The sequence below is a fragment of the Carassius carassius genome, unplaced genomic scaffold (assembly GCF_963082965.1).
Source record: "Carassius carassius unplaced genomic scaffold, fCarCar2.1 SCAFFOLD_62, whole genome shotgun sequence".
NCBI lineage: Eukaryota > Metazoa > Chordata > Actinopteri > Cypriniformes > Cyprinidae > Carassius > Carassius carassius.
Window position 1 is genome coordinate 199,998 of NW_026775179.1, and position 144,179 is coordinate 344,176.

The window sequence follows — 144,179 nt, forward strand, 5'->3', positions numbered from 1 at the left end:
ATTTTTGTCATTTCCATGCGTTGTATTTTAACGAATTCTCCTAGAGATTCATTCAGATCAACACCAAATTTGGTATGCCTAATCTAAAGGCCTTTGCGATGTTAAATTGCGAAGATTGAGTTTTCGTTAAAGGGCGTGTCCGTGGCGGCCTGGCGAATTTCGATGATTCGCCATGAAAAATTAGGTTGCTATAACTCAGACATACAATGTCCAATGTGCCCCAAACATCACATGTTTAATAAGACTCCTGACCTGAACATATTTACATGCCTATATTCAGTTGTAGTCATAGCACCACCTATAGGCAACAGGAAGTGACATTTAACACTGTGACACTACTCCTAGAAATTTTTTGACATCAATGTATTTTTTATGGTCAGTCTAATCTAAAGGCCTGTGCAATGTTAAATTGTGAAGATCTAGAGTTTTCGTTAAGGGGCGTGTCCATGGCGCCGTTACAAAGTTCAAAGTCTCGCCAAGGGTATAAAAGATGTTATAACTCAGGCATAAAATGTCTGATCCTCCCCAAACTTCACATGTTTGATAAGGGTCCTGGCCTGAACAGATCTGAAGGCCAATATTCCATAGGGTGTGGCAAAATGGCTCGATAGCGCCACCTATACACTTTCAACTGAGTGCATATACACTTTCAACGGAGTGCGCCTCAAGCTATGTTTCACGTACATGTACAAAAATCGGTACACACATGTAACACACCAATATCTACGAAAAAGTCTCTTGGTACGAAATCCTAATCCCAACAGGAAGTCGATTATTTTGAATTTTCCCTGCAAAATTGCTGTTGTTTTTGTCATTTTCAGGGGTTGTACTTTAACGAACTCCTCCTAGAGATTAATTCAGATGAACACCAAACTTGGTCAGTGTAATCTAAAGCCCTTTGCGATGTTAAATTTCGAAGGACTTGAGGTTTCGTTAAAGGGCGTGTCCATGGCGGCCTGACAAATTTCGATGTATCGCCATGAAAAAGGAAGTTGCTGTAACTCAGACATACAATGTCCAATCTGCCCCAAACTTCACATGTTGGATAAGAATCTTGACCTGAACAGATCTACATGCCAATATTCAGTTATAGTCATAGCGCCACCTATTGGCAACAGGAAGTGAAATATTTTACACTGCGACAAACTACTCCTAGAAATTTTATGACATCAATGTTATTTTTGTGGTCAGTCTAATCTAAAGACCTGTGTGATGTTTAGTTGTGAAGACCTTGAGTTTTCGTTAAAAGGCGTGTCCATGGCGCCGTGACGAAGTTCGATGTGACGCCATGGGAATAAAAGATGTTATAACTCAGGCATAAAATGTCCGATCTTGCCCAAACTTCACATGTGTGATAAGAGTCCTGGCCTGAACAGATCTGAAGGCCAATATTCCATTGGGTGTGGTAAAATGGCTCGATAGCGCCACCTATACACTTTCAACTGAGTGCATATACACTTTCAATGGAGTGCGCCTCAAGCTATGTTTCACGTACATGTACAAAAATCGGTACACACATGTAATACACCAATATCTATGAAAAAGTCTCTTGGTACGAAATCCGAATCCAAACAGGAAGTCAGTTATTTAGAATGTTCTCTGCAAAATTGGTGTTGTTTTTGGCATTTTCAGGGGTTGTACTTTAACGAACTCCTCCTAGAAATTAATTCAGATCAACACCAAGGTTGGTATGCCTAATCTAAAGGCCTTTGCGATGTTAAATTGCGAAGATTTTGAGTTTTCGTTAAAGGGCGTGTCCGTGGCGGCCTGGCAAATTTCGATGATTCGCCATGAAAAATGAAGTTGCTATAACTCAGACATACAATGTTCAATCTGCCCCAAACTTCACATGTTTGATGAGACTCCGAACCTGAACATATTTACATGCCCATATTCAGTTATAGTCATAGCGCCACCTATAGGCAACAGGAAGTGACATATTTTACACTGCGACTAACTACTCCTAGAAATGTTATGACATCAATGTCTTTTTTGTGGTCAGTCTAATCTAAAGGCCTGTGTGATGTTAAGTTGTGAAGATCTTGAGTTTTCGTTAAGGGGCGTGTCCATGGCGCCGTGACAAAATTCAAAGTCTCGCCATGGGAATAAAAGATGTTATAACTCAGGCATAAAATGTCCGATCTTCCCCAAACTTCACATGTTTGATAAAAGTCCTGGCCTGAACAGATCTGTAGGCCAATATTCCATCGGGTGTGGCAAAATGGCTCGATAGCGCCACCTATACACTTTCAACGGTGTGCGCCTCGAGCTACGTTTCATGTACATGTATGAAAATCAGTATACACATGTATCTCTCCAATATCTACAAAAAAGTATCTTGGAGCAAAATCCGAAACCCAACAGGAAGTCGGTTATTTTTAATTTTATGAGCAAATTTTGTGTCATTTTTGTCATTTCCATGCGTTGTATTTTAACGAACTCCTCCTAGAGATTCATTCAGATCAACACCAAAGTTGGTATGCCTAATCTAAAGGCCTTTGCGATGTTAAATTGCGAAGATTTTGAGTTTTCGTTAAAGGGCGTGTCCATGGCGGCCTGACAAATTTCGATGTTTCGCCATGAAAAAGGACGTTGCTGTAACTCAGACATACAATGTCCAATCTGCCCCAAACTTCACATGTTAGATAAGACTTCTGCCCTTAACAGATCTACATGCCCATATTCAGTTATAGTCATAGCGCCACCTGCTGGCAACAGGAAGTGACATGTTTTACGCTGCGACAAACTACTCCTTGAAATTTTATGACATCAATGTTATTTTTGTGGTCAGTCTAATCTAAAGACCTGTGTGATGTTTACTTGTGAAGATCTTGAGTTTTCGTTAAAAGGCGTGTCCATGGCGCCGTGACGAAGTTCGATGTGTCGCCATGGGAAATAAAAGATGTTATGTCCGATCTTGCCCAAACTTCACATGTGTGATAAGGGTCCTGGCCTGAACAGATCTGAAGGCCAATATTCCATTGGGTGTGGCAAAATGGCTCGATAGCGCCACCTATACACTTTCAACTGAGTGCATATACACTTTCAACGGAGTGCGCCTCAAGCTATGTATCACTTACATGTACAAAAATCGGTACACACATGTAACACACCAATACCTACAAAAAAGTCTCTTGGTATGAAATCCAAATCCCAACAGGAAGTCGGTTATTTAGAATTTTCTCTGCAAAATTGGCGTTGTCTTTGCCATTTTCAGGGGTTGTACTTTAACAAACTCCTCCTAGAGATTTATTCAGATCAACACCAAACTTGGTCAGTTAAATCTAAAGGCCTTTGCGATGTAAATTGCGAAGATCTTGAGGTTTCGTTAAAGGGCGTGTCCATGGCGGCCTGGCAAATTTCGATGTTTCGCCATGAAAAGGAAGTTGCTGTAACTCAGACATACAATGTCCAATCTGCCCCAAACTTCACATGTTAGATAAGACTTCTGCCCTAAACAGATCTACATGCCCATATTCAGTTATAGTCATAGTGCCACCTGCTGGCAACAGGAAGTGACATGTTTTACGCTGCGACAAACTACTCCTAGAAATCTTTTGACATTAATGTATTTTTTTGTGGTCAGTCTAATCTAAAGGCCTGTGCAATGTTAAATTGCGGAGATCTTCAGTTTTTGTTAAAGGGCGTGTCCATGGCGCCATGACAAAATTTGATGTCTCGCCACAGCAAGAGAAGTTGTTGTAACTCAGGCATAAAATGTTCGATCTTCCCCAGACTTCGCATGTTCGATAAGAGTCCTGGCCTGAACACATCTGAAGGCCAATTTTCCACTATAATGATAGCGCCACCTGCTGGCAACAGAAAGATTGGCACATATATGGAATAAACATTGATATATTCCACTTATATTTATGAGTTTAAATGCATATTTCTCACCGTTCACCCATTTACTAAAGCCACTCGCTGCCGGTGAGCCCGGGTGCGAGGGCCCGTTCATCGCTGCTTGCAGCTTTAATTAGGGCCCGAGCACCGATGGTGTGAGGACCCTCTTGGAATTGCTCCGTTTATTATTATTAGGGCCCGAGCACCGATGGTGTGAGGACCCTCTTGGAATTGCTCCGTTTATTATTATTATTATTAGGGCCCGAGCACCGATGGTGTGAGGACCCTCTTGGAATTGCTCCGTTTATTATTATTATTATTATTATTATTCTCTAAGATGAATCGCATTTTTGAGAGCCTAAACATGCTCGAAAAGTCATGAAACTTTGCACACACCTCAGAACTGGCAAAAATTTACGTCTGATATGGGTTTCATGAGTGGGTGTGGCAAAATGGCTCGACAGCGCCACCTATACACGTTCAACGGTGTGCGCCTCGAGCTACATTTCACGTACATGTATGAAAATTGGTATACACATGTATCTCTCCAATACCTACAAAAAAGTCTCTTGGAGCAAAATCCGAAACCCAACAGGAAGTCGGTTATTTTTAATTTTATGAGCAAATTTTGTGTCATTTTTGTCATTTCCATGCGTTGTATTTTAACAAACTCCTCCTAGAGATTAATTCAGATCAACACCAAAGTTGGTATGCCTAATCTAAAGGCCTTTGCGATGTTAAATTGCGAAGATTTTGAGTTTTCGTTAAAGGGCGTGTCCGTGGCGGCCTGGCGAATTTCGATGATTCGCCATGAAAAATGAAGTTGCTATAACTCAGTCATACAATGTCCAATCTGCCCCAAACTTCACATGTTTGATGAGACTCCGAACCTGAACAGATTGACATGCCCATATTCAGTTATAGTCATAGCGCCACCTATTGGCAACAGGAAGTGACATATTTTACACTGCGACTAACTACTCCTAGAAATTTTATGACATCAATGTCTTTTTTGTGGTCAGTCTAATCTAAAGGCCTGTGCGATGTTAAGTTGTGAAGATCTTGAGTTTTCGTTAAAAGGCGTGTCCATGGCGCCGTGACAAAATTCAAAGTCCCGCCATGGGAATAAAAGATGTTATAACTCAGGCATAAAATGTCCGACCTTCCCCAAACTTCACATGTTTGATAAAAGTCCTGGCCTGAACAGATCTGAAGGCCAATATTCCATCGGGTGTGGCAAAATGGCTCGATAGCGCCACCTATACACTTTCAACGGAGTGCGCCTCGATCTATGTTTCACGTACATGTACAAAAATTGGTACACACATGTAACACACCAATACCTACAAAAAAGTCTCTTGGTTCGAAATCCTAATCCCAACAGGAAGTCGATTATTTTGAATTTTCCCTGCAAAATTGGTGTTGTTTTTGCCATTTTCAGGGGTTGTACTTTAACGAACTCCTCCTAGAGATTTATTCAGATGAACACCAAACTTGGTCAGTGTAATCTAAAGCCATTTGCGATGTTAAAATGCGAAGGACTTGAGGTTTCGTTAAAGAGAGTGTCCATGGCGGCCTGACAAATTTCGATGTTTCGCCATGAAAAAGGAAGTTGCTGTAACTCAGACATACAATGTCCAATCTGCCCCAAACTTCACATGTTGGATAAGACTCTTGACCTGAACAGATCTACATGCCAATATTCAGTTATAGTCATAGCGCCACCTATTGGCAACAGGAAGTGAAATATTTTACACTGCGACAAACTACTCCTAGAAATTTTATGACATCGATGTTATTTTTGTGGTCAGTCTAATCTAAAGACCTGTGTGATGTTTAGTTGTGAAGATCTTGAGTTTTCGTTAAAAGGCATGTCCATGGCGCCGTGATGAAGTTTGATGTGTCGCCATGGGAATAAAAGATGTTATAACTCAGGCATAAAATGTCCGATCTTGCCCAAACTTCACATGTGTGATAAGGGTCCTGGCCTGAACAGATCTGAAGGCCAATATTCCATTGGGTGTGGCAAAATGGCTCGATAGCACCACCTATACACTTTCAACTGAGTGCATATACACTTTCAACGGAGTGCGCCTCAAGCTATGTTTCACGTACATGTACAAAAATCGGTACACACATGTAACACACCAATATCTACGAAAAAGTCTCTTGGTACGAAATCCGAATCCAAACAGGAAGTCAGTTATTTAGAATGTTCTCTGCAAAATTGGTGTTGTTTTTGGCATTTTCAGGGGTTGTACTTTAACGAACTCCTCCTAAAGATTTATTCAGATCAACATCAAACTTGGTCAGTTAAATCTAAAGGCCTTTGCGAAGTTAAATTGGGAAGATCTTGAGATTTCGTTAAAGGGAGTGTCCATGGCGGCCTGACAAATTTTGATGTTTCGCCATGAAAAAGGAAGTCATCAGTATACACATGTATCTCTCCAATACCTACAAAAAAGTCTCTTGGAGCAAAATCCGAAACCCAACAGGAAGTCGGTTATTTTTAATTTTATGAGCAAATTTTGTGTCATTTTTGTCATTTCCATGCGTTGTATTTTAACGAACTCCTCCTAGAGATTCATTCAGATCAACACCAAAGTTGGTATGCCTAATCTAAAGGCCTTTGCGATGTTAAATTGCGAAGATTTTGAGTTTTCGTTAAAGGGCGTGTCCGTGGCGGCCTGGCGAATTTCGATGATTCGCCATGAAAAATGAAGTTGCTATAACTCAGACATACAATTTCCAATCTGCCCCTAACTTCACATGTTTGATGAGACTCCGAACCTGAACAGATTGACATGCCCATATTCAGTTATAGTCATAGCGCCGACTATTGGCAACAGGAAGTGACATATTTTACACTGCGACTAACTACTCCTAGAAATTTTATGACATCAATGTCTTTTTTGTGGTCAGTCTAATCTAAAGGCCTGTGCGATGTTAAGTTGTGAAGATCTTGAGTTTTCGTTAAAAGGCGTGTCCATGGCGCCGTGACAAAATTCAAAGTCCCGCCATGGGAATAAAAGATGTTATAACTCAGGCATAAAATGTCCGATCTTCCCCAAACTTCACATGTTTGATAAAAGTCCTGGCCTGAACAGATCTGAAGGCCAATATTCCATCGGGTGTGGCAAAATGGCTCGATAGCGCCACCTATACACTTTCAACGGAGTGCGCCTCGATCTATGTTTCACGTACATGTACAAAAATTGGTACACACATGTAACACACCAATACCTACAAAAAAGTCTCTTGGTACGAAATCCTAATCCCAAAAGGAAGTCGATTATTTTGAATTTTCCCTGCAAAATTGGTGTAGTTTTTGCCATTTTCAGGGGTTGTATTTTAACGAACTCCTCCTAGAGATTTATTCAGATGAACACCAAACTTGGTCAGTGTAATCTAAAGCCATTTGCGATGTTAAATTGCGAAGGACTTGAGGTTTCGTTAAAGGGAGTGTCCATGGCGGCCTGACAAATTTCGATGTTTCGCCATGAAAAAGGAAGTTGCTGTAACTCAGACATACAATGTCCAATCTGCCCCAAACTTCACATGTTGGATAAGACTCTTGACCTGAACAGATCTACATGCCAATATTCAGTTATAGTCATAGCGCCACCTATTGGCAACAGGAAAGTGAAATATTTTACACTGCGACAAACTACTCCTAGAAATTTTATGACATCGATGTTATTTTTGTGGTCAGTCTAATCTAAAGACCTGTGTGATGTTTAGTTGTGAAGATCTTGAGTTTTCGTTAAAAGGCGTGTCCATGGCGCCGTGATGAAGTTTGATGTGTCGCCATGGGAATAAAAGATGTTATAACTCAGGCATAAAATGTCCGATCTTGTCCAAACTTCCCTATTGTGATAAGGGTCCTGGCCTGAACAGATCTGAAGGCCAATATTCCATTGGGTGTGGCAAAATGGCTCGATAGCGCCACCTATACACTTTCAACTGAGTGCATATACACTTTCAACGGAGTGCGCCTCAAGCTATGTTTCACGTACATGTACAAAAATCGGTACACACATGTAACACACCAATATCTACGAAAAAGTCTCTTGGTACGAAATCCGAATCCAAACAGGAAGTCAGTTATTTAGAATGTTCTCTGCAAAATTGGTGTTGTTTTTGGCATTTTCAGGGGTTGTACTTTAACGAACTCCTCCTAGAGATTTATTCAGATCAACATCAAACTTGGTCAGTTAAATCTAAAGGCCTTTGCGAAGTTAAATTGGGAAGATCTTGAGATTTCGTTAAAGGGAGTGTCCATGGCGGCCTGACAAATTTTGATGTTTCGCCATGAAAAAGTAAGTTGCTGTAACTCAGACATACAATGTCCAATCTGCCCCAAACTTCGCATGTTAGATAAGACTTCTGCCCTTAACAGATCTACATGCCCATATTCAATTATAGTCATAGTGCCACCTGCTGGCAACAGGAAGTGACATTTTACACTGAGACAAACTACTCCTAGAGATATTTTGACATTAATGTATTTTTGTGGTCAGTCTAATCTAAAGGCCTGTGTACTGTTAAATTGTGGCAATCTTGAGTTTTTGTTAAAGAGCGTGTCCATGGCAAAAATGACAAAATTTGATGTCTCGCCACAGCAAGAGAAGTTGTTGTAACTCAGGCATAAAATGTTTGATCTTCCCCAAACTTCACATGTTCGATAAGAGTGCAGCCCTGAACACATCTGAAGGCCAACATTCCATTATAATGATAGCGCCACCTGCTGGCAACAGAAAGATTGGCACATATATGGAATAAACTTTGATATATTCCACTTATATTTATGAGTTTAAATGCATATTTCTCACCGTTCACCTATTTACTAAAGCCACTCGCTGCCGGTGAGCCCGGGTGCGAGGGCCCGTTCATCGCTGCTTGCAGCTTTAATTATTATTATTAGAGCCCGAGCACCGATGGTGTGAGGACCCTCTTGGAATTGCTCCGTTTATTATTATTATTATTATTAGGGCCCGAGCACCGATGGTGTGAGGACCCTCTTGGAATTGCTCCGTTTATTATTAGGGCCCGAGCACCGATGGTGTGAGGACCCTCTTGGAATTGCTCCGTTTATTATTATTATTATTATTATTATTATTATTAGGGGCAGAGCACCGATGGTGTGAGGACCCTCTTGGAATTGCTCCATTTATTAGGGCCCAAGCACCGATGGTGTGAGGACCCTCTTGGAATTGCTCCGTTTATTATTATTATTATTATTATTCTTCTTCTCTAAGATGAATCGCATTTTTGAGAGCCTAAACATGCTCGAAAAGTCATGAAACTTTGCACACACCTCAGAACTGGCGAAAATTTACGTCTGATATGGGTTTCAGAAGTGGGTGTGGCAAAATGGCTCGACAGCGCCACCTATACACGTTCAACGGTGTGCGCCTTGAGCTACGTTTCACGTACATGTATGAAAATTGGTATACACATGTATCTCTCCAATACCTACAAAAAAGTCTCTTGGAGCAAAATCCGAAACCCAACAGGAAGTCGGTTATTTTTAATTTTATGAGCAAATTTTGTGTCTTTTTTGTCATTTCCATGCGTTGTATTTTAACGAACTCCTCCTAGAGATTAATTCAGATCAACACCAAAGTTGGTATGCCTAATCTAAAGGCCTTTGCGATGTTAAATTGCGAAGATTTTGAGTTTTCGTTAAAGGGCGTGTCCGTGGCGGCCTGGCGAATTTCGATGATTCGCCATGAAAAATGAAGTTGCTATAACTCAGACATACAATGTCCAATGTGTCCAAAACTTCACATGTTTAATAAGACTCCTGACCTGAACAGATTGACATGCCCATATTCAGTTATAGTCATAGCGCCACCTATAGGCAACAGGAAGTGACATATTTTACACTTCGATAGACTACTCCTAGAAATTTTATGACATCAATGTCTTTTTTGTGGTCAGTCTAATCTAAAGGCCTGTGCGATGTTAAATTGTGAAGATCTTGAGTTTTCGTTAAGGGGCGTGTCCATGGCGCCATGACAAAATTCAAAGTCTCGCCATGGGAATAAAAGATGTTATAACTCAGGCATAAAATGTCCGATCTTCCCCAAACTTCACATGTGTGATAGAAGTCCTGGCCTGAACAGATCTGTAGGCCAATATTCCATCGGGTGTGGCAAAATGGCTCGATAGCGCCACCTATACACTTTCAACATAGCGCGCCTCGAGCTCTGTTTCAAGTACATGTACAAAAATCGGTACACACATGTAACACACCAGTACCTACAAAAAAGTCTCTTGGTACGAAATCCTAATCCCAACAGGAAGTCGGTTATTTTTAAATTTCCCTGCAAAATTGGCGTTGTTTTTGCCATTTTCAGGGGTTGTACTTTAACGAACTCCTCCTAGAGATTTATTCGGATGAACACCAAACTTGGTCAGTGTAATCTAAAGCCATTTGCGATGTTAAATTGCGAAGGACTTGAGGTTTCGTTAAAGGGCGTGTCCATGGCGGCCTGACAAATTTCGATGTTTCGGCATGAAAAAGGAAGTTGCTGTAACTCAGACATACAATGTCCAATCTGCCCCAAACTTCACATGTTGGATAAGACTCTTGACCTGAACAGATCTACATGGCAATATTCAGTTATAGTCATAGCGCCACCTATTGGCAACAGGAAGTGAAATATTTTACACTGCGACAAACTACTCCTAGAAATTTTATGACATCAACGTTATTTTTGTGGTCAGTCTAATCTAAAGACCTGTGTGATGTTTAGTTGTGAAGATCTTGAGTTTTCGTTAAAAGGCGTGTCCATGGCGCCGTGACGAAGTTTGATGTGTCGCCATGGGAATAAAAGATGTTATAACTCAGGCATAAAATGTCCGATCTTGCCCAAACTTCACATGTGTGATAAGGGTCCTGGCCTGAACAGATGTGAAGGCCAATATTCCATTGGGTGTGGCAAAATGGCTCGATAGCGCCACCTATACATTTTCAACAGAGTGCATATACACTTTTAACGGAGTGCGCCTCAAGCTATGTTTCACGTACATGTACAAAAATCGGTACACACATGTAACAGCAATATCTACGAAAAAGTCTCTTGGTACAAAATCCGAATCCAAACAGGAAGTCAGTTATTTAGAATGTTCTCTGCAAAATAGGTGTTGTTTTTGGCATTTTCAGGGGTTGTACTTTAACGAACTCCTCCTAGAGAGATTTATTCAGATCAACACCAAACTTGGTCAGTTAAATCTAAAGGCCTTTGCGATGTTAAATTGCGAAGATCTTGAGGTTTCGTTAAAGGGCGTGTCAATGGCAGCCTGACAAATTTCGATGTTTCGCAATGAAAAAGGAAGTTGCTGTAACTCAGACATACAATGTCCAATCTGCCCCAAACTTCACATGTTAGATAAGACTTCTGCTCTTAAAAGATCTACATGCCCATATTCAGTTATAGTCATAACGCCACCTGCTGGCAACAGGAAGTGACATGTTTTACGCTGCGACAAACTACTCCTAGAAATCTTTTGACAATAATGTATTTTTGTTGTCAGTTCTAATCTAAAGGCCTGTGCAATGTTAAATTGTGGAGATCTTCAGTTTTTGTTAAAGGGCGTGTCCATGGCGCCATGACAAAATTTGATGTCTCGCCACAGCAAGAGTTGTTGTTGTAACTCAGGCATAAAATGTTCAATCTTCCCCAAACTCCACATGTTCGTTAAGAGTGCAGCCCTGAACACATCTGAAGGCCAATATTCCATTATAATGATAGCGTCACCTGCTGGCAACAGGAAGACTGGCACATATAAATGATTTTGACATATTCTACTTATATTTACGACTTTAAATGCATATATCTCACCGTTCGCCAATTTACTAAAGCCTCTCGCTGGCGGTGAGCCCGGGTGCGAGGGCCCGTTCATCGCTGCTTGCAGCTTTAATTAGGGCCCGAGCACCGATGGTGTAAGGACCCTCTTGGAATTGCTCCGTTTATTATTATTATTATTATTATTATTATTATTATTATTATTATTCTTCTCTAAGATGAATCGCATTTTTGAGAGCCTAAACATGCTCGAAAAGTCATGAAACTTTGCACACACCTCAGAACTGGCGAAAATGTACGTCTGATATGGGTTTCAGAAGTGGGTGTGGCAAAATGGCTCGACAGCGCCACCTATACACGTTCAACGGTGTGCGCCTCGAGCTACGTTTCACGTACATATATGAAAATTGGTATACACATGTATCTCTCCAATACCTACAAAAAAGTCTCTTGGAGCAAAATCCGAAACCCAACAGGAAGTCGGTTATTTTTAATTTTATGAGCAAATTTTGTGTCATTTTTGTCATTTCCATGCGTTGTATTTTAACGAACTCCTCCTAGAGATTAATTCAGATCAACACCAAAGTTGGTATGCCTAATCTAAAGGCCTTTGCGATGTTAAATTGCGAAGATTTTGAGTTTTCGTTAAAGGGCGTGTCCGTGGCGGCCTGGCGAATTTCGATGATTCGCCATGAAAAATGAAGTTGCTATAACTCAGACATACAATGTCCAATGTGTCCAAAACTTCACATGTTTAATAAGACTCCTGACCTGAACAGATTGACATGCCCATATTCAGTTATAGTCATAGCGCCACCTATAGGCAACAGGAAGTGACATATTTTACACTGCGACTAACTACTCCTAGACATTTTATGACATCATTGTCTTTTATGTGGTCAGTCTAATCTAAAGGCCTGTGCGATGTTAAATTGTGAAGATCTTGAGTTTTCGTTAAAAGGCGTGTCCATGGCGCCATGACGAAGTTCGATGTCTCGCCAAGGGAATAAAATATGTTATAACTCAGGCATAAAATGTCCGATCTTCCCCAAACTTCACATGTGTGATAATAGTCCTGGCCTGAACACATCTGTAGGCCAATATTCCATCGGGTGTGGCAAAATGGCTCGATAGCGCCACCTATACACTTTCAACATAGCGCACCTCGAGCTCCGTTTCAAGTACATGTACAAAAATCGGTACACACATGTAACACACCAGTACCTACAAAAAAGTCTCTTGGCGGGTGTCGCTGTTGGACAGTGTTTTCTCTACTTCCTGTTGGCCTTCTGTAGCAAATTGTAGCTCCGTGTAGCTGTTTTTATTTTATTATTTTCTCTAGAATCTTTATCTTACTATCACTCTCTGTTTTTTAAAGTGGTAAAATATAACTTAATTCACACCATATTTCTGATATTATCGATCAATCTTATCAGATTAACTTTGATCGTTCACTTTTATTTTATTTCCGTGAGTGCAGTACACCTGCAAAGCGTTAGCACTCGTTAGCTTGTCATTAGCGTCTTCATTCGAACCTATCGCTGTTTTCTTTTCTCCTCTCCCTCGCTCCAGTTTTTCACAAGTTCATCAAACAACCGCAGTAAGAATTTTCATCAAGCACGGTGAGTAATGGCTTCTCCTATCATTGTTTCTTGCACCTCTTGCCACATGTACAGTTTATCTATCTCTGTCGCTGATGAGGGATTCACATGTGATAAATGCAGGGAAATAGTTAGGCTGACAGAGAAGATTTCAGAATTAGAGACACGCATCCAAACTTTAATTGAGGACAGTAAGAATGTTAGGGCTCTAGATACGGCTTTGGATGCGTCTAGCTCAGGGATTCCTATACATTGTTCGGTTCCGGAAACAGAGCCCCAGCAGCAGGGCAACTGGGTGACGGTGAGGCAGCGTAGTCGTGGGTCAAAACACAGCTCTTCTGTTCCGATCAAAACATTAAACAGGTTCTCCCCACTCAGTGATGCACCCACTGAGAAACCTGATGAAAGTGCTCTAGTTATTGGTGATTCTATTGTACGGAACGTGAATATAGAGACACCAGCCACCATAGTCAAATGTTTACCGGGAGCCAGAGCGCCTGACATCTTGGCAAATTTAAAAGTGCTGGCTAATGCTAAACGTAAATACAGTAAGATTGTTATTCATGCCGGCGCTAATGATGTTCGACTTCGCCAGTCGGAGATCACTAAAAATAACATTAAAGAGGTGTGTGAACTTGCAAGCACGATGTCAGACACTGTAATATGCTCTGGTCCCCTCCCTGCTTACCGTGGTGATGAGATGCATAGCAGATTGTCATCACTCAATGGCTGGATGTCTAAGTGGTGCCCACAGAATAACATAGGTTTCATAGACAATTGGACAAGCTTTTGGGGCAGACCTGACCTGTTTAAAAGAGATGGTCTTCATCCCTCCTGGGGTGGCGCCACTCTTCTCTCTAGAAATATGGCAAATAGTCTTAGTGTTTATACTTGACTAACTGGGGCCCAGGTCAGGAAGCAGTCAGACTGGCTAAACCGACCGTCTGCTAGCTGCCTCCCGTCACAGAGGTCAGTTAATTCTCAGCACATAGAGACTCTTTCACCTAGATATCACACTATAGAGACTGTGTCTGTTCCCCGAACTAGAAAAAACAAAAAACGTCCAAACCAGGTTAAGATTAACAATTTAATTGAGGTTCAACAAATAAAAAACAGAAGCAATATGGATAAACAAATGATAAAGCTTGGCTTATTGAATATCAGATCCCTTTCTACGAAAACACTTTTTGTAAATAATATGATCACTGATCATAATATAGATGTACTCTGTTTGACAGAAACCTGGCTAAAACCTGATGATTACATTATTTTAAATGAGTCCACCCCCCAAGATTACTGTTATAAACATGAGCCACGTCTAAAAGGCAAAGGTGGAGGTGTTGCTTCAATTTATAACAACGTTTTTCAGGATTTCTCAGAGGGTAGGCTACAAGTATAACTCGTTTGAAGTAATGGTACTTCATATAACATTATCCAAAGAAACAAATGTTAATGATAAATCCCCTGTTATGTTTGTACTGGCTACTGTATACAGGCCACCAGGGCACCATACAGACTTTATTAAAGAGTTTGGTGATTTTACATCTGAGTTAGTTCTGGCTGCAGATAAAGTTTTAATAGTTGGTGATTTTAATATCCATGTTGATAATGAAAACGATGCATTGGGATCAGCATTTATAGACATTCTGAACTCTATTGGTGTTAGACAACACGTTTCAGGACCTACTCATTGTCGAAATCATACTCTAGATTTAATACTGTCACATGGAATTGATGTTGATGGTGTTGAAATTATTCAGCCAAGTGATGATATCTCAGATCATTATTTAGTTCTTTGCAAAATTCATATAGCCAAAATTGTAAATTCTACTTCTTGTTACAAGTATGGAAGAACCATCACTTCTAACACAAAAGACTGCTTTTTAAGTTATCTTCCTGATGTATCCAAATTCCTTAGCATATCCAAAACCTCAGAACAACTTGATGATGTAACAGAAACTATGGACTCTCTCTTTTCTAGCACTTTAAATAAAGTTGCTCCTTTACGCTTAAGGAAGGTTAAGGAAAACAGTTTGACACCATGGTATAATGAGCATACTCGCACCCTAAAGAGAGCAGCCCGAAAAATGGAGCGCAGCTGGAGGAAAACAAAACTAGAGGTATTTCGTATTGCTTGGCGGGAAAGTAACATATCCTACAGAAAAGCATTAAAAACTGCTAGATCCGATTACTTCTCTTCTCTTTTAGAAGAAAACAAACATAACCCCAGGTATTTATTCAATACAGTGGCTAAATTAACGAAAAATAAAGCATCAACAAGTGTTGACATTTCCCAACACCACAGCAGTAATGAGTTTATGAACTACTTTACTTCTAAAATCGATACTATTAGAGATAAAATTGCAACCATTCAGCCGTCAGCTACAGTATCACATCAGACAGTGCACTATAGACCCCCTGAGGAACAGTTCCACTCATTCTCTACCATAGGAGAGGAAGAATTGTATAAACTTGTTAAATCATCTAAACCAACAACATGTATGTTAGACCCTATACCATCTAAGCTCCTGAAAGAGGTGCTTCCAGAAGTCATAGATCCTCTTCTGACTATTATTAATTCCTCATTGTCATTAGGACATGTCCCCAAAACCTTCAAACTGGCTGTTATTAAGCCTCTCATCAAAAAACCACAACTTGACCCCAAAGAACTAGTTAATTATAGACCAATCTCGAATCTCCCTTTTCTGTCCAAGATACTAGAAAAGGTGGTATCCACACAATTATATTCCTTCTTAGAGAAAAATGGTATATGTGAGGATTTCCAGTCAGGATTTAGACCGTATCATAGTACTGAGACTGCTCTTCTTAGAGTTACAAATGATCTGCTCTTATCATCTGATCGTGGGTGTATCTCTCTATTAGTTTTATTGGATCTTAGTGCTGCGTTTGACACAATTGACCACAACATTCTTTTGCATAGACTTGAATACTTTGTTGGCATCAGTGGAAGTGCATTAGCATGGTTTAAATCGTACTTATATGACCGCCATCAGTTCGTAGCAGTGAATGAAGATGTATCCTATCGATCACAAGTGCAGTATGGAGTACCTCAAGGCTCAGTACTAGGGCCGCTACTCTTCACGCTTTATATGTTACCCTTGGGAGATATCATCAGGAAACATGGTGTTAGCTTTCACTGTTATGCTGATGATACTCAGCTCTATATTTCTTCGCAGCCCGGTGAAACACACCAATTTGAAAAACTAATGGATTGCATAGTCGATATAAAAAACTGGATGACGAGTAATTTCTTACTGCTAAATTCTGAAAAAACAGAGGTGTTAATTATAGGACCTAAAAACTCTGCTTGTAATAACCTAGAACACTGTCTAAGACTTGATGGTTGCTCTGTCAATTCTTCGTCATCAGTTAGGAACCTAGGTGTGCTACTTGATCGCAATCTTTCCTTAGAAAGCCACGTTTCTAGCATTTGTAAAACTGCATTTTTCCATCTCAAAAATATATCTAAATTATGGCCTATGCTCTCAATGTCAAATGCAGAAATGTTAATCCATGCATTTATGACCTCAAGGTTAGATTATTGTAATGCTTTATTGGGTGGTTGTTCTGCACGCTTAGTAAACAAACTACAGCTAGTCCAAAATGCAGCAGCAAGAGTTCTTACTAGAACCAGGAAGTATGACCATATTAGCCCGGTCCTGTCAACACTGCACTGGCTCCCTATCAAGCATCGCATAGATTTTAAAATATTGCTTATTACTTATAAAGCCCTGAATGGTTTAGCACCTCAGTATTTGAATGAGCTCCTTTTACATTATAATCCTCTACGTCCGCTACGTTCTCAAAACTCAGGCAATTTGATAATACCTAGAATATCAAAATCAACTGCAGGCGGCAGATCCTTTTCCTATTTGGCGCCCAAACTCTGGAATAACCTACCTAACATTGTTCGGGAGGCAGACACACTCTTGCAGTTTAAATCTAGATTAAAGACCCATCTCTTTAACCTGGCATACACATAACATACTAATATGCTTTTATTATCCAAATCCGTTAAAGGATTTTTAGGCTGCATTAATTAGGTAAACCGGAACCGGAAACACTTCCCATAACAACCTATGTACTTGCTACATCATTAGAAGAATGGCATCTACGCTAATATTTGTCTGTTTCTCTCTTGTTCCGAGGTCACCGTGGCCCCCAGATCCAGTCTGTGTCCAGATCAGAGGGTCACTGCAGTCACCCGGATCCAGTACGTATCCAGACCAGATGCTGGATCAGCACCTAGAAAGGACCTCTACATCCCTGAAAGACAGCGGAGACCAGGACAACTAGAGCCCCAGATACAGATCCCCTGTAAAGACCTTGTCTCAGAGGAGCACCAGGACAAGACCACAGTAAACAGATGATTCTTCTGCACAATCTGACTTTGCTGCAGCCTGGAATTGAACTGCTGGTTTCGTCTGGTCAGAGGAGAACTGGCCCCCCAACTGAGCCTGGTTTCTCCCAAGGTTTTTTTCTCCATTCTGTCACCGATGGAGTTTCGGTTCCTTGCCGCTGTCGCCTCTGGCTTGCTTAGTTGGGGACACTTCATCTACAGCGATATCGTTGACTTGATTGCAAATAAATGCACAGACACTATTTAACTGAACAGAGATGACATAACTGAATGATGAACTGCCTTTAACTATCATTTTTGCATTATTGACACTGTTGTCCTAATGAATGTTGTTCAGTTGCTTTGACGCAATGTATTTTGTTTAAAGCGCTATATAAATAAAGGTGACATTGACATTGGTACGAAATCCTAATCCCAACAGGAAGTCGGTTATTTTGAAATTTCCCTGCAAAATTGGCGTTGTTTTTGCTATTTTCAGGGGTTGTACTTTAACGAACTCCTCCTAGAGATTTATTCGGATGAACACCAAACTTGGTCAGTGTAATCTAAAGCCATTTGCGATGTTAAATTGCGAAGGACTTGAGGTTTCGTTAAAGGGCGTGTCCATGGCGGCCTGACAAATTTCGATGTTTCGCCATGAAAAAGGAAGTTGCTGTAACTCAGACATACAATGTCCAATCTGCCCCAAACTTCACATGTTGGATAAGACTCTTGACCTGAACAGATCTACATGCCAAAATTCAGTTATAGTCATAGCGCCACCTATTGGCAACAGGAAGTGAAATATTTTACACTGCGACAAACTACTCCTGGAAATTTTATGACATCAATGTTATTTTTGTGGTCAGTCTAATCTAAAGACCTGTGTGATGTTTAGTTGTGAAGATCTTGAGTTTTCGTTAAAAGGCGTGTCCATGGCGCCGTGGCGAAGTTTGATGTGTCGCCATGGGAATAAAAGATGTTATAACTCAGGCATAAAATGTCCGATCTTACCCAAACTTCACATGTGTGATAAGGGTCCTGGCCTGAACAGATCTGAAGGCCAATATTCCATTGGGTGTGGCAAAATGGCTCAATAGCGCCACCTATACACTTTCAACTGAGTGCATATACACTTTCAATGGAGTGCGCCTCAAGCTATGTTTCACGTACATGTACAAAAATCGGTACACACATGTAACACACCAATATCTACGAAAAAGTCTCTTGGTACGAAATCCGAATCCAAACAGGAAGTCAGTTATTTAGAATGTTCTCTGCAAAATTGGTGTTGTTTTTGGCATTTTCAGGGGTTGTACTTTAACGAACTCCTCCTAGAGATTTATTCAGATCAACATCAAACTTGGTCAGTTAAATCTAAAGGCCTTTGCAAAGTTAAATTGGGAAGATCTTGAGATTTCGTTAAAGGGCGTGTCCATGGCGGCCTGACAAATTTCGATGTTTCGCCATGAAAAAGGAAGTTGCTGTAACTCAGACATACAATGTCCAATCTGCCCCAAACTTCACATGTTAGATAAGACTTCTGCCCTTAACATATCCACATGCCCATATTCAATTATAGTCATAGCGCCACCTGCTGGCAACAGGAAGTGACATGTTTTACGCTGCGACAAACTACTCCTAGAAATCTTTTGACATTAATGTATTTTTTGTGGTCAGTCTAATCTAAAGGCCTGTGCAATGTTAAATTGTGGAGATCTTCAGTTTTTGTTAAAGGGCGTGTCCATGGCGCCATGACAAAATTTGATGTCTCGCCACAGCAAGAGAAGTTGTTGTAACTCAGGCATAAAATGTTCAATCTTCCCCAGACTCCGCATGTTCGATAAGAGTCCTGGCCTGAACACATCTGAAGGCCAATATTCCATTATAATGATAGCGCCACCTGCTGGCAACAGAAAGATTGGCACATATATGGAATAAACATTGATATATTCCACTTATATTTATGAGTTTAAATGCATATTTCTCACCGTTCGCCTATTTACTAAAGCCACTCGCTGCCGGTGAGCCCGGGTGCGAGGGCCCGTTTATCGCTGCTTGCAGCTTTAATTATTATTATTATTATTATTATTATTCTTCTCTAAGATGAATCGCATTTTTGAGAGCCTAAACATGCTCGAAAAGTCATGAAACTTTGCACACACCTCAGAACTGGCGAAAATTTACGTCTGATATGGGTTTCAGAAGTGGGTGTGGCAAAATGGCACGACAGCGCCACCTATACACGTTCAACGGTGTGCGCCTCGAGCTACGTTTCACGTACATGTATGAAAATTGGTATACACATGTATCTCTCCAATACCTACAAAAAAGTCTCTTGGAGCAAAATCCGAAACCCAACAGGAAGTCGGTTATTTTTAATTTTATGAGCAAATTTTGTGTCATTTTTGTCATTTCCATGTGTTGTATTTTAACGAACTCCTCCTAGAGATTAATTCAGATCAACACCAAAGTTGGTATGCCTAATCTAAAGGCCTTTGCGATGTTAAATTGCGAAGATTTTGAGTTTTCGTTAAAGGGCGTGTCCGTGGCGGCCTGGCGAATTTCGATGATTCGCTATGAAAAATGAAGTTGCTATAACTCAGACATACAATTTCCAATCTGCCCCAAACTTCACATGTTTGATGAGACTCCTAACCTGAACATATTTACATGCCCATATTCAGTTATAGTCATAGCGCCACCTATAGGCAACAGGAAGTGACATATTTTACACTTCGACACACTACTCCTAGAGATTTTTTGACATCAATGTCTTTTTTGTGGTCAGTCTAATCTAAAGGCCTGTGCGATGTTAAGTTGTGAAGATCTTGAGTTTTCGTTAAGGGGCGTGTCCATGGCGCCGTGACAAAATTCAAAGTCTCGCCATGGGAATAAAAGATGTTATAACTCAGGCATAAAATGTCCGATCTTCCCCAAACTTCACATGTTTGATAAAAGTCCTGGCCTGAACAGATCTGTAGGCCAATATTCCATCGGGTGTGGCAAAATGGCTCGATAGCGCCACCTATACACATTCAACGGTGTGCGCCTCGAGCTACGTTTCATGTACATGTATGAAAATCAGTATACACATGTATCTCTCCAATACCTACAAAAAAGTCTCTTGGAGCAAAATCCGAAACCCAACAGGAAGTCGGTTATTTTTAATTTTATGAGCAAATTTTGTGTCATTTTTGTCATTTCCATGCGTTGTATTTTAACGAACTCCTCCTAGAGATTCATTCAGATCAACACCAAAGTTGGTATGCCTAATCTAACGGCCTTTGTGATGTTAAATTGCGAAGGACTTGAGGTTTCGTTAAAGGGCGTGTCCGTGGCGGCCTGACAAATTTCGATGTTTCGCCGTGAAAAATGAAGTTGCTATAACTCAGACATACAATGTCCAATGTGTCCAAAACTTCACATGTTTAATAAGACTCCTGACCTGAACAGATTGACATGCCCATATTCAGTTATAGTCATAGCGCCACCTATTGGCAACAGGAAGTGAAATATTTTACACTGCGACAAACTACTCCTAGAAATTTTATGACATCAATGTTATTTTTGTGGTCAGTCTAATCTAAAGACCTGTGTGATGTTTAGTTGTGAAGATCTTGAGGTTTCGTTAAAAGGCGTGTCCATGGCGCCGTGACGAAGTTTGATGTGTCGCCAAGGGAATAAAAGATGTTATAACTCAGGCTTAAAATGTCAGATCTTGCCCAAACTTCACATGTGTGATAAGGGTCCTGGCCTGAACAGATCTGAAGGCCAATATTCCATTGGGTGTGGCAAAATGGCTCGATAGCGCCACCTATACATTTTCAACAGAGTGCATATACACTTTTAACGGAGTGCGCCTCAAGCTATGTTTCACGTACATGTACAAAAATTGGTACACACATGTAACACACCAATACCTAAAAAAAGTCTCTTGGTACGAAATCCTAATCCCAACAGGAAGTCGGTTATTTTGAATTTTCCCTGCAAAATTGGTGTTGTTTTTGCCATTTTCAGGGGTTGTTCTTTAACGAACTCCTCCTAGAGATTTATTCAGATGAACACCAAACTTGGTCAGTATAATCTAAAGCCATTTGTGATGTTAAATTGCGAAGGACTTGAGGTTTCGTTAAAGGGCGTGTCCATGGCGGCCTGACAAATTTCGATGTTTCGCCATGAAAAAGGAAGTTGCTGTAACTCAGACATACAATGTCCAATCTGCCCCAAACTTCGCATGTTAGATAAGACTTCTGCCCTTAACAGATCTACATGCCCATATTCAATAGTCATAGCGCTACCTGCTGGCAACAGGAAGTGACATTTTACGCTGAGACAAACTACACCTAGAGATTTTTTGACATTAATGTATTTTTGTGGTCAGTCTAATCTAAAGGCCTGTGTAATGTTAAATTGTGGCAATCTTGAGTTTTTGTTAAAGAGCGTGTCCATGGCAAAAATGACAAAATTTGATGTCTCGCCACAGCAAGAGAAGTTGTTGTAACTCAGGCATAAAATGTTTGATCTTCCCCAAACTTCACATGTTCGATAAGAGTGCAGCCCTGAACACATCTGAAGGCCAATATTCCATTATAATGATAGCGCAACCTGCTAGCAACCGGAAGATTGGCACATATGGAATAAATATTGATATATTCTACTTAAATTTATGAGTTTAAACGCATATTTCTCACCGTTCACCTATTTACTAAAGCCACTCGCTGCCGGTGAGCCCGGGTGCGAGGGCCTGTTCATCGCTGCTTGCAGCTTTAATTCTTCTTCTTCTTCTCCGTAATGAAGCGCATTTTTGAGAGCCTAAACATGCTCGAAAAGTCATGAAACTTTGCACACATCTCAGAACTGGCGAAAATTTACGTCTGATATGGGTTTCAGAAGTGGGTGTGGCAAAATGGCTCGACAGCACCACCTATACACGTTCAACGGTGTGCGCCTCGAGCTACGTTTCAAGTACATATATGAAAATCGTTATACACATGTATCTCTCTAATACCTACAAAAAAAGTCTCTTGGAGCAAAATCCGAAACCCAACAGGAAGTCGGTTATTTTTAATTTTATGAGCAAATTTTGTGTCATTTTTGTCATTTCCATGCGTTAAATTTTAACGAACTCCTCCTAGAGATTCATTCAGATCAACACCAAAGTTAATATACCTAATCTAAAGGCCTTTGCGATGTTAAATTGCGAAGATTTTGAGTTTTCGTTAAAGGGCGTGTCCGTGGCGGCCTGGCGAATTTCGATAATTCGCCATGAAAAATGAAGTTGCTATAACTCAGACATACAATGTCCAATGTGCCCAAAACTTCACAAGTTTAATAAGACTCCTGACCTGAACATATTTACATGCCCATATTCAGTTATAGTCATAGCGCCACCTATAGGCAACAGGAAGTGACATATTTTACACTTTGACAGACTACTCCTAGAAATTTTTTGACATCAATGTCTTTTTTATGGTCAGTCTTATCTAAAGGCCTGTGCAATGTTAAATTGTGAAGATCTTGAGTTTTCGTTAAGGGGCGTGTCCATGGCGCCGTGACAAAATTCAAAGTCTCGCCATGGGAATAAAAGATGTTATAACTCAGCCATAAAATGTCCGATCTTCCCCAAACTTCACATGTGTGATAAAAGTCCTGGCCTGAACAGATCTGAAGGCCAATATTCCATCGGGTGTGGCAAAATGGCTCGATAGCGCCACCTATACACTTTCAACGGAGTGCGCCTCGAGCTATGTTTCACGTACATGTACAAAAATTGGTACACACATGTAACACCACAATACCTACAAAAAAGTCTCCTAGTACAAATCCGAATCCAAACAGGAAGTCAGTTATTTAGAACGTTCTCTGCAAAATTGGTGTTTTTGGCATTTTCAGGGGTTGTACTTTAACGAACTCCTCCTAGAGATTTATTCAGATCAACATCAAACTTGGTCAGTTAAATCTAAAGGCCTTTGCTTAATTAAATTGGGAAGATCTTGAGATTTCGTTAAAGGGCGTGTCCATGGCAGCCTGACAAATTTCGATGTTTTGCCATGAAAAATGAAGTTGCTGTAACTCAGACATACAATGTCCAATCTGCCCCAAACTTCGCATGTTAGATAAGAGTTCTGCCCTTAAGAGATCCACATGCCCATATTCACTTATAGTCATAGCGCCACCTGCTGGCAACAGGAAGTGGCATGTTTTACGCTGTGACATCGTACTCCTAGAAATCTTTTGACATTAATGTATTTTTTGTGGTCAGTCTAATCTTAAGGCCTGTGCAATGTTAAATTATGGAGATCTTGAGTTTTTGTTAAAGGGTGTGTCCATGGCACCATGACAAAATTTGATGTCTCGCCACAGGAAAAGAAGTTGTTGTAACTCAGGCATAAAATGTACCAATCTTCCCCAAACTTCACATTTGTGATAAGAGTCCTGGCCTGAACACATCTGAAGGCCAATATTCCATTATAATGATAGCGCCACCTGCTGGCAACAGGAAGACTGGCACATATAAATGATTTTGACATATTCCACTTATATTTACGACTTTAAATGCATATATCTCGCCGTTCACCAATTTACTAAAGCCTCTCGCTGGCGGTGAGCCCGGGTGCGAGGGCCCGTTCATCGCTGCTTGCAGCTTTAATTCTTCTTCTTCTTCTCCGTAATGAAGCGCATTTTTGAGGGCCTAAACATGCTCAAAAAGTCACAAAACTTTGCACACACCTCAGAACTGGCGAAAATTTACGTCTGATATGGGTTTCAGAAGTGGGTGTGGCAAAATGCCTCGACAGCGCCTCCTATAGACGTTCAACGGTGTGCACATCGAGCTATGTTTCACGTACATGCACGAAAATTGGCACACACATGTAACACACCAATACCTACAAAAAAGACTCCTGGAGCAAAATTCTAAACCCAACAGGAAGTCGGTTATTTTTAATATTATGAGCAAATTTTGTGTAATTTTTGTCATTTCCATGCGTTGTATTTTAACCAACTCCTCCTAGAGATTTATTCAGATCAACACCAAATTTCGTATGCTTAATCTAAAGGCCTTTGCGATGTTAAATTGCGAAGAGATTGAGTTTTCGTCGAAGGGCGTGTCCGTGGCGGCCTGGCGAATTTCGATGATTCGCCATGAAAAATAAAGTTGCTATAACTCAGACATACAATGTCTAATCTGCCCCAAACTACAAATGTTTAATAAGACTCCGAACCTGAAAAGATGGACATGCCCACATTCAGTTATAGTCACAGTGCCACCTATTGGCAACAGGAAGTGACATATTTTGCACTGCGACGAACTACTCATAGAAATTTTATGACATCAATGTCTTTTTTGTGGTCAGTCAAATCTAAAGGCCTGTGCGATGTTCAGTTTTGAAGATCTGAGTTTTCTTTAAAAGGCGTGTCCATGGCAGCGTGACGAAATTCGATGTCTCGCCATGGGAATAAAAGATGTTATAACTCGGGCATTAAATGTCCGATCTTCCCCAAACTTCACATGTGTGATAAGAGTCCTGGCCTGAACAGATCTGAAGGCCAATAGTCCATCGGGTGTGGCAAAATGGCTCGATAGCGCCACCTATACACTTTCAACAGAGTGCACCTTGAGCTGTGTTTCACGTACATGTACAATAATCGGTACACGCATGTAACACACCAATACCTACAATAAAGTCTCTTGGTACGAAATCCGAATCCCAACAGGAAGTCGGTTATTTAGAATTTTCTCTGCAAAATTGTTGTTTTTGCCATTTCCAGGGGTTGTACTTTAACAAACTCCTCCTAGAGATTTATTTAGATCAACACCAAACTTGGTCAGTTAAATCTAAAGGCCTTTGCGATGTTAAATTGCGAAGATCTTGAGGTTTTGTTAAAGGGCGTGTCCATGGCGGCCTGACAAATTTCATTGTTTCGCCTTGAAAAAGGAAGTTGCTGATACTCAGACATACAAAGTCCGATCTTCCCCAAACTTCACATGTTTGATAAGAGTCCTGGCCTGAATACATCTGAAGGCCAATATTCCATTATAATGATAGCACCACCTGCTGGCAACAGGAAGATTGGCACATATGGAATACATTTTGATATATTCCACTTATATTTATGAGTTTAAATGCATATTTCTCAGCGTTCACTTATTTACTAAAGCCACTCGTTGGCGGTGAGCCCGGGTGCGAGGGCCCGTTCATCGCTGCTTGCAGCTTTAATTCTTCTTCTTCTTCTCCGTAATGAAGCGCATTTTTGAGGGCCTAAACAAGCTCCAAAACTCACGAAACTTTGCACACGCATCAGGACTGGCGAAAATTTACATCTGATATAGGTTTCAGAAGTGGGTGTGGCAAAATGGCTCGATAGCGCCACCTGTTAAATTCAACGGAGTGCGTCTCGAGCTGTGTTTCACGTACATTCATGAAAATCGGTACACACATGTAACACACCATTAGAGAGGTGAGGTGTCTGACTTGCAAACACCAGACCACCGATTCGTCAAACCTGCTTTCCTGCATTCTGTGTTCTTCTGACTATTTTGTAGTAAGTAACGAATATACTTGGGGAAATGTATCGGAGTAAATGTATTAATTAAAAGTTTTAATTAGGAAACAAAACGTTAGTGGAGTAAAAAAAAGTTGGCTGTAATATTAAAAACAAGTACAAATACTCCCAAAAAAATACTTAAGTACTGTAACAAAGTATTTTTACTTTGTTACATTACACCACTGAAATCTTTTTGGTACTCCAGTATTGACCCAATTACGAACTGTATTAAAATATGTAAGGCTGCTATTCATCGACTATAGCTCAGCTTTCAGTACTATAGTCCCCATCAAGCTAGCTTCTAAACTCATGGATCTCGGCCTAAATTCTTCACTCTGCAACTGGATTCTTGATTTCCTCACCGGCAGACCTCAAGTGGTGAAAGTAGGCCAGTGCACCTCCAACTCAATCACCCTGAACATAGGAGCCCCACAGGGCTGTGTCCTGAGTTCCCTGGTCTACTCTTCTCTACACACATGACTGTGTGCCTTCCCACAGCTCCACATCTATTATAAAATTTGCTGATGATACTGTTGTACTGGGCCTCATTTCCAACAACAGTGAAGCTGCATACCTGGATAAGGTAGAGAAACTCACATCATGATGCCAGGACAATCGTCTCTCTCTATGAATGAGTAAAACTAAAGAGCTGACTGTGGACTTCATGAAGAGACAGCAGCAGCAGCCTTTCACTCCTCTTATGATCAGCGTAACCCCTGTGGACAGAGTGAGCAGCTTGAAGTACCTTTGTGTAAACATCTGACCTGAGGACCTGACTTGGTCTACCCACATTCACACTCCAGGCAGACTGTACCATCTGCGTCAGCTGAGAAAATGCAGGGTCTCACCAGCAATCCTGAAAACGTTCTATTCAGGGGCCATAGAAAGTGACTCAGCTGAGCTGATATCAGGGTCTGCTATCCCCTTTCTGCAGGACATCCTCAAACGCTGCAAAAGCAAAGCTGTTAAAATAATTAAGGACACAAATCACCTTGGTAACTCTTTTCATTGTGCTGCCATCTGGTTCGCATGCTCTTCCGTAGCTTGATGTCAAAAACCGAGAGACTTAGGAGCTTCTTCCCCCAGGCCATCAGGCTCTTAAACTCAAAACCAGCCTCTTAACAACTACATGACTACACTTATTGCACTGTCCATGGAGCAGACCTGATTTACATTTCACTGCTGGTCATATGCTCTCCATCTAACCATGTGTGTGACAAAAAAAAATCTTGAATCTTGAATTAGCATTTTATTTATATTTTAATTTCTGTAGTCTAATCTCTAATTGTCATACCATTCGACTTTTGGAATATTGGCTGGTTATACTTTCAAATTTATTTCGGATCATTTTTAACCAAAAAAAAGTTATGGACTGCAGCTTTAATCAGTGAAATTATATATGATTAGTGGATTAATGGTTTTAATAATCTTTAGATTAATTGATCATCAAAATAATCATTTGTTGCAGCCCTAGTTTGTACAGACAAGAATAAAACACATTGTGCATGATACACTGCAAAACTTTATTTCAGTAATTTCATGATACATTTCATAACAGGCAGAAAACAGGGCATATTTTATTAAAAATACTCTGTGAAAGTAGTCTAAAAGAGCTCAATTACTTGTATGGCGTACATGCCAAAATCTTCAGACTGTTTGGAATTTTTAAGCACTTGAAGACTTCCCTCAATTTTGCCCAGTTCAGCATACAGTTTTACCTGAAAAGGGTTGCAAGAAATTTTTCATTCATGCTTTATAAAATAAAAAGCACAATTTAAATTTTCCATCAACAATAAGAAACATGCCCTACCTGTGATCTCACGAATTTGTGAAGATCAAAGACCAATCTTTTGGCTTCTGGTGCCACAGCCAAGACGGTGAAATGAGAATCTAGTAGTAAGCAAACCCAGTCTATGATCTTAAAAAAAAACAACAAAAAAAAACAAACACAAACCTTACAATATGCAATACGAAAATAGTTTAAAATAATACACGCAGTTTGGTGACTGACCTGAGAAATACTTGGGGTCCGTAAAGCTCTAATTTGTTTGTGGGCATCATGGGAATATTTAAAATAAAGGAACCTCAGATACTGTAAAAAGACCTTGAAAAATGATTTGAGAGAACAGATCAAAGATTATATTTTTCCCATCGGTCCTGTATCAAACAAAGTTAGAAAGGTACAAAGTAACCTCTGTACCACAATTTGGGGGAATAAATAAGTGTATACCCAACATAAGCTAGATGTGTTGGTGTGTCAGATACTTACTATGACCTGTGGAACCGTGAGATCTTTTAGATGTGGCAGCAGGGATCTGTCACTGTATGCTGTATGCAGAACCTCATTTCTATCAGTCAGGTTAAAGGAAACATGCAACCAGAACAACACAAAAAAAGGCATACGTTGTTTTTTTTTTTCTCTTAATTTTTCTATATACCAGTAAGGACAAAGGATACAGAAGGGCACCCTTGTGTAACCCCACAGGACAGCTCATATCCAGTGATAAGGGATCTCTTTGTAGCTTGTTGCTGGGGGTATCAGAGACATCACTCTCTAGTGCTGGGGGGCAGAATCCGTTCAGCTGTCCACCTTCCTCATCTGATCGACTGTGTGCCTGAGTCAGCTCTTTCATGAAAATTACACTGTCTTTGTCAAGATTCACAGCCTCCATCTCAAAGTCTGGAGTACTATAGTCAGACAAAGGATTAAAAAAAGTTTTCATCAGTTCATTTCAAAAGGCATTTTTGTAAAAAAAAAAAAAAAAAAAAAAAATATATATATATATATACATATATATATATATATATATATATATATATATATATATATATATATATATATATACACACACACACACACACACACACACACACACACACACACACACACACGCACACATACATCCATACAACCCCTGGCAAAAAGTATGGAATCACCCCTCTCAGAAGTTCATTCAAATGTTTAATTGTGTAGAGCAAAAACCAAGCACATATATGCCACAAAACAATTTTCACTCAACAAAACAATATTCTGGCTGTATAAAACACTTAAAAAGATAGCTAACTATAGTCAATTACAACTGTTTTTACAGATCAAACAGAGGAAAAAAATATGGAATCACACAAATCTGAGGAAAATTATATGGAATCACCAAATAAAAACACTACTAGTACTTTGTTTCACCACCTCTGGCTTTTATAACAGCTTGAATTTTCTGAGGCATGGATTTAACTAATGACAAACGGTTTACTTCATCAATCTGTCTCCAGCTTTGTCTTATTGCAGTTGCCAGATCAGCTTTGCAGGTTGGAGCCTTGTCGTGGACCATTTTCTTTCATTTCCACCACAGATTTTCAATTGGATTGAGGTCCGGACTATTTGCAGGCCATGCCATTGACATTATATGTCTTTCCTGTAGAAATGTTTTCACAGATTTTGCCCTATGGCACGATGCATTATCATCCTGAAAAATGATGCTACCATCACCAAACATCCTTTCAATTGATGGAATAAAAAAAGTGTCCAAAATCTCAACATAAACTTGTGCATTTTTAGAAGATGTAATGACTGTCATCTCTCCCATACCTTTACCTGACATACAACCCCATATCATTAATGATTGTGGAAATTTGCATGTTTTCTTCAGGCAGTTGTCTTTATAAATTTCATTGGAACGGCACCAAACAAAAGTTCCAACATCATCACCCTGCCCAATGCAGATTAGTCATTCATCACTGAATATAACTCTCATCCAGTCATCCACAGTCCAAGATTGTCTTTCTTTAGCCCACTGAAACCTTGTTTTTTTTTCTGTTTAGATGTTAATGATGGTTTTCGTTTGGCTTTTCTGTAAGTAAATCCCATTTCTTTTAGGCGATTTCTTACAGTCTGGTCACAGACTTGAACTCCACTTTCTGCCCATTTGTTCCTCATTTGTTTTGTTGTGCATTTTCTGTTTTCAAGGCATATTGCTTTAAGTTTTCTGTCTTGGCGCTTTGATGTCTTTCTTGGTCTACCAGTACGCTTCCCTTTTACAACCTTTCCATTTGATTTGTACTTGGTCCAGATTTTAGACACAGCTGACTGGGAACAACCAACATCTTTTGCAACATTCCGTGAAGATTTACCTTCTTTGAGAAGTTTGATAATCCTCTCCTTTGTTTCAACTGACATCTCTCGTGTTGGAGCCATGAGTTATGTCAATCATCTTGGTTCAACACATCACTAATGTGTGCAAGCACTCGTTTTTAACTGCAGACTAATTAGCAGTTGTAATCAGATACAGGTGTTTGTTTTAGAAATGCAAAGTGCATGGTGATTCCATATAATTTTCCTCAGATTTGTGTGATTCCATATTTTTTTCCTCTGTTTGATCTGTAAAAACAGTTATAATTGACTATAGTTATCTTTTTTTGTTGTTTTTTTTAAGTGTTTTATACAGCCAGAATATTGTTTTGTTGAGTGAAAATTGTTTTGTGGCATATATGTGCTTGGTTTTTGCTCTACACAATTAAACATTTGAATGAACATCTTCTGAGAGGGGTGTTTCCATACTTTTTGCCAGGGGTTTTGTGTGTGTGTGTGTGTGTGTGTGTGTGTGTGTGTGTGTGTGTGTGTGTGTGTGTATATATATATATATATATATATATATATATATATATATATATATATATATATATATATATTAGGGGTGTAACGGTACGCAAAAATCACGGTTCGGTACATACCTTGGTTTTAAAGTCACGGTTCGGTTCATTTTCGGTACAGTAATATGGGATTTAAATGCTGCCATGATTCAAAACTGAAAATAAAGTTCTGAAAGGTATGTTGTTTTTGAGATTTCCTTCTTCAGAACTGCTACATTTTTTTTTTACAATGTTGCGCAAAGAATTGTTCCGAGTTTCAAATTTGTCACGGTTCTCCCACTGTATTAGATTGTTTTCCAGGTTTGAAACCTTGTAAATGGTGATCTGAAAAATGGTGTTCGAATGTGTGAAAAAAAGTTTTGAAACTCTGAAAACAGAGTTTTGCAGGCTTGCAAAGTGGTAAAAAAAATTGAATCTCTTCAAACAATTTTGTTTTTGAGTTTTCCTTCTTCAGAAGTGCAACACTCTTTAATGGTTTTGTGCAATCATTTTTTCAGAGTTTCGAATTTGTCACTGTTCTCCCAGTGTATAGTTTGTTTTCAAGATTTGAAACCTTGTAAATAGTGATCTGAAAACTGGTGTGCCAATAGGTGAAAAAAAAGTTTTGAAACTCTGAAAACTGAGGTTCGAAAGGGCAAAACTTATTACATTACATTAGCACTCCTATTGCAGACAATTTCTTCAGAGCCGAGTTTACAACACCCACTTTGCGGAGATACGCCCACACAGTTGCGAGCTTGCGACTCACGTGATTTGTGGCAGCGTTGTCATGCAGCTCTGCTCTGAAACTCTGAAACTCAGACTGAGCGAAAATGAAGCTTCAAAACCTCGCAACTAAAAAAAAGCCTGGAGGGAGGGCCTTCTGCTCTTGGCCAATGCTTTGCTGTCTGCTGACGTACAGACACACTGGCATATTGCACCTGTCAAACATAGTCTATTTTGCCGTCAATACTGTTGACGGTGTCCTTTATCAGTAGGCTTTATATTTATGCTCAACATGAAGTATAGATGTTGTCGTGAAGACAAGATCCTGGTCTGTTGGCGGCATTCCTCTATGTCACCTACAGCACCGCGCCATCGCCGCGTCAGGCACGATTCTGGTGTGTAAAGACACAGAAAACGCGAAGCAGCCGTCACGCAACTGACACGCAGCACAAACACCACGCTCACGCCACGCAGCCAGTGTGTCGCCGGCCTTAGAATCAGCTTCAGGGCAGGATTTGCACTGAACGCGGAGACTTCCGCCACTTAATATGTTTGTTTGGACACACGAAAATGTACCTATGTTCCGCGCACAAAATATTGCATTCATTCATTCAGTACACACATGCACCGTACCGAAAGCCCTGTACCGAAATGGTCCGGTACGAATACACATACCGTTACACCCCATATATATATATATATATATATACATATATACACACACACACACACAGAGTTGCAATCAAAATTACTCAACCCCTCAGAGACTGCAGTACTTTACAATTACAAGCTTTTCTGAAGATCCAGGATTAAATAAAAATGGCATCTATAACAGTTCACTGGCATATTGTCAATATATAATGTAAAATATTTGAGTTATAAGTTTTTTAATAATGTCAACAGATTTCACAAAAGCTAAAGAGAATAAATATTGTATTACTTTAGAAAGGCTAAGGCTATATGAACATTTCCAAGACATTGCAAGTTCCTAGAGACACAGCTCTCAGCCTTATTCCTTAGCTTAAAGTGTGTTTTACCAGAAATCCTTTGAGGGTTTTGAAAAAAAAAAAAGCAAAATATCATAAAATGTTTAATCAGAGCAACTGAGAGAAACCTGCAATGTACAGCCAAAGACTTGCAAGATGACCCCGATAAAAGGAGGAAAACCATTTCAATGCAGTGTGTAAGAAGAACACGAGACAAGTATGGCCTTCATGTTGAGACATCTTGCAGAATACCACTCTTGATCAAAAAGAACAAAAGGCCAACTTGAACTTGATAAAATTAATTTGTGTAGACCTGTGGAGCTCTGGAGGCATGTTTTATGGAGTGATGTGACCAAACTAGAACTTTTTGGACCCATGGATCAGCGGTATGTCTGCTGCAAAAAAGGCAAAGCTCATAAGCAGAACAACATCTCCATCGTCAAACTTGGAGGTGGATCAGTCCTGTTATGGGGTTTCTTTACTGTAGAAGGAAGTGGAAATCCTGACTGTATGAAGGACATCATGGATTCTTTGAAGTATCAGGCCATTTTGACAAATATTGTGATGCCTTTGGTGCAAAGACTGAAGCTGATGATCAATGTACTTTCTTGCAGGACAGTCATCCCAAAGTACACATCCAAATCTACTACTGCTTGGTTCAAGGATCAGTCATAGAATGTACTTGAGTGACCTGTTCAGTCTCCAGGCTTAATTCTTTCTGCAAATATCTGGTTTAATTTAAAGAAAGCAGTGGCAATGTGAAAACCAAAGATTATCAGTGATCTGGAAGCTTTTTTAGGCGAGGAATGGGCCAAGACTGTAGTAGAGAGGTGACAGAAGCTTCTAAACACTTAAAGACAGCGTTTATTGGTGATTTTAAAGAATAAAAGATTCTGCACAAAGGGGGTTGAATCATTTTGAACATGAATGTTTAGAGCTAATTAGAATTTTATCATGATTTATCAATGTTCTAATCTCAGAATCACTCAAGTGTATTAAACTTCCTCTAATACTTTACGGATGCCTTTGTTGAATTGATTTCATAAAATGTTGTTCTCCGCAGCAGAAGGGGTTGAATCATTTTGATTGCAACTGTACAGTTGTGGCCAAAAGTTTTGAGAATTACATAAATATTCGTTTTCAAAAAGTTTACTGCTAAACTGCTTTTAGATCTTTGTTTCAGTTGTTTCTGTGATGTACTGAAATATAATTACAAGCACTTCATACATTTCAAAGGCTTTTATCGGCAATTACATGACATTTATGCAAAGAGTCAGTATTTGCAGTGTTGGCCCTTCTTTTTCAGGACCTCTGCAATTCGACTGGGCATGCGCTCAATCAACTCCTGGGCCAAATCCTGACTGATAGCAACCCATTCTTTCATAATCACTTCTTGGAGTTTGTCAGAATTAGTGGGTTTTTGTTTGTCCACCCGCCTCTTGAGGATTGACCACAAGTTTTCAATGGGATTAAGATCTGGGGAGTTTCCAGGCCATGGACCCAAAATTTCAACATTCTGGTCCCCGAGCCACTTAGTTATCACTTTTGCCTTATGGCACTCCATAGTGCTGGAAAATGCATTGTTCTTCACCAAACTGTTGTTGGATTGTTGGAAGAAGTTGCTGTTGGAGGGTGTTTTGGTACCATTCTTTATTCATGGCTGTGTTTTTGGGCAGAATTGTGAGTGAGCCCACTCCCTTGGATGAGAAGCAACCCCACACATGAATGGTGTCAGGATGCTTTACTGTTGGCATGAAAACAGGACTGATGGTAGCGCTCACCTTTTCTTCTCCGGACAAGCCTTTTTCCAGATGCCCCAAACAATCGGAAAGGGGCTTCAACGGAGAATATGACTTTGCCCCAGTCCTCAGCAGTCCATTCACTATACTTTCTGCAGAAGATCAATCTGTCCCTGATGTTTTTTTTTTGAGAGAAGTGGCTTCTTTGCTGCCCTTCTTGACACCAGGCCATCTTCCAAAAGTCTTCGCCTCACTGTGCGTGTGCAATGCGCTCACACCTGCCTGCTGCCATTCCTGAGCAAGCGCTGCACTGGTGGCACTCCGATCCCGCAGCTGAATCCTCTTTAGGAGACGGTCCTGGCGCTTGCTGGACTTTCTTGGACGCCCTGAAGCCTTCTTTACAAGAATTGAACCTCTTTCCTTGAAGTTCTTGATGATCCTATAAATTGTTGATTTAGGTGCAATCTTAGTAGCCACAATATCCTTGCCTGTGAAGCCATTTTTATGCAACACGATGGCTGCACGCGTTTCTTTGCAGGTCACCATGGTTAACAATGGAAGAACAATGATTAAGCATCACCCTCCTTTTAACATGTCAAGTCTGCCATTCTAACCCAATCAGCCTGACAATGATCTCCAGCCTTGTGCTCGTCAACATTCTCACCTGAGTTAACAAGACGATTACTGAAATGATCTCAGCAGGTCCTTTAATGACAGCAATGAAATGCAGTGGAAAGGTTTTTTTGGGATTAAGTTCATTTTCATGGCAAAGAAGGACTATGCAATTCATTTGATCACTCTTCATAACATTCTGGAGTATATGCAAATTCCTATTATAAAAACTTAAGCAGCAACTTTTCCAATTTCCAATATTTATGTAATTCTCAAAACTTTTGGCCACGACTGTATATTTCTGGGTTACTATTTTCTGGAAATAAAAGTTGCACCTTAGTATAATTTTCACCAGGACAAAAGGTACAATTGACAGTGTAAGCTCTCTTTTATACAGTTGCTCCCTCGGACAAACAGAGTTGCTCACTGTGTCTCACAATGAAAACCTTGTCCCACAATGTTTTTGCACAATTTTGGGCACAGAAGGGCCACCATTCAAGTGGGAATTAAATATTACATGGAGGGATATATAAAAGATTTTAAAATAAACACTGTGGGTAACTCGAAGCGAGGGTTTACAGATCACAATGCAAGCAAGAGAAGTCTCAAGTTACAGTCATGGATGACAACATCCTGGATCAACACTGTTCATATATCGCAGGGTACGATTACATAATGTACATTTAACATTTAGCCAGTTTAATTTGGAGAGGCACTGAAATGTAGACCTTTGTTTATGCGTTTTTGACCTACACTGTACAACAGTTCTCTATTTAGGTTTGTAATAGCACTCACTACCTTAAATGTTTGCTAGTTTTAGCCAGAGATACATTGCTGAAGCACAAGATGACATTGCTTAAGCAGATGAAAAAAAATGTTTTTTTGACTTAATTGGAATTGGGGTCAAATGCTTAGGGACATTTTGCTATGTTTTGTTTAGGTTTAAGAATTGTATAAAATAAATTATATTGCCCATCCTCTCAGGATACCTGGAATCAGTGTTACAAGTACCACAGGCACAAATTTTTTCAGCATAAAAACCATCAAATCAATGTTTCTTTATGGCACTGAAACCTAAACAACCCTAAACTGTGTGTACGGTACTGTGGAACTGAAGATGAACACAGAGCCGAGACAGACAATGACTTGCGTTGGTTTTCAGATCACCAGTAGTTCTTTCGGACAGTTTGATTCAATAAACCAGTTGAAGAAAACGGTTCACCGGTTCTTTTGCGCTCGACGTAATGGCGTCATTGGCGATGATTGCCCTTGATTCAAGCCTTCAGTTTACCTGGGCTCATAACATTAGCACAGAATCAGTTCAGAATTAATCACCAAAAGAATCAGTTCGGTTCAGATGCTCTGTGTTTCGGTCTGCTTCACGCGGAATCACACATGCGCAGTATCATCAGCTACTCTGTTCTCGAATCGGACACATCTGACAGAAACGGTTCTTGACTCATGAACGAGTCATTATCTGGCTAGGCTCGGTGTTCATCTTCAGTTCTCTCTCCACAGCAGTTCAGTCAGTGTACTGTTTGAGTAAATGAATTACTCCGGGATATTGGTTTGTTTGCACTCAGAGGGAGTATCAGCCACATTAAAAAAAGTTAACAGATTAAGTCATTTGTGGATTAATGCGTATTGGAGACGCGAACCATTTAAAACGATTCAGTTTCGATTAGGTGAACTGGTTCAAAAAGATCCGGTTACATCGAATGATTCGTTCGCGAACTGGATATGACAAACTGCTTGAGGGTGAGTTATTAATAAAATAATTATGATTTTTGGGGGAACTATCACTTTAAATCTTTGCTTATTAGTCAATCAAGGATTATATAATAGTATTATGATAATAAAGCACAATTTAATGATAGAACTTTAATGATTAGAACTAAAACTTGGAAAGGAATGTATAAATGCATTTTTGTCATTTTAACAACTTAAGACTGGTGGTGATCCTTAAGATTATTGTTAGTTCTTCAAGGCTTCTGTAAATGAAAAAAAAAATAGATAAATTATTAAAAGATAATACTACTACTAATTCTACTAACAATATACAATGCACTACAGATTGATGAGCTGCAGGGTTCATGAATATTGATCACATTGTCTGCGTTCGGTCGAAACTGATTTGCTGAAATCAAAACAGGGATGTATAAGATCCGCGCCAGCCAATGAAATTGCCATTTGCGCATTAGCTCCGCCTGCTACCGGAGAAACCACACACACTGGCAAGTAAAATCTAAGAATTTATTAGCCAATGGCTAATGATAGACATCATTTAGTTGTCCAGAGTAAAATTGTCGCATATGTGAGTGATTTACTCGCAATGTAGAGGGTTGCTAAAGATGTCCGAGTTCCACTCCTCGTGCAACTGACACTCGACTGCCATTGGCTCCTCTGCATTCGAGGGGAGGGGCATAAGTAAACTGCACAATGTTCAGGGAAAAAACAAAAACAAAAGTTGCATAGGTGTACAAGTCGCATGAAACGTTAATACAAATATAAGTAGGGGTGTAATGGTAAATTGATTTCTATTCTCTTCTCGTGGATATATTTAACATATAAGATGCATTTGGTTTTGAGTCAAGCACTTCATTGTAGTACTACGGTGATCTCTCTTCAGCGCACAGCGCGAGCAGGTCAAACTACAATGCAGAATATTAATAACTGATGGGACTGTAATATACATACTATTATAATAAGACCATTATACTAAAACGCTATGAATTTTTTGAGTTTAGCTGCCGTGTTTCTGCACATTGTTTCGTGAAGAATGCGTCCACAAAAAGGAGTTCGCATTCAGAGCCCCACAGATATGTTTTCTATGTTTTCAGATATCTTTTACTTTAGTTTCATGTGCAGATATGTTCATGTACATTCAGCACTTTTTGCAAATAGTCTATAAGTCTTAATATTAATGTTATATTGTATAAATAACGAAGCGTATTCTATATGAAATTATGAGTTGAATCCCATTGATTAAAAACTTGCTATCAAATGCCTCCCTATACTGCCTCATGCCTCACCTTCAGCACGCGCAGCTCAAAACAGAAAGGCAGAACATTAACTGCTAACATTTTAGGCTAACGTTATAATGGGAGCACTATTGTAAAACAAATAATAATAATAAAATTGTGACGTTAAGTGTTAGCTATCTGTTCATCAAAACAAAACATTTACCCCGTTTATATCTGCCAAGGTGTTCGTTACACATTTTCCCTGTGTGTTAACATTAGTATTTATGTTAGTCGAATGTCTGACTTGACTCTTGTTAACCCTCTGGGGTTCTTCATTTATGAGTCACACTCAGGACCTTCGGGTCAAAAATGACCCGGAGGGTGGGATTCAGGTATACTTTTTTTCAGTAAAATCAATCAAATGCATTTTTGTTCAATAATATTTTTTCTTTCTTTTTTGGTGTTTTGAGAGAATTTTATGATAATGAATTTTATGCAATAATTATGATAATTTTTTTCCCATTGAATATAATAGAAAATTTATATATATATGTTTTTATTAATGCTGTATTTTATTTTAAAGTACAGCCAAGGCATATAGAAAACAATTTTTGAAATTAGATTGGTGCCATCTGGTGGACAAATTAAGCATTTTTATCATGCAATAGCAAATTTTTACCATTTTAAATTGTGGTTGTGGATTTTAATATATAAATCACAGATTCTCAGACTATTTGTGTCTTTTTTTGTTTTTTTTGGTTGGTTTAAATGGTAATTTCAAGTGCCAGTTTTACTTTATAATACAGTCAAACCTGAAATTTTGCACTAGAAAGAGAACAAATGGAAAGCATTTTGTTACCCATTGTTTTAATCCTAACTTAATTAAAAAAGTTACATTATTTCAATCATAACATTTTTATTAACCTTTTATTAGAGAGAGACATAGTATGTGACTTTTGAATTTTGGACCCAATGTCTCCCCTTTATTTTATTCATTGATTTTATTTCACATATTCTCATATTTCTCTGTTACAGGCTCACCAGTCTAGTATATCCTTGTGTGTGTGTCAACAGATGCTGTGATTGGCTTCTTGATTTTATAAACAGGTGGTGCAATAGGCCTGGAGGTTACTAGGGAAGAATTCCATCCTTTGACCTTACTCTGTTTGTGCGTGTGTGCATGCGTGCTTGTGTGTGTGTTTGTGTGTGTGTTCAAGAGAGAGACATGGTGTGTAACTTTTGCATTTTGGATCCAGTGTCTCCCCTTTATTTGATTCACTGATTTTATTTCACATATTCTCACATTTCTCTGTTACAGTTTCACCAGTCTCATATTTCCCTATATGTGTGTGTGTGTGTATGAGTGTGTCTATTTTGCAACCTTGATACTTACAGCCTCATGCTTTCATTGCTGTGCACTTTATTTCTTACATTGATGAATTGCTTTTATTTCACACATTTCCCAAAATTAGCTTTTGCATTGACACACTTTCATTTGTGTGTGCGTGTGTTTGTGTGTATAAGTGTGTGTGTTTGTGTGAATTTTTTGTCTGTTTTGCACTCTTGATGTTTTAGAGATTCACCCCTTCACGGTTGTGTGCTTTTTTTCTGCATCGTGGCTGATTTGTAGATTGTACAAACAAAAAAACTCAGTGTTCTCATATTTTTGCCAATTTCCCATTTATTTCCTATGGCGGGTCATTTTTGACCCGAAGACCCTGAGTGTGACTTTTTTTTTTACGACCACTTAGACTTTTCAAATCCTGTCCCCAATTTTTTTGGGTGTTCATATACCAAGTACCAATAAAGTCACCAAGTTTCGGACCATTCAGATGAAGCTACGATTTTTAACATTTAAAAGATATATATATATTTCGGGTCATAAATGGCCGAAGAACCCCAGAGGGTTAATGTATTTTGCTCCGCTCCAAACATATGATTAGACTATCAGTCGAATATCGGCAAGATTCGAAAATTCCGATTCCACTATGAAAATCCTTAGTTGGGGACACTCCTAATTTTTAGTAATGCCATTCTATTTAGCCCAGTCAATATAGTAAAAGTACCTAGTAGTATAGACGAAACCAACATTTTCTTTTAGCCAAACCCATTTCAAACAAGGTTATCTTAGTATATTATTGTTACTTTATAGACTCAAGAATACATCCATTCCAGACACTTTAGACTTCGATTTAAACTTACATTTATTTTATCAACCTAACATGTTAGAGGTACACACACAAATGTAAATAAAATAAATAAAAAATCTGCCCATTTTACTCCCAAAGACAAACCCCAGCTGTACTGACCATAGCGATCTCCTTTCTGTGTCAAAGCTGATTTATACTCGACGCGTCCGCAAGTTTGCTTGGGTAAACGCGGAACATATGACATCATTGCGGTGTTGCCGGATGTTCGCTTTGAGTGCACGCAAACTCATACAATCAACTTCTGAACATGCATGTCTGTGCCGGTGTTGTGTGAAATAGAAGCAGTTTAACGTGAAGCTCTAACTCCATCAGGTGCTTTTTGATGAAAAAGGTTTTATGTAAACTTTTTTTTTTGCATAGTTTGTCCAAGGCTTCTTACTTGAAGTACATTTAATTTTTTATTGTATAAAAAATAGAATTAAAATTAATTTAGATATGAATTATAAACTATTTGCTTAAAGTTGTCTTGTGTTTGATGCGAAATACAGCCAATAGTTTAAGATTGTTTTAAGTTTGTACATAAAGAAATTATTAATTCATCAACTCATTCATCACAAGACTTGTACTGGCCATACTGGCAAATTACTTCAAAAACAGTTGGAAATCACCGGGGAGAAGATAACGTTAACATTTTGTTTCGCCTCGTTTTGATCAATGAAAATGAAGAGACATTTTAGCATAGTTTTTTTTGTAAACCACATTTAGTCTAATTTTTATTTGTCAACAATTGATTTTACGTTTTGATTTTACAATTGATTTTAAATTTTTTACGTAATTGATTTTACATTTACGTTGTGTCTCATCTTGTTTTCGTCACATGATAAAGTTTTTTTGACGACGATATCTAGTCACAATTTTCGTTGACTAAAGCAACACTAGTGTGTGCACGTATTTGCTTATAAAAAAAAATACTGTGACATTCTGGAAAACAGTTTTATGGCTAAGTTATTGAGGGTGTAAAGGTCTTAATGTCAGCACAAGACTCACCTGAGAATAGTTTTGAGATAAGCGCAGGTGACAGCCTCAGGAATGTCAGAAAATATTTGAAAAGCAATCTGACAGAGATGGAAATCTTTCTTCACCATTGCCAGTGAGAGTAGTCCAGGGCACACACTACATTTCCAAAAAAATAAACAAACAAGACAATGAACATATTTACACAAACACACTAGGAGATGGGAAACAGGGTCTGAGCAGTTGAGTTCAAACCTGTAGCAGAGGTACCGAGTCTCCATCAGCTGTAGAAATGCACACTGAGGGTAGAAGTTGCCATCTTTCTGGGATCTTGAAACTAGCTCTAATGCCACCCTGCCTGCTGCCAGCTGGAGGTCAGCCTGAGGAGTCCGACGAATAAACTCACCCACCTCTGCTTGTACATCTTCTACCGCACTAGTCTAGCAAAAAGCACAGACTGCATGATCACAATCTAATGAACAATCCATCAGCAAAGGTTCTTAAATATTTTTAAGAATTCAGTAAAATCCAAAAAAAGCTTTACATTTTTGTTTTCCATAAATTAAAACAAGAAGCAGCCTAGACTTTCTGCTCGCCTACATGCAATTGGCATGCTGAAGGGAGGAATGAGGACTGCATATGTGGCCAGAACAAACTAACCAATAAGCTGCAATGTTCGTAAAAGTAAAGACACCTAAGACTGGGCAGTCCATGAGGATGAGAGTACTGTAATTAAATCAGATTGTTGCTACACCAGATAATGACTGTTACTTTAGATTACAGTGTTTCTAATGATGGTTTGCAGACTATGCTCTGGCTGTTAACGTCTCGGAGTGTGGCTTTGGAGAGATATCTGAAGAGTAGATGGGCCCTCTTATATGCTGCCAAAGCGAACTTGCTATTGCTAACCTCTTGAATGCATTAATTAAAATATCAAAAACAAAAACAAAAAAAGACTGAGGCAGCCTTATACCTTAACATGTTCAATAAGTTGATCCACAGTCAATGCAGACTTGACATTCTGCAAAAACAGTAAATAATAAATAAATCATAAGTGACAATAACAGATAGAACCAAAGCACATCTATATGTACAGTACAATCAGAAAATATTAAAATCAATTACATTTTTTTTTGTAAATATATATAATGTATAAAACTATGAGCTCTCCAACGTGTGCAAATGAGAAGTCTTTCAACTAAAAGTACTAACACACATGCTTGAATCATAAACTGATCATGAAGTACAGTTGGATGTTTCCTATTAAAAAAAGACAACAAAAAGTTCAATATACACCTTTTACATTAATGAAAAGTTTTTTTTTTTTTGCCACAAGGGTCTGCAGCTTTTGGCATAGTGCTTTTTTTCTATTTATAAACTAGGCAATAGTCCCAAAGTATATTTGTGTATATGTTATTTAATTTGGGGGTGGGGGAGGGGGTTCATGCTTTACATTTTGCCCTTCGGAGATATCATCAGGAAGTAGTGCTGTGTTGAAAATATCGATACAACAATTTATCATCACAGAGATTAGACAATCGAATATCGATTGGACAGTGCTTAATTTGGATACAAGAACACAGTTTAAAATTGAGTGAAAAAGTGCAGGTTTTTAAAAAGTAATGAATAAAGCATAATATATAGGTTACAACAAGGTTTGATCTGGCTGTTGAGGAACACAACCTGGGTTGCCTGATATAAAGAGAGGTTATCACCGAAACATTGCACAATATGGAAATATCTGTTAAGCATGTTACTTAGTCAACCTGGCAACCTTGTGCACACCTCTCTTTCCACTATAAACACACTTGCTTTCTTAAAACAACCATTAGCTTGCAGTTTAGCAATCTCCTCTTCAATATTCTATTCTCATTGTAATTCATCAAGTTAATTTACAAGAGAGAGAGAAAGAGTACATTACAATATAAATTTATTAGAATGACTATTATTTATGGGCTTAAAAACAAAATGCAAACAATCAGAATGTTGTACCTAGTGGAGAGTGCCCAATGTAAACATTAAACATATGCCATTACCTATATTGTACTGTGGTACAGTTATGGAGGCCTTTGATATTGAAGAGGTCAAATGCTTATAGTAAGCACTGACTCTAAAGTATGCAGTGTTTCATAAACCGCTGTTTTACTAAATTCTACTGAGGTTCAGTGCAGTCTTGTATCGTAATAACGTATTGTAGCCTCTGTATCATGATGCGTATCATATCATGACTTTGCTGGTGATACACAGACCTATTAGGAAGCATGGTGTTAGCTTTACGGTTATGCTGATGATGCTCCGATCTATATTTCTTAGAGGCCTGGAGAAACATACGAATTTGAAAACTTAACGGAATGTAGAGTCAATATAAAAACCTGGAGGAGTAATTACTGCGAAATTCTGAAAAAAAAACAGAGGTGTTAAAGGGTTAGTTCACCCAGATAGCAAAATTATTTATTTAATAACTTACCCTCATGTTGTTTCAAACCCCTAAGACCTCCGTTTATCTTTGGAACACAGTTTAAGATATTTTAGATTTAGTCTGAGAGCTCTCAGTTCCTCCATTGAAGCTGTGTGTACGGTATACTGTCCATGTTCAGAAAGGTAAGAAAAACATCAAAGTAGTCCATGTGACATCAGAGGGTCAGTTAGAATTTTTTGGATCATCGAAAATACATTTTGGTCCAAAAATAGCACAAACGACGACTTTATTCAGCATTGTCTTCTCTTCCGTGTCTGTTGTGAGAGAGAGTTCAAAATAAAGCAGTCTGGATATCCGATTCGCGAACAAATCATTCAGTTCACCAAATCGAACCGAATCGTTTTAGATTGTTCGCATCTCTAATTAATCCACAAATGACTTAAGCTGTTAACTTTTTTAATGTGGCTGACACTCCCTCTGAGTTCAAACAAACCAATATACCGGAGTAATTCATGTACTCAAACAGTACACTGACTGAACTGCTGTGAAGAGAGAACTGAAGTTGAACACCGAGCCGAGCCAGATAACGAAGAACAGACTGACTCGTTCTCGAGTCAGGAACAGTTTCTGTCAGACGCGTCCGATTCGAGAACCGAAGAGCTGATGATACTGCGCATGTGTGATTCAGTGTGAAGCAGACTGACACACAGAAAGCCTGAACCGAACTGATTCTCTTGTTTATATAAACCGAAGGCTTGAATCAAGGGCAATCATCACAAATGACGCCATTACATCGAGCGCAAAAGTACCGTTGAATCGTTTTCTTCAACCAGTTTATTGAATCGAACTCTCCGAAAGAACTACTGGTGATCCGAAAACCGATGCAACCGGTTTTTGACTCGTGAACGAGTCAGTCTATTGTTCGTTATCTGGCTCGGCTCGCATCTTCAGTTCTCTCTTCACAGCAGTTCAGTCAGTGTACTGTTTGAGTACATGAATTACTCCGGGATATTGGTTTGTTTGACTCAGAGGGAGTGTCAGCCACATTAAAAAAGTTAACAGTTTAAGTCATTTGTGGATTAATGCGTATTAAAGATGTGAACCGTTAAAAACGATTCAGTTCGATTTGGTGAACTGAATGATTCGTTTGCGAACCGGATATCCAGATTGCTTTGTTTTGAACTCTCTCTCACAACAGACACGGAAGAGAAGACAATGCTGAATAAAGTCATAGTTTTTGCTATTTTTGGACCAAAATGTATTTTCGATGATCCAAAAAATTCTAACTGACCCTCTGATGTCACATGGACTACTTTGATGATGTTTTTCTTACCTTTCTGGACATGGACAGTATACCGTACACACAGCTTCAATGGAGGGACTCTCGGACTAAATCTAAAATATCTTAAACTCTGGTCCAAAGATAAACGGGTCTTACGGGTTTGAAACAACATGAGGGTAAGTTATTAATTACATAATTTTGCTATCTGGGTGAACTAACCCTTTAATTATAGGACCTAATGCATGTAATAACTAAGAATGTTGTCTAGGACTTGATGGCTGCTCTGTCAATTCTTCATCATTAGATAGGAACCTAGGATTGCAACCCTCTACGGACACCTTGGCAATTGATTTGCCATTGGCTAGTAAATTTTGTAGTTTACTTGCCAGACAGATACACACATACACATACATAACCACATATACACTAGGGCTGTCACTTTTAGTTCGAAAATCGATTGCACAATCGATCGGACCAACCAAAAAAAGTTTCGAAAATGAAAATAGGGAATCGATTTTAACCAAATATGTACACTTTTAATTTTAAAATTATTAAACAAATAAAAAATATACATGTAACAAAATTCACAAACAAGCAGAAAAAGAAAATAAAGAATTCCGAGAGTGCAGTATGCCTTGCAAAAGCTAGACAAAAAATACGCGCCTATAAGACCCAGTGATGTCGAAAGCGACCTCTTATGCTGCATTCACAGCAAACGCGAATAGAGTGTCTGGCGCGAATGATTTCAATGTTAAGTCAATGTAAAGACGCGTTTATGCGCGTCTGGAGGTCTCGCGGCGTGGTAGACGCGAATTCGCCTCATTCGCGCATCTAGTTAAAGGAGATTCTGAGTTATGAAAAGGAGCATTGTAGGCTGACAGTGACCGGCTTTTGTGGTGGAAAATTGGCAGTAATACCCCCACCTTGCGCAGCTGTAGCTGAGTGTCCCTGGGACATCAGTGCCGTCCGAGCACGTCTTCTCAACAGCTGGACATATAGTGAATAAAAAACGCTCTGCTCTGGACCCCGAAAATGTTGATCGACTTGTTTTCCTGTCCAATAAATTTGTAATGGCCCTAGCCTTTTTGCACATGCCTACCTAGTGCCGCCTAGCCTAAGTGTCGGTTACATTCAATAAAAAAAAAAAAACACACACACATGGCCTGTTCTCGTTTCCAGCACTCTCTTTACGTTCGATCATTATTTGACGTTGAAAAAGGAAACGTCTTTTTTTTAGACATGGAAAATCGATTTTACAATCGATTCAATGAACACTTATGTCTTAAAAATTGCTAATGATTTTTTCACAAAAGTGACAGCCCTAGTATACACACACACATATACACACACACACACATACATATACATATATACACATATATACACATATATATATATATACACACACACACATATATACACATACTGTATTTTTCGGACCATAAGTCGCACCTGAGTATAAGTCGCATCAGTCCAAAAATACGTCATGATGAGGAAAAAACATAAGTCGCACTGGACTATAAGTCGCATTTATTTAAAACCAAGAACCAAGAGAAAACATTACCATCTACAGCCGCGAGAGGGCGCTCTATGTTTTCAGTGGTAGGCTACAGGAGCACTGAGCAGCATAGAGCGCCATTTCGCGCCTGTAGACGGTAATGTTTTCTCTTGGTTCATGTCTCAGTTCATTTCTTTTGGTTCATGTCAAATTAATTTTGATAAATAAGTCGCACCTGACTATAAGTCGCAGGACCAGCCAAACTATGAAAAAAAAGTGCGACTTATAGTCCGGAAAATACGGTAGGTATATATATATATATATATATATATATATATATATATATATATATATATATATATATATATATATATACACACACACACAGCCGTTTGGCTCTCCTGGTTGTTAAAAGTTTTATACTGTTTTTATTAAATATCATCAGGACCACTGACTCTCTGCGGACGTATGATCGTATAGAGCTCTTAAATATCAAAGTTTTGGTGGATTTGTGCGCTGAATATAACAAGGGATCTTCAAAGTCGGCCCCTTTTTATCTGGCTGATATACCAAAGCACCTGCTCCACCTGAAGGCTGAGCCGGGTAGTTTCGGCAGCTAGCCGCGTCCAGGCTTCAACTAGGTGTGCGCTTGTAAATGCAAGATCTGTGATGAATAAGTTGTTTTTTCTGAAGGATTTCTTCATTACCCAATCATTGGATTTATTTTTTTATTACGGAAACATGGATTAATCTGGGTGAGTCCATTGCCTTTTCGGAACTGTTACCTCCCGAGTGTACTTTTATAAACAGACCCCGTACGACTGGACGTGGAGGAATTGCCACACATTGTCCATGGCTTTTACTTCATTTGAAGCTGTTTTGAACTGGGTGCGTGAAATCATGTTCTGTGTGTGGTGATATATCGGCCGCCAAAGCATAAGGACTTTAATGATTTTTCTGATTTTATTGCTGTTATAAGGACTAATTCTGATAAGATTCTAATTGTTGGTGATTTTAATGTACATGTCTGTTGCCCTTCAAAGGCTATGGCGAAATAGTTTTTAGATTTGATTGATGGTTTTAATTTAATTCAACATGTTGCAGGATCTACACAAATACATGGCCATTTATTGGATCTTGTATTGTCCTATGGGTTGCCTATTGATAATGTATTAGTGTCTGATGCTGTTTTTTTGGATCATTGTCCTGTCATGTTTGATTGAGTTTAAGGATTTAGCAAAACCACCTGCTCCTGTACGTCATGGCCGCACTTTTAAGCCCGACACCTTGTGTTTTTCTTCCTTTTTCGCTGCTCATGTGCAAGCAAACAGTAGTTCCGCTGCCTATGATACAGAGCAATTAACAAATGTTTTTTTTTGTCAACCTGTTCTGAGGTCCTGGACACTGTAGCTCCAATAAGAGCAATTAGCCCTAGACCAAAGCCTGAGCCATGGCACTGTGAAGCCACACGCGCAGCCAGGCGAGAGTGTAGAAGGGCAGAGCATCGGTGGAAAAAGGATAGGCTGCAGGTGTTCTATCGGATTTTACAGGACAGCTGGAGAAACTATAAAAAAATTGTTAAAGCTCTTTTTAAAACTATTGGGTCTGTGTTGAACCCTCCACAATGCACTTCTATTGAATTTTCACCTGATATGTGAAAAGTTGTTGGCCTTTTTTAACAGTAAAGTTTCGAATATCAGAGACAATATATTGCCCCTTTCTTTAAACTTTTCCTTAAACATGCAATGTTCAGCTATTTTTTGTCAGTTTCAGCCAGTTTCATTGTTATCTCTTACAAAGATTATCAAATTAAACCCTCCCCATCCTCTACGGACCCTGTCCCTCCACACTTTAAGGATGTGTGGGAAAAGATTGGCTCTCATGTTGAGGAAATTATAAATAGTAGCCTGTCTTCTGGAGTTGTGCCTGCATTTTGTAAAAAAGCAGTGATTGAGCCACTGATTAAGAGAGTCAACAAATGTTTCAAATTATCGTTCTATTTCAAAGCTTCCTTTATCCAAAAATTTGGAAAAATTTGTATTTTTGCAGCTACAGTTTTTTTCTGGAGGTACATGGCATCCTAGATACTTTTCAGTCAGGTTTTAAAGTATATCATAGCACGGAGTCTGTACTTTTAAAGGTTTTTAATGACCTGTTTTAATGACAGATTCTGGTGATTCAACCATTTTAGTGCTTTTAGATCTCACTGCTGCTTTTACAGTTGACCACAAAATTCTTTTATCTCGTCTGGAAAACTGTGTGGGAGTTAGGGGGACTGCCCTAAAGTGGTTTCAGTCATATCTTTCAGGGAGATGCTTATTTGTTAAAATGGGGGACTCTACTTCATCAACTGCGCCTTTAAACTGTGGGGTCCTCCAGGGATCAATTCTTGGTCCTATTCTTTTTGCATTGTACCTCCTTCCACTTATATAATATAGAATAATTTTTAAAAAGCATGGCATCTCCTATCCTCTGTATGCTGATGATTGTCCAATTTATATGCCAATCAGAAAGCATAAAGGCAGCCCCCTGACACCCCTTCTTGAATGTTTAAATGACATCAAAGCGTGGTTGGTCCAAAATTTTTTTTAAACTAAATGAATAAAACAGATTATGCAGTTTGGCCCCACTAACCCCATGATAGGTTTGGGCTCCCTCAATGATTTTGTGCATCCTGTTGTAACTAACCTTGGAGTAAAAATAGACAGTGATTTTAAACTAAAACAAATAAATGCAGTAGTGAAATCTAGTTTTTATCATCTTCGCCTTTTAGCCAAAGTTAAACCGTTTTTGTCTTTTAACAGTTTTTAACAAGTTACACATGCCTTTATTTATTCTCGTTTAGACTACTGAAATGCAATTTATATTGGTATAAATCAAAACACACTTTCACGCTTACAGTTTGTCCAAAATTCTGCAGCACGTCTTTTAACAGGAACCAAAAAGCGCGCTCATAACTCCAATTCTTGCCTCATTGCACTGGCTTCCTGTTCGTTTTAGGATTGATCTTAACATTTTATTTTTAAGTTTGTTTTTAAAGCCGTGAATGGACCGGCCCCAACATATATTCCGGACCTCATCCAAATTTATACACCAGCGCAGACACTGAGGTCAGAGGGCCAGCTACAGCTTGCAGTCCTTAAGTAAAGACTTAAAACTCGGGGGGGTACAGGGCATTTTCTGTGGTTGGACCTAAACTATGGAATGCTCTGCCCCTCCATGTCCAAACTGCCCCTACAGTTGAGTGTTTTAAGGCTCGTCTAAAAACTCATTTTTATTCTTTGGCTTTTAACTGCGCGTGAGTTGTGTGGTCCTTTGTGGTATTTATTATTTTTATCTTTTGTATTCTATATAATTTAATTGCTTAGTATGTTTCTGAGTCTTTTGTGCAGCACTTTGGAAACTTTGTTTGTAAAATGTGCTACAGAAATAAAGTGGATTGGATATATATATACACACACACACACACATAATGTATATATATATATACACACACACACATATACATATTAGGGCTGTCACTTTTGAGAAAAATAAAATTCAAACGGATATCGAATATCATGCAATGTATTCAAATATCTAAGGGGGAACTAATTTGCTGAAATCAAAACAGGGACGATAATAAATGAGCACCAGCCAATGAGACTGCCGTTTGCGCATTAGTGCCGCCCACTTTGCGCATGAGAGAGAAAGCAATGCGAGTCGTGCGCCTTCACACTAGAGTTTAAATGGTTAGTTCAGCCAAAAATGAAAATTGTGTCATTAATGACTCACCCTCACATCGTTCCAAACCTGTAAGACCTCTGTTCATCTTCGGAACACAGTTTAAGATATTTTATATTTAATCTGAGAGCTTTCTGTCCCTTCATTGAAAATGTATGGACGGTATACTGTCCATGTCCAGAAAGGTAATAAAAACATCAAAGTAGTCCATGTGACATCAGAGGGTCAGTTAGAATTTGTTGAAGCATCGTAAATTCAGCACTGTCTTCTCTTCCGTGTCTGTTGTGATCGCGTTCATCTGTTGTAACGGACCCTCTGATGTCACATGGACTACTTTGATGATGTTTTTATTACCTTTCTGGACATGGACAGTAGGGCTGAAGCTATCGAATATTTTAGTAATCGAGTATTCTACCAAAAATTTCATCGATTATTCAGATAAAATGTGTTTTTGCTTAATTAAGTTGCAATATTAATTATGCAAGAGAAAAGACCCCTCCTGGGTCTCTTAAAATGAACAACTAAGCTTCCTTTTTTTTTTTTTAATGCATAGAATGCAATGCATACATCAAAAATAAACATTTAATTATTACCCATTGTTTCTGTCTGTACTTGTACTGTGAACAATGACAAAGTTGACAGATGAATTAAGTGCATTTAAGTGCCATTCAGTTGGGGTTTTAAATCAAGTATTCTCTGAGATGCACATTAAACATTAAACACATAAAACATTAAATTTAATTTATCTTTTAATTATTGAAAATTAAGCAAACTTAACTTTTTGGTACTAAACCGCAATAACTAAACTAAACCAGACTTTTATTATGACGGGTTGACGTACCTTTACAGTTCTGTGTATGTGACGCTAGTTTTACTCAAATCAAACGGTCAAATTGCTCATGAAGTGACTGTCAGAGCAGTTCTGGAGATGTTGTTCATGTGTTCACGTCTTATTTAGTGAGACAGCATTAATGATCCGCGCTGACGCTCTCTAGACGCGGAGAAACTCCGCCTTTGTTCATAACCCCTCCTCTAGCCCCAACTGGCCCGCTTTGGCCCAAGGTTTTCGTCGGGCAAAAAAACCCTGGCCGTTGGCCCCGAGGAAGCCCCGGCGAGGCACCATCAAGCCCCGGAAGTGACAGTGGAAACGCGACTGGCCCTGGCACGCACTAGCATGCCCGGTTTAAGCTCGCTAGTGGAAACACGGCTATTGATGCTACGGTACATAAGAAGATGTGGTTTGACAGAGATCTGAGTTTACGTATGACAGATAGTCTCTGTTGGCAGCGCCTGTGAATGTCTGTGGTGTGATGGTGAAAACTCAATTTATCATCCAAAATAAAGCCAAAGTACCTGAAGATGTCCACAATATCCACTGACTGGCCCTTGATGGAGATATGGCAGTGAGCAGAGGAGGATTTTTGGCACGTGTCCAGGATAAGTTCCTTTGTTTTAATAATGTTAACAAGGAGATGACTATCTGTACACCATTGGGTGAAATTGGCAACAGATTGATGATATGCTGTGACTGATTCTGTACTGGTGAGGAGGCCGAGTATGGCTGTGTAATCCGAGAATTTGAAATACTTTGTGATGTCAGAAGAACTACGGCAGTCGTCAGTATATAATGTGTAAAGGAACGGACTGAGGACACAGCCTTGGGGGGCTCCAGTGTTGACAGTAATGGTGGAGGATGTAATACTACCCACCCTTACTGCCTGTGGTCTGTCACTGAGAAAATTATAAATCCAGTGGATAAAAAGAGTTGGCACGTGAAGTTGTTGGAGTTTAGTTATCATGAGGTGACATTGTATCGTATTAAAGGCGGAACTGAAGCCTATGAAAATAATCCTGGCATAATGGCCAGGAGAATCCAGATGCTGGAGGAGAGTATGAAGAAGGCATGCAACAGCATCCTCTGTTCCTCTTTTGGCCCTGTAGGCAAACTGGTAAGGATCCAGCTGTGGTCCGACAACCGGAAGGATATTGTTTAATACCAGTTTCTCAAGACATTTTGCTATTATAGAGGTAAGTGCTACTGGTCTGTAATGATTCAGTTCACAGGGACGAGATCTTTTGGGTACAGGAATAATAGTGGCAGTTTTCCAGAGGGCGGGGACAGCTGCTATCAGTAGTGACTTTAAAAAGTGAATGAAAGACAGAAGTTAACTCCAAGGCACAGTTCTTGAACAGCCTCCCGGTGATTCCATCTGGGCCAGGGGCCTTTCCAGTGTGGCACCTCTTGAGCTGCTGATGGACATCTCCCACTGTTAACTGGACACAATGTGGCTCTTCAGGAGTGGGTAGGCTCCTGAGCATTCTTTCACATTCAGTGGTGCAATTTAGAGTATCAAACCTGGCATAGAATTTGTTCAAGTCTTTGGCAAACGAGCTGAGATCAGTAGATGTAGGAATGCTGGCATTTGAAGTGGTTCCAGTGAGTGTCTTCAGCTTCTGAAAAGTCTGCCTGGTGTTCATACTACTGAAATCCTTTTCTAATTTGTCCTTATATGCAAGTTTTGCCTTTTTGATTACATTTTTCACAGAGCGATTAATGTCTCTCAGTGAAAGCCACTCTTTGCAATTAAATGCTTGTTGTTTCTCTTTGAGTTTGAGTTTTATTTGGCCGGTCATCCATGGTCTCGAGTTGGGATATCTTTTAACAGTTTTGACTGGAATACTAGTTGCCATGCAAAACTTGATGTAGTCAGTTATTATCTCAGTTTTTTTATCTAGGTCGCCGTCAAAAATACTCCAGTCTGTACATGCAAATGATCCTTGAAGTTATGCAATGGTATCCTCTGTCCACTGGGTGATGCTATATGTAACTGGCTTTTCTCTCTTCAACAATTGTCTATATTGCGGGAGCAAAAAGACGATGTTGTGATCCGCGGAGCCTAATAGAGGCTGCACGCGAACAGTATAAGCATTGTTTATGTTCCCGTAGTACAGATCTAACACATTTTTTTCTAGTGGGGGAATCAACATAATGCTCAAAGGATGGGATGGACACGGTCAAGTTTGCAGCTATTAAAATCCCCCATAATAAACACTGGAGCCGGTGGGTATTTATTCAGCATAACATGAACATTCTGGGCTGCTAGCTCAGCTGCCGCATTGCTATTAGCACCAGGAGGAATAGAAATACAGCTGATAACCATCCTGGAAAATTCCTGAGGGAGATAGTAGGGACGAAGCCATCATGACTGAGGGAAGGGGGGGTTTAAAAGGACGCCTCCGAAGCGAAGCCCCTCCTCCCCTTCCTCGTTTCCTCGGCTTGCATAGGATGTCAGCTGGAATTACATCCAATGGTGTTAAGCCATGAGTGGCAGAGCCTCGGAGAACGAGGAGATCTTGACGGGAGTAAGTGATTTTATTGCTGCTTTGCCAGTGTTGGGGAGTAACTAGTTACATGTAACGGCGTTACGTAATTTAATTACAAAATAAATGTAACAGTAATCAGTTACAGTTACTAAGAAAAAATGAGTAATTAAATTACAGTTACTTATGAAAATTGTAACGATTACAAAGAGGATTACATTTGAATATTTACACACATCCACATACAGCTTATTTCTTTCCCAAATTGCACTAAGACATATGACCCATAATCTCCGAGACGCGGAAAACACATTCGTAGAATCCAGTCATAAAAATGGAATTCAGCCTATAACGCGGACGCAATATGCCACATTTAGGACGAATAAATCAAAAGTAGGTCAGTACACTTGAATCAAAACCCGATATGGACTGATGTCTGTGAATGTTAATCCGCAAAAAGACTGAATATGAATCCTGCACGTTCTGCGTGTCTGTGGAAATCAGGCGCTGACTGGACACCGGGAGAACCGGGACTATTCCCGGTGGCCTGGCAGACGATTTGGCCTTCTACTTTAATATTGTTATTGTATAATTGCAGGCCGAATATACTAAAGCGATTATTTCCGAATCCGCCATTCGATAATTAAATCTCTAATAAATCATGAATCGGTTAGTCGTGACTGGCAATGGTTGGGCTCGCGCGCTCTCTGCGCCTCCGCCGAACGGTTTGGATCAGACTCCGAGTAATCAATGCGAGTGAGAGAGACCGGAGTGAACTGTGTAAGCGCACAGCTGGAGCAGAGAAGCGACACTTCTGTTCAGGGTTTCAGGTGCAGGTCAGTTTCATCTGTAAATATGCTCATGTAGTTTTGTCTTTGTTTACTTAGTCAAGCAGCAGCAGCACATTGCTCGCAATCACTCAAAATACTGTATAAACGACGTCATTATTATCTTTTGTAATGTTACAGTAGTAAGTTAGCAGATAAATCATCATATTTTATCGTAGGTTTAGGGGGAGCTAGTGGATACAAAAACACAACCCTTAGGAAAATTAATATAGCCTATGGTATGGCACTAACCGTGGTTTAACTATGGAATTTGTAGTAAAAATAAATACAAGTGGTAATTCATTTGCCAAAAAAACAAAATTGCACTTACAAAACATGGTAAAAGTCAAATAAAAATCTTCAGTATTAAAGTCATGAGAGAGATGGATGGATAATGGAAGTGAAGGTGGAGTTCAGGAGAGAACTCTTAATTACGTTGCAAGTCCCCCAACCTAAGGATTCACATTTTTTCATGTCAGGTCCAAAAAAATAATAATAGGGTTGTCCATGTTTCAGAATGGGTTGTGGGTGTATGAGTGGGAGATTTCCCAGCCTATTTTTTTCCCAGTCCGCCCCTCATGGAAATTAATCTCTAGAACAGTCACTTCATGAGCATTTTTTACTTATTTTGAGAAACTATCATCATATCATATACAAAGAGACAGCAGTGTTTCAAAAAGACACCAATGTTTCAGGAGTTTAGTACACAAAATAGGACACATGCTTATTAGATAACCGTATTTGAGTTGATGTATATGCTTTTATTTTTTTATTAACTATTTTTCCCCAAACCATTGTTAGATGCAGTTAGATGCCTGTAGTTATGCAAAGATTTGGTTTAAAAACAGTATCTATAAACTATTTCTTTTGATTTTAAATCTGCTTTGAACTTCAGATCAATCTCTAAGTAAAAGGCAGTAGCCTACTAAAGTCTGATTGTGTGGTGGATGTGTTCAAATGTGATCATCTTAATTCAGGTGATGAAGAATGATGAAAGTCTGACAGTATTGAGCACTACTGTAAGGTTAAACCTGCATGGTGTAAAATGGTTGAAGATGATTAACAGTTGCAAATTAACATTCATTATAAATTTATAAAAGTAATCAAAATGTACTCAAAAGTAATTAGTTACATTACTTTATTAAAGTAATTAAAAAAGTTACACTACTATTACATTTTAAATAGGGTAACTTGTAATCTGTAACCTATTACATTTCCAAAGTAACCTTCCCAACACTGTGCTTTGCGTATCCAGGTGAAACGCTGCACCTCTGAGATTGCAAGTGATCAATAGAAAGATCACAATGATCCCTAGCATTTTTCCGACATAGATCATGTTATCCATGTTCTGGACTCACGCAGTACAAAACAAAGTACTTAAACAAAAAGATAAAACAAACAAAAACTTAAACAGACAAGTGACAATGCGGCACGAAGGGTACAGACTGTTGTCGCAGCAGAGCATGCACCTCCATTTTATGACTGGATTCCACGATTCTCTCTGCGTTTTCTGCATCGCGGAAATCATAGGGCCCTAGTTGTGCTATGCCAGCGCTATCTTGCAATGGACACACGCCACGACGTTCCCTTTACGTTTGCACGCGCCCTCAAATCAAAAAACTGCTGACTCCTTGCAGTATGCGATTTCGGACGCAGCGCTGGTCTCCTTCCGCTTTGTGGGTGACGCAAGCGCGTTGTCACATTAAAAAAATCATTGCGAAAGAGCCTGACGTGAGATTCAAAATAAGTTAAGAGGCTTCGAGGCCTCGATAATTTTTTGTAATCTAGTTACTCGAGGAATCGTTTCAGCCCTAATGGACAGTATACCGTACATTTTCAATAGAGGGACAGAAAGCTCTCGGAAATTTAGAATATCTTAGACTGTTTTCTAAAGACGAACAGAGGTCTTACGGGATTGGAACAACATGAGGGTGAGTCATTAATGACAATTGTAATTTTTTTGGGGGTGAACTAAAGCTTTAAAGGTACACCAAATACACAAAGACGGGTGCACTATGCATCCATTGAAATGAACTGAAAAATATCACAGATCGCTTTACAGAGAGTGAAACTCTGAAACGCTCGTCAAAGAGTGTTCGGCGAGTGAAAATATATCTGTGCTAAACTTATACTTAGCCACCAACTCAAACACTGGCAAGTAAAATCTGATAATTAATTTGCCATTGGCTAATATTAGACCTCATTTAGTCGCCAGAGTGAAGATTTAGTCGCATATGTGAGTGATTTACTCGCAATGTATAGGGTTGGACCCCTCCTTGAACTGCCACCTTAACGTGGTGGAGGGGTTTGAGTACCCGAATGACCCTAGGAGCTATGTTGTCCGGGGCTATATGCCCCGGTAGGGTCTCCCAAGGCAAACAGGTCCTAGGCGACGGGTCAGACTAAGAGCGGTTCAAAACCCCTTATGAGAAGAATAAATCAAAGGACCGTGACGTCGCCCGGTATGGCGCAGCCGGGGCCCCACCCTGGAGCCAGGCCCGGGGTTGGGGCTCGTATGCGAGCGCCTGGTGGCCGGGCCTCCCCCCACGGGGTCCGGCCGGGCTCAGCCCGAAGGAGCGACGTGGGGCCGCCTTCCCGTGGGCTCACCACCTACAGGAGGGACCGTAAGGGGCCGGTGCTTAGACAATCGGGTGGCAGTCGAAGGCGGGGGCCTCGACAGCCCGATCCCTGGACACGGAAACTAGCTCTAGGGACGTGGAACGTCACCTCACTGGCGGGGAAGGAGCCCGAGATTGTGCGTGAGGTAGAGAGGTTCCGACTAGCGATAGTCGAACTCACCTCTACGCACAGCTTGGGCTCTGGTACCACACTCCTCGAGAGAGGATGGACTCTTCACCACTCTGGAGTTGCCCAAGGTGAGAGGCGGCGGGCTGGTGTGGGTTTGCTTATAGCCCCCCAGCTCAGCTGCCATGTGTTGGAGTTTACCCCGGTGAACGAGAGGGTCGCTTCCCTGCGCCTTCGGGTCGGGGATAGGTCTCTCACTGTCGTTTGTGCCTACGGGCCGAACGGCAATGCAGAGTACCCAGCCTTCTTGGAGTCTCTGGGAGGGGTGCTGGAAAGTGCTTCGACTGGGGACTCCGTCGTTTTACTGGGGGACTTCAACGCCCACGTGGGCAACGACAGTGACACCTGGAGGGGCGTGATTGGGAGGAACGGCCCCCCTGATCTGAACCCGAGCGGTGTTCAGTTATTGGACTTCTGTGCTAGTTACAGCTTGTCCATAACGAACACCATGTTCAAGCATAAGGGTGTCCATCAGTACACGTGGCACCAGGACACCCTAGGCCGTAGGTCGATGATTGACTTTGTGGTCGTTTCATCCGACCTCCGGCCGTATGTCTTGGACACTCGGGTGAAGAGAGGGGCGGAGCTGTCAACCGATCACCACCTGGTGGTGAGTTGGATCCGATGGCGGGGGAGGAAGCTGGACAGACTCTGCAGACCCAAACGTACTGTGAGGGTCTGCTGGGAACGTTTGGCCGAGTCTCCTGTCAGAGAGATCTTCAACTCCCACCTCCGGCAGAGCTTCGACCGGATCCCGAGGGAGGCTGGAGATATTGAGTCCGAGTGGACCATGTTCTCCACCTCCATTGTCGAAGCGGCCGCTCGGAGCTGTGGCCGTAAGGTTTCCGGTGCCTGTCGAGGCGGCAATCCCCGAACCCGGTGGTGGACACCGGAAGTAAGGGATGCCGTCAAGCTGAAGAAGGAGTCCTATCGGGCCTGGTTGGCTTGTGGGACTCCAGAGGCAGCTGACAGGTACCGGCAGGCCAAGCGGACTACAGCCCGGGTGGTTGTGGAGGCAAAAACTCGGGCCTGGGAGGAGTTCGGTGAGGCCATGGAGAAGGACTATCGGTCAGCCTCGAAGAGATTCTGGCAAACCGTCCGGCGCCTCAGGAGAGGGAAGCAGTGCCCTACCAACGCTGTTTACAGTAGAGGTGGGGAGCTGTTGACCTCAACTGGGGATGTCGTTGGACGGTGGAAGGAATACTTCGAGGATCTCCTCAATCCCGCTGTCACGTCTTCCATTGAGGAAGCAGAGGCTGAGGGCTCAGATGTGGACTCGTCCATAACCCAAGCTGAAGTCACCGATTTAGTCAAGAAACTCCTCGGTGGCAAGGCACCGGGGGTGGATGAGATCCGCCCTGAGTACCTCAAGTCTCTGGATGTTGTGGGGCTGTCTTGGCTGACACGCCTCTGCAGCATCACGTGGCAGTCGGGGACGGTGCCTCTGGGATGGCAGACCGGGGTGGTGGTCCCTCTTTTTAAGAAGGGGGACCGGAGGGTGTGTTCCAACTACAGGGGGATCACACTTCTCAGCCTCCCTGGGAAAGTCTATGCCAGGGTACTGGAGAGGAGAATCCGGCCGATAGTAGAACCTCGGATTCAGGAGGAACAGTGTGGTTTTCGTCCAGGCCGTGGAACACTGGACCAGCTCTATACCCTCTACAGGGTGCTGGAGGGTTCATGGGAGTATGCCCAACCAGTCCACATGTGCTTTGTGGATTTGGAGAAGGCATTCGACTGTGTCCCTCGCGGCGGCCTGTGGAGGGTTCTCCGGGAGTATGGGGTCCGGGGCCCTTTGCTAAGGGCTATCCGGTCCCTGTACGAACGGAGCAGGAGCTTGGTTCGTATTGCCAGCTGTAAGTCAGACTTGTTCCCGGTGCGTGTTGGACTCCGGCAGGGCTGCCCTTTGTCGCCGGTTCTGTTCATGATTTTTATGGACAGAATTTCTAGGCGCAGCCAGGGGCCGGAGGGGGTCAGGTTTGGTGACAACACGATTTCGTCTCTGCTCTTTGCGGATGATGTTGTCGTGTTGGCCTCATCAGGCCAGGACCTTCAGCATGCACTGGGACGGTTTGCAGCAGAGTGTGAAGCGGCTGGGATGAGAATCAGCACCTCCAAATCCGAGGCCATGGTCCTCAGTCGGAAAAGGGTGGCTTGCCCACTTCAGGTTGGTGGAGAGTTCCTGCCTCAAGTGGAGGAGTTTAAGTATCTTGGGGTCTTGTTCACGAGTGAGGGAAGGATGGAACGGGAGATTGACAGACGGATCGGTGCAGCTTCTGCAGTAATGCGGTCGATGTACCGGTCTGTCGTGGTGAAGAAAGAGCTGAGCCGCAAGGCGAAGCTCTCGATTTACCGGTCAATCTACGTTCCTACTCTCACCTATGGTCATGAGCTTTGGGTCATGACCGAAAGGACAAGATCCCGGATACAGGCGGCCGAAATGTGCTTTCTCCGCAGGGTGGCTGGGCGATCTCTTAGAGATAGGGTGAGAAGCTCAGTCACCCGGGAGGAGCTCAGAGTAGAGCCGCTGCTCCTCCACATCGAGAGGGGTCAGCTGAGGTGGCTCGGGCATCTGTTCCGGATGCCTCCTGGACGCCTTCCCGGGAAGGTGTTCCGGGCACATCCCACTGGGAGGAGACCCCGGGGGAGACCTAGGACACGCTGGAGAGACTATGTCTCCCGGCTGGCCTGGGAACGCCTCGGTGTCCCCCCAGAAGAGCTGGAGGAAGTGTCTAGGGAGAGGGAAGTCTGGGGTTCTCTGCTTAGACTGCTGCCCCCGCGACCCGGCCCCGGATAAGCGGTAGAAGATGGATGGATGGATGGATGGATTAAAATCAACTGCAGGCGACAGATACTTTTCCTATTTAGCCCCAAAATCCTGGATTAACCTAACATTTATCTAACACACTTTTGGGGAAGTCGTGGCCTAATGGTTAGAGATTAGGACTGGTAATCCAAAAGCTGCAAGTTTGAGTCCCGGGCCCAGAGGAATTGTAGGTGAGGGGAGTGAATGTACAGCGCTTCTCTCCACTCTCAATACCACGACTGAGGTGCCCTTTAGCAAGGCACCAAACCCCCAACTGCTGCCCAGGTGCCACAGCATAAATGGCTGCCCACTCTTCACATTGTGCGTTTCACTGCTGTGTGTGTGCACTTTGGAAGGGTTAAATGCAGAACACAAATTTAGAATATGGGTCAAGTTACTTTTTCACTTTTCTGTCAGTTTAAATCTAGATTACAGACCCACCTCTTTAACCTGGCTTGCACATAACACACAAACACATTTCTAATATTCAAATCCATTAAAGGATTTTTTGGCTGCATTAATTAGGAAAATTGGAACCGGGAACACTTCCCATAGCACATAATTGCTACATCGTTAGAACAATAGCATCTACGCTTTTATTAGTCTTAAAGGGATCCCCGGGTATAAAGACATGTATAGCTTAACATAAATGATGTCTCTTATTGAAAAATGTACCAGAAAACCTGTGAAAGATGTTATTTAAAAAAGTCGACATCGTTTTTACACTATGGGGGCCGCAATTATTTTATGTGCACAGTACATTCTGCGTTGACATAAAATGGTTGCACTTGGTGAGCTACTGGCGCTATTTACCGCAACACAACTCAGAAAATAAACAAGAAAATAAAATACTGATACGACACCACATTGTGTGGCTTTTGGATGTAATTTTCAGTCGGAGGGCAACAAGAGGCAATATAGAACTTCACTGATTTCCTAGCGATAAGAGGAGAAAAGAATGGGAAGATGCATGTGGATGAATAAAAAAATCGATGGCACGTCATTTAGTTTAAGCCTATACTTAAATCCATCAACACCTGTAAGATCTTTAAATGGCTGTAGTCATCATATCATTATTTTAATTTCCACGTTGTCTATTCTGACTTGTGTTGCGGTAAAAACAGCAACAGGTAGCAGCAGTAGCTCACTGAGTGCAACCATTTCACGTCATCAGAATAATTGCGTCCCTCATAGTCCAAAATTTGTATAAAACTGAATTTAACATACATCTTTCATGGGTTTTCTATTACATCAGACTTCATTTATGGTATATTAAGCTATACATGTCTTAATACCCGAGGATCCCTTTAATAAGTCATAAGGAATAGGTATACGTTTCTCTCTTATTCCGAGGTCACCGTAGCCACCAGATCTAGTCTGTATCCAGATCAGATGGTCACTGCAGTCATCTGAATCCAGTACATATCCAGCCCAGATGGTGGATCAGCACCTAGAGAGGACCTCTACAGCCCTGAAAGACAGTGGAAACCAGGACAACTAGATGTGCCCCAGTGACAGATCCAGTCAAGACCTTGTCTCCTAGATGGCCATCAGGACAAGACCACAGGTCAGATGATTCATCAGCACAATCTGACTTTGCTGCAGCCTGGAATTGAACTGGCCCACCTACTTAGCCTGGTTTCTCCCAAGGTTTATTCTCCATTCTGTCACTGATGGAGCTTTGATTCCTTGCTTAGTTGGGGACACTTAATTTCCAGTGATTTCGTTGACTTGATTGCACAGATACTATTTGAACTGAACTGAGCTGGACTGAAAACAGTGTTTACTATTGTCCTTTTGCATTGACACACTATTTTCCTATTTTGATACTGTAAAGCTGTTTTTACAATCTGTATTGTTAAAAGCATTATATAAAATAAAAGGGATTTGACTAGAAGATATTTTTTTTTAATGTAGATGGTTATGCAGGTGACCGGGACTACACCTAATTAAAATACATACACCTCTCCCACTATTACTCTGGAGCCAGTCATCATCCCTCTTTACCCATTCCTTAAGTTGCTGACCCCTGGTTTTACATTTAGTTGAACTAACCTTGATCTATTTGGTAGATTCTTTTATACATTTAGTTAGATTGCAATCAAGGTACACATTTTTTTTAATCAGTTCCTGCTTTCCCTGGTAATGAAATCCATGAATTTGGCATTGCATGAACATCCCCACTATAACTGAAAAAATGGTATAATTGAAAAGTCTCTTACATTTCTGGTTGATATTCTGCTCTTGATTTCTGTGGTCTGTGTGATGTCATTACAAGTCCAGGAAGTCACAAAGCTGTGTGTTTTGGATCCTGCTGAAGATAAGCCAAAAGGTTTTTTTGACATGTTTTTCTGTTTTGACATGTTTACATTTCATATATGTCACTCTAAAACAGTATATGGCAGATATTCCATATTTCAACTGAAAAGTCTTTACCACTCTGACTTGTCTGCTTCTGTTTTCCCATGGCAGCTGCGAGGGATGACTTCTGGCAATCAAAAGGAATTACTGCGAGCATCTTTCCATGAGGGACATACAGCTTCCCAGAATAACACCACAACTGTATTCAGAAGAAATTATGTGTTTAACTCAGTGCATGATTAAGTTATGTATACCTTAATGAAGGTATTAAAAAGAAAAATATATACACATAAAATAGTAATAAATCACACCTGACTATAGATCCTTCCTGCCATTTCTTTACTAGCCTGAAGAGTTTGAAAATGTGTGTTCCAGATGCAAAGGTAATCTATGGATGACAACTCATTGATCATTGCACCAATCAGATACAGAGTGATAAAAGATGGAAGGAAGTGGGGGTGGAGGGAAGTTTAAGGAAAACAAAAAAGTAACAAATTACAATGTCATTAGGGGTGTGCAATAGTCTGTGTTTGTGGAAGTCTTATATTTCACTAGCCACTAGCTCACATTTGTTAATATTTTATTAATTCAGATAACATTACTAAACAGCAATTAATAGGGGAATAAATTAAAACTGAATTAAAAACTTTTTTATGGGGGGACAAGGAACTTTTTTTTTTGACAGCAGATATACAAACAAGCCATCAAAGAAATAAAGGAAAATGTTAGATATAACACAACGGTCTCATTTTTTAAAAGCACACTATGACTAGCCTGACTATGTCAGAGTTTGTACTTCTGCTCAAATTCAGTTTGCTTCTGTACTAGGGCTGTCGCGATATACCGGTATTGACGATAACCGTGATATTCAAATAAACAATTATCGATATCGTGTTAATTTAGTGTATGAGGATATACCGGTATTAGCGATAACCGCAATATTTAAAATGAACAGTTCTCTTATGATGACACCACATGTAAATACTTGGTAACAGTACCTGGTTGAGTGCCCAGGTGGCAGTATCGTGCCTTAACTCTGACACCTGTCACACAAGAAGAAGACGCAGCACTCGCAGCTACTCTGAGGAGAGCTGTGTTCATCAGAGTAAGTTGTTATTATTTTACTAGTCATAGACTGGGAAATATTATATAACCCATTAACAGCGGTTTTCTGTGTTCATATACTTAAAGGGTGATTATTTTAACAAGTACCGCGTTTTCTTTACTCGTCTTATTTTTGTATTTGCATACGGCCTGTGCGTAGTATAGGGATGGGACGATAACCGGTTTTATTGATAACCGTGATAAAATGTGCTGAAGGTTAGTAATATCGTTTAAAAATGAATTATTAAAACCGTGTTTGATTATCGCGGTTTTAATAACTCACTATTAAATCATGTCCAGCCAGCAACAGTCTGACGCAAGCGCAGCGCACAATGTTTTTTTTGTTTTTTTTCGAGAAGGAATGGCGAAAGTCAGTGACTTTTCTATGCTTTTCTATGCTTCTACACTTTTCATTGTAAGGAAGGAAATGCCACAGAATGTAATCTTTCTTTAAATTAAGTGCATAGAGTTGCTTGTTTTATTAGTTGTTTGTTGATTATTAAATATAAAACTTGCTGAAATGTTTTCAGTGTGAGCATCAACTATTTTTGAACACTTTCATCTCGTTTCAACAAAACCGTGATAATATTGATAACCATGATAATTTTAGTCACTATAATCGTGATATTAAATTTTCATACCGTCCCATCCCTAGCGTAGTAACACTATTTATTTCTTTGCTCAAATCTATGAACAGTTACACGATTAAAACGGATCTTGAAAAACTGAGCGACCACATTGCTACATTAAACTTAAAATGTTAAGTTGGTCACAGTGCCATGCACTTAATGCCTCATCTGTGGTCATTCTTCAATAAGGTTCATTAGTTAACATTAGGTAATTACATTAGTTAACATATATAAATAACAAATAATGAACAATATTTCCACAGCATTTATTAATCTTAGTTCATGTTAATTTCAGCATTTACTAATGCATTGTTAAAATCACAAGTTGTGTTTGTAAACATTAATTTACTATGAACATGAACATTGAATAACTCCATTTTTATTAACATTAACAAAGATTAATAAATTGTGTAATAAATGTATTGTTCATTCATGTTCATTAATACATTAATGTTAACAAATGGTATCTTATTGTAAAGTGTTACCATTAATACTTATTCATCATACTGTTGAACTTGACAGTATTTTCTCTCTTGTTATTTCATAAGAGCTTCAAAGAAGACGGAGAAAGCCAGAGTCTTGTGCCCTGCGTTTATCAGTATCAATATTATGCTCGTTGGGTGAAAAAGAAAAACTCAATAAACAAAGTAAAAAATAATTTGACTGATATCTTCCCCACCTCAAGGTTTCTATAGATATCACGATATATCGACATTGTGAATTCTTATGGCCACAATAACTGTGATATGAAAAATCTAATATCGTGACAGCCCTATTCTGTACTCAGTGTGAGATAGCAAACCAGCTCTCAGATTTTCTCCAGCTCCGCACCAGCCATCCAATCAACGAAAAAAGGGCGGACCGAGAGCTGTGACAGATGCTAAGCACCGAATTTAAGATTGTAGTTTAGGTTAGGGAAATGAAAACTACAGCGGACATGGAGACACGGGATGCTATTCACTGTGTTGTGGAGAATATTTCCAGCATTTGCCAACTGAAGCCCGAACAAGAAGAGTGTTTGTTTTACATTTTGAATGGAGGTGACAGGTTTTGGGAAAAGTTTAATTTATCAACTGCTACCGATAGTCAGCGAGAAACTGGGGAGCTCCCACTTGGTTGCGCTCACGGAGGATCAGTTTTAGGAGGCAGCAAAACTCGCTCCATGGTTCTGTTACCGCAGCATACCTGTGTTTACAGCGGAAGTTCCAGGCGGCTGAGCACGTCGTAACACACACGTCATAACCAAACATTGTGAATGGCTTACGGTTACACCAATGATTTTAAACTTCAGACAATCGTCCCCCCCACGAGAAAGTAAATGCTTGTCAATTATGCCCAATTATGTGTACCAGGCTACACTGACAAGCCCAGCAGACAGAACACACAAACACATGCTGAAATGAATGCCATGCCTGCGATGAGGAGACTGAAAAAAAAAAAAAATTAAGAAAAAAAACAAAGGAATTAGCCTAATTTAAAATAAAAATTTGCATTCGATTGCAAAAACAGTGTATTTGAATTTTATGTGTGTATCAGGGAGCCTTATCAGTGGCACGAGATGCGGTGATGTAAGTATCGTTGTCGCATTTTAATGTTTTTGTTAGTCTACTTAGTTGAACCCACAAAATGCTGTATTTTCCATTAAAAATATTAGAGAAATACAGGAAAATCAATGCGGAGAAGATAGTTTAAATTAAACCAAGCAATTCACACAGAACTCATTCAGCACATTTTTAAGATGCAAAATGACTGTTGCACTCATGTCTCACACAAGAGATGAACAGAAAACCATTTGAAGTTAAAGGAGGTTTAACTTTTAGAGAACATTTTTTGAGAATTTGCGAGGGTTTTATTCCATTCCAGACTGTCTCTCATATGTTTAATGCAATCATGTGATCATCGCTTTGGCTATTTGTATTAAGCTATGAATAAACACTGCTCTTTTGTTCATAATTGTTTATGCAACTTACATATTTCATTTATAAATAGTTTTAAGGTTATGCAAAAAAAAAAAATTCATAGACTGACGTTATTCTATTGTTTTGAATAAACAGTCTAATGAGGTGCATTATTTATATATATATATATATATGCTAAAATAACTGAATTATATTTTTCTACACAAGATTTCTTTTAAGTCATATGGACAAGAAACAAAAAGGTTACGTGATAAGATGTCCTATTTTTGGATAAACTATTTTATTCACCACAATCCCGCTCTCTTAAAATACCTTGTAGGATTATGATAATTGATTATGATAACTATAGGATTATGATAATTGATTTGCAAAGCAAACTATCACTTAAATTAAAAAAATAAAAAATATATAAACTTTCCCTATAATAATAAAGATTTTATAATAAGCTAAATCCACACTAGAGAGCTGTTTTATAACAGAAAATCAAGTTGTAATTCTAACTGAAAGCGACACTGATATATATGCGCTTTTCCATTTTGCATTTACTTGTACCTTTATTTCAATACTTAAGTACATTTAAGATAAAAAAAAAATATATACTTTTTGTACTTAAAGCTGCAGTTGGTAACTTTTGACGCTCTTGCGATTAATAAACAAAACTGCTTGTGTCTTGCGGAAGAGCATTGTAACCAGAGCTACTTCTCTCTGTTTGTGTCTATGAAGAATCCCAAAGGTACTGGGTTACTCCGCCTCGAAACCCCCGAAGCAATCTAAAATAGTCCGAATATAAAAACTTATTTTAAGACTTTTACTCAAGTAATATTCTAAATGGTCACTTCAACTTCCACCAGTCATTTTCTGGTCAGATATCTGTACATTTACTTGAGTATGACTTTCAGGTACTTTTTACACCACTCTTTATTTCATTATTTCCAAACATTCCAAAGCATACATTTACATATTTATCCACACTGCTCAGCTTTAAGTTTTGTCTGCATTTGATCTGACCTGAAGTGCTGTGCCTTCTCTTGAATTACATTGTCGAAAAAGTATTTTAATTTTATTTAGTGTTTGACTCAATTGGTTAAATTGGGTAATTTAAAAATACAGTGGTTAAATTTACAATCTTTTTCTTTCTACTGCTCAGTTAAAAAAAAAAGGTTATCAAATTCAATTTGAATGATGTGAAACATGATCATTTTTTATTTATTTATTTATAATCGCCCAGCCCTAATTATAAGTGACCCTAACTCACAGACCTTGCAGAGATTTAATTTGTATAGAGAAGCATTTACTACAAAACGAGCCGTTTAGAAAACACAAGGCCATAAGCTGCTCATTTTTAAAAGAACACAGTGGCACACTTCACGCATTAGACTAAATAATTAAATCACAGCCTTTGCAATTAGCAAAATCACACTAAGCCATATCAAAACCTTGCATTATTACAATTTATATCTCAAGAATTATGTCAGCTTGCATATTGTTAGATCAACAATCAATATATACATTTGTCTGCAATAATACTGCACACCCCTAGTGAAGAGAAAATATTATTAGATTTGAAGCTGAAGATTCACCTTTACAAGCTCCAGCAGAGGGGTGGGGGAATCCAACCACAGCTACATGAGCCTCATCAAGCACAACAGCAGCACCAGACATCAGTTTTTCTTCCCCAAGAGGAAGACTGAGACATAAGGAGCAAGATAGGGCTTGGACACCATCAACTCCTGTAGATGAACTTCTGAATGGCAACACACTCTCATACAGACTGCCATTCGAATCTGAAATAATGCAAAGTAGAGTTTGCATTGTAGAGTTGGGTTACTAGTAGTACAAAACTGTAATTTGGGTCAGATGATAATATGAATAAAGATACTTACATAAGTACAACAGGTGTATGTTACTACCCCTGCATGTGGCAGAGAAGCTAATAGGTGCAGAGAGACCAGGTTCAGTCTCAAATCTGTGTTTCACAAGAGTGTTGGGGTTAAATCTCTGAACATACAGGCAGTGCTCTCCTCTCTATATATATATATAAAAAAAAAAATTGGTTTAATAGGTTTCATTCATTATGCACTGACAGAACAAAGATCCACAAAAATACAAAGAGACTTCAGAAGGAAAAATAACCTGTTCTGTGCTGAACAAAACGACAAGCTGGAGATCTGCCTTAACGATAGAGCTCCACCTGTGATAGGGATTAAACAAGAAACTTACTCAAATTTAAACAGATCTTAAATGAGCACTGAACATCAAGTAGTGAGCTAATGCCATTATTAAAATTGTTGGCATTAGATCCAAAACAATACGCTTCACAAACCATGGCGCTGTTGCAAGTGAACCCATATTTAAACTGCAAATACGTGTTAATTTGTTTTTGTCTTACCCAGATTCACTATGGTAAATCTTCAAATTATTTAAATTGAGCCCTCAGAACAAACTTGGAAGGAAACTCTAGGCTTACATTATTGCATCACTCAGAGTACTCAGAAAACATGACATACCTGCACTGATATCATCACCAGTAATTACAAAGATTTTTCAAACCATCAGATTCTACTGTGCAAGAAAGAGCAGTGCTAAAGCACAATTGATAGAAATACGAATATAACCAAGAACAGTAATGTGGAAATTTAGTTTCAAGTACAGATGGTGGATAAAGAAGCCAAAGTCTCAGTGTCTGTTTAGCCTGGATCATATTTCCATTTGCCTTCTATTGTTTAGTTGTCTGTTCTGAGGATAAGGTCTAAACACCATTGATTTTGATATCACCTTAAGTTTCTTTGATAAAATTATAACAAAAGATTGCTAAAATGTATGATATAATGTTAATGAACTAAGCAAATAATATTGCACATTCATGTTACAGTTAGTGCTGCAACAAACGATTATTTTGATAATCAATTAATCTAATGATTATTGGAACGATTAATCGACTAATTGTCGATTATTTCGCTGATCAATAGAATTTGATTGATTCAGCTCTTGCAATTAGTTAAAATACAGTTATACATAAATAAACAATAGTCTATATCAGCTTTGGAACATAATATTATGTAATTACAATTACTATAAAATTTATTTATACAAATATATGACAAAATGAGATGACAGAAAACCATTTTATATACCATTTAATTGCTATATGAAAATTAACTGAATGACATCATTCTGACCAACATCTCTTTTCGTAAGTATATAATATGGATAAGAAACAAAATAAATGTAAGTGATTAGATGCTTTATTTTTAGATATACAATTTTATTCACAATATACACTACCAGTCAAAAGTTGTTTTTAAAGAAGTATCTTCTGCTCATCAAGACTGCATGTATTTGATCCAAAGTACAGCAAAAACTGTAAAATTTTAAAAGTTTTTTTTACTATTTAAAATAACTTTATTTGAATATATTTTGAAATGTAATTTATTCCTGTGATTTCAAGGCTGAATTTTTAGCATCATTACTCCAGTCACACGATCCTTCAGAAATCCTTCTAATATACTGATTTGCTGCTCCAAAAAAAAAAAAAAAACTATATTATTATTATAGTTGAAAACAGCTGAATATAATTTTTTCAGTTTTCTTTGATGAATAGAAAGTTCAGAAGATCAGCATATCATCTGAAATAGAAATCTTTTGTAACATTATAAATGTCTGTCAATTTAAAGCATCCTTGCTAAACTGAATTATTAATTTCTACAATAAATCAAGCTTTTGAATGGCATTGCGTATAATTTTACTAAAGATTTTTATTTCAGATAAATTCTAGGCTTGGGTATCGAGAATCGATTGGAACCGGGACTAGCTTTGCGATTTTCCCGGATTTGTTGAAAAGTTAAAATTTCGATTCCTAGTTATGATTCCTAGTCCACCGACTAAAGAAGAAACCGCTGAACACCAACGAAGAAGCGTACACCGGAAGTGTTGGCATAATCGAGCGAGTCAAACATGGATAGCATGCGTCGGCGGTCCTAAGTGTGGCTTAATTTTCCTAAACAGAACAAAATCTCGGCAAAATGCAACATTTGCATCAAGATTGTTTTGTGCATAGGAGGGTGCACGTCGAACATGATAAAGCACCTTCGAGTTCATGGAGTAGAAATAAATGTGCCCCATCTTTGACGCACTGCGCAGACCGTCCTTTGCTGCTTCTCTCTCCTATTTATGCGTTCAAGCTTCTACACCCAGCGAACGGGTTTTCTCCACAGCAGGAGATAACGTTATCTGTCCAGAATGCTCACGCATCCTGCCTGAGAAGGCAGATGATCATTTTCCTAAATAACGGTTTCTGATTTTATACTGTACCTGCTGCTAATCTACACTGGGTTTTACAAGTTGTTTCTTATTGTAGAACCCTATGATTTCCGCGATGCAGAAAACGTGGAATCAAGTCATAAAAACTGAATTTACAGTTTAAAGTAGAATGTCACCGAATTTGCCAAATATTGAATTAATCAAAAGTTGGTCATTGCACTTACATGAAATTGCGACATGGAATAGTATCTGTAAATATTAAGCCGGAAAAGTCTATTTAAATATGAATCCTGCATGTTCTGCGTGTCTGTGTTAATGAATGGCGCAGAAGCACGGCTTCATTCATACACACACGGAAGTGCACGTGGTGCTCCGGTGATTTCAGCATCTGTCGTCTCACTAAATAAGGACGTGAACACATGAGGAACATCTCTAGAACTGTTTTGTGAGAAACAGCAGCTTCAAGAGCATTTGACTGTTTGAGTAAAACTAGCATCATCACATACAGTGAACTGTATGTTACAGAACTGTAAAGGAATTCGCTTCAACTCGTCAAAATAAAAGTCAGGTTTAGTGTAAAGACAAGTGTTTGCCATAAATGTTGAGCAGAATGTAAATAGCCTACTACTACTACTACTACTACTAAAAGAATCAAACAATTTAAGGTTTAAATCGCACAACATTTCTTACATGTTTTATTTTTAGTAGTAATTCACCTTTGTTTACCAAGAAATAAAGTTTGCTTAATTTTCAACAATTCATATATAAATTAATGTTTTATGCCTTCATTTGATAACCAAAAAAAAAAAAAATGCAAATACATAAAAGAATACCTGAGGGGGAAAAACATTTCATAAGGCTATTTTAAGGGGAAAAAAAGAATAAATGTAAGTTGTTTTTATGCATTTAAATAATTAGAAATGCTAAAACACAGAATTAGGTAACAAACATGGTGAATAAAAAAAATAAAAAAATTCATAGGTCCACAAATAATGTAATTTTTGCAACTTTTAATAAATTGATGTGAAAAATGTAGAAGTTTTATGATTTTAATGAATTAGACTTGCTTTTTGATTAATACATCTTAGTGAGAAATTCATTGTAAAATTTATAAAAATTAAAAAGTTCAGACTATTTAATTCAGAAAGACCGTTGGTTAGCTAGATCATTTAAAATATCCTAAACTTAAAAGAATCGGATTCGAGAATCGTTAGGAACCGGAATTGAAATCGTTCAAATTCAAACGATACCCAACACTAATAAATTCTGATCTCTGGATTTTTATATTCATCAAACAATCCTGAAAAAAAACAAAATGTACTCAATCAGTATATTAGAATGATTTCTGAAGGATCATGTGACTGGAGTAATGATAATAAATTACATTTAAAATATATTCATATAAAAAAAAAAAAAAATATATATATATACACACATATATATATATATATATATATATATATATATATATATATATATATATATATACATATACATATATATATATATATATATATATATATATATATATTTTTTTTTTTTTTTTATCGTAAAAATATTGCACAATATTACTGCTTTCGCTGTATTTTGGATCTAATAAATGCAGGCTTGGTGAGCAGAGGAGACTTTATATTAAAAAAAAAAATACATTAATCTTAATGTTACCATTCAAAATCTTTTGACTGGTAGAGTAATCTCTCTTGAAATACCTTACTGGGTTATGATAATCAAAACAGTCCTGAGCTAGATTAAGCTTTGATCTCTGCAAACCAAACTATCACTTTAATCAAATATTAAATAATGTTTAATACCATAAAGCTGCTTGATTTAAGGTATTGCATAAAATACTATAGACGTGATGTGAATGCTTTGTTGAGCTCGTGCAAACATCCACATCAGTGTAATAAGATGCATTTTTAACTGCTGCTTTCACACTGCTGTGATTGTTGTTGTTTATTTTGTTATTGAGAGGAAAGCGCACCATGATTTCATATCCAAACGCCTTTTGGATTGGCTCAGGTGCATTTCTCTGAAGCAGCGCTGAATCTCTTCTCTTAAACTGCATTGATGAGGGCTGAATTACAGTCTTGCGCTACAGCACCACACTGGTCAAACCGCATTATTGCAGGCTCTAAATTAGGTAAAATTAAATCAAACGACTACTCAAAAAAAAATGTTGAATTTTTTTTTTTTTTTGTCGATAATGTCGACTAATCATTTCAGCCCTAGTTGCAGTCAGTCACACTAGTGCCAATACCAATTTACCTAACATAAGTGTTGCCATTTCTGTTCCATATGCATAGGTGTGATTGGCAAAGGACAAAAAAGCAGGAAACTATACGGTGCACTTACCATGACGTGGCCACACGTCTGAGAATATGCTCCAAAGACTGGGCAAAAATAGGGATGAATTCCAAAACAATGATTGGGGGGGGGGGGGGGGGGGTTCGAGTTTACGACTTCAATTTTTACAGTTTTTTACTGTTTACTGTAACTGTTTAGTTAATTTTTGCTATTTAGTTTTTTTTTTAACTATTAAAAAAAAAGAAAAGAAAAAAACCTCCAGTACACTTCTGTATAGGGCTGGGCAATATGAGCAAAAATTCATATCTCTATTTTTTTAGCTGATTTGCGGTACACTGTAGCCTATATGTAGGCATATATTATGTGCAAAAAGGGTTAAAGTCACATTACATTTTAACATTGCAATCTAAAAAAAAAATATTAAAGCTTAAGTTAAAGTTACTAAACTAAAAATGAAAATAATAAAAATCACAGACTAATTGAGTAAAAAGGCTATTTTGATTAACCCATTACACTTGTGCTATCATACAAATACACTTACTTGTAGGTTTAAAATTCTACATGTCACATTTATTGAGCAGCTACAAGTATTTCATCAAAATGTATACTTAAGTCAGAGTTATTGCACTCCTATTTCATTGAGCGCTGTCTGTTTGGAGCGCATGCGCGCGGCAGCGCTCTTTCTAAATGAAGTCTGTGGAGTTCAGCTGAGAATCGCTCAAGCTGAAACTCATGCATTTCTGACAGCAAAATGGAAATTTTCTATTGGATTTTAACATTTACAGAATATACCTGTGCAATGTAAGTCAAGCATTAAGGAAAACAGCACATCTCAAACACATTAAATAGCGCGTCTCTGTCAGCCTCACACGCAGCCTTTCTCTGTCAGAGCTTCTAACGGGGCGAGCGCGAGCCGCTTCGAACTGAAACTATAAACTATAGGCTACTAGGTGATAAATAAACGCAGAAATTATTTAAATGCAAAACAAACAAAAAAAACGCTATGATTGGTTGAACTTTTCACCTTTATCTGTTGCTTGTTTTGAATACTGCACGTGTACAGAGGCATCACTAGATTTTTGCATAGTTTAGAGTTACAAATCGTACCAGCGTACTTTGAGGTCAAAATGCGTAGCCGGTACGCAAAATGCATACAGGTTGGCAGGTCTGCATAGAATGCGTTCATGTCAAGTAAAGTTTTTGGGAAAAGCGCGTGGAATTGCGGCGAGCGTTTGTAAACTTGCACGTAGAGAGCGCTCTTCAGAGCAAAGATACATCGTTATCGGGAAACTCGACCCAGATCAGATTTAAGCATTCATTAAAGTGAATCGGTTCAAATGAGTCATTAGTTCGCAAATCGGACGTGTTGTTAGTGGACAGATATGCTCATATGCTCCGCACATATAACGTTACTCCCAAATATATTTTTAGGTCGCACTGATTAAATTTCAGGAGCATATGCGACAAAAATGTTTGCAATTTCGAGCCTTGTAGAAGCTGCTAAACCTTCTAGCTAGAAGTAAGCAATAACCAACATGGCGTTACTTTGCTAAATTAGCCCAGAATCGTTTAACATTAATGTTATGGAAGCATGACAAAAGTGATCAATAGATTGGTTAAATTTTACTAGACCTGCATATAAAAATGAAAGACAATATATTGTATTTGCTTACATGAATCATCCGTGTTCACTGTATTCGTCAGTCAACTGAAGCTGTTCACGTGATTAGATGGTTGGGTGTGTGCGCATTCAGAACGGTGCGCATACACTTTGAACTTCAATCGTGACAAATTATTGGACTACTTGGAGTTACACGACGACATGAATCAAAGGCACAAAAAACGTTGACAGCGGTGAGCGGTCATTATGTTTACCAATACCCGAACCCACCCCCCGCACTTTTTTTTTTTTGGTTTGGTTCTCCACACACTGTTCAGCACACGCAGGGACCACAGTTCAACTTAACCGTATTAAGCATTTGTAATATGGTTTGCTATAAATTTTTTAATGTAAAACAAATAGGGTTCAGCTAACATACGTTTCTGTTGATGGATGTGCATTTTGCAGACCAGCCAACCTTTATTTACGTTGTTAAAAAAAGTCCAGTAACCTTTCATTAAAACTCCAGCACACTTCTGTATAGGGCTGGGCAATACGAGCAAAAAAACATCTGTATTTTCTGGCTGATTTGCGGTATACGGTATCCTATATATTTTGTTATTTTGGATTTGGATTAAACAAAGTGAATGTAAGCATGTAGGCATATGTGCAAAAAATGGGTTAAAATTACATTACAACATTACAATCTAAAAACAAAAAAATGTTTTTTAAGCAGAAGTTACTAAACTAAAAATGAAAAAAGGCTATTTTGATTAACCCATTACACTTTACAGTTAGTGCTATCATACAAATACACATACTTGTAGGTTTAAAATTCTATGTCACATTTATTGTCCAACTACAAACATTTCAGCAAAATGTATACTTTAGTCAAGAGTAGGCATGGTCTGATAACCAGTTTCAAGGTATACCGCGATTTGAAAATGTCACTATTTCAAAACCACTAATATATTCCATTATACTGTTCCTGCGGTATGCGCTTTTTCCATCTCTCCTCAATGACTGAAAGAGTAGGAATCCCTTAGGCTGAGTGCAGTGTAGAGTAACACTGACCACTCCTCCTGTTGGTGTGAGTGAGCAATCAGACATGTGTCTGCAGGATGGCCGAACTTAAGGCCTGGGTACACTTCACATTCAGCGTTCCTTTCCATCTCGGGCATAGCCGCATCTGCACAGCTTTCAAAAGTATACTCAACCGCAGATGAGCGTGGACGGATGAGCTCTCATACACAGTAACATGGGGTGCACGGTTGTCTGCGAGCCCTCTTGATGACGAAAAGACTGTAATGCCAACAGTGCGTGGACGGCTGAAAAATACTTTAGTCTTGCCTTATTGCAACTCTCTTTTCTGGACTTGCACAAACGGCGTTGCAATGCAATAATTAAAAAAAATGCCATTGTCTGTTAATGCCGATTACTCACTGTTCATGATGCACAAACTATTGGAAGACAATACTGAATATTGAGTTGGGGGTTTATATGAGTGTGTTTCTGAGGGGAGCTGACCGTCTTCTGAAATGTTTATGTAGTATAATTTCACAAAGCTTGTCAGAGCATTCTGTTTTTGCATTTTTTTTTTCAAATTTGGGTATTAAATCAGATTATGTGTATGATTTTTATATAACTAAATTATATGAAATTACATAAATATGTAAATTAATTATATAACAAATTAAATAACTAATTACATATTTAGGCTAAAAGATGTCAGTCTTTATTTTAAGGAAACAAAATCAAAGAAAAAAAAATCTACCCTTTCTAATATTCTGTATGTTGCTCAAAAGCAAACTATATTGGCCAGCTGGGATTTTTTCTTATTTTTTTTACCCAGTCATTTAACAATACCGTGATACAGTTAAACAGTGATATTTTTGCTTAAGGTTATCATACAGTCAAAATCTCATACCGGCCTATGCCTAGTCAAGAGTTATGGTGTTATTGTTCTATTTCATTGAGCTCTGTCTGTTTAGCACTCGTTCTAAATGAAGTCTGTGGAGATTAAGCAGAAACTCCTGCACTTCTAACAGAAAAATGGAAATTTTCCATTGTCTTTTTTTTTTTTTTTACATTTACAGATGGAGAATATACCTGTGAAGTGTAACTTCTGCATTAAGGAAAACAGCACATCTCAAACACATTAAACAGTGTGTCTCTGTCAGCCTCACATGCAGCCTTTCTGTCAGAGCATCTAACAGGGAGCGCATGAGCCACTTTGAACTGAAACTATAAACTATGGGCTACTAGGAGTCAAATAAAACACAGAAATTATTTAAATGCAAAACCAACAAAAACGCTATGATTGGTTGAACTCATCTTTTTCTGTTCCTTGTTTTGAATACTGGGTGTGGACAGATATATAGTACGATTTTCCGCAGGCCCGACCTCCCGCACAGTATGCTATCTGATCCAATCAGAATGCAGCACGGCGAAATGACGTGAGAGCGAGAACAGAACAGACTGGGCATGTGCCCACATAACTTCAGGTTCACACTATTATGCATATTTTTCCGAGCCCATGTTAATCATTTTCGATCACGAATTTGTTTTTGTGATAGAAGCTCCGCAGTGCAAGAGAATGACAGCAACGGAAAAAAAGAAAAAAGAATAAAAAATACAAATAACTAGGTAAGGAATGACAATATACAAATTGACAATTGTATGGTAGGTTTATTACAAAAAGCAGGTATACAGGTATATTATGTGCAAAATTTAAGTGTACACTTAGTATGTGTGTTAGATAAATAAGTGTATGTGTATATAAATATAAATAGTGTAGTGTGTTCCACAGTAGAGGTCGACCGATATATCGGTCGGCCGATATATCGGGCCGATATGTCATTTTTTTATATATCGGCATCAGCCAATATCAGTGTTTAGTAGTGCCGATTTAAAGTCCGGCACGTCGGCGGGCAGCCCCGTGTTATTGGTGCAGTGGAAAGTGCTGCTGCTGCCGCTGCATGTGAAGCACCCCAAGCCAAAACCTTTGGAAGATTCAACAACAGTCCTGGGAGATAAAGGTAGTGAGAGAATTTCACTCTGTAAATGGGGTGGAGAACTTGGCAGCTCTAACAAACACTGCAGTGTGACGTTACCAAAGTAAACTGTCTGACGTTACTCCGCCCCGCTTACAGACAGCACCGTCTTTGGAGAGACAGCTCTCCTGGAGCTGCCCAGAACAGTGAATCACATTTGTTCGGAAGCATCGTTTGACGCAGACAATAACCAGTTTTCCATTTAACTCATTTGTCTTTAGGGATGTCAATATTCGATAATTTCCATGATCGATCGTCGTTTAAATTAACGATCGATTAATAACCTTAATGCTGCAAAATGCGTCTGCAGCGGTATTATTATTATGTGCAAAAGCCACTTGGAAAAAAAGATTTCTCACCCGAATTAAAGGGGTTTTAGTCTGAATAAAATGCTAGTAGCAGGACTGTAAAATGAATAGATGTAATTATGATCATTTGATAAAATGAAGAGTGCGTGCCATACGTTGGAGATCATTTTACTTTGTTGACCGTTTCCCATCAAGAAGACCGCTGAATGCGCCTCTTTAAATGGTTTCGTGGTGCTCGTTGTTGTATTTTAAAACGCAACTGCAATGTTTTCAAATGACACTATAGTAGTGGTGCAACGGATCATCATTGATCCGTGATCCGTTCGGATCAATATCTTCGGTTCGGCACACACTGACCCGCGGATTGATTTATGAAAAAAAAAAATAAAAAAATTGCGCATTTTCAGTCCACACTCTGGTCATGGCGAGCGGAGGAACGGAGGAGCTTGAACGGCCCACGCATTTTGGATTCCCTGTCAGATATAATAATTAAGGAAAGTGGTTAGAGTGAAAAGATTGTGTCAGATCTTTATGAACAGGAGAAGAAAAAAAAGTTGTGGATGAACTATCCCGAGCATCCTCTGTTGCGCTCACGACAGACGGGTGGACGTCCAGGGGGACGGAGAGCTCTGTGACGATAACTGTTCACTTCATCACAGCAGACTGGAAGATGAGAAGTCCGGCTATTATATTAAAAAGAAGATTATGTGCACTTTAAGTTGATTTCATATTTTAATTTAATAATTTAATGTTAATAACAAAAGACAAAACGTATGTTTGTCTTGGCCTTTTTTTTTGTTTTTTTTTTGCTGATCCGAAAAATGATCCGATCCATACGAGGATGAGCGAGCACGGGTTTGACTAGATGTATTTGGAGGTTATTGCTCACGTCTCATCCTGCACACATCCAAATGTTTCCATATTCGAAATGTATCTGAATGTTAAACTATAATTTTTTTTATTTATTTAATGTAAACTAGATGGAAAAGATCATACTCTTCACATGAGCAAAAACGTCCTTGGCATAACAGCAGAGTGGACCGGTATACTACGGTCTATTTAAACTGACCAGTGTAACCTTTTAAATGTTTGGTTGACTGTACTTTATTTTAATAATGAACAGACTGATGTAAGTTTGAAATTAGAATGCACTTTAGATGTTCTGTCATTTATACCAATTATGCTGGTTGCTAGTGTGTTTGCAGCACTACTGTTATTTATTTTTTTATATTTTTCAGTTTAATTTATTTTATTTCTAAAAATATTTTTATTTAAATGTATATTTAAGCTTACATTTATGTTCCAACAAACTTGAAAAATTATACTTGATAAATGTTCTAAAACTTTTATGTAAATGATTGACTTGGTCAATGAATACACATACCGTTACACCCCTATACACATACATACATACATATACATACATACATATACATACATATGTATATGTATATATATATATATATATATATATATATATATATATATATATACATATACATATGTATGTATATGTATGTATGTATATGTATGTATGTATGTGTATGTATGTATGTGTATGTATGTATGTATGTATGTATATGTATGTATATGTATATTATATATATATATATATATTATATAAAAACCTGTTTTATATATTTAATACTTGGTCAGTTTATTGATTTTGTTTGGTAAACTTTGGATACATTTTTTTATTTTAATACCCTGCAGTGCACAAAATTAAGTTGAGAGAGATGGTTCAAGTCAGTGCTCAATAAATTATAAGTTAAGAAATGTTGTGCACCCACTTATTATTAGTGTGACATTTTAGCATGCAAATGAAGGGGAAAACTTCAAGATATCGGCCCTAAAATCGGCAGCACATATCGGCCATCGGCTGCCCAGACCTCTAAACATCGGCTATAGAAAAACCCATATCGGTCAATCTCTATTCTACAGGCATTATCAATTGTTCATTAGATTAATTGCTTGAGGGAAGAAACCGTTCCTGTGTCTGGTCGTTCTGGTGCTCAGTGCTCTGTAGGGTCGACCAAATGGCAACAGTTCAAAGAGGTAGTGTGCTGGGTGTGAGGGGTCCAGAGTGATTTTACTGATCCTTTTGCTCACTCTGGATAAGTACAGTTTTTGAATAGAAGGGAGGGTTGTACCAATGATTCGCTCAGCATTTCAAACTACCCTCTGTAGTCTTCTGAAGTCAGATTTAGAAGCTGAGCTGAACAAGACAGTTACTGAAGTGCAGAGGATGGATTCAATGATGGTGGAGTAGAACTGTTTAAGCAGCTCCTGTGGCAGGTTAAACTTTCTCAGCTGGCGAAGAAAGTACAACCTCTGCTGGGCCTTTTTCACAATGGAGTCAATGTGAATGTTCCACTTCAGGTCCTGAGAGATAGTGGTGCCCAGGAACCAGAATGACTCAGCACTGTGACTGCAGTGGAGTAAGGGGAGAGCAGGGGGATTTCTCCTGAAGTCCACTATCATCTCCACTGTTTTGAGCGTGTTAAGCTCCAGGTTGTTGAGAGTGCACCAGACAGCCAGCTCTTTAACCTCCTGTCTTTAAGCAGACTCGTCACCGTTCTAAATGAGGCCGATGAGTGTGGTGTCATCTGCAAACTTCAGGAGCTTGACAGAGGGGTCCTTAGACGTGCAACCGTTAGTGTACAGGGAGAAGAGCAGTGGGGTTAGAAAGCATCCCTGGGGAGCTCCAGTGCTGATTGTATGGGTGCTCTGACAGACAGAGGTGGGCACGGAGAGCTGAGTTAGTTTGGGCAGGAGGAGGTTTGGGATGATCATGTTAAAGGCCGTGCGTAAGTCCACAAACAGGATCCTCACATAGGTCTAGGGATGGGTACCGAAACCCGGTATTAAACTGGCCCTGGGGCTAAATTATGAAAGCCCGCAGTATCAGTAAGATCTGACGCTATCAGTTCTGCTTTCGGTACTGGAGAAAAAATAATGTACCATGTATTTTTGGGTAATGTTATCGTGCACATTTTATCCCACCAAACATTTCTAATGTGCGATCATATTAAGACGTTTGTCTGTGAGATCTGCGAGATCTCTCATGCGCGCTGCGGAGGCTGTCTGTCAGTCACACAACAACGAGCGCGGTGCACGCACATAACAGTACGAAAACTCCCACTTAATAATAAAGAGTGACGATGGCGAAGATTTTGCTTAATGTTATCGTGCACATTTTATCTTACCAAACCTTTCTAATTTGCGATATTAAGATGTTTGTCTGTGAGATCTGCGAGATCTCATGCGCGCTGCAGAGGCTGTCGGTCAGTCACACACACACACAACAAGAACGAGCGCGGCGCACGCACACGTATAACAGTATGAAAACTCCCGCTTAATACAAATCTCTCCTCCGATGGCGGAGAGAGCAAAACGTTCCAAAGTGTGGTTATACTTCACTAGACTTGATGCAGACAACTCTCGTTGTCATAAGTGCAACACAATTTTAGCATGTGAGGGGGAAAACAAGCAATCTGGCAAAGCATCTTTCATAAGTGCATTATGTACAGACAGAGAAATGCTAAGTTTTCGACTGCCTAGCTAGCTCATCTCTGGTTGTTGCCCCATCTACGTCAGGTATGTATGCTAAAATCATGTTGAATCAACATTGTTCACGTCATTTAAAATAAATGTAAAATATCTCTTGTTTGCTAACCTTACGTAGAAATTGTTGATTTCTTTTGGGAGAAATTAGAGAATGAAATCAACATTTTCTACTTGTTTTAAAAATTCCAAATAAAGAAAAATCAGTATGTAAATGTAAACATTTGGCTAACTTAAATGCACAGTAGGGCTGAAACGATTCCTCGAGTAACTCGATTACAAAAAATGATTGAGGCAAATTCCTCTGCCTCGAAGCCTCTTTTAATTTATTTTAAATCTCACGTCAGGTACTTTGCAATGATTTTTTTTTTAATGTGACAACGCGTTTACATCACCCACAAAGCGGAAGGAGACACAAGCGCTGCGTCCGAAGTCGCATACTGGAGTCAGCAGTGTTTTGATTTGAGGACGCGGGCAAACGTAAAGAGAACGTTGTGGCGTGTGTCCATTGCAAGATAGAGCTGGCATACCACAACTAGGGCCCTATGATTTCCATGATGCAGAAAACGCAGAGGGAATCGCGGAATCCAGTCATAAAAATTGATTTTTACAGTTTAACGCGGAATGGCACGGAATTTTTGAATGGCAAATTTTGAATGAATTAATCAAAAATAGGTCATTGCACTTACATCAAATCACGATATGGACTAATATCTGTAAATATTAAGCCGGAACAGTCTATTTAGATATGAATCCTGCATGTTCTGCGTGTCTCTGTTAATGAATGGAGCAGAAGCGCGACTAGCTTTTTGTCACACACAATGAAGCGTGCGTGACGCTCCGGTGATTTCAGCGTCTGCGGTCTCACTAAATATGGACGTGAACACATGAACAACATCTCCAAAACTGCTCTGACAGTCACTTCATGAGGATTTGACCATTTGATTTGAGTAAAACTAGCATCACATACACAGAACTGTAAAGGTACGTCAACCCGTCAAAATAAAAGTCAGTTTTTTTTTAAGGTTTAATCACACAACATTTCTTCCATGTTTTATTTTTAATAGTAAATCCCCTTTGTTTACCAAAAAGTTAAGTTTGCTTAATTTTTAATAATTAAAAGAAATTAAATTAAATTAATGTTTTATGCGTTTAATGTGCATCTCAGAAAATGCTTTATTTTAAACCCCAACTGAATGGCACTTAAATTAAAATTTATTAAAAATATGCATTTGGCAGACGCTTTTATCCAAAGCGACTTACAGTGCATTCAGGCTATCAATTTTTACCTATCATGTGTTTACTTCATCTGTCAACTTTATTGTCATTGTTCACGGTACAAGTACAGACAGAGGAACAATGGGTAATAATTAAATGTTTATTTTTGATGTATGCATTGCATTTTATGCATTTAAAAAGTAAAAATATTTTTTTTCTAAAAAAGGAAACTTAGTTGTTCATTTTAAGAGACCCAGGAGTCATATTTTCTCTTGCATAATTAATATTGCACTTTAATTAAGCAAAAACACATTTTATCCGATTAATCGATGGAATTTTTGGTAGAATACTAGATTACTAAAATATTCGATAGCTACAGCCCTAATGCACAGCAATTCAAGTTAGTTTACAAAATAGCCAATAGTCACATTTTGCAACCTTTTTATTATTATTCATTTATATTTATATATATATGTATGTATGTATGTATGTATGTATGTATGTATGTATGTATGTGTATGTGTGTGTATAGGGGTGTAACGGTACGTGTATTCATACCGGACCGTCTTTTACAGTGCATCGAAATGACCAAATGCATTATTTTGTGTGCGGAACAAAAGGTACATTAAGTTGACATAGAGGGAGGCCGCCGACAGACCAGGATCTTGTCTTCACGACAACAATATCTATACTTCATGCTGAGCATAAATATAAAGACTACTGATAAAGGACACCGTCAACAGTATTGACGGCAAAATAGACTATGTTTGACAGGTGCAATATGCCAGTGTCTCACCGGCCTAAGGTTTTCAAAAGGCATCACACGAGTGTGAACATCACTACAACTAGGAAAAAAACGATTGTAATTCAAACGCAGCTCCTGTCGGCATTTAAACAGACCTCTGCTCTTAATTCTGATCGGTCCAACGCAATAACGAAATCGGAGCAGGTCTAAAAACTGGAACGGTTGATGCTGCACTTTACACTTTGGAAAAGTTATATATATTTTTTTTAAATATGAGCAGGCCTACAAGCTGCGATTGGTAATGCTGCACTGTAATCATAGCTATTTATTTATATTTTTCATTAGATTTTATTATGATATTGGTTTGAGACAGTTTTATTTAGTGGAGAACTTTGCAGCAGTAATTTATTTCTTATTCTTTTTTTTATCATATATATATATATATATATATATATATATATTACAAAGTATAAAAAGTGTAAACAAGTTGTTAAAAAAAAAAAAATATAGTAATAAACAACCTGCGGTTTATTGTTTATTGTTTGCCATTTCTTTCCCTTACTGTACCGAAAATGAACCGAACCGTGATTTTTGCGTACTGTTACACCCCTAATATATGTATGTGTATACATATATATATCTATATATATATCTATATATCTATATATCTATATCTATATATCTATATATCTATATATATATATCTATATATATATATATATATATATATATATATCTATATATATATATATATATATATATATTTGTTATTATTTTTTTTAAGCTTTTTTAAACTCCTCCTAACACCTCTGGTCCAAGACAAGCCCAAAACCCCTTCACCCTGGCAGCTAGTGGGTGGATGCCTGAGGAGAGGGTGAACGACTGCCACTAAGCCTTGACCAAGTTCATAGTGAAAGGCCTACTTTGCAACAGTGGAGTCCAACTGTTTTAGGTAACAGACTGTCAAAGAGTCCTTTTGCAGCCTACCTACATGCCCCACGTGCTGCTTTGTACCACTGTATGTACTTCAGCAGAAAAATATAGTTTATTTAATTTGTTTTACATTCATTTGTTTTTGTATAATAGCTATTTGTTCAAACATGGCTGTTTCTTGCACTACAAATAATTGTTTTATTAATTTTACATTTTAAAAATAAAGAAATGTTAATTCTGTTCTCAACTTGTTCTTTAAAAAAAAAACACACACAACACAAAGTACCGATAAGAATACCATAAAAGTACTGGACCGTTAAGCAGTATTGGTAAGAGTAGTAATACCGTTAAAACCTTAACGATACCCATCCATACTAGGGATGGCACGGTTCAACTTTTCCATGGTTCGGTTTGTTTCACGGTTTTAGAGTCACGGTTTTGGTACAGTTCTGTATGTGCTATGTTTATGGAAAAACTATACTTTCTAATAAAAAAAAGAATATTCTATCCAACTACAAGCAACAGCACAAATAAATACAATAGAGTGAAGATACAAACAATAAACCGTGATTTTCCATTTTTTTCTTTTGTTAGGCAGATCTAGCATAAGTTTTTAGGTACAGAAATTGAATAAAGTAATCAAATGTAAAACAGCATTGCATATTGGACTATATTATATAAATTAAAGATTATTCTTTATCAAAGTTATAAAAGCTTTTTAAATCAAGAGCAGTGAGTGATTTCTTTGTTGTTGCTGTTCGATTAATATAAAGACTGTCACTTTAAGAGAATGTACGGATACAGCAGGCCTACATTCAGCCGGCTATGTCTGCTATAGGATATTTACCAAGACAGGCATTTTAACAATTTTTTGTGAATTTGTCCATTTAAACAATACTTCAGAGAGAGCTTATATTTGCGCGTATTCCGAGGCGTGGGTTTGCGCACTTTGGAGGAGCACATGCACAAATCTTCTCACTGCATGCGCGCGAGCTCGCGTCCTTTGGCTCTTAAATGTTTACCTGGCAGAGCTTAAAAGAGTTTAAATACATATTAATGTGTGCTGTTCAGATCTCATCTGTGCGCGCGCTATCAGCACCCGGGTGATGACGGAATAAATGACTGCTCTCATATTCTAGCATACTGCAATCACATTGAACAAGAGAGTGAATTGTTTGTCCAGGTTTTTTTTCTCTCTCCTCTCATCGCTATTGTTGTAATGTGTGGGAATCCAGAATGTGCATCCATCAACAGAAACATATAGAAGTTTAATCCCAGTTGGTTTTACGTGCTAACCATATTACAGATGCTTTGTCAGATTTAAGTTGAATCGCGGTCCCAGCGCGTGCCGAACCGTGTGCGGTGAACCAAGCGGTTCTGATTTTTTTCAGTAAAACGTGCCACCCCTAATCCCTACATAGGTCTGTCTAGGTGTTGCAGAACATAATACAGTCCAATGTTTACTGCATCATCCACAAACCTGTTTGCTCCGTTGGCAAACTGAAGAGGATCCAGCAAGGGTCCAGTGATGTCCTTCAGGTGGGCCAGCACCAGTTTTTCAAATGACTTCATGACTACAGACGTTAAAGCCACAGGCCTGTAGTCATTTAGTCCAGTTTTAGATTTCTTTGGGATGGGGGCGATGGTGGAGCATTTGCATGAAGGGACTTCACACAGCTCCAGTGATCTGTTGAAGATTTGTGTGAAGATGGGGGCAAGCTGGTCAGCACAGGATTTCAGACAGGATGATGTGTTACACAATCTGGGCCTGGTGCTCTTTTCCTTTTCTGCTTCCAGAAGACCTGGCGCACAGCATCCTCGCTTATCTGTATTGCAGGTGTGGGGGGAGGGGGGTGCAGGAGGTGTGAATGGTGAGTGGTTGTTTGGACGGGTGTTCAGGATGGGTTGCAGGAGTTGTGAATGGCGTGAACGGTTGTTTGGAGAGGCAATCAGGGCGGGTTGCAGGAGTTGTGAATGGTGTGAACGGTTGTTTGGAGAGGCGATCAGGGCGGGTTGCAGGAGTTGTGAATGATGAGAGCGGTTGTTTAGAGAGGTGTTCAGGATGGGTTGGAGGAGTTGTGAATGGTGTGAACGGTTGTTTGGAGAGGCAATCAGGGCAGGTTGTAGGAGTTTTTAATGGTGTGAACGGTTGTTTGGAGAGGCAATCAGGGCGGGTTGCAGGAGTTGTTAATGGTGTGAATGGCTGTGTGGAGAGATATTCAGGGCAGGTGATGGGTGTTGTTCTTTCAAATCTGCAGTAAAACTCGTTCAGATCGTCTGCCAGTCGTTGATTCTACACAGTGCTGGGGGATGGTGTCTTGTAGTTGATGTCTCTCAGACTTTTCCACACTGATGCAGAGTCATTCGAAGTGAATGGAGTCCTTATTTTTTCAGAATAATTCCTCTTTACCACTCTGATCTCCTTTTCCAGTGTGTATTTAGTCTGTTTATACAAGACATTGCCCCCCTTCCTGTAAGCATTTTCTTTGGCCTGACGGAGCGGTCTTTTGCAGTGAACCACGGTTTGTCATTGTTGTAAGTTAGATGAGTCCTGGTAGGAATACACATATCCTCACAGAAACTGATATATGATGTTACAGTCTCTGCGAGTTCGTCCAGATCACTGGCAGCAGCTTCAAAAACACTCCAATCAGTGAGGTCAAAACAAGATTGTAAATCCTGCTCTGCTTCATTAGTCCCATCTTTTTACAGTCCTTAATTTAGGTTTAGCTGATTTTTGTTTCTGCCTGTAGGTCGGTATGAGATGAACCAGACAGTGATCAGAATGTCCCAAAGCTGCTCGTGGAACAGAGTGATATGCATTCTTTATTGTGGTGTAACAGTGATGCAATATATTACTCTCTCTTGTGGGACATGTGATGTGTTGTCTGTATTTTGACAGTTCACGGGAGAGACTGGCTTTATTAAAGTCCCCAAGAATGATTAAAACAGAGTCCGGGTGTTGTTGTTCTGTCTCTGTGATCTGGTCAGAGAGTTTCTGTAAAGCTGAGCTCACGTGTGCTTGTGGAGGGATGTAAACACTCACCAGAATCAACGAGTGAAACTCCCGCGGAGAATAGAACGGCTTGCAGTTGACAAACAGCATTTCTAGATCAGGACAGCACATCTTCTTTAACACAGTTACATCTGTACACCACCGTTCATTGATGTAAAAGCATGTCCCGCCGCAGCGCAATTCCCCGTTGATTCTGCGTCGCGATCTGCTCTAAACAGCTGGAGATGGAGCGTGCTGTCCAGTATGGCCTCATTCAGCCTGGTTTCCGTGAAACACAGAGCAGCAGAGTGAGAGAAATCCTTTTTGTCCGAGAGAGCAGGAGGAGTTAGTCCGTTTTGTTGGGTAGAGAGCGGAGATTTGCCAAAGGGATGCTAGGCAACAGCGTTCGAAATCTGCGCTTCCTGAGTCTGATGACCACTCCTGCTCGCTTTCCCCGTCTGAGCGACCTGTAGTGTTTGATCAGCGCCGCTGTTCCTCCGACCAAAACGTTCAGTAAAACATCTGAATGATTGATATCCGGTAAAAGATCTTGTTGTGTGTTCTGCCGAATGTTCAGCAGTTCGTCCCTGGTGAAACTGATTGCAGGAAAATAACTAAAGACAGGACAAACTAACAAAAAAACAAAAACAACTGCAGAGCACGTCACTGAGGCAGCCATCCTGTATCAGCGCCAGTGAGAATGAGTTGTTAATGGATCAGGGCTGAGTTTCCCAAAAGCTTTGTATGCCTAAGAAGTTCGTAAAAACAATTGTACGACTGATCTTAATTTTACGGTCTGTTTCCCGAAAGCATCATAACTTAAGTAGCACTTGAAAGTCATCGTAGATTCACGTGTGCCTGTAGTAATCGTAAAGCCCTAAGTGCATCGTAAGAAGACAGATTTATGCATACACCTGCAGGACACTCAGCAGATTACACCTTTAACTTTCAAGTACAATGTGATTATAATATGAGGCTTTGATTGTGCTTTATTGTACACTTTATGAGTCGTTTTCTTTATTTTTATAATTTATAAATGAAATAATTAAAAAGGGCAGAAAAAAATAGAAATACAATTTAAATGAACCTGTTAACCTGACCCTCCATTATGGGACTCACAGCTGAAAGTGCTTTACCTAACTTATAATTGTAAGTTTCCTATTTCAGTGTGTTACAAACAATGTTGGTGTCTTTGGAAAGAAGACCCTTTGGGCTTTACTTCTTATCATAAAATATTACAAGTTATTGACACTGAAGTGCCTTGATTTTTTATTTTTTACCACACTTAAATATTTTTTATTTGATATAAAAAATGAAATCAGTCCTGGAGCAATCTAAAAAAGTAATAGGTTGAAAGTCTCGTGAGTTTCTATTTCAAATCTGAATAAGATATCATGAAAAAGTGGCTCCTGCAATTATTATCATCATATAAGTGATTTATTTGACCACTAGAAAAATACAAGAATAATTTGAGTAAGAAAAATAATAATAAAAATAAAAAAAGATTTAACTTTGTATTCCAATTACAGAAAATCCTGAGATTGCTATTTCAAATCTGAATAAGATATCATGAAAAAGTGGCTCCTGCAATTATTATCATCATATAAGTGATTTATTTGACCACTAGAAAAATACAAGAATAATTTGAGTAAGAAAAATAATAATAAAAATAAAAAAAGATTTAACTTTGTATTCCAATTACAGAAAATCCTGAGATTGCTAGAAATGCAGCATTTACATTGAGTTACAATGCAAATAAGTGCTGATGTGCTGATGGCCACTTATACAGATGGTAAAGTGACGTGACATTCAGCCAAGTATGGTGACCCATACTCACAGGGTTTTCCTACATTGGAAATTTTTTGGCGGCCGCCGAAACGATTTTTTGTCACGCCAAAGCCTTATTTAAACTGTAATATGGTTTTGTGAGTGAAGCAAGCTACTGACGGAGTGACGGAGAGAACGAGCACAGCGCCCCTCCCCCGCGCGCGCACTCTCCGTCTTGAATTAGCCTTTCGCAGAGTCCCCCTTAGTTACTGTTGCTACTTCCGACAAACAAATGGTCAAACATGACCAGCGCAACAGATTGCCATGACGGGAAGAGGTATACCCGTGCGTGTCAGTGACCTTTTTTGGAGTAATACCTCCGCGATATCCTCCAGATCGAGGCAAAAGGGGTTACAGTATGCCGTGGAGGGAAAAAAAGCGAAATCTGAGAAACACCAAGACCTGTACCTCAAATGCAACCAGCACAGCCTTGTGTACCAGTCATGCTCTTGCACTGCCGGGAAAGTTCTCTTTCATATGTTATGGTCTATTATTGTCTATTGCGAGTGGCTATTTTTATTATTTTCTTGGTGAGCAAAGGTTTTAAAAATGATAACTAAATACTAATTGAGTCTTAAATGCATAATGTAGACATATAGGCTAACCTATATAGGCTAATGTTGGCATTATTCTTTTATTAAATTTCAGCTGCTATGACGAGGCAAATAAGGCAGAGTCTTTATCTTAATTCCGTTATTGCCAACTACCCATCTTAATTTAGAATTTATCTTAATTAAAATTTTTAAGAAAGACTCGTTTTTATTGGTGCGTTGGCCTATTTATATGCCTATAGTCTATACCTAGGGCTATTTAGAGTTCTGAGATGTTACGATGTTACAGAGGACTTATTTTATTTCTTTGTTCAAACTTCCAAGTGGCCTATTACGTTAGTCATGTATAAATTATGTTAAAACATGTATAAATGACTCATTCTTGACAAAAGGCAAAAGAGCTGTGTGTGTGCGCACATTTGAATAATGTCACGCTGTAAACGGGTTCGGGCTTTTAAAAAGCTGTCATTTAAAATGTACTTGTCTGGCTCGGGCCGAAATCTGTCGGGCTCGGGTCCTGTCGGGCCTAACTTTTAAGGCCCGATTACAGCTCTATTCTAGTGTCCGATTTACAAACGCCGTGGGCACACCGCTTCACCATCTTGCTTGGAGTCAAAGTTTGTCGGAACTGTCTCACATAGTAACGGTTGCTTTGATGTGTGATTGGACAATGGCCGTTTTGGGGGAGAGGCCGGCGAAAGGCTAATTCTGTCTTTGCGCTCTCCTCTCATCAAAATCAACTGATCCTAAGGTCGGAAGACTGAATCCATGTTTCACCGTTTCATTATGCCATGCTCATTTGGGTGCACATTTTTGAGATGTGACCTCATGTTGCTAGTGGTCGAATAGTATGCTAACTGTATTTTAAATAGCTTGCATAAAAATTTATCTCGCGGGTCAACAATTTTACCTCACTTTCTCTGCTGTGGTCGAGTTGGGCTCTGCACTTGCTGCCATCTTCCATGAAGACGCATCAACTTTCAGCAGTGATGCTGTGCCAGACAGTGCGACTCCTGTGACCTGTCCCTGAACCCTCAGGCGCGCTAGCGCGCCCACTCGCGAAGCAGACAGCCACGCCTCTACTACCGTGGGAGTTTTTTTCCACTTTTTTTTTTATTCGAATATTAATTTTCACCTTCAAATTTTTTTTTTTACTATTCGAATATATATTCGAATTTAGAATATTCGTTGACAGCCCTAGTGTACAAATGTTTTTCGATGTCCTAACAGCCAGGATTAACACACAACACATCCCCTAAAGTCAGATTCGCGGCCTAATGACTCCTTTGAGCCGATTCATTATAATGAAATGAGAAAGTGTGCTAAACCCCCATTTAGCAAGAGTGTTTAGTAAAATTTAGCCTTGATAATCCACAATATGTATAGGTCTAAGACAATGTGCAGTTAATTACCTATAAAACCATTTAGTTTAAAGTTAGACTGGAGTGAGATGAAAAGCACAAAGCAAGCTGTTGCTAGCTAGCTGTCAATTTTATTAAACTTTATATGGTTAAAAATAACACTATTACACCTTTTAACGCTACGTTTTCAATTGATATGATTATACTAAAATAATTATTAGGTCTATCAAAAATGATTTTATCTTTCTAAACAATGAAAGCCAGTCATGGCTTTTTTTTGCAAAGAGGGCAAGAAAGGATGACAGTGATAATTTTTTCATGAATAAATAGGATAAAAAAAAAACTTGTTGCTTTTAGGGGTGGCATGGTTCGTTGAAAAAAAAAAAAACGAACCATTCGGTTCACCCCACAGGGCTCGGCATGTGCTGGGACCGCAGTTCAATATAAATTTGACAAAACATCTGTAATATGGTTTGCTATAAATAGCACGTAAAACAAACTGGGTTCAACTAATATATGTTTCTGTTGATGGATGCGCATTCTGGATTCCCAGACATTACAACAATAGTGATGAGAAGAAAAAAAAACCCTGGACAAACAATTCACTCTTGATCAATGTGAATTAATGCTGGAATATGAGCAGTCATTTATTCCATAATCACCCGGGTGCTGACAGCGCGCGAGCACAGATGAGATCTGAACAGCACACGTTAATATGCGTTTAAACTAAACTCATTTAAGCTTTGGCAGTTTAAACATTTAAGAGCCAAAGGACGCAAGCTCGCGCGCGCAGTGAGAAGAATTGTGCATGTGCTCCGCACAAACCCGCACCTCAGATCGTGCGCAAATATTAAGCTCTCTCTGAAGTAGCTATTGTGTTTAAATGGACAAATTCACACAAAAAAAAAAGTCAAAATGCCCATTATGGTAAGTTTCCTACAGCAGACATAGCCGGCTGAACGTATGCCTGTTGTATCAGTGCATTCGCTTAAAGTTACAGTCTTTATATAAATCGAACAGCAACAACAAGGAAATCACTCACTGCTCTTGATTAAAAAGCTTTTATAACTTTAATAAAGAACAATCTTTAATTTATACAGTCCAATATGCAATGCTGTTTTACATTTGATTACTTTATTCAATTTCTGTACCTAAAAACTTATGCTAGACCTGCCCAAAAAAATACAGTACAGACCAAAAGTTTGTAAACATTACTTTTTTTAATATATTTTTGAAAGAAGTTTCTTCTGCTCATCAAGCCTGCATTTATTTGATCAAAAATACAGTAAAAAACAGTAATATTGTGAAATATTATTACAACTTAAAATAATAGTTTTCTATTTGAATATACTTAAAAAAAAATAATAATAATTTATTCCTGTGATGCAAAGCTGAATTTTCAGCATCATTACTCCAGCCTTCAGTGTCACATGTAACATCCAGTCTATCACATGATCATTTAGAAATCATTCTAATATTCTGATTTATTATGAGTGTTGGAAACATTTCTGCGGTCTAATATATTTGATTAATAAAAGGTTAAAAAGAACTGCATTTATTCAAAATAAAAATCTAATATATATTCTAATAATATATTTTCTTTACTATCACTTTTTATCAATTTAACACATCCTAGCTGAATAAAAGTATTGATTTTATTTAAAAAGAAAAAAAAAAAATTACTGACTCGAAATTACTTTTATTCAGTGTATATTCAGTGTATATTGTTATTACAAAATATTTATATTTTAAAAACATAGCTTCTTTTTTTTTTATTCATCAAAGTATCCTAAAAAAAAGCATCACATGTTCTGAAAAAATATCAAGCAGCAGAACTGTTTCCAACTTTGATAATGAATCATCATATTAGAATGATTTCTAAAGGATCATGTGATAATCCTAAAAATTCAGCTTTGCAGCACAGAAATAAATGATAATTTAAAGTATAATAAATTTAAAAACAATTATTTTAAATTGTAATAATATATCACAATATTACATTTTTTTCTGTATTTTTGCTCAAATAAATGCAGGCTTGATGAGCAGAAGAAACTTTTCAAAAACATTAAAAATGGTAATGTTTTCAAACTTTTGGTCTGTACTGTATATATATATATATATATATATATATATATATATATATATATATATATATATATATATATATATATATATATATATTATATATATATATATGAAAAATCACTGTTTGTATCTTTACTCTATTGTATTTATTTGTGCTGTTGCTTGTAGTTGGATAGAATATTCCTTTTTTTTATTTTTTATTAGAAAGTATAGTTTTTCCATAAACATAGCACATACCGAACTGTACCAAAAACTGTGACTCTAAAACCGTGAAACAAACCGAACCGTGAAAAAGTTGAACCATGCCACCCCTAGTTTCTTTGTATTTAAATTTAATATTTATTGTCAATATTGGGCTTGCGGATCATGTGGGTACTAGGGTACTCTTTGCTGTGTGTGGATGACCATGTCGGTCAGCCACCACCGAAGACCAATTCTGACCCAGGAAAAACCCTGACTCAGAATTTGTACTCCGTATTTAACCCATCCAAAGTGCACACACAGAGCAGTGAACACACACACACTGTGAACACACACCCAGAGCAGTGGGCAGTCATTTTATGCTGCGGGGCCCGGGGAGCAGTTGGGGGTTCGATGCCTTGCTCAAGGGCACCTAATGGCGCGTTTCCACCGAGTGGTACGGTACGGGTCGAGTCGGTACCCTTTTATTTGCGTTTCCACTGCCAAAAGTTGAGAATGGTACCAAAAAGCCGAACCGTACCGTACCACTTTTTGGGTACCCTTCCGTTGGGGTACCTAGCACAGTGGAACGGTACTAAAGGGTGGAGCTAGACTCACTGCAGAACGTTGATTGGTTGACAGAGAATCGTCATTTGTGCGTGCCGCAAGGGGAAAGACACAACACACGAGGCGGTGAACTTTCCTCTTCCCGCGCGATCGAATGACGTCAAGCTACTTTCCGTCATACACCACGCCTATCAAGTGACGTTATCACTACTTTCTGGAATACACCACGCCTATCAAGTAAGGGTACTGTTGGCGGTGGAAACGCTAGCCAAATCATGGTTAACAGACCCGACCCGTACCGACCCGTACCGTACCGTACCACTCGGTGGAAACGCGCCATTAGTCGTGGTATTGACAGCCCGAGATTCGAACCCACAACCCTAGGGTTAGGAGTCAAACTCCCTAACCAGTAGGCCACGACTTCCCCAGTGGCCTAATATAATAACACAAAAGCGCCATAAAGTAAATAATCCACTGTCTCTACTCATATAGATGCATTCACTTTGATAGCCGTTATCATACAGTAATAGCGAGCTGATTTGCACTCAAACAGATGGTAATCATGCAGATACATTCACATTCAACATAAAACACACTCTCACATATAAAAACGGTTGAAAAATAAAACAAACAAACAAAAATTTCCGCCTCCATCAGCTGACAGGTGCGTCAGAGTGCATTACAAGCAGTCACGAGAGAGTGCCAGAATTCAAATACTATCTTTCGCCTATCTTTCATTCTTTTCTTTTTTTCGGTGGATCATGTCATTCTGTTTGTGACACTGTACGCTGCAAAACCATTTCTTTTTTTACTACCAAGATGCAGTTTCTGACCGTGAGTTATTCCATAACGGACACAAACAGTTTGTCGCTGAAGAACTGAAACGTAAACAAAGGAATTATCATCCATATTACAACGTTATTGCTTCGTTGGACCAAAAGTGCTCCATGAGATGTCGTTCAGTGGACCCTTACCTTTCTAACTAAACCGGGATTTACAGCTGTGGATGTGTTTATGACTCCTTATTACGATGGATCTGGTATGTACTGCGTTTCCATTATTCATGTTTTTATGTGTACTACTTACACAAATTTAGCAAATACAGTCTTTATAAGCTTTCCATTGAAAAACAGCGATCTGTCGTCGATGCTTGAGGCTTAGATCTTTATAAATGACATATAGTAGGGCTGGACGATTATGACCTAAAGTCAAAACCTCGATTGATTGAACATTTTACCTCGATTACGATTAATGAGCGATTATTTTGTTTCTGTTTATTGCCCTCATAGTTGACCTACAAGGTTTGTACTGTAAACAGGGCCATAAGTTGGGGTTTGCGGGGCCCCGGTTCAGGTTGTACCAGTGGGCCCTGTTTGAAAGTGTTTAATTTGTATGTTCGTTCTGTTTATTTGTTCATCAACATGCCCGCCACGTATTAGGCGCGGTCCCTTTAAGAGACTATGAATGCATCCAATATAATACACAATTTTTTTCTCAACTGTTTACTTTAACTTAAGACATAACTGACAGTTTTTTCGAACATAGTATCCCAGACGGGTATTTTGGCATATTTTTTATGTATTTGTCGGTACAAGAGCAAAAACAGACAAATTCGGTGTTCAAGTGTTTTGCCCTGAACACCAGAACACCGCAGTGCTGAAGTGGGCTCTTACACATCCTTTTCCGTTTGTTTAAACTGCGATTTGTTTTTGTTCGTTGAGGTGCAGGAGGAACTTAAAGGAGAACTTTGCAAACGAGAGCTCAGATCGGTGTTGCTGTCTGTCAGACGCGGCTCTCTATCCGCGTGCGCACAGCGCGCGAGTAACCAGCTACTCAGTTCAGCTATTCCGCGTCTTGTGTTTGAATGCTATAAAGTTTTTTGAATGGTTACATTTGCAAGTGGCAAGGCTTAATAACACGTGACAATGATACGCTTTCGTTTCGACATGCAGCAGCGTTCTGTCAACTGTCCTGAGCGTCTTTTTAGAGTGGCCTCAGCCAAACGGTTGAGATCGACTATTAAAAGTGGGATGTTTTTTCCTATTGAAAGAGCGATCATATCTCACTATCAGCAGTTATTTTATCTATGTTCGTAACATTTCTTACATATTATTGCTCTGTGTAAGAGATAAATCAAGATTAAAGGTAAACCGTACCAGTACGAGTGATTGTGTGTGTGAATTAATCATACAGTCTCTATATTATTGTGAAGCTGGAGGTTGTAAATCGTTTTTTTTGAGGGGGGGGGGGGGGGGGGGGTATTAACAGGATTTTATTTTTTATTTTTATAACAGTCTTGGGCATGTCAAAGATTAATAGCAACATTGGCTTTGATGCATTTTTAGTTTTTGTGCAGCATTAGATTTAAATTTTTTCTCCCTAATTTGTTGTTGGTGGCTGTTTTTGCCCCATTGACTTCCATTATAACGACATTTTTTGATTGCAAAGCCATGACACCATATAATCATGCATTCTTGATTGTTTGTGGTTTTCCCTTTTGGGAAGAGGTAAAATTTTTTATTTTTACAGTTGATCACTAGGTGGGACCATTAACCCTTTAGATAGGCCTGTGCAAAAAAAGGCTTAGTTTTTGGCTTGTATATAGAGTTATATGGAGTATAACAGCAAATTATAGTGTATATTGCGATATGAACTCTAATCTAATTTTTTCTTACAAACAAAAATGGGGTGAGCACACTTACATTCTCATTTTAAATGATTTAAACATAGGCACCATCGTGTCAATTGATTAATATGCGCGAGGGAGAAAGAGCAAGACAGCGCTCATGTTGTTTGAAGATGGGGAGCATGCAGCCATGGCTCGCTCACTCTCTCTCGCGCTCTCGCTCTCTCTCTGCCCTGTTAAACTGACAGGACTTAATTTAAAATTGCTGTGCAATTAATCCACGAATCACATTCGTTAAGGGCCAGGGAGCAGCTGGCCCGTACAGTTAATGAATAACAAATCAACTACGACAACCTACATCGCACATCCTGCGATGTGACTATTGTGGATTCGTACATCGGGATATCGATGCTTTAACTGCACATCGTGCAGCCCTAATATGGATCATAATTCCTTTGTTTACGTTTCAGTTCTTCAGTGACAATTGTGTATGTCCATTATGGAATAACTCACGGTTGGAAAATGTGTCTTTGTAGTAAAAAAACGGCATGGTTTTGCAACGTGCAGTGTAAAAAACAGAAAGAGACGATCCACCGAAAAAAAAAAAAAAAAAAGTGAATGATGGGCGAAAGATAGTTGGAATTTTGGCGCGCTTTCGTGACGTGCTCTGACACACCTGTCAGTTGATGGAGGCGGAACTTATAGCGATCGCCTCTTTCTTTGTTTTATTTTTCAACAGTTTTTTTATATTTGTGTTTCATGTTGAAAGTGAATGTATCTGCATGATTACCATCTGTTTGAGTGCAAACCAGCCCAGCAAACCAGCAAACCAGGAGTGGGAAGTCGTGGCCTAATGGTTAGAGAGTCGGACTCCCAATCGAAAGGTTGTGAGTTCGAGTCCCGGGCCGGCAGGAATTGTGGGTGGGGGGAGTGCATGTACAGTTCTCTCTCCACCTTCAATACCATGACTTAGGTGCCCTTGAGCAAGGCATCGAACCCCCAACTGCTCCCCGGGCGCCGCAGCATAAATGGCTCCCCACTGCTCCGGGTGTGTGCTCACAGTGTGTGTGTGTGTGTGTTCACTGCTCTGTGTGTGTGCACTTCGGATGGGTTAAATGCAGAGCACAAATTCTGAGTATGGGTCACCATACTTGGCTGAATGTCACTTCACTTTCACTTTTTTCACTTTCAAATCAGCCCGCTATAACTGTATGATCAGGGCTATCAAAGTGAACGAGTCTATATGAATAGAGAGAGTGGATTATTTACTTTATGGCGCATTTGTATTATTACCATCTGTATAACAGGCCATCAGCACATCAGCACTTATTTTCATTGTAATTCATTGTAAATGCTGCATTTCTAGCAATCTCAGGATTTTCTGTAATTGGCATGCAAGCTTAAAACTTTATTTTTATTATTATTTTTCTTACTCAAATTATTCTGATTGTATTTTTCTAGTGCCCAAATAAATCACTTATATGATGTCTAAGTTTCTGTCTAGTGTTTTATAATTGCAAAAAAAACTATGTAGTGGTATGGTTAATGACTAAATAGATTGTAGAAGCCTTAAATACAGTTGGTAAATATTTTTTATATTTGGGGGGTGGGGGGTTCTAGACATCGTTTCAAAAATATTTGCAGGGGTCTCATTTTTCATGATATCTTATTCAGATTTGAAATAGAACCTCATGAGACATGTGACTTTCAACCAATTACTTTTCTAGATTGCTCCAGGACTGATTTCATTTATTTTTATATCAAATAAAAAATATATTTAAGTGTGGTAAAAAAAAAAAATTCAAGGCACTTCAGGGTCTATAACTTTTAATATTTGAGCATTATCAAATCTGGTTGATAAAAAAGAAAGCCCAAAGGGTCTTCATTCCAAAGACACCAAAATTATGTTTGTATCACACTGAAGTAGCAAACTGTTACAATTATAAGTTAGGTAGAGCACTTTCAGCCCTGCTTTATGTGATTAAAAGGGATGTTATAGTCGCAAGTCTGTGATCTCTGACCTGATAATCTCATCCTCTGTCAAAACATCCTCTATGGGCTGCTGTGGCGATGCAAGCAGTGAGTCCAGGAACCTGACAGCCCCACAACAAAACAGCACCACGGGCTCAGAGTCAGTAACTGCCAGCACTCTGAGAACATCAGCTGAAACCTGAAAAAAAAAAAAAGTCAGAAAAAAATTCTCTTAAGGGCTTTTTGCACTGCTTTAATTTCAGAACTAAATATAAATTACTTAAGCACTGGTATGAATTTCATGAAATTTTTGCCAGTACCATTTAAAGGGTTGCATCAGCACAGAGCGTGTACTAGGAAGAGACGTAAGCTGGTCGACAGTAACGTCATTTTTGCATGGCGTACAACAATGAAAACAACATGAACAACAGGAGGATGGAGGACAGTGTGTATTAGTTGTGTCTTGAAGGTTTCACAATAATGATGTTTACAGCGTGTTAAATCATGGCGGGTGAGGGCGTTTTTGTATGCATTTGGCCAATCAATGTCTGCTTAAGTCACGAGTAGTACCAGTTGTGCTGGTTAGACCCTGCTCTGGAGTAGGAGCTAATTTGGTTCTCGAAAAAGGCAGTTCAGGGTATATACAGAACTTCTTAAAGGGTTAGTTCACCCAATAATCAAAATAATGTCATTAACAAACCCGTGAGACCATTTATCTACGGAACACAGTTTAAAGATTTTAGATTTAGTCCGAGAGCTCTCAGTCCCTCCATTGAAACTGTGTGCACGTATACGGTCCATGTCCAGAAAGGTAAGAAAAACGTCATCAAAGTAGTCCATGTGACATCAGAGGGTCAGTTAGAACTTTTTGAAGCATCGAAAATACCTTTTGGTCCAAAAATAGCAAAAACTACGACCGTTTTAAACTATTCAGTTCGATTTGGTGAACTGGTTCAAGAAGATCTGGTTACATTGAATGATTCGTTAACCGGATATCACTACACTGTTGTGTTTTGAACTTGCTCACAACAGACACGGAAGACAAGACTATGCTGAATAAAGTCGTAGTTTTTGCTATTTTTGGACTAAAGTGTTTGGCTACATTTGATAGTTATAGGTAGGTCTGTTTTGTCAAAGATCATTGATTCTCCAGCTGTGGCTCAGTATTAGTGGTACTCAGGATACGATTAAACATACAATAAAATTATTTAAACAAAATCCCTATAATTTATGTTTGGCTTTATCAGAGCAATGCTAAACTTTCAGATTAAGGCAAGACAGGTGAATAGGGTAAAAAAAAATAACTAATAGTTATCACCTTACTTACGAAGTTGCTTACATTGATAATTGCAAACATTTTTTGTATTACAAGTTTTCTCAAATGTTATGTTTAAATATGCAAATGAGGCATTATTTAATGAAATATTAAATATAATTTGCATAAATGTCAAGTACAAAAATCTGAACACTTGAAGTCAATATCAAATTTCTTGTTTAATTTTTGAAATTAGAGTCAAATGTTTTTACAGAGGGAATTCTGTATATCTCTTTTTGTCACTCCATAATTCAGAAAATACTTTGAACAGCCTGAAAACAATATACTTTCACAATATTGGGGGCAATAAAATGTTGTATTTAATCAAAAAAACTATATATGAACATCCCCTTGTAAGAACCTTCGGCATATAGACAGGAATAACTATATGTAATAATAATATATATGTATAATAATAAATATGTAAACTTTGGTGTGTGTACGTGCTACTGAAGTGGAGATTTATGGCTCAGTGTTGGAGAAAAACCTCATTTTGAGAAAACGGCCTTTACAAATATGTATTGTAGTTTAAATCTATCGACACAAATAGATAAAGTGCTATAAAATAAATACTTAAGTGTCTTTTGGATGTTTTCTTTCCATTACTCTGAAAAAACACTATGAAAAGCCAAAAAGCCCAAAATCTAAAAATTGACAGGTGCATGAAAAAACAGTGTCCCTCCTTAAGCATTACAGTAAGTCTATAACATTATGCACATCACAAGCCATGTCAATGTTAATAACAATGGCGGTACTTGGAAAGCCTAATATTTTTGTGAAGGGGTACTCTGTGAAAAGTTTAAGAACCACTGACCTAGATGGAGCATGATCCCATGGCCTGCCTGCTTGTGGCCTACACTGGAGCTATTAATGCGGAATTTGCATATTTAACAGGTAAGTTAGTCTACTCCAACCTCCATTTAATTAAATAAATTTTCCAATATTAAGGCTACTATTACCAAAAATCAACAGTAGGCTAAATAATGATCAAAGCTGCGTGAAAATGTTCGAATGCAAACAACTATGTAAGCATATAGGTCTAACAAACATAAGGCAGTCCCTCCAGGATTTCACAATTAGTTTTTTTTTTTGTGTGTGATTTTTGCGATTAAAATCACTGATTTTGCTGTAGCTTCTCAAAATTTTTGATGATATTTGCTGCATTTCTTATTGTTTAGCAGTGAAAATATACCACAGTGAGCATTCTTGTAACACCGTTATTACTTTTCTGACTTCGAGAACCACTATAGGGCTCCAGACTAACGTTTGACTACACCAGCACTAGTGCTATTAAGTTCTACAGAAGGTGGCACCAGCACCTGACAGTAAAGCTCTCACCCTAATCACACATGTACATCTTGGAGATGTCTAATGTCTGCATTCACATATGCGAGATGTATTTTTAACCCTCTGGAGTCGATTAACGCATATACGCGTTATGAGTCATTTTCTCCTGATAACCCCGAAAAGAACTTAAATTACACTTTCAGTTTTAATCGTACAGATAAGAGCAATATATCAATCAAATCTGTAAAGGGTCTACTTTTTTTGGATACAGACATAAAACTTTGTGCACTTATAAAATAAAGATAACAAACAAGGTGTGCTGTCTGCAGCCTTTGTCTGCGCTTATCTTCATTTGCAAACACGTTATTAAAATTAACTAACTCCGTGAATACTCAACGAAGAGACATAAGAGAGATATCTATAGAAAGCTTGACATGTCTACTTTTAAACTAAACAAGTGCCGCCAAAACAAATATTCTGTGATAGAGTAATCCATATGTGACCACGCCCCCGCGCTGAACGCTCTATTCAGATTCTAATGTTTCAAACTGAAGCGCGCGGCTTGAATACGCCCACACAGAAGAAAAAGCAGTGAGACTGTTCAAGTTTTTATTTTTTTACTTTTTGCTTCACGATGAGAGGAATAAGACATAATTCACCCCAAAAAGATGCAATGTGATTGAGAATTTGAGATTTGGATTTCCTCAGAAAAAAAAAAGAATGAAGCACTTTATTCAGCAGAGATCATAAACATGAGTAAGTCCCTTTTTATTTATATACTTGTACTAGTTTTCACATAACGTGTAAACATTTTACTAGTTAGACTTTTTCCAAAGACTTTTTCCAAACTATAATTCCTAACTAAATGTATAATCAAGTTAAATACTATGAATTTTCAATAACAATATACAATACTATACAATTCAAAAGCTTGATGTAAATAATATAAATGTAACAAATAAATGTAACCGTAACAAATGTAACATACAACGCTGTTCTTTCAATTTATCCCCCCTAAAAAACCTGAAAAATATTCTCAGCTCTTTTCAACATTAATAGCAATAATAATAAAAATAACAATAAATGTTTTTTTTGTAGTAAATCTTGCCTTGCCTTGCCGGCCCGGTGAAACACACCAATTTTAAAAACTATAGGAATGCATAGTCGATATAAAAAACTGGATGACGAGTAATTTCTTACTGCTAAATTCTGAAAAAACAGAGGTGTTAATTATAGAACCTAAAAACTCTGCATGTAATAACCTAGAACACTGTCTAAGACTTGATGGCTGCTCTGTCAATTCTTCGTCATCCGTTAGGAACCTAGGTGTGCTATTTGATCGCAATCTTTTCTTAGAAAGCCACATTTCTAGCATTTGTAAAACTGCATTTTTCCATCTCAAAAATATATCTAAATTATGGCCTATGCTCTCAATGTCAAATGCAGGAATGTTAATCCATGCATTTATGACCTCAAGGTAAGATTATTGTAATGCTTTATTGGGTGGTTGTTCTGCATGCTAACTAAAACTACAGCTAGTCCAAAATGCAGCAGCAAGAGTTCTTACTAGAACCAGGAAGTATGACCATATTAGCCCGTTCCTGTCAACACTGCACTGGCTCCCTATCAAATATCATATAGATTTTAAAATATTGCTTATTACTTACAAAACCCTGAATGGTTTAGCACCTCAGTATTTGAATGAGCTCCTTTTACATTATAATCCTCTACGTCCGCTACATTCTCAAAACTCAGGCAATTTGATAATACCTAAAAAATAAAAATCAACTGCGGGCGGCAGATCCTTTTCCTATTTGGCGCCTAAACTCTGGAATAACCTACCTAACATTGTTCGGGAGGCAGACACACTCTTGCAGTTTAAATCTAGATTAAAGACCCATTTCTTTAACCTGGCTTACACATAACATACTAATATGCTTTTAATATCCAAATCCGTTAAAGGATTTTTAGGCTGCATTAATTAGGTAAACCGGAACCGGGAACACTTCCCATAACAACCTGATGTACTTGCTACATCATTAGAAGAATGGCATCTAGGCTAATATAAGTCGGTTTATCTCTTATTCTGAGGTCACCATAGCCACCAGATCCAGTCTGTATCCAGATCAGAGGGTCACTGCAGTCACCCCGATCCAGTACGTATCCAGACCAGATGGTGGATCAGCACCTAGAAAGGACCTCTACATCCCTGAAAGACAGTGGAGACCAGGACAACTAGAGCCTCAGATACAGATCCCCTGTAAAGACCTTGTCTCAGATGACCACCAGGACAATGCCACAGGAAACAGATGATTCTTCTGCACAATCTGACTTTGCTGCAGCCTGGAATTGAACTACTGGTTTCGTCTGGTCAGAGGAGAACTGGCCTCCCCAACTAAGCCTGGTTTCTCCCAAGGTTTTTTTCTCCAGCCGGTCACCGATGGAGTTTCGGTTCCTTAGTGCTGTCGCCTCTGGCTTGCTTAGTTGGAGACACTTCATCTACAGCGATATCCTTGACTTGATTGCAAATAAATGCACAGACACTATTTAACCCTCTTGAGTCGATTAACGTGGTTACACGTTATGAGTCATTTTCTCCTGATAACCCCGAAAAGAACTTAAATTACACTTTCAGTTTTAATCGTACAGATAAGAGCAATATATCAATCGAATCTGTAAAGGGTCTACTTTTTTTTTGGATACAGACATAAAACTTTGTGCACTTATAAAATAAAGATAAACAAGGTGTGCTGTCTGCAGCCTTTGTCTGCGCTGATCTTCATTTACAAACACGTCATTAAAATGAACTGTAACTCCATGAATACTCAACGAAGAGACATGAGAGAGATATCTATAGAAAGCTTGACATGTCTACGTTTAAACTAAACAAGTGCCGCCAAAACATTCTGTGCTCGAGTAATCTATATTAAAACAACGAGATGTCCGTTTTTCACATCTCCCTTCATTATATCTAATGTGACCACTCCCCCACGCTGAACGCTCTATTCAGATTCTAATGTTTCAAACTGAAGCACGCGGCTTGAATACGCCAACACAGAAGAAAAAGCAGTGAGACTGTTCTTCAAGTTTTTTTTTTTTTTTTTTTGCTTCGCGATGAGAGGAAAAAGACATAATTCACCCCAAGAAGATGCAATGTGGTTGAGAATTTGAGATTTGGATTTCCTCAGAAAAAAAAAATGAATGAAGCACTTTATTCAGCAGAGATCATAAACATGAGTAAGTCTCTTTTTATTTATTTATATACTTGTACTAGTTTTCACATAGCGTGTAAACATTTTACTAGTTAGACTTTTTCCAAAGACTTTTTCCAAACTATAATTCCTAACTAAATGTATAATCAAGTGAAATATTATGAAGTTTCAATAACAATATACAATACTATACAATTCAAAAGCTTGATGTAAATAATATAAATGTAACAAATAAATGTAACCGTAACAAATGTAACATACAACGCTGTTCTTTCAATTTATCCCCCCTAAAAAACCTGAAAAATATTCCCAGCTCTTTTTAACATTAATAGCAATAATAATAATAATAATAATAATAATAATAACAACAATAAATGTTTTTTGTAGAAAATCAGATTGTTAAAAGGATTTCTGAAGAATTGGGTGACTGGAGTAATGATGCAAAAAAATTAGTTTGAAAGTCAGCTTTGATTGTTCCTAATAAACTGTTTAACTGCTCCCCCAAGTGGATATTAAATTATGTTGTGGGATAATTAAATATATTCTACATAAACTACAAACATAAAATTATATACATTTATTTTGTTCTCATATTCTTTCTTGTAACTCTTCGCTCTCAGTCACACACACCTGACTGAAAGAATTGACCTTAGAATTGATTTGAAGTGGTCTGAAGCACAGACTATGGTTTGACGGAGCACCGATACTTCAAAAGTATTGCGATTCTCGGAAATTAAAAAGGTCACGATTCCTAAATTTAATAGTATCGATACTTCAAAGAATGACCGCGTTCCAGATTTGTAAGACATGTACTTCATGTTGGTGTGTGCAACGCACGCTTCCAGTGCCTTCCTAAGGACGTATGTCTGTTTTTTTTCTCCTCACGCAAGCAGCAAACAGCGAGATGGCTGCATGTGTGAGCATATAAGTGATACTGTGGCCGCCAGTCTAGAGCTTAATTGATATCAATTTACATGGGCTTGGGCTTGCGCTCGCGCTCCGGTTTGCGAGGTAAATGAGCGGTCATGTGATGCGTTTCGATTAGTGCGAGAAAGATGCGAAAATAGATGCTCAGTAAGTGAAACTGAGGCTTGCCTCTGGCAATTACGTTTTGGTTGCACCAGCAACTAACTCAAAGTCTGAGGTGTGGAAAAGTTTTGACCATGTTTACGATGAGAATAATGAGTGAATGATGACACACCATCAGGCCATCCTTAAAAATATTCTTGTTTGCCGTAACCCGACCGACCCTGTCAATTTAGGACCGACTCAATTTTTTATTTTTGCTTTTAGTCCGACCGACTTGCCAATTGTAAATTTGCGTTAAGACGGACAAATTTTTTTTTACTCTTCAAACAATACAAAAACAATAAAATAATATTAATTATATTTAAGTATTGCAAATATATACATTTCTTAGGCCTACATACAAACGAAGGCTATCTTCCTTAATTAAAAAAAAAACCCCGTGACATCATCTATGTTTACACGGATGTCACACTATGGCCGGTGCGTTCGCTTCGTCTCATTCACTGTCAGAGTCAACTGTTCGTGCTTGGTAATGATGGCTGTGGCTGCAGTAAACAAAATGTTCGCGGTCACTGTTCAAAGTCATACGGGTTCGGGCACCATAATACTTCTAAAAAAAAAAAATGCATTAAAACAGCTTGACACCGCTTTAACTTGGCACGAAGTTCTGGAAAAACTGTGCCCAGATCTTTTCCCATCCCTTCTCCCGTCCAGTCTAAAACAGTGACCGTGTCGACTGTCACTTTATGTTCGAAAATCTATTGCACGAATTGATTGGACCAACCAACACAAGTTTTGAAAACGAAAATAGGAAATTGATTTTAAGGACCTTCTCTCCAGGGTTTTTTTTATTTTTATTTTTTGGAACACACGTCACACAGCAACTGCATCTTTGGACACATGCATAACAGCAAATAATACTTCTGCACAATGTTTCTCTTTTTACAACAGAAATGTGAATTCTGATGGTATTCAGACAGTCTCGGGCTCAGATTCGGGCTAGAATCACATAGGGCTGTCAAACTAGCTGAAAAAAAAAAAGAAAAATTAATTTAGACTTTTTTTTACTTAAATATGATCAAAATTCGATTTGTATTCGAATTTAAAATGCATAATTTCAGTTAGGGTGAAGAAAAGCTTTTTGCTCCTCTTCTGAGGCCTCAAGATAGCGCATGAAGCAAAATATTACTGCACGTTTATTCAAAGCATTAGAATACATGACTGTGAAAAAACAACTTAAATTTAAAATAATTTTTATGAACCAATTATTATTAAGTTGCTTAAAGAACTATAAACAAAACAGCGTCATGAATGCATGAAAAATATAAAAGGGCGGAAAACCAGTCACACAGGATTTTTTTTATATATTTTTTTTAATTAAATTAAATACATAAATTTTACCCTCTTGTGCGAGACGCGAGTCCAACGGTGTCCCTCTAGAAAATGCGCGTAATATGCGTTCTGTGTGAACGGCTTGGTGTAAGTTTTGATGTAAACAAGATCTTCACCACATTGATATTCTCTTTTTTTTTTGTAGTGGGTTCAACTGGATAGGATAACATAACCTTATAAATGCAATGCCACATACATAGTCATCGCATCTTGTGCGCCGCTGATAAAGATCAAGTATACTTCGGCCGTCGGCACGCTGTCTGCATTATGTCCTCTTCATCATCCGCGTGCGGGCATTTTTTGAGACTGCGCGGAAGGTGAAAGAGGAGACAGCAGCTACTGCGTGTCGAGCTCGTCTGCCTTTGAAAGTTGTGTAGACACGGCTGTGCGCGTGGCGAGATGGAATGGAACACTGACTGTGAAGTACCGGGGCTCATAAGGCAGCGTTTTTGCATTCGAATATGGATTTTTATTTTCAATTCGATGAATATTCGAAATTCAATTTTTTTTTTTGACAGCCCTAGAATCGCCTATGCGATTTTTAGTTGTTGACATTTCTAAACGTAAACACAGCCATGTTGAAGCCTGCAGTAAATGTTTTGCATCATGGCAGTCCACTCTGCTTATTGTTTTTTGAAAATGTTGCACTCCTGTTTGTCATTGTGCACGTAACTTCACGCAAATAAATAATCAGAAATATTGGTCTTTACATTCGTCCCGCCTGTTGTCCGTTGATTTACCTATATTTGGTATTATTTTCCGTATAAAACTTATTTAGACATGCAAAACCGATTTTACAATCAATTCAATGAACACTTGTCACTCAAATCAAACAGGATTTTTTTCACAAAAGTGACAACCCAAGAAAGCAAAGTAAACGGTCTCTCATTTACAGTGCTTAATTTGTAAATTGAGAGGTCCCGGAACAAAGCGGGGAATTTATTCGACATAGCTTGTAGGTTTGAATAATAAAATAAATCACACAAAGTCTAAGATTAAATGAGTCATTTGAATACATGAACTCTCTCAGAGCGCGCTTGTCATCAGCGCATCAGTGACCTGCATGCTGGTACGCGATACTAGACTCACTCGCATTTCGATCGGGACAGCTGACAGAACTGTCACTTGACTAATCTGGTAATTGTTGCATTGTCAAAAAAATTTATAATTTGCACACCTTTTAAGAATTTTAAGCCAATTGGGACTCACTCGCTCCAAAGGCTGTATTATGTGCCCTCACAGTCACATCCAAAGCTCGCGTGTAAAGCCGCCTCGTGAGTATTATATAAGAGTTATTTTTCGTACTTTGAGTTTAAGCAACCAAATACAAACAATATGATGTGTGATGGGTGTTGACAAACAGTTTCATGGCACACTTTACTAAAAAGTTGGTGTTGTATCAGACACTTGCAATTAACGTCAGGCTATATGAAAAACAAGCTCAAATAGAGTTAACAAGGTCTTTGGCCGGCGAATGAGGAGATCTGTGTTTTGTTCGCATCTGAGGAAAGTGCAGTGCATTATATGCCATCATCACCTTTTATAGCTTAGGATATAACGTTTTTTTTTTTTTTTGCCGTTTAATGCACTTGGCCAAAATCTCATGATATAAACGATTAGGCACTTATGCACAGGATATTTTAAACGTACAAAAGTATATTGGCTAGATGGCAAAAAAACCTACTTCTCCAGTCTTCAAACATACAAAAACAATAGCCTTTACAGACATAGTGTTTGAGTAAAGAAATGCTGTACTATTCAAAGTTATTTGTTTACCCTTGCTTTGCGAATAAGCGGAATTATGCGCCCGAAGGCACGGGTTGAAGACCCAGTCAGTGACGTCACGATATGCTAATTTGTTTAAATTCATACCTACGTCATCACAATCACCAAAATTTTCCTTTTTTTTTTTTTACATTGAAACTTGAAAAAAAATATATATATAGGCCGACCTACCGACCCTTTAAAAAAATAAATAAAAATACTGTTACTGCAAACTAAAATATTTTTAAGGATGGCCTCAGTGAGCGCAGGGATGCGCTGAAACGCGCTAAAAAGCCCTCCACAGTGGATTCAATAATTTTCCTCCCCAAAAACAAACATGTAGGCCTAGCCTAATCTGAGTGAGTAAAGGTTTTTCAAATTATAACTAAATATTGAGTCTTAAATGCAGAGTGTAGATAGAGTATAGCTAATGCTGGCATTATTCTTTTAATAAATTTCAGCTGCTAGTGGCGAAGCAAATCCGGCAGAGCCTTTATCTTAATTTGGTTATAACTACGGCTGAAACGATTCCTTGAGTAACTAAATTCCTCTGTCTCGAAGACTCTTAATTTATTTTAAATCTCACGTCAGGTTCTTTCGCAATGATTTTTTTTAATGTGACAACGTGTTTACGTCACCCACAAAGTGGAAAGAGACCAGCGCTGCATTTGAAATCGCATACTGCAAGGAGTCAGCAGTGTTTTGATTTGAGGGCGCGTGCAAGAAACATTGTTTAATATAATCTGTTCATATTTTTATTCAAAGTTCAGAATCAAGATAAAGTTTTTAGTCTTATGTTTATGATAACTGAGATCATGCTGCTAATTTTTTTTTTTACCTCAAATGTCATTGCTGTATATACATATACATATATACACACACACACACACTCACTTAAAGGATTATTAGGTACACCATACTAATACTGTGTTTGACCCCCTTTCACCTTCAGAACTGCTGTAATTCCACATGGCATTGATTCAACATGGTGCTGAAAGCATTCTTTAGAAATGTTGGCTCATATTGATAGGATAGTTGATGGAGACTTTTGGGATGCACATCCAGGGCACGAAGCTCCCGTTCCACCTCATCCCAAAGATTCTCTATTGGGTTGAGATCTGGTCACTGTGTGGGCCATTTTAATACAGTGAACTCATTGTCATGTTCAAGAAACCAATTTGAAATGATTCGAGCTTTGTGACATGGTGCATCATCCTGCTGGAAGTAGCCATCAGAGGATGGGTACATGGTGGTCATAAAGGGATGGACATGGTCAGAAACAATGCTCAAGTAGGACGTGGCATTTAAACGATGCCCAATTGGCACTAAGGGGCCTAAAGTGTACCAAGAAAACATCCCCACACCATTACACCACCACCACCAGCCTGCACAGTGTTCATTCATCACGAGATTCATCAGACCAGGCAACATTTTTCCAGTCTTCAACCGTCCAATTTTGGTGAGCTCGTGCAAATTGTAGCCTCTTTTTCCTTTTTGAGTGGTACCCGGTGGGGTCTTCTGCTGTTGTAGCCAATCCGACTCAAGGTTGTGCGTGTTGTGGCTTCACAAATGCTTTGCTGCATACCTTGGTTGTAACGAGTGGTTATTTCAATCAAATTTGCTCTTCTATCAGCTTGAATCAGTCGGCCCATTCTCCTCTGACCTCTAGCATCTACAAGGCATTTTCGCCCACAGGACTGCCGCATACTGGATGCTTTTCCCTTTTCACACCATTCTTTGTAAACCCTAGAAATGGTTGTGCGTGAAAATCCCAGTAACTGATCGGATTAGGGCTGTCACTTTTTATTCGATGTTCGAATATGCATTCGAACATGACCTGAAATATCCGTAATCGAACTATAAATAAAATATACGGTTTTTAAAATGCCATGTGTGGTGCATTTTTTACAGTCTATGATTAGACCGTTTGTTTTTCATTTTATTCTTTGCCATCTTATCCAGTAGAGGGCACTCTAGACGTATTGTAGCGTAGGCCCATGACCAAATCAAGCGAATAATACATTGTAAATAAAAAGAGAGCCGCATTTAATCCAGATCAAGTTGATAGAATGGTGTTTCTTGCAAACAATATTAAGAAATGAATTAGGCTAGGCTATATGCCTTACTCCTGCTGCTGTTTAAGTTGTCACGTTATTGTTTGTGCCTGTTCGGAATCGTTTTTTTCTTGTCTTTTTTCATTTAGCCTTATGTTGTGGGATATGCATAGTGGCACTTCATATAAACTGATATTTTAAGTTGATAACCTGCTGTTTCAAATATTAAGTAAAAAAAATAATCCAGATAGTCCCGTTTATGACTCACTGTTAAACATTTGTGATTGAATCTCCATTAGGGGCTGTTCACATATCGCGTCTTTTGCGTGCTCATGGTCGTTATTTCCAATGCCCATAATGGAAGCGACGCGGTCGTTTTTTCCAGGCGCATCCGCACCTCATCGAGTTAAAAACATCTCAACTTTTGAGGTCATGTGACAAAAACGAACTAACCAATCAGCTTCATCCTTTCCCGTAACAACATTGAAAGCTCAGCCGAGATGAACGAACAGCTGACTATAGCTATATATGGATTTTCACAGCGCTGCAAATCCATTTATCCTTTGCTGAAATTTCCGCATCTTCATGGAGCGAGCAGGTCATAGTTGCTTAGCAACAGCAGACGTCTCAGGAGTGCAACTGCCCGAGCGCTTTGGAGAAGGAGAAAGCGGCGCGCCTAGCGTTTTCCACACGTTTTTAGGCACGATATGTGAACGGCCCTTTAGGCCGGTAACACACTGGCTGTGTGGCAAGAGCGTGGCGATTTTCACTCTATGTATACATAGAGTGAAAGTTTATCATTTGCATGTGTTTTTAAGTCCTGTCAGCTTAACAGGGCAGAGAGAGAGAGCGTGCGCGCGCACGAGAAAGAGAGACAGAGCGCGCGAGCGAGAAAGAGAGCAAGCGAGCCCCGGCCGCACGTTCACCATCTTCAAACAACAGGAGCGCTGTCTTGCTCTCTCCCTCGCGCATATTAATCAATTGACACGATGGTTTCGATGTTTAAATCATTTAAAATGAGAATGTAAGTGTGCTCACCCCATTTTTGTTTGTAAGAAAAAATTTGATTAGATTTCATATTGCAATATATATCCCAAAAAAATAAAATATCGCAATGTCATTTTTTCCCAATATCGTGCAGCCCTACACCCCCCCTAACAGTTGTCATGAAGGGCAAAATTAGCTAGACCAAAATCATTTTTTGCACCAGGCTGTAAACAGGTTATTTTCTGCTGTAAAGTTTGACATTTTAACATTGCAGCCAGCCAGCCTCAAGTGGCCAGTCAATGAATTACAGTTTTAGTCACTTCCTTGTTGGCTTCACGAGAGAGAGCGGGAGGTTGCCGCTTGGTCTCGCCCCTAGTCAAACACCGCTATGTCACATAACAGCAAGAAAAACATGAACCAACACTGAACGATTGTCTTTTTATTAACTAACATTAACACAGATGACTACATGTATTGTTCCATGTTTGTTTGTATACCGCGTGCAAGGTTTATGTGCATAGCCCATGTTTTCTCCGTTTTTAATAGGTCTCTGTGGCAGAATTCCAGCGCCACATGCTGGTTAGCAGGTATACTACAGTGATAGCGAAGACATCTTTTCCTTGTTACTATACACTTAAAATGTTTTGAGATGGATAGAAATGTCATTGCTGTGTGAATTTAGTCTTTTTCAGAATTCATGTTTTTTTTATTTAATATTTGACCTAGCAGTGATATATATTGCTGTTAATTTCATGTTTTTCAAATTGTTTTTTGTAATGTAACTGTTTTCTAAATTTACTTAATTCTAAGTAAATATGCTTTAAAATCATAAGATATGATTGTTTTATTCAGTGTTACTAGCAAACACTAACAGCGAGGTACATTAGTGTTAGTATTTTTTTAAGTACTTTCCATACATTGCACTTGAAAAAGAAGGTATTGTGGCGCTTGTTGGTGAATTAAATGTATATTTTTTTGGAATATATTTTTCTTTTTATCTGTCAAAATAGCACAAGATGAGGCTAATTCAATATAAGTGATATCAAATAATTGTTAGCACAAATGTAATCCAAAAGTAATCTGATTACGTTACCAAAAATGTGTAATCTAAGGGATTATATTACTGACTACAAATTTTGTCATGTAATCTGTAATCAGTAACTGATTACAATTCATAAGTAATCTACCCAGCTCTGTATATTTTACACACACACTGTATGTTTATATTTCTGCTAATTACACGAAGCCCTGAAGTTGCAAATCACCATACAGTAGGTGGAGGTATGCACCTGAACAGGGGTGCGTTTCCCAAAAGCATAGTTGCTAACCTGTTAACTATGCTTTTGGGAAATGCACTCCTGGTTGGTTGCGACCCGCCAATAAAACCAGCGAGAGAAAGAGACTTATCGCACGCTGGCAAAAGAGGCAACAAAAAAAGGAAATATTGATGTTAAAATTAAATTATCAAAAACAGAAGGGAAGAGTTTAGTGTGGAAAAAGATAATGGAAAAATGGCAGCAGCAGTGGGATAATGAAATCAAAGGGAGACATCTGTACATGATACAAAATAGGATAGGTATGGAAAGTAAGAAAGGGGGGAATAGGAAGGAACAAGTCATAATAAACAGACTGAGTATTGGACATTGCAAGTTAAACAAAACTCTTCATATTATAGGAAAACACCCAACAGGATTATGTGATGAATGTCAGGAGGAGGAAACAATTAATCACGTTATCATGTATAGAAATATATATAGGAAAGGCAAGAGTTCAAGAATCAGCTACATGAAATAGTTATATTAGAATATAGTGTTAAAAATATAGTAACAAATGGAAATAATGATCAAGGACGGAGATATTTGTTTAATTTTCTAAGGAGAACTGGACTGGAAAGAAGTTTAAATAAAAATTGAGTTAGCTAGAGTGAGACAACAGATGGCAGTAATGCAACACTATGGATGCCAACTGCCGTAAAAATCCAATGAAGAAGAATACTTATCGCACGCAAACTAACACCGCACATGGATTTCACACGCAGGTCGAGCAAATGGCCGCATCATTCATTCAGTGAAGAAAAATTACAAACAGCAGCTTCTAATTCGCCATTAACATTGAAGTATGCGGAGATAAAACAACGCAAGTATCGATAAAAGTATCGTTTGCCCGAAAGCTTATCGGTAGTCCGGTATTGACCCAATTAAAGTTACGTACGGTCCAAAAAATACTGGTTCTCGGTAACTTACCCATCACATCGACCCAGTTCAAACCTTATGAAATTTAACTTTACTTACTGTTGCTTTAAAAGCCTTTTCCAGGTTAACATCATCTTCTTTCCAAACTCTGACGACCTAAAACATAATCATGTCTAAATCAGGTTCTTAATATGTAAAATTGAAGCGGTCTTATGGGGGAAATCATGTCGGTCTTCTTACCCTGTCATCTGTAACGACCACATATTCCTGGGACTGCGTGTTAAACACAGCGGGGCAAGAGATTATCTGTCCCTGTTTCACTGACCAACTGCCAGTTGGCTTCTGATCAGACACCTAGGGATAAGGGGAAAAAACGGCTAAAAAAAGTCATACAAATAGCTCAAAAATCTCGAACGAAATAACATGAACAGAATGGATTAATAGCATATGATGCTGTTGGAGCAATTCCTGGGTTTGCACGCTGTAGAACCGCGTGCGACAGTTTCTCGCTAGATAGACAGTACGTTACTTCGAAGTCATTTTACCTTGTAACCGGTAATAGATCTCGAAGAGTCAGTAACGAGGACATAGTCGATATTTCTACCCTGTTCAACCCCTAGAATCCCTATATTAGAGGAATTTTGCACTGGTCCAACGCCACACAACGTGTATCCTTCATACAGCGTTGCCATGTTTCTCTAAGTGATTTCTTCTATCGCGAGACTCGTCCGTGAATCTTTTTCTTCTTTTATTTAATGGCGGACTGCAACCAACGTTAAGAGGCATACCGCCACCTACTGTACTGGAGTATGTATAATCATGTCATTTTAAAATTTCAGATTCTATTCCACAACCCCGAGTCTTTTAAAAATTTAACTAGTGCCTTCCTGGTGATTCTTATTTCCTCTCCCTCTCCTTCTAGTCCCAGTATCCCTACTAGATTCCACTCACGCCTGAACCTTATCTTTAAACACCCGTCTTTCCACCTCATTCAATTTACAGTACAATATTACTTTCTTCTTAACCATTGCTTTACCTTCACCTTTTCCTAGTGGAATTGTAATTATTATTTCCTTTAGCAGCGCCTCTTTAGCCAGTTTGTCTGCTTTCTCGTTCCCTTTAACCCCTTCATGTACATCTATGCCACCCCGATGTAATCTAAATAAACTGAGAAAAAGTTCTATTAGTAGATCTTCTCTTACCGATGTCATTGACTGAATACTTTTAATGACAGCTAAAGAATCTGTGCAAAGTACCACCCTATCAGGTCTGACCTCTTCAACCCACTGTAGTGCAATAATGGCTGCCACTATTTCTGCTGTATATACAGATAACCGATCAGACAGTCTTTTGGATAGATTTATTTTAAATTCTGGGATATGTATTTCAACTCCCACACAATCATGTTTGTTCTTGGATCCGTCTGTGTAAATTTTTAAATAATTATAATAACTGTTTCTTATGTAAATGCTTGTTTTAATTCCCACCTCCTCCATTCTCCATTCTCTTTTCTCTTCCAATATATTAAAATCAACCTTTGCTTCTGGGAATAGCCATGGTGGAATACTACTCACTGAATTGACCATGGCGAAATCTAAGGTTTCCATTTCATATTCCCTAACTCTCATTTCCCTTGTCCATCCAAACCCAAGCCCCTGAAACTTGGAATACTCCCAACATTCCTGTATCGTTTCATTTGCTGGGTTTTCTTTCCCACTTCCTTTTAATCTGATCCAATACGCCATTGCCAGTTTCTCTCTTCTTAACTCCAGTGGCATCTCTCCTGCTTCTATGAGTATAGCATTAATGGGGGTTGTCTTAACAGCTCTGATGCATACATGTAATGCTCTATATTGTAATCTATTAATTTTTCCCAATATTGTTTTTGCTGCTGCTCCATAAACTACACAACCATAGTCTATTGATGACCTCATGCAATCCCTATAGATATTAATTAATGACTGCCTGTCTGCACCCCAGTCACATCCAGCCACAGCTCTCAGGAGGTTTATAGCTTTTTTGCATTTTTTGCAATATGTGTTTTCCATGTACACCATGTGTCAAACCATAGTCCCAAGTACTTAAATTCATTTACTTTCACCATTGGCTGCTCATATAATGTTAACCTTTCATCATGGCACTTGCTCTTCTTTGTAAACATCATATAACAAGATTTTCTTGTCGACATCTTGAATCCCCGCTTATATGACCACATTTCTACTTCCCTAATTGCTTTCCTTATATTACCTAATACATATGACACATTCCTTCCTCTCATCCAAATGGCCATCATCCTCATATAGTGCTGATTTGATGCATCCATCCAATTTTGAAAAAATATAATTTATCATTATGTTAAATAGTATCGGGCTAATTACACTCCCCGGGGAATACCATTGTCTATATCAAATTTTATAGACACTTCTGCTCCAACCTTAACCTGAAATTTCCTACCTGTTAAGAAATCCATGATCCAATTATATAACCTTCCTCCAATAACCATACTACTTAGTTTAATAAGCAGTCCTTCCCTCCACATGGTATCATATGCCTTTTCTATGTCAAAATATACTATTGTCATTAGTTCTTTCATTTTCAGTGCCTTTTCCACATCATTACTAACTCTAACTAGAGCATCTGTTGTGGAGCGTCCTTTTTCGAAATCCACTTTGTATGTAGGTCAGTATTCCTCTCAGTTTCAATATATGTGATAATCTGCAAACTATTATTCTCTCCATCCATTTGTATAAGTGAGATGTCAAAGCTATGGGCCTATAGTTATCAGGATTAGCTGGATCCTTACCAGGCTTATTAAATGGTAATATTACTGCACTTTTCCAACTATGCAGTACTATTCCATCCCTCCAGATTTTATTAAAGAGTCTTAATACTAACTTTAATGATTCTACTGGTAAATGTCGGAACATGGCATAACATAATTGATCTTGCCCAGGTGCTGTATACCCAGTGCCTAGCAGAGCTATGTTGAGCTCTGGCATTGTAAAATCCACATCTAGAGTTGACATACCATCCTCCCTTTTCAACTTCACTTCCTTGTTCTCTCTGAGTGCAGTTTCTTTCTGCTGCTTATGGATGTCACTAAGGTGTTCACAACTGTGTATTGCCACAAACGCCTTCCCTAACACTTCTGCCTTTCCTTTATCTGACACAACCAACTTCTCTCTATCAATCAAAGCTGGGATTTTAACCGATGTTCTTTTCCCACTCATTCTCTTGAACATGGACCATATATCCCCTAACTCTACTCCTCTACCTATGGGGGAACATAATTCTATCCAGTTTCTCTTTTTGTTATACTTAATTGTCCTACGCGCCACAGCCCTTTTCCTTTGATAATCTATAACATTCTCGCATGATAAATTCTTCTTCAATGTTCTAAGTGCCTTGTTTCCTTCTTTTACAGCTCTGCTACATTCCTCATTCCACCAAGGAACCACTTTCTACCTTCCCGTTATTGTTCTTTGTGGGATGCTCAATTTTGCTGAATTTATAATGTGTTCAGTAATTTGCTTTGTGCTTTCTTCTATGTTTCCATCCTAAGTAACCATATTAACTGACTCTTCACAACATGTCCTAAATTTTCCCCATTCTGCTTTCTGAAAACACCATCTGGTAACTGAAATCCCTTCTTGGATACAAATGTTTGTACTAACTACCGTGAGAACTGGGAAATGGTCACCTCCTATGGTAGATTCACTCTTAACATGCCAATCACACGCTTTAACTAAACTTTCTGACACCAGTGTAATATCCAGGCATGATATATTGCCCCTATTCACATCTATTCTTGTACCCTATCCATTATTAAGGCATAGCAATACTCTTTCTTCCATAATTTCTTCAACTATGTTTCCATTATTATGTCAATGTCAATGTCAATGTCACCTTTATTTATATAGCGCTTTAAACAAAATACATTGCGTCAAAGCAACTGAACAACATTCATTAGGAAAACAGTGTCAATAATGCAAAAATGATAGTTGAAGGCAGTTCATCATTGGATTCAGTTATGTCATCTCTGTTCAGTTAAATAGTGTCTGTGCATTTATTTGCAATCAAGTCAACGATATCGCTGTAGATGAAGTGTCCCCAACTAAGCAAGCCAGAGGCGACAGCGGCAAGGAACCGAAACTCCATCGGTGACAGAATGGAGAAAAAAACCTTGGGAGAAACCAGGCTCAGTTGGGGGGCCAGTTCTCCTCTGACCAGACGAAACCAGTAGTTCAATTCCAGACTGCAGCAAAGTCAGATTGTGCAGAAGAATCATCTGTTTCCTGTGGTCTTGTCCTGGTGCTCCTCTGAGACAAGGTCTTTACAGGAGATCTGTATCTGGGGCTCTAGTTGTCCTGGTCTCCGCTGTCTTTCAGGGATGTAGAGGTCCTTTCTAGGTGCTGATCCAGCATCTGGTCTGGATACGTACTGGATCCGGGTGACTGCAGTGACCCTCTGATCTGGATACAGACTGGATCTGGTGGCCACTGTGACCTCGGAACAAGAGAGAAACAGACAAATATTAGCGTAGATGCCATTCTTCTAATGATGTAGCAAGTACATAGGTTGTTATGGGAAGTGTTTCCGGTTCCGGTTTACCTAATTAATGCGGCCTAAAAATCCTTTAACGGATTTGGATAATAAAAGCATATTAGTATGTTATGTGTATGCCAGGTTAAAGAGATGGGTCTTTAATCTAGATTTAAACTGCAAGAGTGTGTCTGCCTCCCGAACAATGTTAGGTAGGTTATTCCAGAGTTTAGGCGCCAAATAGGAAAAGGATCTGCCGCCTGCAGTTGATTTTGATATTCTAGGTATTATCAAATTGCCTGAGTTTTGAGAACGTAGCGGACGTAGAGGATTATAATGTAAAAGGAGCTCATTCAAATACTGAGGTGCTAAACCATTCAGGGCTTTATAAGTAATAAGCAATATTTTAAAATCTATGCGATGCTTGATAGGGAGCCAGTGCAGTGTTGACAGGACCGGGCTAATATGGTCATACTTCCTGGTTCTAGTAAGAACTCTTGCTGCTGCATTTTGGACTAGCTGTAGTTTGTTTACTAAGCGTGCAGAACAACCACCCAATAAAGCATTACAATAATCTAACCTTGAGGTCATAAATGCATGGATTAACATTTCTGCATTTGACATTGAGAGCATAGGCCGTAATTTAGATATATTTTTGAGATGGAAAAATGCAGTTTTACAAATGCTAGAAACGTGGCTTTCTAAGGAAAGATTGCGATCAAGTAGCACACCTAGGTTCCTAACTGATGATGAAGAATTGACAGAGCAACCATCAAGTCTTAGACAGTGTTCTAGGTTATTACAAGCAGAGTTTTTAGGTCCTATAATTAACACCTCTGTTTTTTCAGAATTTAGCAGTAAGAAATTACTCGTCATCCAGTTTTTTATATCGACTATGCAATCCATTAGTTTTTCAAATTGGTGTGTTTCACCGGGCTGCGAAGAAATATAGAGCTGAGTATCATCAGCATAACAGTGAAAGCTAACACCATGTTTCCTGATGATATCTCCCAAGGGTAACATATAAAGCGTGAAGAGTAGCGGCCCTAGTACTGAGCCTTGAGGTACTCCATACTGCACTTGTGATCGATAGGATACATCTTCATTCACTGCTACGAACTGATGGCGGTCATATAAGTACGATTTAAACCATGCTAATGCACTTCCACTGATGCCAACAAAGTATTCAAGTCTATGCAAAAGAATGTTGTGGTCAATTGTGTCAAACGCAGCACTAAGATCCAATAAAACTAATAGAGAGATACACCCACGATCAGATGATAAGAGCAGATCATTTGTAACTCTAAGGAGAGCAGTCTCAGTACTATGATACGGTCTAAATCCTGACTGGAAATCCTCACATATACCATTTTTCTCTAAGAAGGAATATAATTGTGTGGATACCACCTTTTCTAGTATCTTGGACAGAAAAGGGAGATTCGAGATTGGTCTATAATTAACTAGTTCTTTGGGGTCAAGTTGTGGTTTTTTGATGAGAGGCTTAATAACAGCCAGTTTGAAGGTTTTGGGGACATGTCCTAATGACAATGAGGAATTAATAATAGTCAGAAGAGGATCTATGACTTCTGGAAGCACCTCTTTCAGGAGCTTAGATGGTATAGGGTCTAACATACATGTTGTTGGTTTAGATGATTTAACAAGTTTATACAATTCTTCCTCTCCTATGGTAGAGAATGAGTGGAACTGTTCCTCAGGGGGTCTATAGTGCACTGTCTGATGTGATACTGTAGCTGACGGCTGAATGGTTGCAATTTTATCTCTAATAGTATCAATTTTAGAAGTAAAGTAGTTCATAAAGTCATTACTGCTGTGGTGTTGGGAAATGTCAACACTTGTTGAGGCTTTATTTTTCGTTAATTTAGCCACTGTATTGAATAAATACCTGGGGTTATGTTTGTTTTCTTCTAAAAGAGAAGAAAAGTAATCGGATCTAGCAGTTTTTAATGCTTTTCCGTAGGATATGTTACTTTCCCGCCAAGCAATACGAAATACCTCTAGTTTTGTTTTCCTCCAGCTGCGCTCCATTTTTCGGGCTGCTCTCTTTAGGGTGCGAGTATGCTCATTATACCATGGTGTCAAACTGTTTTCCTTAACCTTCCTTAAGCGTAAAGGAGCAACTTTATTTAAAGTGCTAGAAAAGAGAGAGTCCATAGTTTCTGTTACATCATCAAGTTGTTCTGAGGTTTTGGATATGCTAAGGAATTTGGATACATCAGGAAGATAACTTAAAAAGCAGTCTTTTGTGTTAGAAGTGATGGTTCTTCCATACTTGTAACAAGAAGTAGAATTTACAATTTTGGCTATATGAATTTTGCAAAGAACTAAATAATGATCTGAGATATCATCACTTGGCTGAATAATTTCAACACCATCAACATCAATTCCATGTGACAGTATTAAATCTAGAATATGATTTCGACAATGAGTAGGTCCTGAAACGTGTTGTCTAACACCAATAGAGTTCAGAATGTCTATAAATGCTGATCCCAATGCATCGTTTTCATTATCAACATGGATATTAAAATCACCAACTATTAAGACTTTATCTGCAGCCAGAACTAACTCGGATGTAAAATCACCAAACTCTTTAATAAAGTCTGTATGGTGCCCTGGTGGCCTGTATACAGTAGCCAGTACAAACATAACAGGGGATTTATCATTAACATTTGTTTCTTTGGATAATGTTATATGAAGTACCATTACTTCAAACGAGTTATACTTGTAGCCTGCCCTCTGAGAAATCCTGAAAACGTTGTTATAAATTGAAGCAACACCTCCACCTTTGCCTTTTAGACGTGGCTCATGTTTATAACAGTAATCTTGGGGGGTGGACTCATTTAAAATAATGTAATCATCAGGTTTTAGCCAGGTTTCTGTCAAACAGAGCACATCTATATTATGATCAGTGATCATATTATTTACAAAAAGTGTTTTTTTGTAGAAAGGGATCTGATATTCAATAAGCCAAGCTTTATCATTTGTTTATCCATATTGCTTCTGTTTTTTATTTGTTGAACCTCAATTAAATTGTTAATCTTAACTTGGTTTGGACGTTTTTTGTATTTTCTAGTTCAGGGAACAGACACAGTCTCTATAGTGTGATATCTAGGTGAAAAAGTCTCTATGTGCTGAGAATTAACTGACCTCTGTGACGGGAGGCAGCTAGCAGACGGTCGGTTTAGCCAGTCTGTCTGCTTCCTGACCTGGGCCCCAGTTAGTCAAGTATAAACACTAAGACTATTTGCCATATTTCTAGAGAGAAGAGTGGCGCCACCCCAGGAGGGATGAAGACCATCTCTTTTAAACAGGTCAGGTCTGCCCCAAAAGCTCGTCCAATTGTCTATGAAACCTATGTTATTCTGTGGGCACCACTTAGACATCCAGCCATTGAGTGATGACAATCTGCTATGCATCTCATCACCACGGTAAACAGGGAGGGGACCAGAGCATATTACAGTGTCTGACATCGTGCTTGCAAGTTCACACACCTCTTTAATGTTATTTTTAGTGATCTCCGACTGGCGAAGTCGAACATCATTAGCGCCGGCATGAATAACAATCTTACTGTATTTACGTTTAGCATTAGCCAGCACTTTTAAATTTGCCAAGATGTCAGGCGCTCTGGCTCCCGGTAAACATTTGACTATGGTGGCTGGTGTCTCTATATTCACGTTCCGTACAATAGAATCACCAATAACTAGAGCACTTTCATCAGGTTTCTCAGTGGGTGCATCACTGAGTGGGGAGAACCTGTTTAATGTTTTGATCGGAACAGAAGAGCGGTGTTTTGACCCACGACTACGCTGCCTCACCGTCACCCAGTTGCCCTGCTGCTGGGGCTCTGTTTCCGGAACCGAACAATGTACAGGAATCCCTGAGCTAGATGCATCCAAAGCTGTATCTAGAGCCCTAACATTTTTACTGTCCTCAATTAAAGTTTGGATGCGTGTCTCTAATTCTGAAATCTTCTCTGTCAGCCTAACTATTTCCCTGCATTTATCACATGTGAATCCCTCATCAGCGACAGAGATAGATAAACTGTACATGTGGCAAGAGGTGCAAGAAACAATGATAGGAGAAGCCATTACTCACCGTGCTTGATGAAAATTCTTACTGCGGTTGTTTGATGAACTTGTGAAAAACTGGAGCGAGGGAGAGGAGAAAAGAAAACAGCGATAGGTTCGAATGAAAACGCTAATGACAAGCTAACGAGTGCTAACGCTTTGCAGGTGTACTGCACTCACGGAAATAAAATAAAAGTGAACGATCAAAGTTAATCTGATAAGATTGATCGATAATATCAGAAATATGGTGTGAATTAAGTTATATTTTACCACTTTAAAAAACAGAGAGTAATAGTAAGATAAAGATTCTAGAGAAAAAAATAAAATAAAAACAGCTACACGGAGCTACAATTTGCTACAGAAGGCCAACAGGAAGTAGAGAAAACACTGTCCAACAGCGACATTCGCCATTATCTGTATGATTGCTACCCCATAGGCTGTTATGGGCATTAAAATCACCACACCATATTTCTTTCCTGTATACAGTCCCTGCCATTTCATTTAATCTGTCAATAATAAAAATTTTGCATGGGTTATAAAAATTTATTAGCTTAATATGACCCTCTTTCCTTGGACTACATATCTCTACCATAATACATTCCATATCCTCTGGGCAAGGGAGCTCTCTATATGCCAGCCCATCCTTAAGAAATGTAGCACACCCTCCACCATTTTGATTGTTAGGCTTGTCATATCTTACAGAATTAAACCCTGGTATAACGAAGTCCAGATGTGGTTGTAGCCAAGTTTCTTGCACATGTACTACATCTGGAACTACATCTAATTCGTAAATATATTTTTTAAATTCTTGACCATTAGCTACGAGGCTTCTGGCATTCAACTGTAGTATGTGAATGAACATAATTAACGTTCTAACCCTCAACTTGTGTATTTTCCCCATTTCCAAGTACTTTCAACAATTCGTGTATCTGATCTGCTTTGACATCTCTTATATCAAGGAATCTTTCTGCTGCCTCCACAATCGCCTTGATTCTATCACTTTTCTTTTTTAATTGTGATGCAACATTGATAGTATGACATATGAAAACCACAAAATTTGTCTTCTTAACTACAAAAGTTTCCTTATCAACTTCACATTTGTGAACACTTGTAACCGGAGTATGGACTGGAGTTTGCCTTTGTGTTTCATTAACTGACACTAGGTTTCTTTGAAACATTCCAATGGGGCTTATATTTGTTCCTGTTTCTCTCCCTGTTTTTAGTGCTTCTGCATAAGACACTTTACTTAGGATCTTCACCCTCTGTGCTTCTCTAGCTTCTCTTTAAACTTCACATCCTCCAAACGCAGCACTATGCTCACCACCACAGTTACAGCATTTAATCTTCGCATCCTTTCCACATTTACCGTACTCATGTTGTCCACTACATCTAGTGCACCTTAGTTTTCCTTTGCACTGCTGTGCTGTGTGTCCTATTCTTTGACATTTATAGCATCTGATAGGTTTGGGAATTTACTCTCTCACACTGTAATTAATGTATCCTATTTGCACTGATTTAGGGAGCGTTTTCTCAAATTGCACTACAACCGATAGTGTATCCTTTAGTGATCCATCTAATTTATTTTTAAGCCGTGTTGGTTTCAATCACTTTACCTCCTTGAATCTCATTTTTGACATCTTCCATTGACATACTTAATGGAACTCCTGGGATAACTCCTCTCACTTTTGCCATTGCCCCTGGTATGTGTGCCTTCATCCTTTCCCCTTGAAGTGAGGACATTTTGAGTACCTTTTCTTGTTGTTGTTTACTGGTTGCATGTATCAGTATTCTTTTATTGCTCAAAAACCTAGCAAATATAATTTTACCTATCTCTTTCTCAATCGCCTTGGTAAGTTTGATCGGCTGGTAATGTCCACCATCCTGATTTAACTCAATAATAACTTTCCAAATGTTTTCTTGATCATTCTCCATATTATCAGTTTTCTGTTTAACGATTGATTAGATCTCAATTTCTTGCTCGTACTCCCCTCGCCAGTCTCGCTAAACTCTGACCAACCTTTTCCTCTATTTCTTGCTTTTAAAGCCCTTTTCAGTCTCGCAGTTTTGGGTATCGTCCAATCCATTTCATCCCCATCTGAACTAGTTGACATGATATACAGTCACAGTACAGTAACAACAATTACTCAACCAGCGATCCTACCGCGTTTCCCTCACACACTTCCGCTTCCGACTCCTCCTCCCCTTGCCGGCGCCCTCGTCCGTGAATACAGAATGATTTTTTACACAATCTTTACAACACTGCCTCACTATGGTTTGGAGTTATTTCCTTAAAGGCCTGTGTCGCAAGATATATTATGTCAAGTTGACCATTTTTTTTTGCTATAGTGTTTTCTGAAGTTAGTCATTCACATCATTTTACGGGATACAATTTTGTTGTTGGAGCATTACGTTTAACATGATTTAAATTGACATATTAAAATTTACTTTAGCAAGGTTTACAACCCTTTTAAAGGCAAATGGCCACTGTACACACTCCAAGACCACCTGAAATGTATAACACTTCAGGTCATTACATTAAATATACAGCTCTGTTGAAGATGTATGTTTTTATGAATGCAGTTATGACATAAGAAGAGTAGCTCATCGTATAATAATATACATGGTACAGGGGTTTATAAGACTCATTAAAAAGATAAAAACTAAATAAGAAATAAAGCAAAAAAAAATCTATTTAAATTCTTAAAGGAACACTCCGACTTTTTGGGACTTTAACTTATTCACAGTATCCCCCAGAGTTAGATAAGTCCATACATACCTTTTTCAATTCTGTGCGTTCTGTAAGTGTTATTTGACGCACCCACCGCTAGCCTAGCTTAGCACAAAGACTGGATGTAAATGGATACTGGTAGCATAGTAATCCCAATAAGTGACAAAATAATGCAAACATTTTCCTATTTACATGTTGTGATCTGTATAGTCACAGCGTGTACAAATAACAAGGCTATATGAGACAGAGAGCATTTTTAATCGTATAAATACTGGGAACTATATTCTCACTAGGCGTAGGAGCACAGCTAACGTTACTTGGGCGGAGTGGTTACTTGGGCAGAGTGATTAGCGCAGCACACGAGACCGTAAACAAAACAAACGTGACTCGTGATCATGGCTGACTTTGAGGAATTATCAGACTCAGAGGAATTTTACTGTGTATCAAACCAAGATCCAGAACCATATAGTTTTGAGCCAGAATACACAGACGAGGAGTTACAAACTTTGGAAGCTGTAAGACGAAGGGAGAATCAGAACGAACACGGACTGGTGGTGTAAATGTGGAACATGCCAACCTATGCCGACAGAAACCGAGTGCCTTTGTTGTAATGAATGGGACCGGGTATTTCCATCAATGTCAAGGCTTGATGACAATCAAAATATTTGCGTCACTACCACGGAAGATTTCTCTGCCCTAATACACCCGGCAGTTGTCTTTTTTTTCCCATTGTGACAAGATCAACTGGAAGAAACGCCCCATGCCGAGTGAATCTAATGGTCAGCTGTCCACCAAGTAAGTGATTTTGTTATAATGATCATTCATAGTTCAATGAAATTGTAGTATAGCCATTGCATACAGTGTGTCACAATAATAACAATAAAGGGGATACACGGATACACGGAGCCCCTATTCACGTAATAGTGTCACTACTAAGGTTATATTACATTAGCATGGCACTGTTACAGTATGGCTAATGTTAGTAATCTCGAAACATAACGGAACACTTACCGCAGCAACAGGTGATCCAATTTGTCCTGTCTTTATTATCAATGGGATGGCTGTATCCTTTAGCACACGTTTCATGGTCCGTATGGCAACTTGCATTTTTTCAAAATAGACGTCTACAGTAAAATGTTCAGAGCAACGAAATACTTCGTGATGGTGTTTACAGGTGTGTTTGGATCTATTTCCAGAGCAAGTAGCCATCGATTCATCAGGTCAGCGTTTGTGGTTGGAATTCTATGAAACATCATAGTAATACCTGGTCTCCCCTGTTTATTGTCGCAGTTATTTACAATACAGCGAACACCCATGATTGTACACTATAAATCTACTATCTAGTAATTGCTGACTCTATTACTCCAACTCTGAGCGAACTCTCTTCTCCTCACCACGGCGCGTCTCGGGTGCTGCGCTAATCACTCCGCCCAAGTAGCCACTCCGCCCAAGTAACGTTAGCTGTGCTCCTACGCCTAGTGAGAATATAGTTCCCAGTATTTATACGATTAAAAATGCTCTCTGTCTCATATAGCCTTGTTATTTGTACACGCTGTGACTATACAGATCACAACATGTAAATAGGAAAATGTTTGCATTATTTTGTCACTTATTGGGATTGCTACCAGTATCCATTTACATCCAGTCTTTGTGCTAAGCTAGGCTAGCGGTGGGTGCGTCAAATAACACTTACAGAACGCACAGAAATGAAAAAGGTGTGTATGGACTTATCTAACTCTGGGGGATACTGTGAATAAGCTAAAGTCCCAAAAAGTCGGAGTGTTCCTTTAATAACAACAACAGTAAATCATGTAATGTGGTGCAGAAAGAAAAATCTCTACACTATACATATTTGTTTTTCACCGCCATGCGTCCTACGGTTGCCGCATATCCTCATTGTAGGATTATATAAGGATGAGCAACTGGCAGGCCGCTGGATCATATTACACTGGTATGATGTTAATACTAAGCCAAACCAGGGGAGTTTCCAGCCGCTCCCCGTACAGCATATAGCCTAACTTCACTCTAATGGGATCACTAACATTAGCAAAAATTAAACATTGATAAAGAAAATCGCATTTTCATATGGGTTACCCCAAGTTCAAGGGGATACACGTTTGCCATTACACACTACCCATTAGACACTAATATAGTAACAATGTAATGCAACGAAGAAGAAAAATCAGTCTGTTTTGTAGAAATATAACTTACCTTAGCTGTAAGGTTTTAGATACTGCATTTAGAAAAAGTCTACAAAAAGTGCTTGATTGACACTGGAAAATGTGTTGAAACCATACAGTATATATAACTGTGTTATGTGCTTTCTATTATTTAAGTCAAGTCAAGTCAAGTCACCTTTATTTATATAGCGCTTTAAACAAAATAAATTGCGTCAAAGCAACTGAACAACATTCATTAGGAAAACAGTGTGTCAATAATGCAAAATGATAGTTAAAGGCAGTTCATCATTGAATTCAGTGATGTTATCTCTGTTCAGGTAAATAGTGTCTGTGCATTTATTTGCAAACAAGTCAACGATATGTGACGGTGGATAAAGGAAAGTCTGGAAGCAGATGCGAGTTAACAGTTTAATTAGAAGAGAAGAGTATGAATACACAAACAATGATGCTGAGACGACGACACTCCGTGGTGGTGGTGAGGAGGTGAGGAATCCTGATGATGGCGGAGAGAAGGTGAGTAATCCGGATGATGACGGCGTGTAGGCAGCAGGAGAGGATGGCACAGGAACTGCGGGGAATGGAGCCGAAGGTAAGTGTCCGTGGCTGAGTGAACGTGCGGAGAGTGGATGAGGTTCTGGGGAAAACACAGACATCCAACGCATACAACACTAAAGCCAGACGAACAGGGTAACCACATCAAACATGTAACAACAATCTCACAAACACAAGACGTGAGACAAGCCAATATATAGGAGATGAGTAATGAGTGGCAGCTGTTGCTGATGACAATTAACGGAGACGCCCACAAGCTAATCAGTGCAGACGCGAAACACACAGATTTCACCACAAAGTGCAAACACCCCGAGATCACGGTTACCAACCGTGACAGTACCCCCCCCTCTAAGAACTCCTCCTGGATTTCCCAGAAGGGCCTACCTGCTGATTATAGTCATCAATAAGGGAGTGATCCAATATGTCCCTAGCAGGTACCCAACTCCTCTCCTCCGGACCGTAACCTTCCCAGTCCACCAGATACTGGAATCCTCGTCCCCTCCGTCTCGAGTCCAGAATACGATAAACCGAATATGTCGGTTCCCCATCTACAAGACGCGGCGGCGGGGGAACTGGACTAGGCGGATTAATACGTGCATAAAACACGGGTTTAATTTTGGACACATGAAAGGCGGGGTGTATCCTCTTGTACACAGGAGGTAGTTTGAGGCGGACTGTCACCGGACTAATGATTTTGGTGATAGTGAACGGGCCGATAAATTTGGGAGCTAATTTATTAGACACGGATCGCAGAGGAATGTTACTGGTAGAAAGCCACACTTTTTGACCCTAGACGTAAACGGGAGGCTTTGACCGGTGGCGATCGGCCTTGGCCTTAGTGCGCTCCCTCGCCCGGAGCAGAGTCTCACGGGCTCTGGTCCAGGTGCGGTGACACCTCTGGACAAACGAGTGAGAGGAGGGGACCGCGACTTCAGATTCCATACTGGGAAAGGCTGGTGGCTGGTACCCTACACTACACTGAAACGAAGAGAGGCCCGTAGCTGACACTGGCAACGAATTGTGGGCGTACTCCACCATAGAGAGTTGTTGACTCCAGGAAGAAGGATTCTTGGAGACCAAACATCGCAACGTCCTCTCTAAATCTTGGTTGGCTCGCTCAGATTGTCCGTTGCTTTGGGGATGATAACCCGAAGACAAGCTAACTGATGCTCCTAACAATTTGCAAAACTCTTTCCAAAATTTGGATATAAACTGAGATCCCCTGTCCGAAACCACGTCTACCGGGAGGCCATGAAGCCGAAAGACGTGATCTAGAACAGTTACCTCTGTCTCCTTGGCTGTCGGTAATTTGGGCAAGGGAATGAAATGTGCCGCCTTCGAGAACCGGTCCACTATGGTCAAAACGACCGTCATGCCATTAGAGGGCGGGAGGGCGGTAACAAAATCTACAGCGATGTGGGACCAGGGTCTCAAAGGGACAGACAGCGGTTGAAGAAGCACATCAGGAGGTCGGTTAGATGACTTACCACTGGCACAAACTGAGCAAGCCAAAACAAAATCGCGGACGTCGCAAGCCATACGTGGCCACCAGAATCATTGTCTAACTAATCCATTAGTTCTACTTATCCCTGGGGGACGAGCCACATTAGAACAATGACCCCACTGGACAGCTTCGGACCTTAACTCCTCCGGCACAAATAAACGGTTCGGTGGACAACCGGACGGAGGCGTTACGCCTTCTAAGGCCGTCTTGACCTTCGACTCGACCTCCCATACGAGTGCTGAGACCACTAATTTCTCAGGCAAAATACACTCGGGAGTCACCGGACGGGCGGAGGGATCAAAAAGACGTGATAAAGAGTCGGGTTTGACATTCTTGGAACCTGGGCGGTACGATAGGGTAAATTCAAAACGACCGAAAAAAAGTGCCCACCGAGCCTGCCTGGAATTGAGTCTTTTGGCAGTTCTAATGTATTCTAAGTTCTTATGATCGGTCCAAACAATAAAGGGAACCCCTGAACCCTCCAACCAGTGACGCCATTCCTCTAATGCTAATTTGACCGCCAACAACTCTCTATTGCCAATGTCATAATAACGTTCGGCAGGAGATAGTCGATGTGAGAAAAACGCCCAAGGATGTATCTTATCGTCCAAAGCAGCACGTTGGGACAACACTGCTCCTACCCCCATTTCTGACGTGTCGACCTCCACCACTAACTGCCGTGTGGGATCAGGGGCCACAAGGATGGGAGCCGAAACGAAGCGGTTCTTGATGTTAGTGAACGCAGCCTCAGCAGCGTCTGACCACCTGAACGGAGTACTGGGAGAGGTCAAGGCTGTCAGAGATGAGGCCAGTTGGCTGAAATTGCAAATGAAACGTCGATAGAAATTGGCAAACCCCAGAAACCGCTGTAGGGCTTTACGGGAATCTGGCGATGGCCAATCTACCACAGCCTTAACTTTGTCAGGGTCCATACATATTCCCTCGGATGAAACAATATACCCTAGGAAGGGGACAGACTGTGCATGGAATACACATTTCTCCACCTTGACAAAAAGCCCATTCTCAAGTAACCTCTGGAGTACTCGTCTGACGTGTTGAACGTTTTCCTGGAGAGATGAAGAAAAAATCAGTATGTTATCCAGGTAAACATATATAAACTGATCTACCATATCTCTCGACACGTCATTCACAAGTGCTTGGAAAACCCCATGGCATCACCAAGTAATCAAAGTGCCCTCTAGGGGTATTAAAGTACTCAAAGTGCCCTCTAGGGGTATTAAAGGCGGTTTTCCATTCATCCCCCTTCCTGATGCGGACCAAATGATAAGCATGGCGTAAATCCAATTTTGTGAATATGGATGCTCCCTGCAACCTCTCGAAAGCTGAAGACATGAGTGGTAAAGGATAGGTATTCTTAATAGTAATGTTGTTCAGCTCTCGGTAGTCAATGCAAGGTCGCAGAGAACCATCCTTCTTACCCACAAAAAAGAACCCCGCCCCCGCTGGAGAAGAGGAAGGACGGATGAACCCAGAGGCTAAGGAATCAGAAATGTATTTCTCCATGGCCTCCCTCTCAGGAATAGAAAGAGAGTATAACTTGCCCTTAGGCGGAGACTTACCTGACACTAAGTCTATAGCACAGTCGTAGGGACGATGCGGAGGAAGAGAAGCAGCACGGGATTTACTGAACACTTCCTTCAGGTCCAGATACTCAACGGGCACGTTTGGCAAAACCATGTTCTCCTTCTGAAAGACAGAAACAGGGACAACAGAACAAGCAGAAACCAGACAAGTCTCATGACATCTTTCACTCCACAATGTGACAGTGTTAGAACCCCATTCCACTCGTGGATTATGTTTGGACAACCAGGGGTGACCTAAAACAATGGGAGCAACAGGGGAGTCCATGAGAAAAAAGGATATGGTTTCTTGATGGTTTCCAGACGTGATCAGTGTGATGGGTTCTGTATGGTGCATGACGTGAGGCAGTTCCTGGCCGTTGAGTGCGGTGACATGGATGGGGAGAGACACAGGAAGGACAGGAATGTTCAAGTGATGTGCAAGTGAAGAATCAATGAAATTACCTTCGGCTCCGGAGTCCACAAGGGCGTGACTTTCGTGATGTTGATTCTTCCACCGCAGTACCACCGGAAGGAGGGTCGATGATGTAGATGAGGACTTCTCAGCAGAGATCCCACCCGATAGTAGCCTCAAGTTTACTACCGGGCTGGCTCTTTTAACCGGGCATGAGTCGATGTTATGATCAGAGCCTCCACAGTACAAACACAGTCCTTGGGACCTCCGCCGTTCCCTCTCCCTCCGGGACAGCCGAGCTCTACCCACCTGCATGGGCTCGTGGTCGTCGACAGAACCGACCGTGTTCTCTCGACTCAAGCGCCCCCTAACAGGAGAGATGGTATAATAATGTGAGCGTAAACGCTACTTTAGACTCCTCAGTAGCGAAGGTGCGGGGCTATAGGGCGAAATGCATTGAACACTTGGTTAGGAAAGTTCTGCAAAACGCTGGCTCACCCGCATAGTTCTCCGGCGCCGGAAGTCGCGGCTCTGGCCAGAAGTGGTCCTGGGGAATCTCCCGGGGGACGGACGGCGCAGGGGGTGCGATGGGTGCAGTGGGTGCGATGGGTGCAGTGGGAGATTTGAGCTGATGGATCCTCTGGGTGAGCTCGGACACCTGGGCCACCAGCGCTCGGATAGCGCGTCCGGTGTTAGAGATGCTCTCCTGCTGCTGATCCATGCGTTGGCCACTGAGAGAAGGTGAGTAATCCGGATGATGACGGCGTGTAGGCAGCAGGAGAGGATGGCACAGGAACTGCGGGGAATGGAGCCGAAGGTAAGTGTCCGTGGCTGAGTGATGAGGGTGATGAGGTTCTGGGGAAAACACAGACATCCAACGCATACAACACTAAAGCCAGACGAACAGGGTAACCACATCAAACATGTAACAACGATCTCACAAACACAAGACGTGAGACAAGCCAATATATAGGAGATGAGTAATGAGTGGCAGCTGTTGCTGATGACAATTAACGGAGACGCCCACAAGCTAATCAGTGCAGACGCGAAACACACAGATTTCACCACAAAGTGCAAACACCCCGAGATCACGGTTACCAACCGTGACACGATATAGCTGTAGATGAAATGACCCCAACTAAGCAAGCCAGAGGCGACAGCGGCAAGGAACCAAAACTCCATCGGTGACAGAATGGAGAAAAAAACCTTGGGAGAAACCAGGCTCAGATGGGGGCCAGTTCTCCCGTTGACAAGACGAAACCAGTAGTTAAATTCCAGGCTGCAGCAAAGTCAGATTGTGCAGAAGAATCATCTGTTTCCTGTGGTCTTGTCCTGGTGGTCCTCTGAGACAAGGTCTTTACAGGGGATCTGTATCTGGGGCTCTAGCTGTCCTGGTCTCCGCTGTCTTTCAGGGCAGTAGAGGTCCTTTCTAGGTGCTGATCCACTATCTGGTCTGGATACGTACTGGATCCGGGTGACTGCAGTGACCCTCTGATCTGGATACAGACTGGATCTGGTGGCTACGGTGACCTCGGAATAAGAGAGAAACAGACAAATATTAGCGTAGATGCCATTCTTCTAATGATGTAGCAAGTACATAGGGTGTTATGGGAAGTTTTTCCGGTTCCGGTTTACCTAATTAATGCAGCCTAAAAATCCTTTAATGGATTTGGATATTAAGAGCATATTAGTATGTTATGTGTAAGCCAGGTTAAAGAGATGGGTCTTTAATCTAGATTTAAACTGCAAGAGTGTGTCTGCCTCCCGAACAATGTTAGGTAGGTTATTCCAGAGTTTAGGCGCCAAATAAGAAAAGGATCTGCCGCCCGCAGTTGATTTTGATATTCTAGGTATTATCAAATTGCTTGAGTTTTGAGAACGTAGTGGACGTAGAGGATTATAATGTAAAAGGAGCTCATTCAAATACTGAGGTGTAAAACCATTCAGGGCTTTATAAGTAATAAGCAATATTTTAAAATCTATACGATGTTTGATAGGGAGCCAGTGCAGTGTTGACAGGACCGGGCTAATATGGTCATACTTCCTGGTTCTAGTAAGAACTCTTGCTGCTGCATTTTGGAATAGCTGTAGTTTGTTTACTAAGCATGCAGAACAACCACCCAATAAAGCATTACAATAATATAACCTTGAGGTCAAACCATTCAGGGCTTTATAAGTAATAAGCAATATTTTAAAATCTATACGATGTTTGATAGGGAGCCAGTGCAGTGTTGACAGGACCGGGCTAATATGGTCATACTTCCTGGTTCTAGTAAGAACTCTTGCTGCTGCATTTTGGAATAGCTGTAGTTTGTTTACTAAGCATGCAGAACAACCACCCAATAAAGCATTACAATAATATAACCTTGAGGTCATAAATGCATGGATTAACATTTCTGCATTTGACATTGAGAGCATAGGCCGTAATTTAGATATATTTTTGAGATGGAAAAATGCAGTTTTACAAATGCTAGAAACGTGGCTTTCTGAGGAAAGATTGGGATCAAATAGCACACCTAGGTTCCTAACTGATGACGAAGAATTGACAGAGCAACCATCAAGTCTTAGACAGTGTTCTAGGTTATTACAAGCAGAATTTTTAGGTCCTATAATTAACACCTCTGTTTTTTCAGAATTTAGCAGTAAGAAATTACTCGTCATCCAGTTTTTTATATCGACTATGCATTCCATAAGTTTTTCAAATTGGTGTGTTTCACCGGGCCGCGAAGAAATATAGAGCTGGGTATCATCAGCATAACAGTGAAAGCTAACACCATGTTTCCTGATGATATCTCCCAAGGGTAACATATAAAGCATGAAGAGTAGCGGCCCTAGTACTGAGCCTTGAGGTACTCCATACTGCATTTGTGATCTATATGATACATCTTCATTCACTGCTACGAACTGATGGCGGTCATATAAGTACGATTTAAACCATGCCAATGCACTTCCATTGATGCCAACAAAGTGTTCAAGTCTATGCAAAAGAATGTTGTGGTCAATTGTGTCAAAAGCAGCACTAAGATCCAATAAAACTAATAGAGAGATACACCCACGATCAGATGATAAGAGCAGATCATTTGTAACTCTAAGGAGAGCAGTCTCAGTACTATGATACGGTCTAAATCCTGACTGGAAATCCTCACATATACCATTTTTCTCTAAGAAGGAATATAATTGTGAGGATACCACTTTTTCTAGTATCTTGGACAGAAAAGGGAGATTCGAGATTGGTCTATAATTAACTAGTTCTTTGGGGTCAAGTTGTGTTTTTTTGATGAGAGGCTTAATAACAGCCAGTTTGAAGGTTTTGAGGACATATCCTAATGAAAATGAGGAATTAATAATAGTCAGAAGAGGATCTATGACTTCTGGAAGCACCTCTTTTAGGAGCTTAGATGTATAGGGTCTAACATACATGTTGTTGGTTTAGATGATTTAACAAGTTTATACAATTCTTCCTCTCCTATAGTAGAGAATGAGTGGAACTGTTCCTCAGGGGGTCTATAGTGCACTGTCTGATGTGATACTGTAGCTGAAGGCTGAATGGTTGCAATTTTATCTCTAATAGTATCGATTTTAGAAGTAAAGTAGTTCATAAAGTCATTACTTGACACGATCATTAGATGGAGTGCCCATGAACTTCAGTAGAGGGCACTCCAATCAGGACCATTCCAGTAAGAGGGAGAGATAACCCCTGGTTTAAGGAGTTAATTTCCTCACGTATCAAAGAACGTGATGCGGCATGGGTTAAAGCAAAGAAAACAAATAATCTCCAGGGGTGCGTTCTCCGAAACTACCTTAACGCTACGTCGTTCTTAAGTTGTACCTTAAGAAGTACCTTATCGTTAATACGTGGTTTCCGAAACCTACTTAGTTAAGTATACCTTCTGCAAGTCATACGTTCGTAAGGTTGGTCTGGAGCGCTCTTAGCTATACCTTATCGCTGCTGACGGTTCATACCGCTAGTGGCCACCACTACGCAAAAAGATTTTTTACATCGCAGTTTAATTACACATAGAAAATTTAATATGAACATTTAATATAAAATCTGATTTAGTATTAAAATTACATTTTTACTTTACTTTAAAATTATACACATAAAATACTTAAGTTGTTATAGCCTACACCCAGTGTATGGAAGTGTTTTCATTAATAAAGTTTCCATACACTAATGGTTGTTAGCTTTTTTAATTACTATCCTAAGGCACATCAGCTGGCGAACCATTTGACAGAAAAGGCTTAGGAGTCTATATAAAGAAAGATGAGTTTACACAAACTTTATAGCTATGGCAGCGAGACAGCGAGTACTTGTTTTAAATCAAAGACGGCGGCGTCCGCGGAGCCAGTTAGAGTTTGTCAACTACTTTATAAGAGAAGCAGCACGGAGCTCGACGGAGCTACCCCCTCAGCCCCGAAATTCAGCTGCTGGCGGCTCTTCGTTTTTATGCCGTGGTGGAGTTTTCTGGAGGTTGTTGGGGATGGATATGGGCTGAGTAAGACCTCAGTGTGGCTGGGCGATCTCTTTTTGCGGACTTTTTTCCCCCACATAGTGAATGTCGGTATGTCTCTCATGCTTGCGCTTTTATTGAGGAAATCATCCAATTACACAAATGAGCGATTTACGCCAATAATGTGATACGGCTGGTGGATAATCAGCATACGTTGTGGAGAACACTAACACACTTATGGCCGTGAGGGTTTGGGATTGTACACTTGCTAAATTATAAACACATACTCGTATTTATTTCTGCATGTACTTATTTCAATAAGCCCCGATAAATGCAGTTTGTACTATTTCTAAAATGCTTCTTTATAAAGAATATTGTTTTCTCAATACTTTACCTATACCACTGTGAAGGAAAGAGCGCACAATCGATCATCGAGGCGTCGATATCAACCTATTCAGCACCTCCACCATGGACAGCAACTGCTAAGGTCGAACTTAAGAAGGTTTACCTTAAGCAACATCCAAAGGTATAGTTCGGAGAACACACGTAGCAAAGGTATACCTGTAGTTAAGGTGTACCTTTTGAGTATTCGTAGCGCGCTAAGAGACAACGTTATCGGAGAACGCACCCCAGGACTGGGTACATTACAGGACATTAAGAAATAATAGTACAAAATTGGTAAAAAAAAAAAAGCTAAATGTGAATATTATTTAAATGCAATAAGTGGAAATTTGAATGATCCCTCCAAATTTTGGAAGTTGTGCAAATCAGTTTCTGGTCTAAAACCCTCTATGAGTTGACCTGATTATTTAAAAGTAAAGGAAAAAAATATAAAAGGGAAAGAAATTATTGTTGAGGTTTTTAATAATTTTTTCATTACTGCGGGTTCAGCCCCTGACCCTAGTCATTTAACCAACGATATAATAAAAGGGAATGGTGAAGCTGAAATATATCGCTCTACTCAGCTTTTTACATTTAACCCTGTTTTAGTATCACAAGTTCATAAAGCCCTACTAAATTTAGATTGTAAAAAGTCAACAGGACCTGATAATATTGAACCTTATTTTTTTTAAATTGCAGCAGATTTTATAGCAGAACCTATTACTTCTGTTTTTAATTTAAGTTTAACGTCAAATGTAATTCCCTTTGCATGGAAATCAGCCATGGTTCTTCCTTTGTTAAAAGTCTTTTGTAAATGATCAGGTTAAAAAGTTTTTAACAGAAAATAATGTTTTAAATGAGTTTCAATCGGGGTTTAGGTCAGCCCATAGTACTGTAACAGCGGCAACTCTTGTCACAAATTATATTATTACTTCTTTAGATAATAAAAATTACTGTGCTGCTTTATTTGTAGATCTCTCTAAAGCTTTTGATTCTGTAGATCACAAAATTCTTTTAAAAAGACTCAGTTCCTTTGGTTTTAGTAAAATGAGTATGAATTGGTTTAAAATTATTTATCCGAAAGATCGCAGTGTGTCTCAGTTGAAAATTACATTTAAAAAAAACTAGAAATCAAGAAAGGTGTTCCTCAGGGATCCATTTTAGCACCAATTTTATTTTCAATTTATATCAATGGTTTGGGTCAAGATATAACTTCAGCTAAACTGCATTTATATGCCGATGATACAATTATTTATACGGCTGCACAGTCCATGAAAAAAGCTGTTGAACTATTACAAGATTCTATTCAGGTATTGCAATCTTCATTGTTAAATTTAAAATTGGTTTTAAATATTAAGAAAACTAAATATATGCTGTTTACTCGCTCTCGTAACAAACTCGTGATTCCACCCATTTTAACTTTGGAAGGTGTAGAAAGAGTAAATACCTATAAATACCTGGCATATGGCTTGATGAAAGGTTAGGTTTTAATATTCATATTGACAATCTTTCAAAAAAATTCGTTTTAAGAAATGTTTTCCGTCTGAAGCCAAAAAGAGAATTATTCAAAGTTGTTTTCTCTCTGTGCTGGACTATGGCGATGTGATTTATATGCATGCTAATGTATCTTCACTAAAAAATTAGATTGCATATACCATGCTGCAATACGATTTGTGACAAATGCTCCTACATGTACCCATCATTGCACTTTGTTTGATTTGGTTGGCTGGCTCTCCTTGTATCAGAGGAGAAAAATGCATATGTTGATGTTTATTGCCAAAGCTCTAATAGGTAAACTGCCTCTGTATATCTGTAGTCTCCTATCTTATTGTTCTGGTAGTTATAAAACTAGATCGTCTTTTAAATTACTTTTAACTGTGCTCGGGATCATACACCGAGTTTGGTAAAACTGCCTTTTCCTGTTATGCGCCCAGATTATGGAATGAAATGCAGAGTACTTTGAAGCTAAACATGCTGCCATCGTTAAATATTTTTAGAAACCTTTTGATGTCACATTTGAAAGAATCATGTTCCTGTTTTACTTAACATTTATATTTTACATTAATCTTGAGTGCTGGACATTTTTGTGACAGGATTTTTTGTTTTTGTTTTGATTTCCTTTAATGCTTGTCTTGTAATATTTTATGTGTAAAATTTTGTATGCTGCCATTTTGGCCAGGACTCCCTGGTAGAAGAGACACTTGCACCTCATTTACACACACTTAAAAGCAGCACACTCACTCCCACTCTCTGCGAAGTCTTGTTTAGCCAGTCTGACATTTCCGAGCGATTTTCCTTGTGTTTTCCTTCTGTACCTGACCTTTGGATTGTTTATACCGACTCTGATTCTCTGCTGCTTGCCCCGACATCTGCCTGTTTCTGTTATCGATTCTGGTTATCCCTACATACCTGACGCCGTTACTGATCATTGCCTGTCTGACCATTCTCATCATTAAAGTTCTGCACATGGATCCGAACGTCTCTGTCTCATCATTACAGAAGACAGCTTTATTGAACTCCAGACCAGGTATGGAGCCAGCTAAAAGTTCATTCAACCCTGTAGGTGTGCTTTGCTCCATTTTTCAAGATGGACGACCAATTGAGCTCTTTGTGGAGGAATTCATCCAGTATAGTCACCTTTTGCCTGGGGATGAGGATCTGGTAAAGGACTGTTTCTGGAGTGGTCTTGATGCTAAGATAAGCTTAAGTTTACCAGAAGAAGACCCTAGCTGGACCCTGGGACAGTTTATTGACTTTGTATTGCAGTTTTTTGGCTCTCCCTTTACACTTGAGGAGGTCACTTCTGCAAGGTTTCCAGCTCCTATCCGTTCGGTGGTCTCTGTACCTGAGCTTCTGCACAAGATGGCCGCCAGCCCAGCGCCGCTGCACAAGATGGCCGCCAGCCCAGCGCCGCTGCTCAAGATGGCCGTCAGCTCAGCACCGCTGCACAAGATGGCCACCAGCCCAGCGCCACTGCGCAAGATGGCAGCCACGGTCGACTTTCCAGAGTCATGTCAGGTCCCCGTCAACTTTCCAGAGTCAAGTCAGGTCCCCGTCGACTTTCCAGAGTCAAGTCAGGTCCCCGTCGACTTTCCAGAGTCAAGTCAGGTCCCCGTTGACTTTCCAGAGTCAGGTCAAGTCATTACTAACACACAAGAGTCAAGTGAAACAACAGTTAAACTTCATGAATCTAGTCAAGTCTCCGCTGACCGTCCAGAGTCAGGTCAAGTCACCATTAACACCCATGAGTCAAGTAAAACCACAGTTAAACTTCATGAGTCTAGTCAGCTCACCGTTAATCAGGTCCCTGTTGATTTCCCGGAGTTGAGTCAGGTTCCGGTTGACCCTCCAAAGTCGAGTCAGGTGCTCATGGACCCTCCAGAGTCAGGGTTAGTTATCGTCGATCTTCCAGTGTCAGGGTTAGTCACCGTCGACCTTCCAGAGTCAGGGCTAGTTCCTGTTGACCTTCCAGAGTCGAGTCATGTTCCAGTTGATTCCCCAGAATCAAGTCAGATTCCGGTTAACCTTCCAGAGTCGAGTCAGGTGCCCATCGACTTTCCAGAGTTGAGTCAGGTTCCGGTTGACCCTCCAGAGTCGAGTCAGGTGCTCGTGGACCCTCCAAAGTCGAGTCACTTGCTCATGGACCCTCCAGAGTCAGGGTTAGTCACCGTCGACCCTCCAGAGTCAGGGTTAGTCACCGTTGACCCTCCAGAGTCAGGGCTAGTTCCTGTGGACCTTCCAGAGTCGAATCAGGTGACCGTTGAATATTCAGAGTTGAGTCAGGTTCCGGTGGAACCTCGAGAGTCGAGTCAGGTGCTCGTGGACCTTCCAGAGTCAGGGTTAGTCGCCGTCGACCTTCCAGAGTCAGGGTTAGTCACCGTTGACCCTCCAGAGTCAGGGCTAGTTCTTGTGGACCTTCCAGAGTTGAGGCTAGTCACCGTTGACCTTTCAGAGTCAAGTCAAGTCACTGGTGATCTTCAAGGACAGAGTCAAGTCACTGGTGATCTTCAAGGACAGGGTCAAGTCACTGGTGATCTTCAAGGACAGAGTCAAGTCACTGGTCATCTTCAAGGACAGAGTCAAGTCACTGGTGATCTTCAAGGACAGAGTCAAGTCACTGGTCATCTTCAAGGACAGAGTCAAGTCACTGGTGATCTTCAAGGACAGAGTCAAGTCACTGGTGATCTTCAAGGACAGAGTCAAGTCACTGGTGATCTTCAAGGACAGAGTCAAGTCACTGGTGATCTTCAAGGACAGAGTCAAGTCACCGGTGATCTTAAAGGACTAAGTCAAATCACAGTCGTTCTTCAGGAACCAAGTCAAGTCACAGTCAATCCTCAAGAGCACAGTCAAGTCCCCAATGATCTTCATGAGCCAAGTCAAGTCAAAGTTGATCTTCATGAGCCAAGTCAAGTCACAGTTGATCTTCATTAGCCAAGTCAATCACAGTTGATCTTCATGAGCCAAGTCAAGTCACAGTTGATCTTCACAGTCAAGTCACAGTTGATCTTCAAGGACAGAGTCAAGTCACAGGTGATCTTCAAGGACTAAGTCAAATCACAGTCGTTCTTCAGGAACCAAGTCAAGTCACAGTCGATCCTCAAGAGCACAGTCAAGTCCCCAATGATCTTCATGAGCCAAGTCAAGTCACAGTTGATCTTCATGAGCCAAGTCAAGTCACAGTTGATCTTCATGAGCCAAGTCAAGTCACAGTTGATCTTCATGAGCAAAATCAAGTCACCATTAACTTTCTTGAGCCAAGTCAAGTCACAGTTGATCCTCAGGAACCAAGGCAAGTCACCAATGATCTTCATGAGCAAAGTCAAGTCACCATTAACCTCCGTGAACTAAGTCAAGTCACAGTCGATCTTCATGAATCCAGTCAAATCACCACTGATCTACCAGAGCCTCGTCACATCTCAGCCGCACTTCCAGAGCTCTCGTCCTATTCTGTCACGGCCATGGAGGCCGTCTATGAGCTCTCATTCGTTCCGGTCATGGCTACGGAGGTCCTCCATGAACTCACCGCCTGCCCTGTCACGGCCATGGAGGCCAGCTACCATCTCATCACGGCAACGGAGGCCGCTATTAACCTGTTTATGTTCCCTGTTTCAGTCCCACCTGACCAGACTTGCTTTCCTGTGCCATCAACTCCACTGCAGTGGTCCTCTGCTCCGCCCTGGTGGGCCTCTGTCATGTCTCCTCAACTATGGTGGTCCTCTGCTCCGCCCTGGTGGGCTTCTGTTCCCTCTTCTCTGCTGTGGTGGTCGTCTGCTCCACCCTGGAGGGCTTTTGTCTCCTCTTCTCAGCTGTGGTGGTCGTCTGCCTCACCCTGGTGGGCTCCAACGCCACCTGCTCTGCCTTGGTGGACCCCTGTTCCTGAGTTAGGTCCACGGAGGGTTCCTGTTACCGAGTTAGGCCCATGGCGGGTTCCATTTCCCGAGTTAAGCCCATGGCGGGTCCCTGTTTCCCCTGTCAGGCCCAGGAAGGGCCCTTGTTTCCCATGTCAGGTCCAGGAGAGGCTCCTGATCTCCATGTTAGGCCCAGTTCTGCCTGCTCTGCCCCGGTCCTCGACCACTGCACTTCCTCATGGACCTGGCCCTCCGTCCCTCCCCCTGTTCCGCCTCCACTCCACTGCCCTCCTAGATTGTTTTGAGCGTCTGGAAGCCGCTCCTTTGGGGGGGGGGGGGGGGGGCTATGTCACGATCATTAGATGGAGTGCCCATGAACTTCAGTAGAGGGCACTCCAATCAGGACCATTCCACATCAACCACCAGATGTCACTCGGACTCTAGCACCTCTCATCTGTTGCACCACACCCGAACTACATTCCCCATCAGTCACTGCATCACAATCACCCTGCCACACCTGCACATCATTCATCAGCCAATTTCCTTGCCACACCTGCACCTCATTTACACACACTTAAAAGCAGCACACTCACTACCACTCTCTGCGAAGTCTTGTTTAGCCAGTCTGACATTTCCGAGCGTTTACCTTGTGTTTTCCTTCTGTACCTGACCTTTGGATTGTTTATACCGACTCTGATTCTCTGCTGCTTGCCCCCGACATCAGCCTGTTTCTGTTATCGTTTCTGGTTATCCCTACATACCTGACGCCGTTACTGATCATTGCCCATCTGACCATTCTCATCATTAAAGTTCTGCACATGGATCCGAACATCTCTGTCTCATCATTACATTACTGCTGTGGTGTTGGGAAATGTCAACACTTGTTGAGGCATTATTTTTCGTTAATTTAGCCACTGTATTGAATAAATACCTTGGGTTATGTTTGTTTTCTTCTAAAAGAGAAGAAAAGTAATCTAAAAGTAATCTAGCAGTTTTTAATGCTTTTCTGTAGGATATGTTACTTTCCCGCCAAGCAATACGAAATACCTCTAGTTTTGTTTTCCTCCAGCTGCGCTCCATTTTTTGGGCTGCTCTCTTTAGGGTGCGAGTATGCTTATTATACCATTGTGTCAAACTGTTTTCCTTAACCTTCCTTAAGCGTAAAGGAGCAACTGTATTTAAAGTGCTAGAAAAGAGAGAGTCCATAGTTTCTGTAACATCATCAAGTTGTTCTGAGGTTTTGGATATGCTAAGGAATTTGGATACACCAGGAAGATAACTTAAAAAGCAGTCTTTTGTGGTAGAAGTGATGGTTCTTCTATACTTGTAACAAGAAGTAGAATTTACAATTTTGACTATATGAAGTTTGCACAGAACTAAATAATGATCTGAGATATCATCACTTGGCTGAATAATTTCAACACTATCAACATCAATTCCATGTGACAGTATTAAATCTAGAGTATGATTTCGACAATGAGTAGGTCCTGAAACGTGTTGTCTAACCACAATAGAGTTCAGAATGTCTATAAATGCTGATCCCAATGCATCTTTTTCATTATCAACATGGATATTAAAATCACCAACTATTAAAACTTTATCTGTAGCCAGAACTAACTCGGATGTAAAATCACCAAACTCTTTAATAAAGTCTGTATGGTGCCCTGGTTGCCTGTATACAGTAGCCAGTACAAACATAGCAGGGGATTTATCATTAACATTTGTTTCTCTGGATAATGTTTTATGAAGCACCATTACTTCAAACTAGTTATACTTGAAGCCTGCCCTCTGAGAAATCCTGAAAACATTGTTATAAATTGAAGCAACACCTCCCCCCTTACCTTTTGGACGCGGCTCATGTTTATAACAGTAATCTTGGGGGGTGGACTCATTTAAAATAATGTAATCATCAGGTTTTAGCCAGGTTTCTGTCAAACAGAGTACATCTATATTATGATCAGTGATCATGTTATTTACAAAAAGTGTTTTCGTAGAAAGGGATCTGATATTCAATAAGCCAAGCTTTATCATTTGTTTATCCATATTACATCTGTTTTTTATTTGTTGAACCTCAATTAAATTGTTAATATTATTTTCTAGTTCGGGGAACAAATACAGTCTCTATAGTGTGATATCTAGGTGAAAGAGTCTCTATGTGCTGAGAATTAACTGACCTCTGTGACGGGAGGCAGCTAGCAGACGGTTGGTTTAGCCAGTCTGTCTGTTTCCTGACCTGGGCCCCAGTTAGTCAAGTATAAACTCTAAGACTATTTGCCATTTACAGGGGAAAGCTTCAGGAGCCTTTCATACCTGTTCCGAGTGGAGGTATCAACCTTTCATCAATTCATTCCTGCTGACAGAAAATAGAACGGTCAACATCCCTGTCCCTTTTTTTTTTACAAATAGTTATTGTTCTTTTGAAGGAAAAAAAAAATAAAATTAAAAAAGGTAATCTTTACCCAGTCTTCTATATACAGTCTATAAGAATAGTTATTATGCATATCAAGTCCCGGTTGATAATTTTCTTTGTAAAATGAGCATTTCTGTCAGGCCCCTATGTTTGTTCAGTTATTTCATTTAATGGCTATGAAAATAACATTCAATGCCACTGACTTGAAATTAGTGAACCAACACATATGAGCCAATGTTAATTTTCAAATACACACGCGAGGAAACCGGGTGACGGACAACAAGGACTCCATGAAAACAGAATGAGACAGACTGGTATTTATAGACAGGATAACGAAGGAAGTGGAGACAGCTGAGTGCAATAACAGGTGTGCAATTATCCGTGATGAAGGGACAAAGCTATGTGGGAAAAGTAGTGCCTGCGGTGGGGTGACTATGGGGTGACTATTCGGCATTGAAAAAGTTGTGCCAAACCACCCACCTCATTCCCCTCTTGACGGAGGGTGGTTAATTTAAGGAATCTCGCCCTCCGCTCCTCCATACTGGCTGGGGAATGGATATGAAGTCCCACACCGCTGGATCTGGACATGATGGAGTCCTTCTGTAACGATTGATCACAGGAAACGAGAGATCCAATAGCAGTTTGTTTTAATGGGTAATCCAAAATCACAATCCAAAACAAGCTGGGAGCCAAAGAACAAGAAAAACACAAGAAACCAGAAAACACAAGGGAATGCGAAGAAACCGGGTGACGGAAAACAAGGACTCCATGAAAACAGAATGAGAAAGACTGGTATATATAGACAGAATAACGAAGGAAGTGGAGACAGCTAAGTGCGATAACAGGTTTGCAATTAACCGTGATGACGGGACAAAGCTATGTGGGAAATGTAGTGCCTGCGGTGGGGTGACTATGGGGAAGTGAGACCACTAGTGGACACCC

At 39.4% G+C, this 144,179-nt stretch overlaps 1 protein-coding gene across 2 annotated transcripts; it reads right to left on the reverse strand.

Annotated features, from left to right (window-relative positions):
- Positions 1-27,667: 27,667 nt before the first annotated feature.
- Positions 27,668-113,785, reverse strand: nol11 (nucleolar protein 11). 2 transcript variants are annotated; one of them, XM_059547551.1, is made up of 18 exons: positions 113,604-113,785; positions 113,299-113,412; positions 113,158-113,214; positions 97,877-98,025; positions 67,812-67,869; positions 67,562-67,703; positions 67,259-67,462; positions 62,338-62,414; positions 62,102-62,225; positions 61,888-61,976; positions 41,958-42,005; positions 41,240-41,424; positions 41,018-41,143; positions 28,626-28,856; positions 28,438-28,516; positions 28,180-28,272; positions 27,979-28,086; positions 27,668-27,886 (listed from the first exon to the last, which is right to left on the reverse strand). In XM_059547551.1, the coding sequence occupies exons 1-18, from the start codon at positions 113,748-113,750 to the stop codon at positions 27,773-27,775; spliced, it is 2,145 nt and encodes a 714-aa protein (XP_059403534.1). In that variant the 5' UTR covers positions 113,751-113,785; the 3' UTR covers positions 27,668-27,772. The 2 variants fall into 2 exon arrangements, with proteins under 2 accessions (XP_059403534.1, XP_059403533.1); XM_059547550.1 differs by having other exon boundaries at positions 61,888-61,979.
- Between the last annotated feature and the right edge of the window lie 30,394 nt (positions 113,786-144,179).

Bases quoted from the DNA above. Each gene is read 5' to 3' on its own strand.
- nol11 (XM_059547550.1), bottom strand. From the start codon at position 113,750: ATGGCAACGCTGTATGAAGGATACACGTTGTGTGGCGTTGGACCAGTG. The intron at 113,413-113,603 runs GTAAAATGACTT...CCTTATCCCTAG, and splicing joins GATCTATTACCGGTTACAAG to GTGTCTGATCAGAAGCCAAC. The intron at 67,463-67,561 runs GTAAGTATCTTT...GCATTATTTCAG, and splicing joins CATACACCTGTTGTACTTAT to ATTCGAATGGCAGTCTGTAT.